The following is a 112,959-nucleotide window of genomic DNA, read 5'->3' on the forward strand; positions in this document are numbered from 1 at the left end:
CTTATATTTCTTTTTTCCATAGGATTTATTCTTTTTATTCCAAAAGAATCTTCTGAGTCCTCAGTAAAAGACTGAGAAAACTAGATTTCCCACATTTCTCACACTCACAGGGCTTCTCTCTGTGTTTTCATATATGAAAAGAAGAACAGGGCTGGAGGGGTAGCTGACAGGATGTAGCTTTTCTCTAGTAGGTATTCTGGTATGTATTCCAGGGCTTTTCTCTGGTATGTATTCTTCCATGTTTTTGAAGCTGATGGGATGTAGCAAAGGTGTTGCCACACTGCTTACATTCAGAGGGTTTGTTTTTCAATTGAATGAAATGGCTTGGAAGGCAATAGGGAAAATGGAATGATTTGTGATAATTTTATACATTTAAAGAGTTACTCAGTTGGAAGTGGTGGTGTATGCCTTTAATTCCTGAGACTTGAAAGGATGATTCTGAAGGATCAATGTTGGAGGCTAGCCTCAGAACCTTAGGAAGACCCTAAGAAATGCAGCAAGTCCCTGTCTCAAAATAAAAAGTAACTGGAATGTAGCTAAGTGATAGAGCACAACCAGACTAAATCCCCAGTGTATCTCTCTCTCTCTCTCTCTCACTCACACACAGACAAACACACACACACACACACACACCACACATATTTTCACCAGTGTGAGTCCTTCCTTGTCTTTGAGGATGACATAAAATATTGATTTACCACGTTTTACATTCAAAGGATTTTTCTCCAGTATTTTCCTACATGTATATGACTGAAACAATAATAACAGAAAAGTTTACCAATTGTTTTCATGCATACAATTTCTAAGCAGTATCTGTTCTTTAATGTGTGTGAAGCAGATAGGATGTGGCAAAAGCTTTTCCACATTGTTGTTATTCATAGTGCTTTTCTCTGGTATGTATTCTTCCATGTCTGTGAAGCGTAGAGGATGTAGCAAAGGCTTTGCCACACTGCTTACATTCATAGGGCTTCTCTCCAGTGTGCATTCTTCCATGAATCTGAAGATAACTCAACATAGCAAAGGCTTTGCCACACTGCTTACAATCATAGGGCTTCAATCCACTATGAGTTTTTTCATGTGAGTGAAGGTTAGAGGACTGAGTGAAGGCTTTCCCACACTGCTTACATTTATAGGGCTTCTCTCCAGTATGAGTTCGTTCATGTTTCTGAAGGCCAGAGGCAGTAGTGAAGACTTTTCCACATTGTTGACACTCAGAGCATTTCTCTCTAGTATGTGTTCTTCCATGGATCTGAAGGTAACTAGATGTAGAAAAGGCTTTTCCACAGTGCTCACATTTATACGGCTTCTCCCCAGTATGAGTTTTTTCATGTGACTGGAGGTAACTGAATGTAGCAAAGGCTTTGCCACACTGCTTACATTCATAGGGCTTCTCTCCAGTATGTGTTCTTCCATGTCTGTGAAGCTTAGTGGATGTAGCAAATGCTTTGCCACATTGCTTACATGCATAGGGCTTCTCTCCAGTATGAGTTTTTTCATGTGAGTGAAGGTTAGAGGACCGAGTGAAGGCTTTCCCACACTGCTTACATTCATATGGCTTCTCTCCAGTATGAGTTCGTTCATGTTTCTGAAGGCCAGAGGCAGTAGTAAAGGCTTTTCCACATTGTTGACATTCATAGAGGTTTTCTCTGGTATGTATTCTTCCATGTATATGAAGCTGATGAGATGTAGCAAAGGCTTTGCCACACTGCTTACATTCATAGGGCTTCTCTCCAGTATGAGTTCGTTCATGTTTCTGAAGGCCAGAGGACTGAGTGAAGGCTTTTCCACACTGCTTACATCCATAGGGCTTCTCTCCAGTATGCATTCTCTGATGTAATCTAAGTAAACTGGGATAAGAAAAGTCTTTCCCACATACCTTACATTTGAAACATTCATTCCCCATGTGTGTGATCCTGTGCCTTTGAAGACTTGTGTATGAAATACAGGTCTGACCACCTCGTTTACATTCATACACTTTCTCTCCAGCATGAGTTCTTTCATGTCTTCTTAATAAAGAGGAGAAACAAAAGGCTTTCCCACATACCTCACATTGAAAACGTTTACGTTCACTGTGTGTTCTCATGTGTCTTGGAACACCTGTGGGAGGAGACGAGGCCTCACCACATTGCTGATGTTCATAGGGTTGACACCCAGTATGAGTATCTCCGTGCCTTTGAATGTCACTGGAATGATGGATGACTTTCCCGTGTACTGTAGATTCATAAAGTCCATCTCCAGTTTGTATTAACATTTGTGTGTGAATATTTTGGGGAGAAACCAGAGATTTCTTATATTGTTTCAATCCACATGGCTTCTCTTCACATTCCTCAGGCTTGTAGTATTTGTGTCCAGAGTGAGATGTGATCTGCCTATGAAGGAATGAAGGTCATATGAAGTCTTTTGCACACATAATGAAGTCACACGGATTTACACTATTAAAATATTTCTTTGTTCAATTAAGAATTGGAATCAATTTGAAGGTTTTCCCACACTATTTTGTGCCTTTGAGTTTTCCATATGTTTTCTTTAAGGAAGAAGAAGTTACCAGCACATAATCAATGCTTGATTCATTCACAATTTTCTATGTATTTATAGATCTTTACATTACTACCAACATCAGGTAAAGGCTAGGTTTTCTGACTTGTTCAACTTGCCTAAAAATAAGGAGATTGAAAGCAAACAATCCTTTTCAACACACCGTCTCTATGGCTATTTTCCAAATAGTGGTATTCACATATGCAATTTCATAGTACTTTTTGAATGTCAAATACTTTGAAAAGACTGAATATCTGTTACAGCTAAGTATGTATTTCTGGTAAAAAACACTATTAGAATAAATACTTCTCAAATTATGCATACTTCTCTGGTTGGTTTGATTTAAAAATTATATGACAGTTCTCAGACCCCCTCGAGGACTCCTCGTGTGATACAGTTACCTTACATTGCTCCCAGAGTTTTCAATATGGTCTTCAGTGATCTTGTCTTCCCATTTCTTACCTAAAATGAGAACAGAACAATCTTTATGAGTATTTAGGAGCTAGAAATGCTTTGCCAAATCCTAGGTGCCATTTATGCTGCAATAATTCACCAATTGATTCCCTTTTCAGCTTCTGCATAAATGACCAAAATAAACATGAGTTCTCTATTTGATTAATTTTAGAAACATCATTATTACCTATAGAAGCCAGGTTTCTGAGGACTTCCAGCATCACATCTCTGTAAAGTTTCTTCTGGGAAGGATCCAGCAAAGCCCACTCCGCCTTGGTGAAGTTCACAGCCACATCCTCAAAGGTCACTGAGATCTAAAATATCCCACCAAATGTATAGTGGAGGCCAGGAGAGATTGACAGCATGAGAAATCTATACTCAACATGCATGATGTTCACATGATTCCCTGGCCTCTCGATTAATTACACAATTTGGTCCATCAAATCTTTACTGTACTCAACCACTTCCAGCCATTCCAGCACTAGAAATTGGCTACTCAGAAGGCAAACATCATAGTGATTTATACCTTTCTTTGGTGAGTTCACAGGAAGTACGACAGGCTCACAGATTACTCCTTACTTCTTTATTGGTTGCACCTCTATTACATGTCCTAGAATCGTCCTGTGTGGTACAGAGCTAATATAAGCACTTTTGATAGTACTTATGTTTAGAAAACAAAGGTGATGAGTAGGAAATTGCAGGAATCATGAAACTAAGAGATTCTGCCAATTACAGTGGCTCCTACAAAGTTAATGTAGAAAACATGGTATTTACTGATGTTGTGTTTCCTCTGAAAGTCTATAGTTCCATACTTAAAGAAATGCCTAGAACCAGCCCACACACACACCCTCTGGGCATGGGGTCACTAAAAAGATACCTTCACAGACAACATTTAGACAAACTTTCACACAGGTTGTCACAATGCATTAGCTGGAGATTGAGCTCATCCTGTGTGATTACACTGAGAAGAACTAGAAGTTTTCAGGTACTTTACTCCAGAACAAATTTAGTTAACTAGCTTACTATTAAATGGCCAAAACAAACATGAGTTTCTATTTGATTAATTTATTTATTAATAAACAAAACAATTTTATAATTTCCTGTGGTTACTGTCAAACCAGAATGGGGGAAGTGAAAGATGGCACATGTCTTAGAAATATCTCAATGACCCAAAAATGTCACCTTGTCCAAACAACAGCCTTACAAAATTTTATAACTCTCAAAACAATCTTCTTAATAAACAGAAGGCACTATATTTCTAAGTCTCATAGCAACAAGGCATGTTCAATGATTGTCAAACTCTTCTTAACAGCAGCCGGTTCACTACCATAATGTAGTCATGAGACACATACCAATGTTCTGCTCAAGGACATGTTGATCAATGTTGGGCTTCATGTGCAATGGTTGTCTGTTGTGAAAGAGATTCATCGTGCCTGAAGCAATGGTGGTGCAAACAAACCTAAGGGAGAAGATCTTCCAGAGTGTGGTAAAGCAACAAGTTTGTAGCCCAGATTCCTGAACTATAACACACAGTCTGGGTGTGAAACAGGCCACCACTCACATCTGTAAGCATGCTATGATGTCTGCACAGTGATGGAACAGGCAAAAAGAAAATGTCCCTGCCACTGACACAGAACCACACTCAAGGACTGAAAACATACAGAACCACCCAAAACAATGAAGAATACACAATTACACTCAGAGACATCAGCCCAACTCTGTCAGGACAATGATGCAGGCAGGAGGGCTTCATGGACCTTCAAACCTTGGGGAGCACACTGAGGACTCTGGGTCACAGAAACACTGCACAGGACATAAACCACACCCCTACAAGTGCACCACCAGTGAAATCCCATGTATGCTCAAAGATCATGAGAGCAAAAGCAGAAATCAGATCAGGAGCAGCTGAAAAGCCTCCAGGGAAGGGGACATGAAATAAGACTCTAAACAGACACAGGACAAAGTGGTGACTCAAGAGAAAAATGTGACCATTTTGAAGGAGAAAAATGTAAAAGTCCATCACAGGAAATTCATAGAAAATACTAGAGGTGGTGCTGTATTGGTATCTAAGTCATCCAACACACATTTCAGAAAAGGAGCTAAAAGCAATTATTGAAACTGCCACTTCAAAACAACAGTGAAAGAAGAGCAAGGAAAACCTAAATTAACCACAGGAAGGTAACAGTGAAGGGGTTGATGAAACCACAATCAGGAAATCCACAGTCCGCAAAATCAAATTCTTCATGAACATAAGCATCACTGATAAACTGACATAAGGCTAAGAATACAGAGGACAGGGACTGGAGGTGTGGCTTAGTGGAAGAGGGCTTGCCTAGTGCTTGGGAAAAACTGGGTTCAATGTTCACTGACACATAAAAAGAAAGAAAGAAAAGTGTAAATTATACAATAACATTAAAGAAAAAAGCATAGAGGACTGAAAACCTACTAACAGATTTAAAATTGTCATCGACAACAATGCATTGGGACTTCAAGATTATCATAAACATGCTTGACACAAATTAGACAACTTGCAAAAACTGGACCATTTTGTTGAGAGAGACTTTTTTTTTTATTTTTACACACAAGGGGAAATACACAAAATAGATGAGCTTATGGCTGCTGAAAAAAATAGACTCAATAACTAATTACTACTAAAAAAGGCAAGGCAAGGCTCTAACATCACAAACAGGATTCCATGAGACACATAAAAACTGCCACCAATTTTCTACATTTTTTCCAGAACATAGAAGCTCAGTTAAAAACCTTCTAATTCTTTCTGAGGCATAAGTTATCATATTGTCCAAATTAAATGGATAAAGAAATGTATTAAATAGAAAACTATGAATGATGCTCATAATCACAAATGCAAAATTCAATCATTAATGCAAAAAACTGTACGATTACGTCATCACACTCCAGGTGTCTATAAAAATGATGTGAAAATCATGGGCACAGGAACCCTCACTGCAGTGACTACAGCATCCATATACAGAACTGCCCAAAGCTGGATGCAAGGAAGATGCATCTTTCAATACTGAATGGAGAAGCTGCAGTTTGGCCACCTCAAAGAACATCACCCAGAAAATGAGCTCTTCAGCCTGAAAAGATACAGCACCCTTAAAGCAGACTGGTAAGTGAGAGAAGCCAGTTTGAAATGGCCAAGTGCAGTAAGATTCCAAGTCAAGAACATTCTGGAATGAACAACATTATAGATGCACTAGCAGAACTGATGGGTGCCAGGGACTCAGGGAGCACAGAGAGAGGAAGGAATGAGAGGAGTGATGAACAGGTGGAACACAGAATTCCCAGAGCCATGAAACTCTTCTGTACATTTTCTTGTATACTACGTGACACACACAATCACATCACAGAGAGGAGGAACCTAAGGTAAATGATGAACTTTGGCTTATGATAATGTTTTGCTTCATCCATTCTCTTTATCAAAAGTTCAACCCTGGTTTAGTAACTAACAAACATCCTACACCAATGCAATATGTTGAAAACAGTGGAGACTATTGGCTGGACATAAGGGGTATTCGATATTATGAGTAATGGCACATTTCTTGAGTAATGGCACATTTCATTGTCACCTTGATTGGATTAAGACACAGTGATTAATAAGCTTTGGGGTGTGTCCATGAGGGTGTGTCTACAAATGATTGGCATGTGGAACAGAGAATCAAACTGGAGAACCTCTTTAAGCTAGGCAGCACCATCCAATAGGATGGTGTCTTGGGAGGCACAAAAGTTGGAAGAAGAAGAAAGTAGCAGCAGAGCAAGCTTTTTTCTACTCAATGGGTTCTTGATCGCTGCTGCAGTGTTCTGAGGATATCAGACTCTGCCTTCTTCACTCTCCCAACGTGGACTCTGCCAGTGATTCTCCAGGAAGTTTCCAGAACCTTTGGTCTGGACTAGGGCAGCACCATTGATCCCTCTTGTTCTGAGGCTTCAGCCTGTTGGACTCTGTAGCTACTACTTCTCATGCTCTCCAGCTGCAGATGGCCACTGTGGACATCCAGCTTCTGGTCAAGTAGGCCAATCTAAAACTTCCCCTTTTATAATCATACTTCCTCTTGATTCTGTTCCTCTAGAGAACGCTGACTAATAAATTACGTAAGCCTAAAACTGCTCATAAAATAAAGTTTATATAATAAAGAAGTGAATAAACTATCAAGCCATGAAGTTTTACAAATATATACATAAGAAACAATATTGTATGCTAAATAACTTTTTCATAATAATGCAAAAATAAAGCAAAGAGGAAGAGTCATAATTACAAATTTCAAAAGTATTGACAAAAGCAAAGAAACTGATTTTGAATACTATTTTCATCTGGAAAGAAATTGGATGCTAAGCCTTCAAAAGTCATTCAACTGCTGGTGTGGTGTTGTGTTCCTATAATTCCAGCCACTAGGGAGGTCAAGGCAGGGAAATGGCAAGTTGGAGGCCAGTCTCAGCAACTTAGCAAAACACTCAGAAATTTAGTGAGACTGGTCTTCGTCAAAAATAAAAAAGTGTACTACAATTGTATCTGAGTGTCAGAGCACTTGCTAACATGTTTGCGGAACTGGATATGATCCTCAGCACCACAGAAAAATAAACAAACAAAATAAATGTATTCTGTCCATCTACAAGTATACAAAAAAATAAAAAAATATATATATAAAAGAACAAGAAATAATAAATAAATAAATGAGAAGAAGGGCAGAGAATATGCTTTGTGGTCAAGTTTATTTCCCAGTAAAATACCTGCCCACCTCCAGAACACTGCTCACAAATTGAAAATCATTTCTGGAGGAGAACTAAGCATGAGCAAGGCCATGGCATCAATCTTCAGCACTCAATAAGTAAGCAAATACATAAACAACAGTCTACAATACTAATTCTCTTGCGCTGGAGAGTAGCTCAGTTGTAGAAAACTTCCCAAGCATGTATGTGGCCCGACATCGGATCAATCTACAGCAGTCCACACACACACACACACACACACACACAGAAAAAAAAAACCCTAAAATACATAAAAATGATTATAACACAAAAGGTACACAATTAGAGGCATAGAATACAACAAAATCAATGGAAAGAACACAATTTCTCACAAAGGAGATTGAATGTTAGCATGATCAAAACTCTCTAAAACATGGAGCATTTCAGGAAATTCTGTGAAATTTAGGGCATGGTGTACTGTATTTTGAGGTAAACATACGGAAAACTACATCTAAAAATGGAAATAGTAGGGTTGGGGTTCTTGCTCAGCAGTAGAATGCTTACCTAGCACATGAGAGGCCCTAGGTTTGATCCTCAGCTCCACATAAAAATAAATAAATAGGTATTGTGTCCACCTACAGCAAATAACAAAAAATACTTTTCAAAAAATTGAAAATAGCTGGGCTGGGGATGTGGCTCAAGTGGTAGCGTGCTCGCCTGGCATGCGTGCAGCCTGGGTTCTATCCTCAGCACCACATACAAAGATGTTGTGTCTGCCAAAAACCAAAAAAAAAAAAAATATGTATTTTAAAAATTTTCTAAAAAAAATGAAAATAGTAGACTGTATCCAAGACAAGCCAAAATTTTGTACAGAACATAGAGATTAGAGAGAGCATTTATGTTGCACCCAAATTTCATAAGGTAAAAGGCCAGCTCCCAAAGGGGTGGCCCTAGGAGGTGGCACTTAGGAGGGAACAGGAATTAGGTGACATAGTGGGAGTGCTCTTGAGGGGATCATCACCCTTATTTAGGTGCATGTATTTCTCCTTTCCAGAAAACAAGTGTCATTTACTATTTCACTGATATTCAGTGGTTAAATGATCATAGTTGGGTATTTCAGGTATTGCCAAAATTGTCATTAAAATTTATAATTAATGGGGCTGGGGATGTGGCTCAAGCAGTAGTGCAGTCGCCTCGCATGTGCAGGGCGCTGGGTTCGAGCCTCAGGACCACATAAAAATAAAATAAAGATGTTATATAAACCGAAAACTAAAAAATAAATTTTAAAAAAATTACATTGAAGATGGGAGTGATGGTGCACACCTGTATCTCAGAGGTTCAGGAGTCTGAGGCACTAGGCGATGTAGCAAGACTCTGTACCAAAACAAGAATCTAAAAGGGGCTGGTGGTTAAGCCACTCTGGGCTCCATTCCCGATACCAAAAAAACCATAAACCTGCCAAGGCCAGACAACAACAGTTGAAAAACTGTCATCCTTTGTCCAATTCATCACCTTATGAAGGACACATACTAGTTTTCATGAAACCACATTCATAAATTTATCCACCATGATTTTTGTAGAATTGGACTCAAAATCTGCAGCAATAATGCAAGACAGAGTTTCTCTGTATCTTATGTGGGATTTTGGAATCTAGGACTGGATTTTAATTTGAAATCACGGAAAGGACAAGATTGAATCTTACAAACATTCTATATAATCTTAGGGGTAGCAAATTGTAAATTAAGTAATTAGGTGTGTTCTTTTTTTTTTTTTTTGTACCCCTGAAATTAAACACAGAGATATTTTACTACTGATCCACATCCCCAGTCTCACCAGGTTGCATAAGGCCCAGCTAAGTTGCTAAGGCTGTCCTCAAATTTGCAACACTCCTGTCTCAGCCCCTGGAGCAGCCTGGCTGTAAGTTGGGAATTTTGACAATGAAAATATAACTAGACTTTAAAATCCAATTCTTTCTTGCCTCTTTAACAATAGTCCATCCGATTTGGCTCTGAATAAATAATCCTGACCCTCAGATAAGTGAGCACATCATTTCAAAGTGATACACAGAAAGCTTTGGTGCTGAGGGAGCACACATGTGTCAGGCTCAAGGGGAAGGGAAGGTCCCTGACAGCTGGGACATGCTCCCTCCAGGTCTTGCTCACTGAAAGCCTCCAGGATAACCCTCCCAGGGACCTGGACCATGACTCCAGTCTATGAGGCTTTTCAGGTTTGCACAGCTGTGCACTGGGGTGGGTGGTCCTTATGCTCTGGGAGAGGTTGGGCTCCTTCACACTGTGAGAGACTCAAAGGGCAGGAGTCACTGCTGACCTGGCCCCGCAGCACCAGCATCCACAGGCTGACTGGCCACCTGTCTCCAAGGAATGGGAACAGGGCTTGGGGAAATCAAGGTCCCAAGAAGTTAGTTGACTAGATGAGGCTTGTTCCAGGACATTCCTTGGCCCCAAGAACTCAGCTGATCCCCCAAGAGGCTGTACCTCACAACCTAGGCTGTCCTCTAAGAGGAGCTGACCCAGGGCATAAAATTCCTTGTACCATGCAGGGCACAGGACAGCTGTGGGCACATGCTGGCAGCCCCAGGAATGGATAGTGGCTGAGAACATAGGACTATCTGAGGTGTCCAAAGAAAACCTGGCGGAGAAAATCAGATTTGATGTCTACACCTAAGAAAGATAAAAAAGAACCCAGAATTTTTGCAGGTGTTAACTAAAGTTCTCTATGAACTTGCTCTGTATCAATCAACCTTCAGACCACCTGATTTGGGGGAACTAAACCACCATGAGGGTATAAGACAGGGTTCTGTATGGTTGGCAAGAATTATCTTGGGCTCTCTCAAGCTCTTTCAAAGCCAATTACCTTAATTTCTGTATTAGTCCAAAATTCTCCAAACAAATGACCTCAGAATATATTACCAATCTTACCCGACATATAATCACCATGTTCCAAAGCTAACAATGTAATAAGGAACCTACAGAAGAAATTTCCCCTTTTTTACTGTAGCCACCCATCTGATGATCCTAGGGATGCACTTGGTTAATGCATTCATGCATAAGTTTCTTTTACAAATGTTCTTGTGAGTCATGCACAGTGGGGCACAACAGTAATCCTAGCAGGTTGAGAGACTGGGTCAGGAGGACTGCTAAATTCAAAGCCAGCCTCAGCAACTTAGTGAGGCCCTAAGGAACTTAGTGAGATCCTGTCTCAAAATAAAAAAAAAGAGCTTCAGATCTGGCTCAGTGTTTCAGTACCCCTGGGTTCAATCCCTGGTACTAAAAAAAAACATGTAATATCTTCAACAATGGGACACATACATCATTCAGGATAAGTTGAATCCACGTTCCTGAGGATGGTCATTAATATTTGGGTCAAAATAAACTATTTTCCTCAGGTATGGTGGCCAGTGCCTTTAATTCCAACAGCTTGAGAAGCTGAGGCAGGAGGATCAGAAGTTCCAGGTGAGGCTGGACAACATGGCCAGATCCTGTCTGAAAATATAATTTAAAAGGGCTGGGGATGAACGACAAGAGAATAAATCAGACATTATTATCCTATTTGCTTATGTGCTACATGACCAGTGTGAATGGACATTAGGTTCAATCAAAAAAATAAAAAAAAAGAGAAGCTACAGTCTATTTCTGTATGATGTGTCAAAATGCATTTTACAATCATGTATAAGTAATGAAAACCAAGTAAAATAAATAAATAACTTCTGCCAAAAACAAACAAACAAGTAAAAAAGGACTGGGGATGTAAACCAAGCTTCAATATCCATAGTACCAATAACCAACTGCCTTATTTAAAGCAGCTATTTTGCCTGAACACAGGATGTGTCAAGTGACTATTGTTTTCCCTCAAGTATAAGACTCAGAAACAGAAAACAGAAGTGTTATTCTTTCCAGGGACAGTAGAACAGGCCTGTACTCAGGAGGCTGAGGCAGGAAGATCACAAGTGGGATGACAGTGTCAAAGCAACCGATATATCTCATGTTTTTGTTTGTTTGTTTGTTGTTGTTTTTTAATTGGGGGCGGCTGTGCCTGAGTATTTCACTGATACAGCTTCTCTAGTTTTTATCCCCAATACAAAAACAAAATATTCCTTGCAATATATCAGTAGAGAAAAAGTGAAAATAATGGAATGTGTCCATTTGAAACACACGACGAAGACCAGACATTTGAGAGTGATGGGAAGTGGAGAGGAGGATGGCATTTTAGAACGCAGCAGGCAACTGCAAATGAAGCACCTACAGCAGCCTTCGGAGAAACAAAACTGGGGGAAGGAAAGTGGGTTTGTGGCCTTGCTTCCTACCATCCAGCCCAACCCCCAGGACCAGGGGACAGAGACCCAGGGCACCCTCCAGACGCTGCTCGGCCAGGCTCTGCAGCTCACCCGTTTGCGGGGCCCCAAGGGAGGAGCTGACCGTGTACCTTCAGCCCTGGACACAAACTCACCATCTTTGTCTTCCTTGGGGACTCTGTTCGCTCGAGAACCTCCAGAAACCCGAGATCTCGGGGACACAGGCTGCTCAGAGTCACCTAGGCCTTTCTGGCAGAGCACTTGGGGCCCGGAAAGGGAGGAGCGAAGTTGGTGAGGAAGAAAAGCCCGCGACATTGCAGAAGCCCGCCCTTCCCCTCTGTTTTGGAACCTGATTGGACAGTTCCACCCCAGCTTCCCTAATGGGCCACCTCCAGTCAGGCCTCTGCATTGTGACTGACAGCTAAGGTTATCCAATCACTAACCACAATTGCCTAGAGTGGCAGATCCTTGGCCCCAGCCCTTTTCAGGTGGAGCTTTTTTCCTGGGCTGGGAACTAATCCAGGTGGGAAGCCTTTGCTTGAACTTGGTACAAATGGTAAACATCTGGGATTGAGCTCTAGCTGATGGAGACTCCTTTCCCAGCACTGGTGATGCCCAGGGTTTTAACTCACCACAGAAACAAACAACAATTTTAAAAAATCAAGAAAAACAGTTACTTAAGGAGTCTAAGGCAGGAGGAGCCCAAGGTCAGGTGAGCATCTACAAATGTTAATGCTGTTTACCGTGAGGAGTCCTCGCTTCCCCGAATCCTGCAGTATAACACCAGAGAAGCAGGCGCAGAGTGGAAAGTGGAAGGCTTTAATAAGAGAAAGCACAAAAGACTCGCCCCACCCCAGGAAGAAGGGGACCCAAAAGGCAGAATCCCTGGAAGGGGGAGGTTTTCTCCCTTTTATACCTAAGGTCATGTTTTGTCTCCCACATTCCTGTCCTTTGTTTCCCTTTATTGTGCACATGGTAGAGAATATGGGTGGGAAAGACAAAGGGTGGGAGACCCATGGACTGGTGGGGCAGGGAGCAGAAACCTGGGCAGGAACAGCTTAGGGTGGTTTGATTAGCATCTCCCTGTTTTACTGGGAGCTACTTCATTAGCAATTATGTAGGACTTGCTCAAGGCCAAGGGGACTTGTAAATTTCACTCCTCAGGTGTTTTTTTGGTTTCCCAGGCTAAGATCAGATTGCATTTTTTTTTTTTTTCATATTGGACCTGATATTAGACCCCACTTACCTAGCTACACAAAATACTATCTTTCAATCTGGCTTCACAAACAGGGAGATCCTAGCTTAAAATAAAGAGAGTTGGGTATCTAGCTCAGAGGTTGAGCCCACAGAAATTATCCCACAGAACCTCAAAGAAAAAGATACCTATATGCATATATAGTATCAGCTGGTGTGACCTCAGGCAACTTAGCAAGACAAACAATTGTTGAAACAATATTTTAAAATCTCATATTTGATACGTAAAAATAAAAACAGTTTGACAATTATTTCAATAATTCTCATCACCTCCTGGACACTGATCTTTTGAGGAAACAGCCTGAGCTACGAATGGAAGCAATTGGTATTGGTGATTTGGCTCAGTGTTCTCTCCCCAGCAGAATGGAGGGGAAGGAGGTGTGGGAGGCAATTCCCTAAGGCAACAATGTGGGGTTGAAATAAAATGAGCACCTTTTGCTTAATGTTCTGCCGTAGTCTGGCTGGGCACAAGATCATGAGCCACTCAAACAGGAACAAACTTTATTTTTGAAATAACCGCCAATACCACGTTCGTGCTCGGGGAGATTCCCGATCCACACCACGCGGCGTTCCGCCGGTCTCCTCCTGGAACCCCAGCGCAAACTCTTCCCCCGGAATTCCCTCCTACTGCACTTTCCCAACCAATGGGAACTCTCCAGGAGTCCCGCAGCAGGCCAAGGTAAACAGCAGGAGTCCGGTATCCATATGAATGTAATTTTTAACATAATCATATCATCTCAATGGCTAGCTGGCATCACCTTTCAATCAAAAATGCCATGCATCATATTAATTGGCTGTGGCTCTTAGCAATGTTCATGTTCTACATTCCACTATTAGGGAGTTGTTGGAAGCGACCTGACTCTAGTGATCCCACACATCAGGTCACCTGTTTACCCCAAATCCAAACAGAAAAGGTCATGATGAAAAGCAGGAAAGGAACTTTGATCAGTGAAGCTACACCAGGAAGACAAGGGCACCATGTCCTTCACCCTCTCTTCAGGGGCTTTCCAGGACTCTCAGGTTTTATAGAAAAGGTAGTCAGTCATAGGCATGAGTGTAGAGGGCACAAGGTATGTAGGTTAGGTATCATCTGTGGCTTCAGGCATCTGTGGGTCTCATAAAATGTCTGTGAGCTCATGGTCAAGTGCCCCCTTGACACACTTCACCCCATTGTACAGGCTGACCGGAATTGACCTCTCAGGAAGGGCCCCCCTCTCTTGTGTTAGTTTCATGTCAGTGGTTCAGAGGCACCAACATTTTCAAGAAAAGCCACAAGCCCACCTGCTCCTGCCTGGTAAGCAACATATCCCTAGATACAGACCCAGGGCTCTCAGCTTCCTGGGTTTCAACTGATCGTTAAACCAGAAAGAAATAATAACCCTGCTCAGCTCAGCCCATAAAGCCTGCATATAAAACCCCACTTGGGGCACATATGGCCTGTGGTGTTGATACCGCTGGTTACTGGTGAGGAGTTCTGCCCCCTCACATGTTGAAGTTTGAACATTAGAGAAGCAAGCGCAGGCAACCACACAAAGTAAGGTTTATTTTAAAATGAGTAACATAGACTTCTCCCCAGGAGGGAGAAGGGGGCCATAGCTGGTATCCTGGTATCCCCAGAAGGGAGGTATTCAGCCTTTCTATGAGTCCTAGGCTTCTTTTGTTCTCCATCCCTTTCCCCTCATCTTTCTCCTTCCTGTCTTGGTGACTAAGCCCAGAAATGCTTGATGAGATGGCACAAAGGAGACAAAACAAGCAGGATGAAGAGGGAAGGGCAGGATGCAGCAGCTAAGGACACATTAACACTCTAAAAACTGCCTGTAGGGAGGGGCAATCCTGGGACAGGCTACCTTAGCAACAGGAAGGAGCAAGGACAGGTCCTTGATGAGGGTGGAGCAAGGGCTCTGAAGGAATTAACATTTCTATCCCTCAGGGGACAGTCTGCAACTTGCCAGACTCCTCAACATTGGCCTCCTAGATCAGACCTGACTCCATTTACCTGTCTGTATTGACTGCATGTCTATTTCTGGCTTCAGTATCTGTTGTAAGGGTCCAGCGAAGCGTTGGATGGAGAGACCACAAGAGACCGGCTCCATGCAATTGACAGAAGGGGTTTTATTGATTCAGCATGCTGAGGCTCCAGGCTCACTCAGGAAGATAGAGCAGCCCAGAGCCCAGAGCAGAGGTTAAGCAGAGCTTAAGTACACTTTTTGGAGGGGGTGGGGGCTTTGCATCCATCAGAACAAATCATCATGAGGCATGGGAAAATTGAACAACAGCTCTGAGACCTGATTAGTACATTCATTGGCGGGAACAGATTGGACGAGGGTGATTGGCCACTTCTAAGCGGGGTGCACATTTAAACTGATTGGTTTTAGGTCCTGAGATGCCTGCATGCCAGCTTCACAGAACCCCAGGTTATTAGACAACCAGAGGAGTCAGTGAGAATATTTACTGGTCAGTTCGGGTATTGTCCTAGCAGCTACAGGGATTACAGGTTTTGGGGGTAGCAGAGGAATTTAACAATACTTGGTCTTTTACTTTTTAACCCAAGCCCTGCAGTTTAGAAACTTTACAATGTCCAGTGTTTTACATTTTAACTCAGGCTCTGCAGCTTAGAATTAGCTTAAAAATTTCACCTTTACACTGTCCCTTCCCAGAAAGTGGGAACTTTATTTTTATTCTTAACTTGAATTGGTGAAGTCTTTCACATCTTATGCACTGGCCCAAATTCAGTCTACCTACCAACATTCCCAATGACAATGGGGAGGGGGGCTTATATATAAACAGTCATATTCCCTCAAGTGTGAAATAGTGGCCACATACTTGTCTAGGACTGAGAACTCAACTCTAGGTCCCCCTCCCACTTGCTGGGCATTGAATCCATGACAGGGGTATAGAATCCCCGAGCTCCATCCCCAGCCCTTTTTATATTGTGGTACAAAGAAGTGGGTGGGAGCATAAATATAGAGGGTTTGAGAATAAAACTCTGAAACCCTGCCTAATTCCTTCTTAAGATTGGGAGCCATCTCATCCAAAACTCATGAAAACTAATTTTTGTTTTAGTATAAATTACTGCAATCTTTAAATTTGCTTGGAATGCCTGCCCATGCCTTGAAGTCACCCATACTTGGCTCCCCCTGACCAGATAACAACCCTCTCTGCAACCTCAGTGGTACCTCATAAATTCTGATGTTGTAAGGGACTGGCGAAACGTCTGAGGAAGTGACCACAAGAGACTGGCTTCATGCAATAAGCAGATGGGGTTTTTATTGAGGATCCCGATTCAGCGTGCTGAGACTCTAGCTTCACTCAAGAAGTGACAGCAGCCCAGAGCCCAGAGCAGGGGTTGAACAATGCTTAAGTACACCTTTTGGGGAGGGCTGGGGCTTTGCATACATGATTGTCTCCTTTGACAAATCACCATACACCAGGGGAAAATCAAACAATAATTCTTAGACTTGATTAGTACATTCTTTGGTGGGAACAGGGCTGGCTGGAGTGATAGGTCTTTCCTAAGGGGGGGGGGGTTACATTTAATCTGATTGGTTCAGACCCTGAATATCTACGTGAGGAATTGCACAGGACCCCAGGCCATAATTCAACTAAATGGCCAGTAGGGACTTGTCCTAACTTCCTCAGGAATTTAACCCATGCTTTGCAGTTTAGAAACAGGTTTACAATGCCTGGTCCTTTACATTTTAACTCAGGCTTTGCAGCTTAGAAACTTTACCCTTTCAATGTTGAGATCTGAATTTATTCCCTACCTTGAAATTTTAAGCCATGTAGTTCATTAACCTACTACCTGCCTTTGTATTATGCTTGTCCAAATTCTGGTATCTGTAAGTTCTCAAGACACCCCTCTTTGCAAACTTTTGTGCTACAAAAATGTGTTCTGAGGGCTAAGGATGTGGCTCATGCAGTAGCTCGCTCACCTGGTGTGCCTGAGTCACATGTATCATGCTCAGCACCACATACAAACAAAAATGTTGTGTCTGCCGAAAATGAAAAATAGATATTAAAAAATTCTCTCTCTCCCTCTCACTCTCCCTCTCTCTAAAAACAGAGTTGTTGTTTGATTTAAAACAAATGTGTTCCGAGAGAGCTGGAGTATCTTTAGCCTGGGGTTTGAGGAGAGACAGACATGGCCAGCTCCTGGGTACATAAATATAATTTTGATTTAGTTTGATTCAAAATTGGAATCTGTATTCTTTTCCTTGTGTTGTGGTTTAACAGTGCCGGGTCTCTAAAAAGGCCATCTTTGGGTTTGGCCAATGGAGCATGTTTTTTACACATGATGACACATCTTTAAGCCAATACACTAAAAAACTGATAAAAAAAATCATTGAATAAATTTTTTCTTAGAAAACAACAATAACAACGACAAAACTGGAGCAGTATCCTGGGATAGTGGTGCAAACCATGCCATGAGGGTCAAAAATTCTAGCCCAACTTCTGAAATGTAGCCTCACTCTCTCTCAAAATACAACCTAAAAGGGTCAGGGCATGTGGCTCAGTGTTACAGCAACCCTGGGTTTAATGGCGAGTTTAAAGGCAATAACATCCTGAAGAGAAATAGAGGGGAAAAAGACATAAGAAAATAGAAGAGTGTAAAAGGGCAGACATCAATCGAACTACATCAACAGTGACATTATATGGCAATTGACTGAACAATCCTATTCTAAGGTAGAGATCAGCAGACAGAATGAAAACAAGGTCCAATTCTGTGCTACTTGCAGGGGTCACTGCTGGGATAAAAATGGATAAAGAGTCTGAAAATAGAGGATATGACTCCTACACTATGAAACAGACACCATGAGTCAGCTCTCCTGTACTATCTTTCCAAAATCAGGCAAAATGTTTCAAAGCCACAATTAATTGAGACAGAACAGCTGTGAGACATGGACACACGAGATTAAGGTGTTCCTGAATGCTCCATCCTCTTTCCCAATGCCAATCCAATAATAAGGACACAGCTGTGAGATTACAGGGGAAAAATGGTTTGCTACCAAAGGAGCAGCACAATGACTACTGTCTGGAGACCGGGATTCTGCCAATCAGAAGAAACAGTTGGCATTTTTCGGGGGAGGGAGATGGGGGTGCCAGGGATTGAACCAGGTGCACTCAATCAGTGAGCCACATCCCCAGCCTCATTTTGTATTTTATTTAGAGCCAGGGTCTCTGAGTTGCTTAGCAGCTCAACTTTGCTGGGGCTGGCTGTACACTCTTGATCCTCCTGCCTCAGCCTCCCTAGGGGCTGGGATTGAGGCATCACCACCACACCTGGCACAAAGCAAAATATTTCATTAATGAGATGGAAAGTCCTTAGAGTGATGTCAATTAGAGTCTAGAATTTGGTTATTCTGTGTTTGTTTGGGTTTGCTATTGCAGAAACCCAAAGTACATTCCAGGAGACACAAGAGCCTGTAGAGTTCACACAATGTTAGGTGATCCAACCTTGTGGCCTCCCTGGGACATAAAGGCAACCTGTCAGCTCCTTTCATGTTCCTACCAATATGAACCATTTCAGGGTCAGCTGAAAATCCAAGCTGATTTTGATACCTGAAAAAGGACTTCATGTCTAACAGAAGAGTCATGTGCCACGAAGACAATGAGTAGGGAAGCAATGACAGAACGACAGACATGCCATTTTCCTCCCATGTGAAGGCTGAGTTCTGGAGGCTGCTCCTGCTCAGGGCAGATCTTAAAGTGGGGATCAGGTCCCAGGCCACGTGGGTTGCTGATGTGATCTGGGGTTCTGCACAGACCTCTCACAGACCCATTTCCAGGACAGTGACAATCCCAGGCTTGCCTAAGTCCCTCATCCCCATGTTTCATCAGCCCTTGGGACCCAGAACAAGAAATATGGTGAGAACTGGACCCAACTCTGCCCCAGATCTCAGTTCTGGCTACTTTGGTGCGTACAGCCTTGAGCTCTGGGCAATTCAAAGAATCGAGTAGGAACATGAGACCCAGAGATGTGTCAAACAGCCTTGAGGGATGACCAGCTTTCCCATGGTCAGGACAGCCACAGAGGGCTTGGGGGTTGAGGTGGGGCTGTCCTCTGGCAGCAAGGGCAGCACAACAGCCGAGACACAAGGGTTTCCCTGGAGGGGGATTTGGAGTGGGAGGAGAGGACTGAGACTCTGCTGCCCACCCCAGTGCCAGCCCATCCACACTAGATGCCTGGCCAGAAAGCACCCCGAGGAATCCTCTCAGCCCCCTTTTCCTAGTTTTAAAGGGAAAATTAAAGATACTGGGTGTGGGAGTTCTGCCTTGTTCTGGGGAAAACTCAGGCTACACGTGGGTTCCAGGAGTCATACCCCTGAACAGGGGTCCTGGCTCCATCCCTGGTCCCTGTGATAGGTGTGTCTCACCAGAGGCTTGGTTTCCTTCTGGTGAAGGGTGGTCAGAGGAGGAGGTGGCCACACTTGTTGATATGCTGCTCTGGCTGAGGACACCAAAACTATGCTCTGCCCATGGTTGTCTCCTACCTTGGGCTTGGTCAGAGAGGCTTGGATGGCTTCAGTCTCAGGCCTCCTGGTTTCCCAAGTTAAATGATTTGTGGCCTCTTCCACTTGCATGTTGGTGATGCTTGGGACCTTTTTCCACAGGACAGGGTCACATGTGGTCACTGTTGAATGATGACAGCTGGAGCAAAATGAGGCATGGGGGTGAGGAGACTGGCTGATGGTTCTGAGGAAGGCCCTTTGAATACCCAGCCTCCCTTGCAGTCTCCTGGCCTGCAGGTCAAAGCCCTGTCAGTGGAAAAAGCTCCTCACACAAGGTCAGGTCACCCTCTTCCTCAGCAGCAGGTGAATCTGGGGCCTAAGTAGCTACAATGAGTCCCTCCAGCTCTGATAAGATAGGAAAACTGGGAGCCTCTTCCTGAAATCAAAGTAAGGTTATGAAAAGAGCACATGTCCCCATCCCTCATCCCTGACAGCCCTTTCCCAGATCCTCTCATTCTGATGAGCAAGGGAAACGTTTAATTTTCATGCTGTAGTTGGACATGATAGAAAATGTGTGTCCACAGCTTTGGAGTTGTTCTGTAACCTCACTTTAATCCTTTAGCCTGAGAAGAAACAGCTGTCTCCACAGCATGTACTGCAGAATGTCACCTGATGGGAGGCTGTAGCTGCATCAATGATGTAGGGCACATGAGCCTAGACACCCAAGGATGTTCCAGGATTAGATTTATTAGCTGCAGGGTTCTGAGATGTATCACCTCAAATTTTTTGGTTCACTGCTTGGAATTTCATTGATCTTCATTTACCCCAGTGGAACAGGGATAGAGGTTTATATTTTCTTTTTTTTTAGTTCACAGAAAGTGCTTTGTGTACCAACTGTAAGATTACTCAGAGGTCTTCCAAGCTTTACCACAAAAGCAGAAGTCTGTGTCATAACCCACATTGAGATCTTTACAAAATCTTTACCTGACATTCTGTTGAAAGAAAATTTTGGTGAAGGTCTCAGGAGAAGCGAATTTAAGATTCTTTGGTGGAGAAAGGAGTGCCAATATATTAGCACATCAGACTGGGACACTCCTTACCAAGCCTTTGGTCATGTAGACATTTCACCAATCTGTACTTTGGTGTGGAGAGGCCTAAACTAACATACAGAAAAATGGAATCTAACAATAAATGAGATTTAACCCAGAAAAACATGTTGTTTTAAAATCTTCATGCTGATGCAATGCTCCTCTCCAACCCAGGGTGCATTTTTGTTACCTCTGAATAGAAAAAAAAATAAATGAAGGCACAAACCTTTTCACACACCTACAGTTTTTTTCTCAAAATAAATAAATAAAATGAAATAAAATAAAAATATCCTCAAGTCTGAACAAGATCAAATGGATCTGAAACAAGCAAAGGTCTCACCACATTTCTACATACAGGGCTTTTCTCCAGTGTGGTTTCTTAAATGCTGTTCTAAGGGACCTGGAAAGTTGAAAGTCTTACAACAATTTTGAAAGAGAGAAAAAGGATCTTCCCAGATGTGAATTCTTTATGTCTTTGAAGAAAACTCTGAAAGCTGAATACTGCCTCACATGGCTTATGCTCAGCATTTTCTACAGTATGAGTCCTTTCATACAATGGAACAAAACTATAACAGCTCAACAACTTATATGTCTTTTTTGCATAGGATTTATTCTTTTTATTCCAAAAGAATCTTCTGAGGCCTTAGGAAAAGACTGAGAAAACTAGATTCCCCACATTTCTCACACTCACAGGGCTTCTCTCTGTGTTTTCATATATGAGAAGAAGAACAGGGCTGAAGGGGAAGCTGACAGGATGTAGCTTTTCTCTAGTATGTACTCTGGTATGTGTTCCAGGGCTTTTCTCTGGTATGTATTCTTCCATGTTTATGAAGCTGATGGGATGTAGCAAAGGTGTTGCCACACTGCTTACATTCAGAGGGTGTGTTTTTCAATGTGAATGAAATGGCTTGGAAGGCAATAGGGAAAATGGAATGATTTGTGATAATTTCATACATTTAAAGAGTTACTCAGTTGGAAGTGGTGGTGTATGCCTTTAATTCCTGAGACTTGAGAGGCTGATTCTGAAGGATCAATGTTGGAGGCTAGCCTCAGCACCTTAGGAGGACCCTAAAAAATGCACCAAGTCCCTGTCTCAAAATAAAAAGTAACTGGAATGTAGCTAAGTGGTAGAGCACAACCAGACTAAATCCCCAGTGTCTCTCTCTCTCTCTCTCTCTCTCTCTCTCTCTCTCTCTCTCTCACACACACACACACACACACACCACACATTTTCGCCAGTGTGAGTCCTTCCTTGTCTTTGAGGATGACATAAAATATTGATTTACCAGGTTTTACATTCAAAGGATTTTTCTCCAGTATCTTCCTACATGTATATGAGTGAAACAGTAATAACAGAAAAGTTTACCAATTGTTTTCATGCATACGATTTCTCTGCAGTATCTGTTCTTTAACGTGTGTGAAGCAGAAAGGATGTGGCAAAAGCTTTTCCACATTGTTGTTATTCATAGTGCTTTTCTCTGGTATGTATTCTTCCATGTCTGTGAAATGTAGGGAATGTAGCAAAGGCTTTGCCACACTGCTTACATTCATAGGGCTTCTCTCCAGTATGCATTCTTCCATGAATCTGAAGGTAACTAGATGTAGCAAAGGCTTTGCCACACTGCTTACAATCATATGGCTTCAATCCACTATGAGTTTTTTCATGTGAGTGAAGGTTAGAGGACTGAGTGAAGGCTTTCCCACACTGCTTACATTCATAGGGCTTCTCTCCAGTATGAGTTCGTTCATGTTTCTGAAGGCCAGAGGCAGTAGTGAAGACTTTTCCACATTGTTGACACTCAGAGCATTTCTCTCTAGTATGTGTTCTTCCATGAATCTGCAGGTAACTAGATGTAGAAAAGGCTTTTCCACACTGCTCACATTTATACAGCTTCTCCCCAGTATGAGTTTTTTCATGTGACTGGAGGTACCTGGATGTAGCAAAGGCTTTGCCGCACTGCTTACATTCATAGGGCTTCACTCTACTATGAGTTTTTTCATGTGACTGAAGGTAACTGGATGTAGCAAAGGCTTTGCCACACTGCTCACATGCATAGGGCTTCTCTCCAGTATGAGTTTTTTCATGTGAGTGAAGGTTGGAGGACTGAGAGAAGGCTTTCCCACACTGCTTACATTCATATGGCTTCTCTCCAGTATGAGTTCGTTCATGTGACTGAAGGTAACTGAATGTAGCAAAGGCTTTGCCACACTGCTTACATTCATAGGGCTTTTCTCCAGTATGCATTCTTTCATGAATCTGAAGAGAACTGGATGTAGAAAAGGCTTTGCCACACTGGTTACATTCATAGGGCTTCTCTCCAATATGTGTTCTTCCATGTCTGTGAAGATTAGTGGATCTAGCAAAGGCTTTGCCACACTGCTTACATTCATAGGGCTTCTCTCCAGTATGAGTTCGTTCATGTATCTGAAGGCCAGAGGCAGTAGTAAAGGCTTTTCCACATTGTTGACATTCATAGAGCTTTTCTCTGGTATGTATTCTTCCATGTATATGAAGCTGATGAGATGTAGCAATGGCTTTGCCACACTGCTTACATTCATAGGGCTTTGCTCCAGTATGAGTTATTTCATGTGATTGAAGATTACTAAATGTAGCAAAGGCTTTTCCACACAGCTTACACTCATAGGGCTTGTTTCCAGTATGCGTTCTTCCATGAATCTGAAGGTTACTGGATGTAGCAAAGGCTTTGCGACACTGCTTACATTCATACAGGTTCTCTCCAGTGTGTGTTTTGTGATGTATTCTAAGTGAACTGGGATAAGCAAAGTCTTTCCCACATACCTTACATTTGAAACGTGCATTCCCCGTGTGTGTGATCCTGTGCCTTTGAAGACTTGTGTGTGAAATAAAGGTTTGACCACCTTGTTTACGTTGATAGAGTTTCTCTCCAGAATGAATTATTTTATGTCTTCTAAATAAGGAGGAGAAATTAAAGGCTTTCCCAGATACCTCACATTGAAATGGTTGACCTCCACTGTGTGTTCTCGTGTGTCTTTGGACATCTGGGAGAGAAGAAGAGGCTTCAGCACATTGTTGATATTCGTACGGTTCCCACCCAGTATGAGTATCTTCATGCCTTTGAATGTCACTGGAACAACTGGCGACTTTCCCACATACTGTGCTTTCATAGGGTCCATCTCCAGTTTGTGTTAGCATTTGTGTGTGAACACTTTTCAGCAAAAGCAGGGATTGCCTGTGCTGTTTAAATTCACATGGCTTCTCTTCACATTCCTCATGCTTGTGGCATTTGTGTCCAGAGTGAGATGTGATCTGCCTATGAAGGAATGAAGGGCATATGAAGTCCTTGGCACACATATAACAACCACATGGACTTACTCTATTAAAATTATCCTTTGTCCAGTTAAGAACTGGAATCTCATTGAAAGTTTCTCCACACTATCTTCTTGGCCTTTTAAGTTTACTATATGGCTTCTTTGAAGAATGACCAGCACATTATCAATGCTGGATTCATTCATGATTTTATTCTTATTTATAGGTCCTAGGCTTACAATACTACCAACATCAGGTAAAGGCTAGGTTTTCTGATTTGTTCAAATTTCTTGAAAATCAAGAGATTGAAAGGAAACAATCCTTTGCAATGCAGCCGCTCTATTGAGATTATTCAAATAGTGATATTCACATTCAATTACATTACTTTATGCATGCCTAGTACTTTGAAAAAACTGAATATCTGTCACAGGTAAGTGTATATTTCTGGTGAAAAAATCCTTTAAAAATAAATACATTGCAAATTGTGTATACTTCTTGGGTTGGTCTGTTTTAAAAATTATATGACCTTCTCAGATTCTCTCATGAACTTCTTTTGTGAGTACAATTACCTTAGAATGCTCTCAAAATTTTTGATCTCATCTTCAATTTTCTTTTCATCACATTTGTTTCCTAAAATGAGAAACCAGAACAATCTTTATGAAGTTTTAGGAGACAGAATGCTTTGCCAAATTGCAGGTGCCTTTTATGCTCCAATAATTCAACCACTAATTCCCTTTTAGTGTTCTATATAAATGACCAAAATAAACATGAGTTCTCTAGTAGATTTTGAAAAAAAAAATATTATTACCTATAAAAGCCAGGTTTCTGAGGACTTCCAGCATCACATCTCTGTAAAGGTTCTTCTGGGAAGGATCCAGCAAACCCAATTCCTCCTGGGTGAAGTTCACAGCTACATCCTCAAAGGTCACTGAGATCTAAAATATCCCACAAATGTATACTGGAGGTCAGGAGAGATTGACAGCAGAAGAAATGTATAGTCAACATGCTTGATGTCCACATGAATCTCTGAGTCCCTGATTAATTGTATGATGTGGTCCATCAAATGCATCCTGCACTCAAATTTTCACAGACATTCCAACACTAGAATTGGGCCACTCAAAAGTCAAGCAACTTAATGTTTTACTTCCTTTCTTTGTTGAGTTCACAGAAAGTAAGATAGGCTCCTGGGTCACTCCTAACTTCTTTCTTCATTGCACTCCTATTACAATCCTAACAACTTTCTGTGCAGTGCAGAGGTAATATTAGCAACTCTGATAGTACTTACCCTTAAAAAAGAAAGCTGACTGAGAAGAAAATTGCTGGAATAACAAAACTCAGCCTTTAAGAGAGATTCTGCCAACCCCAATGGCTCATTGTGCCTACAAAGTTAATATAAACAACATGGCATTGACCGATCTCTTGATTAATTCTCAAAGTCTATTGTTCCATCTTTAAAGAAATGTCTAGAACACCCCACCCTCAACTTCCAAAAATGGATCACTGAGAAGCTTCCCCTACAGACTGCATTTAGACAACTTTTCACTCAGGTTGTCACAATTTGTGAACTGGGAATTGAGTTCATCTTTTGTGATTACCCCAACAGAACAACTAACTATATGTTTACACATGCTATTCTCCAGAAAAAAAATAGTCAAATAGTAAACAAGCACCATGATTAATAAACACAAAAATTTGATGATTTCTCATGATTACTGTCAATGCAGAATGTATTAAGATGAAAAGTTGGAACATGACTTAGATATAAGTCAATGACCCAAAAATGTCACCTTATCCAAACAAGAACCTTGCAAAGTTTTATAATTCTCAACACAATTTTATTAATGAACTACAGACACTAATTTCTAAATCTCATAGCAACAATGAATGTACATCAACTATAAAACTCTAGTGAAAAGCAGTCACTTCACTACGATAAGTTCATGTGGCCCATAGCCATGTTCTGCTCAAGACACTTTGATCAAGATTGGGCCACGTGTGCACTGGATGTCTGTTGTGAAAGAGTTTCCTCCTGCCTGTAAGGATGGTGGTGCAAACCTAAGACAGAAGCATTTGCAGGGTGGTAAAGAAGCAAGGTTGCAACCCAGAATCCTCACCTATCTAACACAATTCGGGTGGGAAACAGGTCACTGCATGTACAACCATAATAATACTCGATGTCTGCACTGTGATGGAGCAGCCAAAAAGATCACCTACCAGAAGGTGCCCCTGCCACTGACACCCAACCATACTCAAGGACTTAAAACATGTCACATTCTGCGCAGCACAGTATCAGCAGAGGTGAGCAAGAGACCAAGAAAAAGCCTTCAGTGGGCCAGCCTTCACAGGAGGGAAAGGTGAGTGACAGTAGATGTCTTGGATATGGATCACATGATGGTCCAGGCAAACTGGAATCCAGGTGGCCAAATGCACTACATCCTCAATTCTGTAGACAAAATCCATTTAGTATATGTTCAAATGTGAAACACTAAAATACTTTTAATGAGCTCACAATAAATTTTATGTTATTTACTTATTTTTGGTAGAAACATTTAGAAAAAAAAAGCAGGGATTGAACATAGGGCACTTAATGACTGAGCCACATCCCCACCACATATGCCATTTTGGCACAGTACTCAAAAAACTTGCTCAGGGCCGTGTGAGAGGCTGAGGCCAGCATTGAAATTTATGTTTCTCCTGCCTCAGCCTCCCCAGCTAAGGAGAATTCAGTCATGCACCATTGCACGTGTGGAAATTTAGTTTTGCAAAAGAACAAGTTATACATTTCTATACTGATGAGAATAAAGAAAAAATTCAACACTCATAGCAAAATGACACAACAGGGAGCCTGGAACCATCTCTGTACTGCCATGAAATAGAACAGAAGTGGAAACACAAGCCAAACCAACAGAAAAACAATGTCATCATGCCCCAAAGTCCTGAAAGGTTCACAACAGCTCCATGAAGCAATCATAAGAAAGAGTGCAGAGCACCAAGCATGGTGTGACCTTCACTAACCTGTTAGTCTGACCTTCTGTGGTGCAGGACACTGGCCTGGTTGCTCACTGTGATAGCCTGGTCATTGGCTCCAGACTACACACAGCACATCTTATCCAAATTTAGGCAATTCCTACTAAAATCACCATGGAAATATTTTAATGTCTAACACAAACTCCCACTCTTCTATTTCAGAAATGATTACGTGAAAAATCAGCAGGAATTCCTTAGAAGTATTCAAGCATATGGCAAGAGCAGCAAATTATTGTCTACCCACTCAACCATCACCTAAAATTTGACCAAGAATGCTTCAGAGTTTCTTTTGGAAATCAGGTTTCAAATACACCCACCTTCAAAAGGCTGAGGCAGGAGGCTTCCATGTTCAATGCCAGCCTTAGCACCTTAGTTAGGCCCTTAGAAAGTTGGCAAAAGCCTGAATCAAAGTTAATAAATTTAAAAGTTTAGGGGGAAGATGCTGAGGATTTGGTTCAGTGGTTAAGCACCTGAGGGTTCACTGCACAGTATGCTCCCCCAAATAAAACCACGGAGATTTCTGAGGAAAGAAGGAAGCTCACACAGTCCAGGAGGAAACCATTCAGAGAGGCCTATGACACTCATGCTCAGCAGTGGTTGCGCACAGGCTGGGTTCTGCAGAGCAAAGGGACAGCAGAGCTTTAAATAGCACCACTGTGTGTTAAAGCAGAGGCCCCAGCACAACTACCCACAAAAACCAGACAAGTGAGGTTTTGCTGTTTCTACTCTTCTTCTCTAGTTTCTGGTGTATGGAGAAATGAGGCCAGGGGACACTGAGATCTGGTGGCAACAGTTTATTGGTGGCACCACAGACCAGAAAAATAATTTCCAAAGCCTGAGCCCTGAACACAGTGCACAGCAGGGCTTTTACTTTTATACATAAACAACTGGAGGACATCCAGGCAAGGGAGTTGGGGCAAGCTTATTTTCATATATTTATTAAAAAATATATATGAAAATAAGTTTGCCAATGGCCTAAAGACTCAGCTCAGACACATTAGCTGCTGGGTGTCAGTCTGCAAATCCAGAGCCTGTCACCTCTAAAACTGTTAAAGTTTCCATTCTGTCCAATGACCCTAGCATTCAGGGAAATCTTTCAAAAGAGCTGAACACAAAATAATTTGTTAAACATAGCTCATACACATGGTCTCTAGCTAAAGGCATGAAGCCTTCAAAAAACAGGAGCCACATTATAGGAGAAAAGAAAGAAACACATTTTTTTATTGTTAAAGGAACTTTATTTTTTGTATATGGTGTTGAGAATCAAACCCAGTGCCTCTTGCATGCTAGGCAAATGCTCTACCATTGAGCCACCACCCCAGCCCCAAGAAACACATTTTCATTTCACTTTTAAAAAATCATACAAAGAATACTGACGAACAGAAAAACATAACTCATGAATGGAAAATAAAACATATGGAATTGACTATCCTTGAGTAAGATAAGACTCCAGAATCCCTAGGATAAACGTTCTTTCTATTCATTTACTTGTGTGTTTGCTTATATTTTGTACCAAGGATTGAACCAAGGGTTGCTTAACAAATAAGCCACATTGACTGCACTTTTTTCATTTTTAATTATTTCTATTTTGACAGAGGAATTCTCTAAGTAGTTCAGCATGTATATTGTTGAGGCTACCTTTGAACTTGGGATCCTCCTGCCTAAAAGTCCTGAGGTGCTGAGATCAAAGAGATGTGGCACTGTGGTGGCCCTAGGCTAAACTTTCATTAACTGTCTTAAATTGTTAGTATGCATGCACCTGAAACAAAGTCAAAATACATCAGGCAGAGGCATACAAAACTTCCCAGGACAATGAATAATACATAGCTCAATTTGGGGACATCACCGCAACTCGGTTGGTCTGTGACCATATAACAGAGCAACAGGCAGGAGGACTTCCATGGTCATTAGTTAATAGTGAAACACACAGCCTTCTCAGAATCACAGTAAAACTCCCCAGAACAGGCCACATTCTGAGCTATAAACCTCACCTCAACAAGTGTACAATGTCAGTGAAATCCCAAATAGGCTCAAAGAACATGGGAGTTAAAGCCGAAATCAGATCAGAAGCAGCTGGAAAACCTCTAAGCAATGGGAGATGCAACACAGGGCTCTAAACAGACCCAGGAAGAAGAGGTAATTCAAGGGAAAACTTGACCATGGTGAGAAAAATAAAATGTACAAGTCCAACATGGGAATGCCACACAAATGGTGCATTGGGGGTCTCTAAAGCATCCAAATCACATTCCAGAAAAGAAGAGAAAAAAAAATCACTAAAATTGGCATTTAAGGAAAGCAGAGAAAGGGTAAAGTAAGTGTCAGGCGGGTAACAGAGGGTGTTGGTGAAACCCCAATCAAGAAATCAGCAGTCTGCAAATCAAGTTCTTCATGAATATCAGCATCACTGACAAACTAATATTGGTTTAAGAAAACAGAGGATAGGAGTGAGGTTATGGCTCAGTGTACAGAGCTTGCCTAGCACCAGTGAGATTTTGGGTTCAATTCTTACTACCACATCAATGTAAACAAATAGAACAAAGGTATGAAAAATACCTTAAACATTAAACAAATAAGAAAACCAAGGACACAGAAACTACTCATTACAATTAAAATAGCCACCATTACCATCCATGGGCTCTTCAACAATATCATGAACATGCACTTGACACAAATCAGATAACTTAGAGTAACTGGCCCACTACTTTGAGAGAGACCATCTCCTACAACTTACACAGAAGGCCAAATACACAAAGCACATGAGCCCATGCCTACTGAAGAAACTGACTCAATAACTCATTACCATCAAAAAAGTGAAATGTAGGGCTCTTAGACATCCTACAGGCTGCCACTAGACACTCCAGAACTGCTACCAACTTTCTACATTTCCTTGAGAATCCAGAAGCAGAGGAAACACCTTCTAATTTCATTGGAGGCATATGTTACAATATTATCAAAATTAAATTGATAAAATGAGGAAGCTATGAATTACTCTCATGATCATAAGTGTAAAATGCCTCCACAAACATTACTTAACTGAGTGCAAAAATAATTAAAAAGAATTGCCTACCAAGTCCAAGTCGTTGAAAAGAGTAGAGACTATAAACTAGAGAGAAAGGGTGTATGATAGTATGTGTGATGGTTCATTTGAATTGTCACCTTGATGGGATTAAGAGACACACTTTCGGTGTGTCCATGAGGTTGTGTCTAAGAGTTATTGGCATGTAGGATAGCAAACTGGAAAACCTCCCCAAGTCTGAGTAACGTCATCCAAATAGGATGGTGGCTTGCGTGGAATAAAAGTTGCAACACCATGGTAGCAGCTGCAGATGCAAGCTCGATTCTACATAGATGGGTTTTCCACTGCTGCTGTGATTGCCTGAGTACATCAGACTTTTCCTTTTTCACTCTTCCAAAGCCGATTCTCCCAATGATTCTCCAGGGTGTTTCCAGAAGCACTGGATCTCAGACTAGGGTAGTACCCTTGATCCCTCTTGTTCAGAGGCTTCAGCACCTTGGGCTGCACAGCTACTACTTCTCCAGCTCCTCAGCCAGCAGACTGCCACAGAGGACTCTCCAGCTTCTGGTCATCTCAGACAATCTAAAAAATCCTCTTTTTGTAATTATTCTTCCTGTTGATTCTCCAATGGAGAACCCTGACTAATGTAATATATAAGACTACAATCACTCTGAAAAATAAATTTAATAACAATGTGAATGAACTATCACACCATGGAAGATTCACAACCGTATACATCAGAAACAATGTTACATACTCAATACCTTTTCCATAATAATGCAAGAGTAAAGGAAAAAGGAAGAGTTATATATACAAATTTCAAAACTATGAAGAAAAGCAATGGAACTGATTTTCAATACTGTTTACATTTTGAGAGAAATGGGGTGACTTATCTCATTATAACTCCGGTTGGGTGGAGTCCCCTTAAAATTTTTCTAACTAGGAAAGTCAGGGCAGGAAGATGACAAGACTGAAGCCAGTCTCAGCAATGGAGCAAAACCATCAGAAACACAGTCAGACTTGGTCTTAATCAAAAATTACAATCAGGGAAAGAGGCTGTCACTCAATGACAGAGCACATTCCTAGCATGTTTGAGGCACTTGGTTTGAAACTTAGATCCACAAAAAAAAAAAATCAATGCAATTAAGGTATTCTGTTTATTTACAACTATAACAAAGTTAAAAATAATTAAAAATAATAAAAATAAAAAATGCTGGAGATGTGCTCAGTGGTCAAATGCCTCTGGGTTAAATCCCTAGGGATACACAAACCCACTATCAAAAAACGCTTTCACAAACTTGAAAGTATTTTTTGAATGACAACAGCATGAGCAAGTCCTCAGCTTAAATCCCACCACTTAATACAAAAGTAAATAAATCAATAAAAGTCCACTTTCTTGGGCTGGGAAATAGCTCAATAGTAGAGCCAAGCATGCATAAGACCCTGGGTTCAATCTGAAGCAGGGCACAAACACACACACAAACACACACACACACAAATATATATATATATTTGTGCTGTGCTTCTTGGTGAACTTAAAAAGAAAAAAACCCTACTTCTAATAACGGAAAAAGGAGACCATGTTTAAGATGATTGAAAATCTTGTAGTGATCACAGTGAGTGTAGACAGAGAGAATTCATGTAACTCCCAAATTTCATAAGCTAACAGTCCAGCTCCCAAAGTGGTGGCCCAAGGATAAGGCACATTTTTTTTTTCTTTTGGATACCTTGGATTGAACCCATAGGCAGTTGACCACTGAACCACTTCCCCAAGTCTTTGAACTCTCACCAAGTTGCAAAGGGTCTCACTAAGTTGTTAAAGCTGTCCTCAAACTTTAAATCCTCCTGCCTCAGCATCTGGAGAAGTAAGGAGTACCACTGTGCACCACTGCACCTTGCCATAAATTAGGATGTTTACTAAATGGAAATGTAAGTAGGCTTTTTTTTTCCACTTCTTTTTTCACTCTTTCATCATATTTCATCATATTTAGTGCTGAATAAATCAACTTGGGCCTCAGATAAAGGAGCAGATCATTTCGCAGTGATAACCACAGATGGCTGGGGCTGAGGGAGCAAAGATATCAGGCTCAAGAGGCAGGGAAGGTCCCCCTGCCAGCTGGGACATCCTCACACCTGGGCATGCTCACTGAAACACTCCATGATCACTCTCCCGTGAGACCTAGACCATGACTCCAGCCTACGAGCTTTTCAGATTTTCACAGCACTGCACTGGGGTGGCTGGTCCTTATGCTTGGGGACACTTTTTGCTCTTTCACACTGTGAGAGAATGCAAGGGTCAGGAATCACTGGTGACATGGCCTCTCACCACCACATCCACAGGCTGACTGTCCAACTGTATCCAAGGAATGGGAACAGGGCTTGGGAAAACAAGATCCCAAGAAGTTAGCTGTCTAGATGAGGCATGTTCTGGGACATTCCTTAGACCCAAGACCTCAGCTGAGCCCCCAAGAGGCTGTACCTCACAACTTAGGCTGTCCTCTAAGAGGAGCTGACCCAGGGCCTAAAATTCCTTGTACCATGCAGGGCACAGGACAGCTGTGGGCACATGGTGGCAACCCAGGAAAGGATAGTGGCTGGGGACATAAGACTCTGTGAGGTATGAAAGAAAACCCACCAGAGAAATCTGATATGCTGTCTATACCTAAGAAAGATAAAAAGAGAAGCACAGGATTTTCCCAGGTATGAACTGAAGTTCTCTATGAACTTGCTCTATATCAATGAACCTTCAGACCACTTGATTTCGGGGAATTAGATCACCATGAGGATAGTAAAATGGGGTTCTGGATGGATGGCAAAAATTCTCATGGGATATCTTAAGCCCTTTAAGAGTCAATTACCTTAATTTCTATGTTAGTCCTAAATTCTCCAAACAAATGCACTTCTCAGTATATATTACCAACCTTACCTGACATATAACCGCCATCTTCCAAAGCTAACAATGTAATAACAGACCTACAAAACAAATTTTACTTTTTTTTTACTGTAGCCACCCATCTGATGATCCGACCAATGCACTTGGTTAATGTATTCATGCATAAGTTTCTTTTACAAACATTCTTGTCAGACATGCACATTGGGGCACAACTCTAATCCCAGCAGCTTGAGAGACTGCGTCAGGAGGACAGCTAAATTCAAAGCCAGCTTCAGCAACTTAGTGAGGCCCTAAGGAACTTAGTGAGATTATGTCTCAAAATAAAACATAAAATGGGTTGCGGATCTGGCTCAATGATTAAGTACTTCCGGGTTCAATCCCTGTTATTAAAAAAATGTAATTTCTTCCAGAGTAGGACACATACATCATTCAGGATAAGTTGAATCCATGTTCCTGAGGATGGACATTAATATTTGGGTCAAAATAAACTATTTTCCTCAGGTATGGTGGCCAGTGCCTTTAATTCCAACAGCTTGAGAAGCTGAGGCAGGAGGATCAGAAGTTCCAGGCGAGCCTAGACAACATAGCCAGATCCTGTCTGAAAATAAAATTTTAAAGGGCTGGAGATAAAGGACAAGAGAATAAATCAGACATTATTACCCTTTTTGACTACATGACCAATGTGAACAGACATTAGGAACAATCAGAAAAAGGGGAAGTTACACTCTATTTATGTATGATGTGTCAAAATGCATTTTACTCTCATGTAGAAGTAATAAAAGGCAAGTAAAATAAATAACTTCTGCCAAAAACAAACAAACAAACAAAAAAGGGCTGAGGATGTAACTTAAGATTCAATATCCCTAGTACCAATAATCCACTGCCTTATTTCACTTAGAGCAGCTATCTTACCAGAACACAAGATGTGCCAAGAGACTATTCTTTCACCTCAAGTATGATTTTCAGAAACAGAAAAAAAAGTGTTATGCTTGCCAGAGATAGTGGCACATGCCTGTAATCCTAGAGACTCAGGAGGCTGAGGAAGGGTGATCATAAGTTGGAGGACAGTGTCCAAACAAGTGGTATACACCTCTTTTTTTTTTTAAAAAAAAAGGGGGGTGGTGTGGGGGTTTCCTGAGGATTTTACTGATAAAGCTTCTCTAGTTTTGATCCCCAATATAAAAAGAAAATATTCCTTGCATGTTCCAGGCCAATCCTTAGCCCCAAGACCTCAGCTGAGCCCCCAAGAGGCTATACCTCACAACTTAGGCTGTCCTCTAAGAGGAGCTGACCCAGGGCCTAAAATTCCTTGAACCATACAGGACACAGGACAGCAGTGGGCACGTGGTGGCAACCCAGGAAAGGATAGTGGCTGAGAACATAGGACTCTCTGAGGTATCGAAAGAAAACCAGGGGCTGGGGATGTGGCTCAAGCAGTAGCGCGCTCGCCTAGCATGTGTGTGGCCCGGGTTCGATCCTCAGCACCACGTACAAAGATGTTGTGTCTGCCAAAAACTAAAAAAAAATAAATATTAATAAAAAAAAAGAAAGAAAACCAGCCTGAGAAATCTGATATGCTGTCTATACCTAAGAAAGATAAAGAGAGAAGCACAGGATTTTCACAGGTGTGAACTGAAGTCCTCTATGAACTTGCATTATATCAATGAACCTTGAGACTACGTGACTTTGGGAAACTATACCACCATGAGGATAGTAAAACAGAGTCCTGGATGAATGGCAAAAATTCTCATGGGATGTCTTAAGCCCTTTAATAGCCAATTACCTTAATTTCTATATTACTCCCAAATTCTCAAAACAAATGCACTTCTCAGAATATATTACCAATATTCCCTGACATATAATCACCATCTTCCAAAGCTAACAATATATTTAACAGACCTACAGAAGAAATCCCCCACCCTTTTTTTCTGTAGCCACTCATCTGATGATCCTATCAATGCAATTGGTTAATGTATTCATACATAACTTTCTTTTACAAATGACTGTCAGCCAAGCAGAGTGGGGCACAACTGTAACCCCAGCAGCTTGACTAGGTCAGGAGAACAGCTAAATTCAAAGCCAGCCTCAGCAACTTATTGAAGCCCTAAAAAACTTAGTGACATCATATCTGAAAATAAAATATTAAAAGAGCTGCAGATCTGCCTCAGTGCTTAAGTACCCCTGGGGTCAATCCCTGGTGTTTAAAAAAATGGAATCTCTTCCTGGTTAAAACACACAAATCATTCAGGATAAGTTGACTCCACATTCCTGAGTATGGTCATTAGTATTTGGGTCAAAATAAACTATTTTCCTCAGTTATGGTGGTCAGTGCCTTTAATTCCACCACCTAGAGAAGCTGAGGCAGGAGGATCAGAAGGTATAGGCAAGGCTGGACAACATAGCCAGATCCACTTTGAAAACAAAATTTAAAAGGGCTGGAGATGAAGGGCAAGAGAATAAATCAGACATTTTATCCTACTTGCATATGTGACTACATGACCAGTGTGAATGGACATTAGGTACAACCAGAAAAAGGAGAAGTTACACTCTATTTACGTTTAACGTGTCAAAATACATTTTACTGTCATGTATAAGTAATGGAAACCAAGTAAAATAAATAAATAACTTCAGTCAAAAACAAACAAACAAACAAACAACAAACAAAAAAGGGCTGTGGATGTAAACTAAGATTCAATATCCCTAGTACCGGGGCTGGGGATGTGGCTCAAGTAGTAGCGCAATTGCCTGGCATGCGTGAGGCCCGGGTTCGATCCTCAGCACCACATACAAACAAAGATGTTGTGTCCCCCGATAACTAAAAAATAAAATATTAAAATTCTCTCTCTCTCTCTCGCCCCTCTCTATCTTAAAAAAAAAAAAAAAAAAAAAATCCCGAGTACCAATAACCCACTTCCTTATTTCATTTAAAGTATGTATTTTATCCAAACACAGGATGTGTCAATTGACTTGACTATTCTTTTCCCTCAAGTATAATATTCAGAAACAGAAAACAAAAGTGTTCTTCTTGCCAGGGACAGTGGCACAGGCCTGTAATCCCAGGGACTCAGGAGGCAGAGGCAAGAGGATCACAAGTTGGAGGGCTGGGCTGGGGATGTGGCTCAAGTGGTAGTGCACTCTCCTGGCATGCATGTGGCCTGGGTTGGATCCTCAGCACCACATACAAATAAAGATGTGTCTGCCCAAAACTAAAAAAAAAAAAAAAAAAAAAAGTAAATATTAAAATTTCTCTCTCTCTTAAAAAAAAAAAAAAAAAGTTGGAGGGCAGTGTCCCAATTAACTGGGATACAATCTCATTTTTTTTTTTTTTTAAATTGGCGGGGGTATGCCTGAGGATTTCACTGATAAAGCTTCTCTAGTTTTGATCCCCAATACAAAGACAGAATATTGTTTGAAATATATCAGTAGAGAAAAAGTGAAAATTAATAGGCTGTGTCCATTTGAAACACAGGAGGAAGACCAGATATTTATGACGGGAAGAGGAAAAGATGGGGCATTTTAGAAGGCAGGAGGCAACTGCAGTTTGAAAGACCTACAGCAGCTTTCGGAGGAACTAAACTGGGGGAAGGAAAGTGGATTTGGGCTCCTGCTTCCTACACATTTGGAAGAGTGGGGGCGGGCCACCAGCAGGGAGGGGAGGGGAAGCTGGGGACCTGAGCCGCCCATTCAACAATGGAAGCCACAGGACAGGGGCCAGGGCCACCTCCAGAGGCGACTTTGCCACGGCTCTGCAGTTCCCCCTTTTGCGGGGGCCCCAAGGCAGGTGCTGACCAGGTACCTTCAGCCCTGGACACAAACTCACCATTTTTGTCTTTCTAGGGGACCTGGAGTTCTCTGGAGGATCTCAAGGCAGCAGAGATAGAGGGGAACACAGCCCGCTCAGAACCACTGGGGCCTTTTGGGCAGAGCAAGTGCGGAGGAGCAGAGTTGGTGAGGAAGAAAAGTCCGGACATTGCGGAAGCCCGCCCTTCCCCTCTGTCCAGAAACCTGATTGGACAGTTCCACCCCAGCATCCCTAATGGGGCGCCTCCAATCAGGCCTCTGCATTGTGACTGACAGCTAAGGTTATCCAATCACTCACTAAAATGGCCTAGAGTGGCAGATCCTTGGCCCCAGCCCTTTTCAGGTGGAGCTTCTTTGCTGGGCTGGGAACTAATCCAGGTGGGAAGCCTTTGCTTGAACTTGGTACAAATGGAAACATCTGGGATTGAGCTCTGGCTGAGGGAGACTGATTTCCCAGCACGGGTGAAGCCCTGGGTTTTAACTCACCACAGAAACAAACAATTAAAAAAAATACAAAAAACAGTTACTTAAGGAGTCTAAGGCCTGAGGAGCCCAAGGTCAGGTGAACATCCACAAATGTTAATGCTGTTTACCGTGAGGAGTCCTTGCTTTCCCGAATCCTGCAGTATAACACCAGAGAAGCAGGTGGAGAGTGGAAAGTGGGAGGCTTTAATAAGAGAAAGCACAAAAGACTCGCCCCACCCCAGGAAGAAGGGGACCCAAAAGGCAGAATCCCTGGAAGGAGGAGGACTTCTCCCTCTTAAACCTCAGGTCATGTTTTGTCTCCCACATTCCTGTCCTTTGTTTCCCTTTATTGTGCAGGTGATTGGGCCTGAGGGTGCAAAGCCAAAGAGAGGGAAATGGGTGGACTGATGGGGTGGGGAGCACAAACCCGGGCAGGAACAGCCTAGGGAGGTTTGATGAGCATCTCCCTGTTTTACTGGGAGCTACTTCAATTAACCCTTATTTGGGACCTGCCCAGGGCCATGGGGACATGAAAACTTACTCCTCAGGTGTTATTTTTTCTTTTTCTTTTTCTTTTTCTTTTTCTTTTTTTGTTTTTGTTTTTGTTTTTGTTTTTGTTTTTGTTTTGTTTTGTTTCCCAGGCTTAGGTAAGATTCCATTTTTTTTTTTAATTGAACCTTATATTAGACCCCATTTACCTAGCTACACAAACTACTATCTTTCAATCTGGCTTCAAAAACAGGGAGATCCTAGCTTAAAATAAAATAAAGAGAGTTGGGGATCTAGCTCAGAGGTTGAGCCCGACAGAAATTATCCCACAGAACCTCAAAGACAAAGATACCTTTACACATATATAGTATCAGCTGGTGTGACCTCAGGCAACTTACCAAGACATAGTCTCAAAAGTTTTAAAACAATATTTAAAGATATCACATATATCACACATGTATGATATCTAAAAATAAAAACAGTTGCAGTAATTGTCATCACCTTCTACCACTGATATTTTGAGGAGACAGCATGATCTAAGAAAGGAAGCAATTGTGTTGGTGATTCCACTCAGTGTTCTCTCCCCAGCAGAAAGGGGGAAAACAGGGAAGGGGAGTCAATCCTCTTAGGCAGCAATGTGGGCTGGAAATAAAATGAGCACCTTGTGCTTAATGTCCATGTGCTACATTCCACTATTAGGGGAGTTCTAGGAAGCGACCTGACTCTGGTGACCCCACACATCAGGTCATCTGTTTACCCCAAAACCAAACAGAAAAGGTCATGATGAAAAGCAGGAAAGGAACTTTGATCAGCGAAGCTACACCAGGAAGACAAGGGAATCTTGTCCTTAGCCCTCTCTTCAGGGGCTGTTACAGAAAGGGTAATTGAAAAGCTAGCCTCTACCTCAGAGCAAAGCCTATCCAAGGAAGAGTGCCTGTCCTTTGTCCTCAGAAAGACCCACAGAAAACTCCTAGGCTCATGCTCACCATGCTGAGTTGTTTATCTACAAATAACAGGTGAGGTCTGCTGTGCCAGGTGTCCCTGACTCAGTCTAGGTGGGAACCCATAGCAACCCCCCCAAACCCCCCCACCCCCCAGCCACCAATCAGCATGACACACTGAAATACCTGGGATATCAGATGACCCTCCCAGTAGTTTATGGTGGTTGATAACATGTTGGGAACCATGTAGTTCAGCAAGTATCCCCTCATGGCTTAAACCATGCCCCTCTTTTACTAGCCAATCATCCTTACCCAAATTGTTCCCGCCAGTGAATGTGCTAAACATGTTTTAGGGTTGTTTTATGATTTTCCCGTGGTGTGTGATGATTTGCTAAGAGATGCTATGATGTCTGTGAAGTCCCTGCCTTCCCCAGAGTGTAGAAAAGTGCTCTAAACCCTGGGCTCGGGCATCTCAGCATCAGCAGTTTCTGTGTGCACGTGGAGGACCAAGCTAGCTTGCAATAAACACCTCTTTGCTGCTTACATCGATCTTGGTCTCTGGTGGTCTTTTGGGGGGTCCTTAATTCAGTCATAGGCATGCGTGTAGAGGGCAAATTGTATGTATGTTTGGTGTCATCTGTGACTTTGTTACTGCTGTTGACCAGTGACGAGTCCTTGCTTCCCCAATGTTGAAGAATAACACCAGAGAAGCAGGCCCAGGCAAGGTCAGAGTGGAAAATAGAAGTTTATTAAAGGACTGTAGAAAAGACTTCTCCTGGAGGAAGAAGGGGACCCAAGAGATGAAATGGTTGTCTCCCATTTTTATAGCTGAAATCTTCATTTAGCTTTCCCGCATTCCTGTCACATTCCTGTCCTTTGTTCTGTCAAGGGTGGGGCACAGGTGGGTCAAAGGAGTATTCTGGGCAGGAATGATTTTTGAGTCAGCATCTTCAAGTTTGCTGGGGACTGTCATTAACACTTCTTTGGGATGGGCTTTGGCCTTGGGCTTTTCCGGGACTTCATTAACATTCCAAGAGTTGTTCAACTTTTCCTGGAATTCATTCTAATCATGGCCTCCATTTTGAATCTTACTCCATACCAGACCCGATTTACCTAACTACACTGACTACCTAACTTTAAATCTGGCTTCAACTTCAGGCATCTGTGGGTCTCATAAAATGTCAGTGAGCTCATGGTCAAGTGCCCCCTTGACACACTTCACCCCATTGTACAGGCTGGCCGGAATTGACCTCTCAGGAAGGGCCCCCCTCTCTTGTGTTAGTTCCATGTCAGTGGTTCAGAGGCACCAACATTTTCAAGAAAAGCCACAAGCCCACCTGCTCCTGCCTGGTAAGCAACATATCCCTAGATACAGACCCAGGGCTCTCAGCTTCCTGGGTTTCAACTGATAGTTAATCCAAAAAGAAATAACAACCCTGCTCAGCTCGGCCCATGAAGTCTGCATATGAAACCCCACTTGGGGCACATATGGCCTGTGGTGTTGATACCGCTGGTTACTGGGAGGAGTTCTGCCCCCTCACATGTTGAAGTTTGAACATTAGAGAAGCAAGCCCAGGCAAGCACACAAAGCAGGGTTTATTTATAAAGGAGTAACATAGACTTCTCCCCAGGAGGGAGAGGGGGGCCATATCTGGTATCCTGACATCACAGAAACAAGATGTTCAGCCTTTTTGAGTCCTAGGCTTCCTTTGTTCTCCATTCCTTTCTCCCTTATCTTTCTCCTTTTTGCCTTGGTGACTAGGCCCAGGAATGCTTGGTGACATGGCACAAAGGAGATAAACAGAGGGGCTGAAGGGGGAAGGGAAGGATGCAGCAGCCAAGGACACATTAACAACTTTATGGCTCTCTGTAGGGAGGGGCAATTCCTGGGAGAGGCTACCTTAGCAACTGGAAGGAGCCAGGGCAGGTCCTTGATGAGGGTTGAGCAAGGGCTCAGAAGGAATTAACATTTCTATCCCTCAGGGGACAGTCTCCAACTTGCCAGACTCAACTCAAATTTGGCCTCCTAGATCAGACCTGACTCCATTTACCTGTCTATACTGACTGCCTGTCTATTTCTGGCTTCAGTATCTACCCCTTCCTGGAAAGTAAATACAATTTTATTTTTTACTCTTAACTTGAATTGGTGAAGTCTTTCGTATCTTGTACACTGGCCCAAATTCAGTCTACTTACCAATATTGCCGATGACAATGGGGAGGGGGGTTTATATATAAACAGCCACATTCCCCCAAGTGTGGAATAGTGGCCACATAACCATTGAGGGCTGAGAACTCAACTGTAGTTGCTCCCCCTACCACCCCACCTCCGCTGGGCACTGAATCCATGGCAAGGATACAGAACCCCTGGGCTCCATCTCCAGTCCCTTTTCTATTGTGGTACAAAGAAGGTGGGTGGGAGCATAAATGTAATGGGTTTGAGAATAAAAGTCTTAAACTCCTTCTAATTCCTTCTTAAGATTAGGAGCCATCTCGTCCCAAACTCATGAAAACTAGTTTCTGTTTTACTATAAGTTACTGTGTTTTCTAACCTTGCTTAGAATGCCTGCCCATCCCTTGAAGTCGCCCATACCTGGCTCCTCCTGAGCAGACAACAACCCTCTCCGAAACTTCAGTGGTATCCTTATGCTCAAATTCAGGACCCCCAAAATGCCACCAGAGACCAAGATCCATGTAAGCAGCAAACAGGTGTATATGGTGAGCTAGCTGGGTCCTCTGCATGCACACAGCAAGTGGTGACAGTGAAAGTTCCTGAGCCCAGGGTTTGCAGCAGTCTTATACACTCTTTGGGGAAGGCAGGGACCCCACATACATCATAGCATCTCTTAGCGAATCATCACACACTGTGCAAAAATCATAAAACGACTCTAAAACACGATTAGCATATTCACTGGTGGGAACAAGTTGGGTAAGTGTGATTGGTTAGTACAATAGGAGGATTCCATTGAACTGATTGATTTAGGCCACAAGGGGAGTATGTACTGAACTACATGGTTTCCCAACATGTTATCAATCACCATAACTACAGGGAGGGTCATCTGGCATCCCAGGTATTTTTCCTGTCTCATGCTCATTGGTGGTTGCTAGGGGTTTGCTATGGGTCCTCACCTAGCCTGACTGAGTCAGGGACACCTGGCTCTGAAGATTTCTCCCATTATTTGCAGAAAAACAACTCAGCAGGGTGGGTATGTACCTAAGAGTGCTCTGTGGGTCTTTCCAAGGACCAGGGTTCTTTGGATAGTCTTTGCTCTGAGGTAGAGGCTCTTTGTTCAGCACCTCATGAATTCTGATGTTGGAATCTGAATGTATTCCCTACCTTGAAATGTTGAGCCACGTAGTTCATTAACCTACTGTCTGCCTTTGTGTTATGCTTGCCAAAATCCTGTTATCTGTAAGTTCTCAAGACACCCCTCATTGCATATTTTGGGCTATAAAACTGGGTTCCTAGAGAGCTGGGGTAGTGATCTCAGAATATTTAATAGTCTAATATTGTCTAGTTCATTAAATCTGGAAAAATGAGAATTATATCTGGGTATCGTGAAATATTTCAACACAGTAGCATTAATCATCACAGTGAAACAATGAAACACAGATATATTGTATCTTAACTTTTGCCTGGGGCACACTACTGCTCATTGATGATGTGGTCCTATCTATAAGTATTCATACTCAATACCAAATATAATTTAAATTAATAATCCTGTCTAATCAACAACTGGTATATATTTTGGCCTCAGATTTGGCTAATATTTTCTGTTTTCTCTATTTAAATAGCATTCTACTGCAAATTGTTCTTACCACTGAAAAGACCAAATAAATTTTCAGACTACTCATCAGTCTTTCACTAATAACTTTGAGCAGAGACTCACAGCATTCCCCTTTTTCCAGGAGCACAGGTTTGATCTTAAATTGCTGACATCATCCTCCAAGGGTCCCTGACACAGTCCTTAAATACAAGAAAATCTGACATCTTTTAGGCTGCACTTGACCATGTGGCAACTTTTTTTTTTTCCTTATCAGTCTCACTTGATCTCCCCGGTGACATCATCTATAAATCAGAGTCCTCCATATGGATTTCCTCCACCAAAAATCTCTAAGACAGGAACTCTTAGCACCTTCAGAGACTCCTGCACAACAGAGGCTTTCGCAACCACTTCATGATAAGGAGACTATCAATTACTGAGGTGTCCCAGAGCAGGAAGCTTCCCGTCAAGGCCCTTGCTATATCTATATTTTTAAAACCCATAAAACAATATAATTTATGAGCCCATCCACCCATCATACAGTTTATGAAAACTTGTTGCCTAATGAATTTTTGTGGAGAGTACCAGAAATTGACCTTGGAGGCACTCCACCACTGAGCCACATCCCAGCCTTCTTTTCTATTTTTTTTGTAGAGACAGGGGTTCACTGAGTTGCTAAGTGCTTCTCTTTCCTGGAAGCTGGCTCCTGCCTCAGCATATTGAGCCACTTGGAGTACAGGTGTGTGCCATAGCACATGGTGATTCACAAGCATTTTGAGAATTTCACAGTCTTTCATAAAATTATAACAACAGTTGCAATTTCAGTCTGCTGCAGGCCTTCAAAACTCCTAATGGTATGCTATACCATTAGTAAGCCTCTTCATATTCATCTCAGTTTATTCCACAAAAGCATCACTCTACAAAAGCTTGTGGGTGGGGCTGGGGTTGTGGCTCAAGCAGTAGCGCGCTCGCCTGGCATGCATGCGGCCCGGGTTGGATCCTCAGCACCACATACAAACAAAGATGTTGTGTCCACTGAAAACTAAAAAATAAATATTAAAAATTCTCTTTCTCTCTCTCTCACTTTCTCTCTTCAGAAAAAAAAAAAAAAAAAAAGCTTGTGGGAAAATGCATACATGAAAGAAAACATGAGACTCAAGTTCCAAGAGGTTACTTGTTAAGGTGTTTGGTGCCAAATAATATCTTCAGTATAGCAAAGAATATTTTAATTCTCATTTAAATCAGTGTACATCCTCCCGACTGGCTCAGCTACACACCCAAACACATCAGAAGGTGGCCCTCCACCTGCCAGCCCACAGGCCAACTCTATTGCCCAGAAGCAGTAGGCCTGTCCTCTCGGGATTCTGTAGCCCTCTCAGGAGCCTGATTCCTGCACTGATGTACTCACCAAGGCTGAACTACAGAGAATGCCCGCACCCCAGCATAGTTGCATGCACTCCAGAGCTTCATGCTGGCCAGTAACAAGCCTGTAACTCCTGCCTTTGGCAAATGGATTTATTACAAAGCAGTCCAGACTGCATCAAGTGCTCACATGCCACTATGCAATGAATCAAAGATGAAATATTAGAAAACTGCCAAGCTGTCTCATTAGGTGGACAGAAAGTTTTCAGTAATCATGGGAGCTTCAAAAACTATCTTTTGAGACTAAATGCTATGGGATAGCTTAAGCTCTATTTATTAATATCAGAAGTTCCACCTTCGTTTCCAAATGAACACTATGAGAGACACAGCAAATGGCTGGTAACAAAGATAACAGTGACAATCACTGATCTTTATCATGTTTGCCATCTTAAATATTTGGACACAAGTACATAAGAAACTCTGCTCAATGACCACACAAGACCCATGACTCTTGAATATGTTGTGGGTGAGGTTTTTCTCAGGATGCTTCGAATCCTTAGGACAGGTGACTGAATCCCTTAGCCTAAGCAGAAAGAGCCCTCTCCACAGCGTGTACTGCAGACCCTTTTCAAATGCTATTTGGATCAATTCTAGGGATTGGCAAATTCAGGGGTTATTTTACCATTCTCATGCATATTTTAGGCACTGACAAAACAAGCAAATTGCTGTCAAAAAAATTATTCCAAGTCAAAGCAAAAATAGGCCTTAATGTGGAACACCAAAGAAGGAATATTCAAACAAAAAATGATTGAGAGAAAAAAAAAAAAAAACAAAAAAACATTGCATCCCCAAACCCTTTTCCCACTTGGTGGACCCATGTTTGGCTGAATGGGTTTTATGACTAAAACCTTAAATCATAAATCACAGCCACACAGAGATGACACAGCTCTTCCTGGTGGCATGTTTCAGGAAGCAAAATACAAATAGGTACACCTGCAGAGTCTTCCCTACAGTGGCCAAGGACAGGTCAATGGAGGTCACTTAAACCACGTGCTGGCAGCAGATCAGAACTCAGGCTCTTGCTGGATAAGCTCTTTCTTCTCTTGGCTGAATACTGAGATAGGGGCCAAGTATACCAGGGTTCCCCAGAACAGGAGGGATGCCCAACCTGTGGCACACACCAGGTTGACCCCAGGGCCTAGTGTAACAAGAATCCACAGCAGGGGGGAGATGCCCTATCTGCAGCACACTCCTGGGTGACCCTGTGCAAAGAGAGGGATGGAAGGAGCCCGAGAGGCCCCACGATAGGGGGCATGGTCCCTGGTGATCACCAAAGCCATCAGGAAAATGAATGTGAGTGTGGAGAATGAGGGGACTCTGAGCTCAGGCAGTGCAGGTAAGAAAGTGACAGTGAAGAGCAGATCGGACACGACTGGGTGGTGGTGGCCCAGGAAGGTCATCAGGCCAGGAGTAAATGGGCATCTGTGCAAGTGCCTCCAGATCCCAGGTCCAGTGGTTTCCAGGCCTCCTTGGTAGAATGACCCCAGCAGAGCACAGCAAGGACACCAAGAAGATTATAGCAACATGCAGGACCCTCTGCAGCACAGGGCAAGCACTGGAAAGCAGGACTCCTGGGGATTTATTAGCTGCAGTGTTGAGAGTGGTATTGCCCTCATGAGTGCTGACCACGTCCGGGGTGCTGCACCCACTGTGGACTTCACGAGGGCCATGACCACTGGGTAAGAAGGTTGCAGCTCTAAAGTGTCTGGAAACCTTGAATCCAGTGCTCCTGAATTCCCACCAGAGACCCTGCTGTATAATTTCCAAACAAGAATTCCTGGCTATGACCTGGGATATTTTTTTACCAGTGGAGGCCCCATTAGTGATGTGGGGCAGATGAGGCTGGACACCCAGGGAATATTCAGGGAGCCAACTTACTAGCTGCAGGACTTAGAGGGGTATTCCTAAAATTCTCTGGACCTCGAGTTTGAAATTTCATTGTTTACACCCAGTGGGAAGAGGTGGAGGTGTACATTGTTTCTAGGAGTCTATATAAAGTTTTTTTTTTCTTTTTTAGTTCACAGAAAGTGCTTTTTGTACCATTTGTGAGATTAGTCAGAGGTTTTCTAAGCATTACCAGAAAAGCAGAAGTAAGGTCATCAAGTCTGAATTCTAACCCACTTTGAGTTCTTTGCAAAACCTTTTCCTGACATTGTGTTTAAAGAAAACTATGGTGAGAATCTCTGGAGAAGCTTAAGATTCTTAGGTGGAGAAGGGAGTGCCACTACATTAAGACATCAGACTGGGACCCTCCTTACCTTGTCTTTGGTCACACACTGTGTAGGAAAAAAATCATCACATGATATTCTCAGGGTTACTGAGGTACCCTAAACACAGAGAGAAGTCCAGCCTGGATTTTCTGGCATATTCCACCTAATATTAATCATGAGGAGAGAAGCTAAGTGGATGTCAGTTTTTAAAATTCACTGATGTCAAAAACCTTCAAGAAAGGGACTAGCTGCAAATGTGAAATAAAAACCTGTAGTGCTGCATCTACTGACATGGACAGTAGTGGGGTCCACACACACAGCAGCAGCAAACTCACCGCCTGAGCTAGGGGAGTGCTAGGTGTTAGAGCACCTGCCTAGCATGCACAAGGCAGGATTGGGTCCCTGGCACCAGAAAAAGAAAAGAGAAGGCAACTAAAGTATTTTGAGAAGGTGCCTTTTGAAGCAATAAATACAAATAATATTTTTTAAATGCTCTTTAATGTGCCTATATACAACACAACACATGAGACTTAGAACAAGCAGGAGTGACACAGTGGTGGTCTCAGAGTCATCCACAGACTGAACAGGCATTAAGAAAAAGAAAGAGTGGGGCTGGGGATGTGGCTCAAGTGGTAGCACGCTTGCCTGGCATGTGTGGCCCGGGTTCGATTCTCAGCACCGCGTACAAACAATGATGTTGTGTCCGCCGATAACTAAAAAATAAATATCAAAAAATTCTCTCTCTCCTCTCTCACTCTCTCTTAAAAAAAAAAAAGAAAAAGAAAGAAGCCAGCAGCAGGACACACAAGGGCACAATTCTATGGTCCAGCTGCAAGAAGGCTGAGGCAGGCTGAGCAAAAGTTCAGGGCCAGCCTCAACCCATCTCAGAAAACAACAAAAGAACTATGGTGAAGCTCAGTGGTGGAGCACTCCTGGGTGAAATCTGAAAGAGGCAAGGAAGCAAAGGGGAAAGGAAAAGACATTTCACCAATCTGTACTTAAGGCTGGAGTGGAGAAGCCTCAACTAACATACCTAATCTGTAATAAAACTTTGGAAAGACACAAATAAATTGTGAAGTCAGGAAAGAACAATTGATTTTTGAGAAAAAAAAATAGTGGGCAGCAGCATTGTGAGAAAAATCAAAGAAATCAATAGTTGCATGACACAGTGAGGAAGAAAGAACTGCACTAGGGAGGGTATGTACAGAAAAAGGTGACTTGATCCCATGTATGTGTGTGCACATGGGTGTGAGTGTGCACTCCCAGGTGTTTGCTTTTGTCATTTCACTTGTGCTCTAGAGAACACTTACATGAGCACCATGCAATGTTCCATAGCCTCGTGACTCTGCAATGTTGTTCAGCTCATGCCTGGTGCACAGAGGGAACAATAAATTGTTTTTAAAAAATCTGATAATACTCACTGTGATTACTTAAATTTCATCCTATCATAAGATCGTAATAGAAATGTTTGTTCCCTTAAATATTTGAACAGACCTTCCACCCTGTTTTTAACAAAAATTATCTAAAATAAACTTTTTCCAAATGGACTTCAGTTTAGGCCAACCAGACTAATAAAAATTTAGAGTATAAGGTGTGAAATAATGTTCTGATGATGCTCAGAATCATTCTAGAATCTTAGAGCTTAAATAGCATTAATATACATAAACACATAATGTACATTAAGTAATTCTTGCTTCTTAACCAGTTAACACTTGGAAATTCTACACAAAAAGGCACATTTTGATTTACATCAGGGTTTCAAGAAACACCCAGGAGTCGGGCATGGTAGCATGTCTGTAATCCCAGTGGTTATAGAATGAGGATGGCAAGTTCAAGACCAGCCTCAGCAACATACTCAGGCCCTTGAAAAGAATTTACCAGGATCTTCAAACAAAATTAAAAAATAAAAGTATCTAGGGATGTGATCAGTGCATAAGTACTCCAGTTATGATGATAATGGTGGTGGTGGTGGTGATGGTGGTGATGATGATGATGATGATGATGATAATGTTTATTATGGCATAATATGTAAGAGATGACTACAGATGAAAAAAACTTAAAATATAGAAAAATTAAATCTAACAAGAAGAGATATTTAACTGGGAGAAACATGTTGCTTTCACATCTTCATGCTGAAACAATCCTTACATCTACTCCAGGGTGCATTTTCATTACCTCTGAATAGACAAAAAAAGAAATGAAGGCACACACTTTTTTTACACATACAGTGGTTTTCTGAAAAAAAAAAAAAAAAGTTCCTTGCTGAAGGGGTTGAATGACTAATTCCAGTGAAAAACGAGGCTGAGGCAGGGGATCACAAGTTCAAAGTCAACCTCCACAACATAGTGAGGACCTAAGCAATTCAGTGAGAATGTGTCTAACTATTTGAAAAAAAAAATTAAAAAGAACTGGGATGTGGCTCAGTGGTTAAAGTCTCTGAGCTGAATCCCTGGTACCAAAACACGTAAAATAAAATAAAGTAAAAAATTCCCTCAAGTTTGATGAGTAAGTCTAAACAAACTGGAACAACTGAAGATCTCACCACATTTTTATATACGAGGCTTTTCTCCAGAGTGAGTTCTCCCATGATACTCAAAAAGAACCTGGAAAGGTGAAAGTTCTACCACATTGTTCAATAGGGTTTCCCTGATATGAATCCTTTTATGTCTTTGGAGGAAACCAGGAAAGCTGAATACTGCCCCACATGGCTTATCCACAGGATTTTCTACAGTCTGAGTCCTTTCATACGACTGAACAAAACTGGAACACCTGAGCCCTTTGTATTTCTTACTTGCATACAATTTATTCATTTTGACATGAATCTTTCAAGAAGAATCTTCCCAGTCCTTGGAAAAAAAGTGGGGAAATTAGAAGACTTCCCACATTTCTCACATTCTCAGGTTTCTCTCCACGAGTATTTTCATATGAGAAGAAAAGCAGGGCTGAGACGGGAAGCTAACAGGATGTATCAATCCTCCACATTCTGAGGGTCCCCCCCCCGCAGTGTGAGTGAAATGGCTATGAAGGCAGCAGGGAAAATGGAATGATTTTCCAAATTTTTTACATTTAAAGCATTATTCAGTTAGATGTGGTCATGTATGCCCTTAATCCCAGAGTCTCGGGGAGCTCAGGCAGAAGGATCACAAATGTGAAGCCAGACTCAGCAACTTAGGAAGACACCAAGGAACTCCTCAAGTCCCTGTCTCAAAATAAAAAGCAAAAGGAATCTGGCTCAGTGATGGAGGGCCCTCAGACTAAATCCCCAGTACAATTTATTGATAGATAGATACATAGATAGAAAGAGAGATTGATTCATTGATTCTGATATGTAGCACTTTCTTCTCTTTGTGACAATACTGATTTCCCACATTTCACATTCAAAGAATTTTTCTTCAGAAAACTTACTACATATTAAAAGTGAAACTTTATTAACAGAAGACTTTGCCAATTGTTTTCATGAGTACAATCTCTCTGCATGAAGTGTTCCTTCATGTAAACGAAGCTGAACAGATGTAACAAAGGCTTTTCCACATTGCTTCCAATTATAGAGCTTCTCTCCAGTATGTGTTCTTCCATATCTTTGAAGGTCACTGGAACTAGCAAAGGCTTTGCCACAAAGCTTACAGTCATAGGGCTTCTATCCAGTATGAAGTTTTTTATGTGAGTAAAGGCCAGAGAAATAAGTGAAGACTTTTCCACACTGCTTACATTCATAGGGCTTCTCTCCAGTATGTGTTCTTCCATGAATCTGAAGGTAACCAGAAGTAGAAAAGGCTTTTCCACACTGCTTACATTCATAGGGCTTCTCTCCAGTATGAGTTTTTTCATGTGACTGAAGGTAACTGAATCTAGCAAAGGCTTTGCCACACTGCTTACATTCATAGGGCTTCTCTCCAGTATGTGTTCTTCCATGTCTGTGAAGGTTGTTGGAATTTGCAAAAGCTTTTCCACATTGCTTACATTCATAGGGCTTCTCTCCAGTATGTGTTCTTCCATGTCTGTGAAGGTTATTGTAATTTGCAAAAGTTTTTCCACACTGCTTACATTCATAGGGCTTCTCTCCAGTATGAATTTTTTCATGTGACTGAAGGCTAGAGGACTGAGTGAAGCCTTTTCCACACTGCTTACACTCATAGGGCTTCTCTCCACTATGTGTTCTTCCATGAATCTGAAGGTTACTGGATGTAGTAAAGGCTTTGCCACACTGCTTACATTTATAGGGCTTTTCTCCAGAATGAGTTTTTCCATGTGTGTGAAAGTTACTGGATCTAGAAAAGGCTTTTCCACACTGCTTACATTCATAAGGCTTCTCTCCAGTATGTGTTCTCTGATGTATTCTAAGTAAACTGGGATAAGCAAAGTCTTTTCCACATACCATACATTTGAAATGTGCATTCCTCATGTGTGGGATCCTGTACCTTTGAAGACTTGTGTGTGAAATAAAGGATTGACCACCTTGTTTACATTCACAGAGTTTCTCTCCAGAATAAGCTCTTTCATGTCTTCTAAATAAAGAAGAGAAATGAAAGGCTTTCCCACATACCTCACATTGAAAAGCTTTACCTCCACTGTGTGTTCTCATGTGTCTTTGGACATCTGGGAGAGAAGATGAGGCTTCACCACATTTTTGATATTCATAGTGTTGCCACCCAGTATGAGTATCTTCATGTCTTTGAATGTCACTGGAAATGAAGACTTTCCCACGTACTGTACTTTCATAGGGTCCATCTCCAGTTTTTGTTAACACTTGTTTGTGAACACTTTTGAGAGAAATCAGGGATTGCCTATACTGTTTAAATTCACATGGCTTCTGAGATGTGATCTGCCTATGAAGGAATGAAGGGCATATGAAGTCTTTGGCACACATATAACAACCACAAGGATTTACTCTAGTTTTCTTTTCTTTTTTGAGAGAGAGAGAGAGAGAAAATTTTTAATATTTATATTTTAGTTTTTGGCAGACACAAGATCTTTGTTTTTATGTGGTGCTGAGGATTGAACCCGGGCTGCACACATGCCAGGTGAGTGCACTACTGCTTGAGCCACATCCCCAGCCTAAATTTACTCTATTAAAAGTTTTCTTTGTCCAGTAAAGAACTGGAATCTCATTGAAACTTTCCCCACACTATCTTCTTGGCCGTTGAAGTTTACCACATGTCTTCATTGAAGAATGACCAGCACATTATCAATGCTTGATTCATTCATGATTTTATAGTTATTTATAGGTCCTAGGCTTATGTTACTACCAACATCAGGTAAAGGTTAGGTTTCCTGATGTGTTCAAATTGTCTGAAAGTCAAGAGATTGAAAGGAAAACCCCCTTTGCAATGCAGCCTCTCTATGGTGATTATCCAAATAGTGATATTCACATGCAATTTCATATATTTTTGGCATGTCAAATACTTTGAGAAGACTGAATATCTGTAATAGCTAAGTATATATTTCTGGGAAAAATATTATAAGAATAAATACTTCTCAAATTGTGCATACTTCTTGGGTTGGTCTATTTTAAAAATTATATGACATTCTCAGATTACTTCAAGAATTTCTCTTGTGAGTACAATTACCTTAGAATGCTCTCAAAATTTTTGATCTCATCTTCAATGTTCTTTTCATTCCATTTATTTCCTAAAATGAGAAACCAGAACAATCTTTATGAATTTTTAGGAGACAGAATTGTTTGTCAAATCGTAGGTGCCTTTTATGCTGCAATAATTCAATAACTGATTCCCTTTTTCTGTTCTATATAAATGACCAAAATAAACATGAGTTCTCAAGTAGATTAATTTTTAAAAAAAACTTCATTATTACCTATAGAAGCCAGGTTTCTGAGGGCTTCCAGCATCACATCTCTGTAAAGGTTCTTCTGGGAAGGATCCAGAAAAGCCCACTCCTCCTGGGTGAAGTTCACAGCCACATCCTCCAAGGTCACTGAGATCTAAAATATCCCACAAATGTTTACTGTTGGCCAGGAGAGATTGACAGGAGAAGAAATATATACTCAACATGCTTGATGTCCTCATGAATCTCTGAGTCCCTGATTAATTGTATGATGTGGTCCATCAAATCCTTCCTGCAGACATTCCACAGACATTCCTCACAGACATTCCAGCACTAGAATTGGGCCACTCAGAAAGCAAGCAACTTAGTGTTTTACTCCCTTCCTTTGATGAGTTCACAGGAAGTGAGACAGGCTCCTGGGTCACTCCTAACTTCTTTCTTGGTTTCACCTCTATTTCAAGTCCTAACAACCTTCTGTCCAGTGCAGAGCTAATATTGGCAACCGTGATAGTACTTACCCTTAAAAAAGAAACTGAATGAGAAGGAAATTGCTGGAATTACAAAACTCAGAGTTTAAGAGAGATTCTGCCAAACACAGTGACTCACTGTGCCTGCACAGTTAATATAAACAACATGGCATTGACTGATCTCTTGATTCCTTGTGACAGTCTATTGTTCCATCTTTAAAGAAATGTCTAGAACACCCCACCCTTAACTTCCGAACATGGATCACTAAGAAGTTTCTCCTACAGACAACATTTAGACAACTTTACACTCAGGTTGTCACAATTTGTGAACTGGGGATTGAGTTCATCTTTTGTGATTACCCCAACAGAACAACTAGATGTTTGCAGGTACATTTCTCCAGAGAAAAAGAAAAATTAGTCAAATAGTAAACAAGCACAATGATTAATAAACACAAAAATTTGATGGTTTCTCATGATTACTGTTAAAGCAGAATATGGTAAGATGAAAAGATGGAACATGACTTAGATATAAATCAATACCCAAAGATGTCACCTTGTCCAAACAACAACCTTGCAAAGTTTTATAAGTCTCAGCACAATTTTATTAATGAACAGCCGACACTAATTTCTAAATCTCATAGCAACAGTGAATGTACATCACTATAAAACTCTAGTGAAAAGCAGTCACTTCACTACTATAAGTTCATGTGGCCCATAGCCATGCTCTGCTCAAGACACTTTGATCAAGATTGGGCCACGTGTGCACTGGATGTCTGTTGTGAAAGAGTTTCCTCCTGCCTGTAAGGATGGTGGTGCAAACCTAAGACAGAAGCATTTGCAGGGTGGTAAAGAAGCAAGGTTGCAACCCAGAATCCTCACCTATCTAACACAATTCGGGTGGGAAACAGGTCACTGCATGTACAACCATAATAATACTCGATGTCTGCAGTGTGATGGAGCAGCCAAAAGATCACCTACCAGAAGGTGCCCCTGCCACTGACACCCAACCACACTCAAGGACTTAAAACATGTCACATCCTGCGCAGCACAGTATCAGCAGAGGTGAGCAAGAGACCAAGAAAAAGCCTTCAGTGGGCCAGCCTTCACAGGAGGGAAAGGTGAGTGACAGTAGATGTCTTGGATATGGATCACATGATGGTCCAGGCAAACTGAAATCCAGGTGGCCAAATGCACTACATCCTCAATTCTGCAGACAAAATCCATTTAGTATATGTTCAAATGTGAAACACTAAAATACTTTTAATGAGCTCACAAGAAATTTCATGATATTTATTTATTTGTGGTTAGAAATATTTAGAGAAAAATAAGCAGGGATTGAACATAGGGCACTTAATGACTGAGCCACATCCCCACCACATATGCCATTTTGACACAGCACTCAAAAACTTGCTTAGGACCTTGTGAGAGGCTGAGGCCAGCATTGAAATTTATGATTCTCCTGCCTCAGCCTCCCCAGCTAAGGAGAATACAGTCATGCACCATTGCACCTGTGGAAATTTAGTTTTGCAAAAGAACAAGTTATACATTTCTATACTGATGAGAATAAGGAAAAACATTCAACACTCATAGCAAAATGACGCAACAGGGAGCCTGGAACCATCTCTCTACTGCCATGAAGTAGAACAGAAGTGGAAACACAAGCCAAACCAACAGAAAAACAATGTCATCATGCCCCAAAGTCCTGAAAGGTTCCCAACAGGTACTTGAAGCAGACATATAGAAGAATGCAGAGCAGCAAGCATGGTGTGACCTTCACTAGCCCTTCAGACTGACCCTCTCCGATGCAGGACACTGGCCTGAAATCTCAGTGTGAGAGCCTGGTCACTGGCTCCAGACTACATGCAGCAGCACATCTTATCCAAGTTTAGGCAATTCCTACTAATATCACCATGGAAATATCTTAATGTCTTAACACCAACTCTCACTCATCTAAGTCAGAAGTGATCACTGTGAAAAATCAGCAGGAATTCCTTAGAAGGATAAACAAACAACCTGCATCTGGCAAGAGCAGCAAATTATTGTCTACCCACAACCACCACCTAAAATTTGATCAAGAAAGCTTCAGAGAGTTTCTTTTAGAAATCAGGTTTCAAAAACACCCAGGTTCAGGAGGCTGAGGCAGGAGGCTGGCAAGTTCAATGCCAGCCTTAGCACTTAGTTAGGCCCTTAGGAAGTTGGCAAAAGCCTGAATCAAAGTTAACAAAAAAAGTTAAGAAGAAAGGTGCTGGGGGTTTTGTTCAGTGGTTAAGCACCTGAGGGTTCACGGCACAGTATGCTCCCCCAAGTAAAACCACGGAGATTTCTGAGGAAAGAAGGAAGCTCACACAGTCCAGGAGGAAACCATTCAGAGAGGCCTATGACACTCATGCTCAGCAGTGGTTGCGCACAGGCTGGGTTCTGCAGAGCAAAGGGACGGCAGAGCTTTAAATAGCACCACTGTGTGTTAAAGCAGAGGCCCCAGCACAACTACCCACAAAAACCAGACAAGGGAGGTTTTGCTGTTTCTACTCTTCTTCTCTAGTTTCTGGTGTATGGAGAAATGAGGCCGGGGGACACTGAGATCTAGCAGCAATACTTTATTGGTGACACCACAGCCCAGAAAAATAATTTCCAAAGCCTGGGCCCTGAGTACAGCAGGGCTTTTACTTTTATACATAAAAACTTTTGAGGACATCCAGGCAAGGGAGCTGGGGCAATATACTGGAGGGAGAATTTTATATTTCTTATATGAAAATAAGCTTGTCAATGGCCTAATGACTCAGCTCAGACATATTACGGACTTTTACTATGCTCAACCTGAAGAGGGATTGTTCTTTCCCTGCTACTTTGTTGGCTGCTCATGCTACTGCATTACAGGTACCTGTAGCTGCTGCTAGCCTGCATGGTGAAATGTTAGACAGCACAGCTCCTGGGTGTCAGCCTGCAAATCCAGAGCCTGTCATCGCTGAAACTGTTAAAGTTTCCATTCTGTTCAATGACCCTAGCATTCGGGGAAATCTTTCAAAAGAGCTGAACACAAAATATTTACTAAACAGAGCTCATAGACATAGTCTCTACACAAAGGCATGAAACCTTCAACAAACAGGACCCACATTATAGGAGAAAAGAAAGAAACACATTTTTTTAAGTTGTTAATGGAACTTTATTTATTTATATATGGTGCTGAGAATCCAACCCAGTGCCTCATGCATGCTAGGCAAACGCTCTACCACTGAGCCACAACCCCAGCCCCAAGAAACACATTTTCATTCACTTATCAAAAAAAAAAAAGTACAAAGAATACTGACACACAGGAAAACATAACTCATGAATGGAAAATAAAGCATATGAAATTGACCATCCTTGAGTAAGATAAGACTCCAGAATCCCTGGGCTAAATTTTCTTTCTATTCATTTATTTGTTTATTTGTTTATATTTTGTACCAAAGATTGAACCAAGGGTTGCTTAACAAATAAGCCACATCGACTGCCCTATTTTATTTTTAATTATTTCTATTTTGACAGAGGAATTCTCTAAGTAGTTCAGCACCTAAGTTGTTGAGGCTACCTTTGAACTTGGGATCCTCCAGCCTAAGAGTCCTGAGCTGCTGGGATCAAAGGGATGTGCCACTGTGGTGGCCCTAGGCTAAACTTTCATTAACTGTCTTGAATTATTAGTAGGCATGCACCTAAAACAAAACCAAAATACATCAGGCAGAGACATACAAAACTTCCCAGGACAATGAAGAATATATTGCTACATTCGGAGACATCACCACAACTCTGTTGGTCTGTGAACATGTAGCAGAGCAAGAGACAGGAGGGCTTCGCTGGACATTAGTCAACAGTGAAAAACACAGCCTTCTCAGAATCACAGTAAAACTCCCCAGAACATGCCCCATTCTGAGCCATAAAACTCACCTCAACAAGTGTGCAATGCAAGTGAAATCCCAAGTAGGCTCAAAGAAGATGAAAGTTCAGAAATCACATCAGAAGCAGCTGGAAAACCACTAAGAAGTGGGAGATGCAACACAGGACTCTAAACAGACACAGGAAGAAGAGGTGACTAAGGGGCAAACTTGACCATGTTGAGAAAAATAAAATGTACGAGTCCAACATGGGAAAACAGCATGGATGGTGCATTGGGGTCTCTGCAGCATCCAAAGCACATTCCAGAAAAGAAGAGATAAAAGCAATCATTGAACCTGGCATTTAAGGAAAGCAGAGAACGAAGAGCAAGGTAAGTGTAAATTAAGCACAGGCAGGAAACATAGGGTGTTGGTGAAACCATAATCAAGAAATCAGCAGTCTTCAAAGCCAAGTTCTTCATGAACATCGGCATCACTGACAAACTAATATGTGGTTATGGAAACAGAGGACAGGAGTGAGGTTATGTCTCAGTGTAGAGTGCTTGCCTAGCACCAGTGAGTCACTGGTTTCAATCCTTTCCACCATATCAAAGTAAATAAATATAACAAAGGTATGAGAAACACAATAACAATAAACAAATAAGAAAACCAAGGACCAAAAAACTACACATTAGGATTAAAGTAGCCAGTGTTACCACCCATGGGCTCTTCAACAATATCATGAACATGTGCTTGACACAAATCTGATAACTTAGAGGAATTGGCCCAATAATTTGAGAGAGACCACCTTCTACAACTTACACAGAGAGATGAATACACAAAACATATGAGCCCTTGCCTACTGAAGAAAATGACTCAATAACTAATTCCCATCAAAAAAGTGAAAGGTATGGCTCTTAGACATCATACAGGCTGCCACACAAACTCCAGAACAGCCATAAATTTTATATTTTTTTTCTAGAATGCAGAAACGGAGTAAACACTTCCTAATTTCTTTTGAGGCATATGCTACAATATTATCAAAATTATGAGGAAACTATGAATTACTCCCATGATCATAAATGCAAAATACCTCCACAACATTATTCAACTGAATCAAAAAAATAACTAAAAAGAACTATATACCAAGTCCAAGATGTTGAAAATAATGGAGGCTATGAGCTGCAGAGAGGAGGTGTATGATACTATGTTTAATTGCTCACTTAAAATTGTCACCTTGATCAGATTAGGAGATATAGATGTTTAATAGGCTTCTGGGTATGTCCATGAGGGTGTGTCTAGGAGGGATTGGCATGTGAGATAGCAAAGTAGAAAAATGGGATCCTGGCTTGGATGGAATAAAAGTTGGAAGAACAAGGCAGCAGCATCAGAGCAAGCTGGATTCTTCTCAAATGGCTCTTCCACTGCTGCTGTGATCACCTGAAAATATCAAAGTTCCTTTCTTCACTCTTTCAAAGCAGATTCTGCCAGGAATTCTGCAGGGAATTTCCAAAAGCACTGGATCACAGGCTAGGGGAGCACCATCAATCCCTCTTGTACTGAGCCTTCAGTACCTTGGACTGTACATCTTCTACTTCTCTAGGTCTCAAGCCTGCAGATGACCCAGCTTCTGGTCATGTAACCCATTCTAATAAATATCCCTTTTGTAATTATACTTCCTCTCAATTCCTTTCATCTACAGAACACTAATATACTATATAAGCCTACATTTGCTCTAAGAAATGAACTTTATTTAATAAAGAAGTGCATAAACTACCACACCGTGGAATATTCATAAATATATACATGAGAAACAATATTATATACTGTATACCTTGTCCATAATAATGCAAGAGTAAAGGAAACAGGAAGAGTTATGTATGCAAATATCAAAACCATAAAGAAAAGCAGGGAAACTTATTTTCACTACTGTTTCCTTTTAGAGAGTAATGGGTGATTTATCTTTAAAAGTCACTATAACTCCTGGTGTAGTGGTGTGCACTTCAAATTTTAGTAATTAGGGAGGTCAGGGCCAGAAGATGACAACACTGAAGCCAGTCTCAGCAACATAGCAAAGTCATCAGAAATATAGTGAGACTTGCCCTTAATCAAGAATTAAAATGGGGGAAAGAGGCTGTCACTCAGTGAGAGAGCACATGACTAGCATGTGTGAGATACTTGGTTTGAAACTTAGAACTACAAAAAAAGGGGCTGGGGATGTGGCTCAAGTGGTAGCCCGCTCGCCTGGCATGCGTGCGGCCCAGGTTCAATCCTCAGCACCACATACAAACAAAGATGTTGTACCTGCCGATAACTTAAAAAAAAAAAAAAAAAAAAAGAACTACAAAAAAAATTCAGCAAAATTAGGTAATGTATACATCTACTACTAAAACAAAATTTAAAATATATAAATAAACAGAAATAAAAAACACTGGGGATGTGCTCAATGGTCAAGTGCCTCTGGATTTAATCCCTAGAGAAACACCCACCCACCAAGAAAATGCTTTCACAAACTTGAAACTGTTTTTTGAAGGATAACAAGCATGAGCAAGACCCTGGATTAAATCCCAGCACTCAATACATAAGTAAATAAATCAATGATAGTCCATTGTCTTGGGCTGGGGAGTGGGCACGAGTAGAACATTTGCTAACTATGCATGAGGTCCTGGGTTCAATGTGAAAAAGACCACAAACACACACAGTCTCTCACACACAAAGAAACTATACTAAAATACATCTCATGAATGACAAAAATGATTATTATAGAAAAGGTACAAATGAGAAGCATAAAATACAACAAAATCAATAGAAACACAATATGATTTCTTACCAAGCGGATTAAAGAGACTGAACTTCCCCATGATCTACAATCTCTGAAAAAACCCTGAGCACGCTGTGAAATCCAGGGCCAAATGTGCTGTGCTTTTTGGTGAAGTTAAGAGAAACTACTTCTGAAAATGGAAATACTAGACCATATCTAAGATTAGTCAAAATGCTGCACAGATCACAATGACTGTAGACAGAGTATTTAAGTAACTCCCAAATTTCATAAGCTAACAGTCCAGCTCCCAATGGGGTGGCCCAAGGACAAGGCACTTATTTTTAATACCTGTGGCTGAACCCAGAGGCAGTTTACCACTGAACTACATCCCAGTCTTTGAAGTCTCACCAAGTTGTATAAAGTCTCCATAAGTTGGCAAAGCTGTCCTCAAACTTGAAATCCTCCTCCTGCCTCAGCCTCTGAAGCAGCAAGAAGTTCAGGTGTGCACTACTGCAACTTGCCATAAATCGGGATTCTTAACAAATAGAAATGTATGTAGACTTTTCATAAATCTACTTCTTTCTTTCCTCTTTCATAATATTTCATCATTTGGTTCTGAATAAATAACCTTGGGCCTGAGATAAGTGAGCAGGTCATTTCAAACTGACAAATGCAGAAATGGCTGACGCTGAGGGAGCAAACCTGTTAGGCTCAAGGGGCAGGAAAGATCCCTGCCAGCTGGGACACCCTCACATCTGGTCCTGCCCACTGAAACATTCCATGGTCACTCTCCTGGGAGACCTGGACCACGACTCCAGACTATGAGGCTTTTCAGGTTTGCACAGCTCTGCACTGGGGTGTTTGGATTTTATCCTCCTTGAGTTTTTACTTTCATGGTGTGAGAGAATGCAAGGGTCAGGAATGACTGGTGACCTGGCCCCTCAGCACCAGCATCCACAGGCTGACTGTCCACCTGTCTCCAAGGAATGGGAACAGGGCTTGGGGAAAACAAGATCCCAAGAAGTTAGCTGTCTAGATGAAGCTTGTTCCAGGACACTCCTTAGCCCCAAGATCACATCTGAACCCCCAAGACGCTGTACCTCACACCTTAGGGTGTCCTCTAAGAAGAGCTGACTCGGGGCCTAAAATTCCTTGTACCATGCAGGGCGCAGGACAGCTGCGGGCACATGGTGGCAGCCACAGGAAAGGATAGTGGCTGAGAACATAGGACTCTCTGAACATAGGACTCTCTTTTCCAAAGAACACCTGGCTGAGAACATCAGATTTGGTGTCTACACCTAAAAAAGATAAACAAGAAGCACAGGATTTTTGCAGGTGTGAACTGAAGTTCTCTATGAACTTGCTCTGTATCAATGAACCTTCAGACCACCTGACTTTGGGGAACTAGACCACCATGAGGTATAAGACAGGGTTCTGTATGGTTGGCAACAATTACCTTGGGCTCTCTTAAGCTCTTTCAAAGCCAATTACCTTAATCTCTGTATTAGTCCACAATTCTCCAAACAAATGAATTTCTCAGAATATATTACCAACCTTATCTGACATATAACCACCATCTCCCAAAGCTAACAATGTAATAACGGACCTACAGAAGAAATTTCCCCTTTTTTATTGTAGCCTCCCATCTGATGATCCGACCAATGCACTTGGTTAATGTATTCATGCATAACTTCCTTTTACAAATGTTCCTGTCAGTCATGCACAGTGGGGCGCAACTGTAATCCCAGCAGCTTGAGAGACTGGGTCAGGAGGACTGCTAAATTCAAAGCCAGCCTCAGTGACTTAGTGAGGCCCTAAGGAACTTAGGAGAGATTATGTCTCAAAATAAAACATAAAAATGGCTGTGGATATGGCTCAGGTATTACCCCTTGGTCCAATCTCTTGTATTAAAAAAAAAAATGTGATCTCTTCCAGAGTACGACACATACATCATTCAGAATAAGTTAAAATCCATGTTCATGAGGATGCTCATTAATATTTGGGTCAAAATAAACTATTTTTTCAGGTATGATGGCCAGTGCCTTTAATTCCAACAGCTTGAGAAGCTGAGGCAGGAGGATCAGAAGTTCCAGGTGAGGCTGGACAACAAAGCCAGATCCTGTCTGAAAATAAAATTTAAAAGGGTTGGGGATAAAGGGCAACAGAATGAATCAGACATTATTATCCTATTTTCATATATGACAACATGACCGGTGTGAATGGACATTAGGTACAACCAGAAAAAGAAGAAGTTACAGTCTATTTATGTATGATGTGTCAAAATGCATTTTACTGATCATGTATAAGTATTAAAAACCAAGTAAAATAAATAAATAACTTCTGCCCAAATCCACAAAACAATCAATCAAACAAAAAAAGGGCTGGGGATGTAGCTTAAGATTCAATATCCATAGTACCAATAACCCACTGCCTTATTTCGTTTAAAGCAGCTATTTACCAGAACACAAGATGTGCAAAGTGACTATTCTTTCCCCTCAAGTATGATATTCAGAAACAAAAGTGTTATTCTTGCCAGAAATAGTGGCACAGGCCTGTGATCACAGGGACTCAGGAGGCTGAGGCAGGGTGATCACAAGTTGGAGGACAGTGTCCAAAACAAGTGGTAAAGGATCTATTTTTAAAAAACGGGGGCGGGGGGGTGCCTGAGGATTTCACCGATAAAGCTCCTCTAGTTTTGATCAGCAATACAAAGAGAAAATATTCCTTGCAATACTTCACTAGAGGAAAAGTGAAAACTAATAGACTGTTCATTTACAACACAGGAAGAAGAACAGACATTTGAGAGTGATGGGAAGTGGAGAGGGAGTTGGCATTTTGGAACGCAGCAGGCAACTGCAAATGAAGCACCTACAGCAGCCTTTGGAGGAACTAAACTGGGGGAAGGAAAGTGGATTTGGGATCCTGCTTCCTACATATTTGGAAGAGTGGGTGTGGGCCACCAGCAGGGAGGGGAGGGGAGGGAAGCTGGAGACCTGAGCAGTCCATTCAACAATGGAAGCCGTAGGAGGGAGCCCAAGGCCACCTGCCAGGGAGAATTGGGCCTCATGCTCCACAGCTGACCTCAGGGACCAACCCACCCCTCAGGCCCAGGGAGCAGAAGCCCAGGGCCATACCCCACAGAGGACTAGACCACACCCTCTGCACCAATTTCCGGCACCCAATACCCAGCTCACCCTGCGGGACCAGTGGACAGAGGCATAGGGTCAGTTGCCAGGGAGGTGACTTCAAGGTTCTACCATCCATTCCAACCCCCAGGACCAGGGGACAGAGACCCAGGGCAACCTCCAGAGGAGACTCCACCAGGCTCTGCAGCTCATCCATTTGCAGGGCCCTAAGGCAGGTGCTGACCGTGTGCCTGCAGCCCTCCTCACATACTCACCATTTTTATCTTCCTTGGGGACCCGGAGTTCTCTTAAGGAACCTCTGAGCACCAGAGATCTCCAGGACACAGGCTGCTCAGAATCACCGAGGCCTTTTGGGCAGAGCACATAGGGCCAGGAAAGGGAAGAGCCGAGTTGGTGAGGAAGAAAAGCCCAAGAGATTACAAAAGCCCACCCTTCCCCTGTGTTCAGAAACCTGATTGGACTGTTCCACCCCAGCATCCCTAATGGGCCACCTCCAGGAATACCTCTGCATTGTGACTGACAGCTAAGGTCATGCAATAACTATCTAAAATTCCCTAGAGTGACAGATCCTTGGTCCCAGCCCTTTTCAGGTGGAGAGTCTTTGCTGGGCTGGAAAAAATATCCAAGTTAGAAGCCTTTGCTTGGAACTTGGTAAGGATGGGATTGAGCTATGGCTTGGTGTTAACCTCACCACGGAAACAAAGAACAATTAACAAAAGAAGGTACTTGGGGAGCCTGAGGCAGGAGGAGCCCAAGGTTCAGGTCAGGATCTACAGTGTTACCTGTGTTTACTGTGACGGGTCCTTGCTTCCCCAAATGCTGAAGTATAACACCAGAGAAGCACGTGGAGAGTGGAAAGTGGAAGGCTTAATTAAGGGAGAGCAGAAAAGATTCACCCCCACCCCCCAGGAAGAAGGGAGTGGAAGGTAGGAATCCCTGGAAAAGGGAGGTCTTCTCCCTTTTATACCCAAGGTCATCTTTTGTCCTCCCACATTCCTGTCCTTTATTTCTCTTTATTGTGCATGTGATGGGGGCTGCAGGTGGAAGGCCAAAGGGTGGGAAACTGGTGGACTGGTGGGGCTGGGAGCAGAGATCTGGGCAGGAACAGCCTAGGGTGGTTTCATTAGCATCTCCCTGTTTTACTGAGAGCTACTTCATTAACCCTTATTTAGGACCTTCCTAGGGTCATGGGACATTAATATTTCAATTTCTCAAATGTTTTTCTGGTTTTCCCAGGCTCAGATTAGACTCCATTTTCTTTATGGTTCCAGTTGGACCACATTAACCTAGCTGCATAAACTCTTCTCTTTAAATCTGGCTTCACAAACAGGGAGATCCTAGCTAAAAATTAATTAAAGAGGGTTGGGGATGTAGCTCAGAGGTCAAGCCCCACAGGGATTATTCCGCAGAACCTCAAAGAAAAAGATACCTATGTACATATATATAGTATCACCTGGTGCGACCTCAGGCCATAGTCTCAAATTTTTTGAAACAATATTTAAAGATATCACACATATATAATATCTAAAAATAAAAACAGCTTGACAATTATTTCAGTAATTCTCATCGCCTTCTGCCCCCTGATCTTTTGAGGAGATAGCCTGAGCTAAGAAAGGAAGCAATTGGTGTTGGTGATTTGGCTCAGTGTTCTCTCCCCAGCAGAATGGGGGTGGAGGGGGGGAGTCAATTCCCTAAGGCAGCAATGCGGAGTTGAAATAAAATGAGCACCTTGTGCTTAATGTCCATGCTCTACATTCCACTATTAGGGAGTAGTAGTAAGCGACCTGACTCTGGTGACCCCACACATCAGGTCATCTGTTTACCCCAAATCCAAACAGAAAAGGTCATGATGAAAAGCAGGAAAGGAACTTTGATCAGTGAAGCTCCACCAGGAAGACAAGGACACCATGTCCTTAGCCCTCTCTTCAGTGCTGTCTAGGACTCTCAGGTTTTATAGAAAGGGCAATCAGTCATACGCATGTGTGTAGAGGGCACACTGTATGTAGGCGTGGTGTCATCTGTGGCTTCAGGCATCTGTGGGTCTCATAAAATGTCTGTGAGCTCATGGTCACGTGCCCTCTTGACACACTTCACCCCACTGCACAGGCTGACCTGAACTGACCTCTCAGGAAGCGTCCCCCTCCCTTGTCACTGCTTCAGAGGCACCAACATTTTCAAGAAAAGCCACAAGCCCACCTGCTCCTGCCTGGTAAGCACCATATCCCTAGATGCGGACCCAGGGCTCTCACTTCCTGGGTTTCAACTGATAGTTACACCAGAAAGAAACAATAACCCTGCTCAGCTGGGCCCATGAAGCCTGCATATGAAACCCCACTTGGGGCACATATGGCCTGTGGTGTTGATACCGCTGGTCACTGGTGAGGTTTATTTAAAAAGAAGTAACATAGACTTTTCCCACAAGGGAGAAGGAGGCCACAGCTGGTACCCTGGTATACTGTCATTGTCGGGCACAGTGGGTCATGCCTGTAATCCCAGCGGCTCAGGAGGCTGAGGCAGGAGGATCACAAGTTTGGAGGCCAACCTCAGCCACTTATGGAGGTCCTAAGCAACTCAGGGAGACCCTGGGTCTAAATGAAATACAAAATAGGGCTGGGGATGGGGCTCCATGGTTAAGCACCCCCAGGGTTCTATCTCTGGTACCAAATTTTAAAAAATAAAACTATGTAAAGTGGCATGTGTCCTGAATGAGGATTTAGGCAGCATTCACATCGTAATAAGAGTAATAAGCCTTAGGGGCCATTTGTGTTTGATTTAAAGAGGGTGGACATGGGTTATTAAGAAAGAGTAGACCATTTAAATGGGTGTCATAGGTGTTCTCCGATTGCAGGACTGGGGTCCAGGGGGGTCCTGGGCTCTGTTCCCCCTGGAGGACAGTGATGGGCAGGTGCACTATGCAAAGTTGTGACTGCCAATCAGAAGAGGTAGATGCAGCCTTTGGTAGCACAAGCCTGCAGGCAAAGACCCTGGTACCCGAAGTGGACTTCCCCCCCACGGAACAGGGCGGGACTGTTGAAACAGGGCAGGGCTGTCGGATGAGCTGTATTTGCAGAGAGAAGAAGACAGGGCAGACAGATAAGGAGATGCCAGTCCCTGTGACCATCCCCCAGAGCCAGGGCTGCCCGGGCTTGTTCAAGGACACGGCATGTCCCACCTGGTTGATCCTGCCAGGAGCACATGCTTGTCCCAAAGATCAGGGCCATGCATGTCTAACAAGAATGATGGTCTTCTTAATCTGGCTGAGGAAATTGCTAAGCAACCTAGTGTTCAGGATATGGCCTGCACACTTCTGGCCGCTTTTAGCCAAGTTCATTGTGATATTCAGGAGCAGAAATCAGGGCAGAAAGATTTGAAAAACTTTAAAAGGCCAGAGTGAAACTGAGGCCAAGGGGCTCATGCTCAGAGTTTGCCTCAGTCTCAGGGAAAGACTTTGCACTTGGACCCTTGGGTCATCTTGAAACTGTCCACACTGTGGGGACTCTTGAAAATGCACTTTTAATGTATTTTGCATTGGGGGGTGAGCATGAACTTTTTTTTCTTTAATTTTAATTTATATTTTAGGTGTAGAGGGACACAACACAATGCCTTTTATTTTTTTTATATGGCGCTGAGGATTGAAACCAGGGTGCCACCCGTGCTAGGCGGGCAGGCTACCGCTGAGCCACCATCCCAGCCCCCCCCCACCCCAGCATGAACTTTTAGGGCTTGGATGGAATGTGATGGCTTAGATATGAGGTGTCCCCAAAAGCTCATGTGTGAGATCGTGCAAGGACACTCAGGAGTGAAATGATTGTGTTATGACAGCCTTGACCCCATTAGTGAATTAATCCCCCTGAAAGCTGGTAGGCCAGGGGTGGGCGTGGGGTTGCGGGTGCGGTGGGGTGAGGTGGCTCCACGTCGATGGTGTGCGGAACCCAGAGGCCTTTCCTCAGTGCTTGGCTTTGCTTTCCCCACTCCAGGCAAGTTGGGGAACACGGGATGCAACCAGGTGACCCGGTTACACTGTATCTAAAGGTGCCACCCGTCAGAAGCAAGCAACCTGCTTACATTGTACCCAAGGCGATGCCAATCAAACCAACAAGCTGGTTACATTGATTCCAAGGCCATGTCCCCAGGCTTCCTGGGCCCCCCCAGGCCCCCCAGCCCTTCCACACCTGCACAACTCTGCTTCTCTCCTGGGATATGCTCAGCAGGGCTCCTTGGCGCCCCCTGGTGCTGAGAGCCATGTGCTTCCTGCAGAGTGATTGACAGCCAGGACCTGCCGCCCTTGCTCCTGGGGACCACCAGGTCCTGCTGCATCATGGCCAGAGGTTTCTGCACACAGCCCGGTGGCAACAACAGGACCATGAGTACAACGAGGTCCTCTGCAGACCCAGACACCCAACACCCTGCGACGAGGCCTCTGCTGACTCCAGACAGTGCAAGATGGCTCCGGAGGTCACTTTTACTAAGTGAGACCCGTGTCCCCACGCCTAACTCCAAACCCGGGTTCCATGAGGTAATGGGCAGAGGCCAGCAGGCCTGAAGGAGCATCAGCGGTCGCTGAGCCCCTTCCCCAGCAGCTGGGCACCCTGCACAACCTGTGGGGGACATGGCTGCAGCCCTGCTGCGGCCCCTTCCCCCTGTGCTGGTGCGACATAGAAGACCAAGGGCAGTGGCCATCTGCGTGGGAGGAGCCGGAGCCCGGTCCATACAGCTCCTCACGTTGACCTCAGGCATCCGTTCGGTGGTCCAGGACCTTCGCAGGTGAGATTTGGTAAAGGCATTCCCAATGTACTATATTTGGGGTTTCTGGTTCTAACCCCATCTGTAAGTCCTGGAGCAGATGGAAATGCAAATAATTTAAATTTGCAAATTAAAAAAAACAAAGACCTTTTCTCTACCTCCAGCATCTGAGTAGAGGGGGGTGTATTTTCAACAAACACCCCACTCCCAAGGAGTCAGGGCAGCCCAGATCTTTGAGAGGCTCTGGTTTGGTTTGGTAAAAATGCAGAACTGATTTGGAAAAATGAATAAAAGAGTATCCGTCGCAGCGGAAGAACCAGGGCCCGGCCAAGAGCACCATCACCGGAGGTCCCCAGAAAGAAGACCCTTGGCCTTGGGTCTCCTTAGTTTACTATGCAGATACCCCAGACCCTGCGCGCAGCCCTGGAGCCGGAGTCCGAACGCGGAGCCTGGTGGAGCTGGATTCCCACCAATTCTAAGGGGCGGGTGGGGCTGTCCCAAGACCTTGGTGGGAATAAGAAATGGCACCGCCCTGGCTGCCTGGGGCTCACCGTGCTCGGTCCCCACCCGGATTAAACAGCTCCCAAGCCCCAGCTTCCCTGGGAGAACCTGTTTCCAGGCGCCACCCGCGAGGCTCAGAGTTGGGGGTTAATCGGATTAAGCCACCAGGGTCCAGGAGCGCGCCCCCAAACCCAGTGGGCGGAGACGCCGGCGCGGAGGTTGGGGTGGATGGCGCGCCCAGGTCTGGGGTCCAGGTCCTGCGGCGGCGCCAGCCGCAGCCTTGGGATCCGCGGAGCAGAGGGGCGCACGCGGGACCCGGGGACGCGGTCCCACTCAGGCCTGGGGAGGGGACGAGCGACGGCCCCTGGGGAGGAAGCGGCGGTGCCCGGAGACGCAGAGTCGCCGAAACCCAGTCCCGGGAGCGGAGAGCAGCGCTGGGGTGGGGCGCAGAGGGAGGTGGGGGGCCGAGCAGGAGGGGGGGTGCAGGCCGAGGAGGAAGGGGGCCCGGGTCAAGCCGCGGAAACTGCGCCCGCGATGCCCAAGAGGACGCTCCCAGGTCGAGCGGGGTGACACGCCCCACCCCGGGGCCTCGGAGACTCGCCTCCCCACGCTGAAATCCTCCGGCCTCCGAACCCCTCCAAGACCCGGTCCCTGCCCCCTCACGGCCCGTGTCCCCCACACCAGGTCGGCACAGATGCGCTGGGGTGTCCCCCCACTAAGACCCGCTCTGCCCCTCCCATTCGGAGCCGGGACCCCTCCCCAACTACATGCCCCTGTCCCCCTACCCAACCAGGGCCAAGTCCCACAATCTCTATAAGGCACGTCCCCTTGTCACTCTGACACGACTGTGACACCCCCCTCCCCCCCCCACACACACACTTTTTAAGACTCGCAGCCCGATGCCCTAAGAAATCGAAGCCCTCCGCGTCCCGTCCGGGTCCTTCTCCCCCACCACGGACTTGAGTCCCCTCCCAAACCATCGCCTGTCACACACACTCAGTAAAACACAACCCTGCCCCTCCTCCGCTGAGACTCCAGTCCTGTCCCTCCCCATAAGGCCGTCTCGCCCCATCACTCCCTGACAACCACCAGGCCGCGACCGGGGACTTGGCTGGAGCCCCCCGCACGCCCCGCGCCCCCTCCCTGATGCTGCTGGGGAGTCCCCAGGAACAGTCTAAGCCACTGCTGTCCCGCTCCCGGGCCTCTCTCCCCTCCCCCCAGCACTAGGGCCGCCACTGCACCCCGGCGCCGCCCCTTCTCCTCCTAAATCGCGCCTCAGTCCGCTCCTGGGCCGATCTGTCCACCCAGGGGCAGCTCCGGGGTGCCCAACACTCAGGCCTGCCCCTGTCCCGCCCCCAGACGGCCAGCCCCCCACTCTAGGGCACGCCCCATGCGCCACCCCCAGCACGTCCACACCAGGACACGCCCCTTGCACCGCCCCCTGCAGTCCACTCCACCCTCCAGGACACGCCCCTTACACCGCCCACCTCGAGGCCTTGCTTCCCCCTAGACAGGTTCCGCCGGTTCCTTCCTCTTCCCCCGCCCAACCCCAAGTCCGCCGAGACCGCCATTACCAAGGCCCGCCCCTGTCCCACCCCCAGCACGTCCAGCCCTCAACATGAGAACACGCCCCATCCTGCTCCAGGGCCCCGAGTCCCCCGTCCCGCACCAGCGCAGCTCAGCCCCCAACACCCCCACAGCATGGCCTTATGCCCCCCTCTAAAAAAACGCGGGTGGCAGACCCTTGACTTTCCCCCATCCCCGCCCCCCACCCCAGCTGGGTCCCCCTCGCAGCGCTAGGACATGCCAATCACCCTCAGGATCCTCCAGGCGGTCTACTGGGCCTCCGCGTCCCCCTCCTTCCAGCAATGTGAGGGCCTCCGGTCCCCCATCCCCACGGGCGCCGCCTCGTCCTCTCTCCCCGCGCACACGATCTACGGCATCCCCAGCCCCTTCCCTCCGGCTACCCTCCCCTCCAGGGCTTGTCCCGTGCCCCGCACAGACTGTGACTCCGCCCGCCTGCCCTCCCCGGTTGCCCCACCCACAGCGCGTCCTGGACAGCGGAGTCCCTCTGGGTCCTGGGGCGATTGGAGCCCAGGACCCTCCAGTGATGCTAACCCGAGGTCTCTCCGGGCGCTTGGCGCTTGGCCCCCTGTTCTGACGCTCAGGGACTCTTTTCTCTGCCAGCTGCACTGCGTCTCTGGGGTTGCTGTGAATCCCCCATCTGTGGTTTAAAATCCTAGTGTCCCTGCGGTCTGGTTCTCCCTGCGGCAGGCCTGCCTGCTGCTTGGCGCACCCTGAGCTCCGTGGCCTTTGGGCCAAGGATCCCGCTGACCATCAACTGCCTCCTGACCCACAGAGGGCACAAAAGGCAGGCCCAGGGCTCTGAACCCCAACCCTTGCCACGTTCGCCTGTGCTTTACTAAGAATTAAGCTTCAAATGACCTTAACATGGGAGGACTGTAGACAGGTCTGGTGACAAAAAAAACTCAGAGACTATGTGTCGCTGAAGCTGAGAAACTGATGTGACTCCATTTTTGAGAAGCCATCCTCAACCTCAGAGCAAACCCTAAGGAAAGGATTGTGACCCTGGTCCTTGGAAAGACCCACAGAGCACTCCTAGGCACATGCCCACTCTGCTGAGTTGTTTATCTACAAATAACAGAAGAGATCTGCTGCACCAGGTGTCCCTGACTTAGGCTAGGTGGCTACCCATAGCAACCCCCTAGCAGCCACCAATCAGCATGTGACAGGGAAATACCTGGGATGCCAGATGACCCTCCCAGTAGTTTATAATGGTTGAGAACATATTAGGAAACCATGTAATTCAGCACATACTCCCCTTGTGGCTTAAACCAATCAGTTCAAATGAATCCCCCTCTTGTACTAACCAATCACCAACTTGTTCCCGCCAGTGAATGTTCTGATCGTGTTTTAGAGTTGTTTTATGATCTTCCCGTGGTGTGTGATGATTTGCTAAGAGATGCTATGATGCATGTGAAGTCCCTACCTTCCCCAAAGAGTGTATAAAACTGCTGCAAACCCTGGGCTCAGGGCCTCTCAGCATCACCAGTTGCTGTGTGCATGTGGAGGACCGAGCTAGCTCACAATAATCACCTCTTCACTGCTTACATCGATCTTGGTCTCTGATGGTCTTTTGAGGGTCCCGAATTCGAGCATATCAAAGCCAGAATTAGACAGGCAGTGAGTGTAGACAGGTAAATGAAGTCAGGTCGGATCTAGGAGGCCCATTTTGAGTGAGTCTGGCAAGTTGGAGACTGTCCCCTGAGGGATCTTATCAAGAACCTGCCCCCTGTTGCCAAGGTAACCTGTCCCAGGAATTGCCCCTCCCTACAGGGAGCTATAAGCTTGTTAATGTGTCCTGGGCTGCTCCAACTAGCCCTTCCCCCTTCAGCTCACCTGTTTCCCACCTTTGGGCCAATCCAGCAAGCATTCCTAGGCCTAGTCACTTATGAAGGAAGGAGAAAGATAAGGGGGAGAGGGCAGGAGTACACAGGAATCCCAGGACATACTGTTGTAGGGATAAATGAGGCAAGGCACCGAAGATAGCAGGAAACAGTTTCATTTGGCTGCAGCCAGGTTCAGAAGGCACAGCTTTTGCTGTAATCAATCAATCCCCCTAACCCCAAGTTCAGGGAGTTTCAGAGTTTTATACCCAGCATGTAAGGACAGGGGCTCAGAAGTTCACAGAAGTTCACATAAAAGCAGCTTTTTCTCTCACTGTTCTGGGCAAGTTAACTCTTCAAGAACAGCACCTGAGAAGGAGAGAGCTTCTTCTCCCCTTTCTTTCCTCCCCCTGCCAGCTGTTACCATGGAGCCCAATTGTAACTTATCTTAAAAATGTAGACATCCCTGTGAAGCCCAGCTCAAGACCAGAGGCCTTGTTTGTACACTTCTTCAAAGTACTATGCTGAATGCATTTGTGATAACTAGTAAGGGGGTGTCAGCACCTGGAGTGCTGGTATCTTCTCAGCCAGTGGCCAAGTAAACAGAGTGACATGAAAATAGGAAGTTTATCTACATTGAACTCTTTTGCTGACAGTCCTAAAATCAGCCGTGGTGAAGATTTCTGGCACCTTGATTATACGAGTGGAGGTAAGGCCCAGCGGCATTGCAATGTTTTTGCTCAGGGCTTAAAGGTGTGTCCAGAGTGGCTCCTGACATAGTCCCTCTTTCTTAATATTTAAAGGCAATTGGGGAATTATGTCTTCCACTCACTGGATTCATGGTCCGAGGTCATGATCTATTGAGACACCGAAGGAATCAGTAGGAAACATATCATTTCAAAAATCTACCAGGTGCAATGATCCAACATATTTTTAGGATTATATCATTCAATTAACATGAAAAGAGCCAGGTTGTTATGATTACTTTGCCAAATATTCATCAGAAGATTTTTCATCGTATCCCAGTCTCATTGGGAAGCACTGTGTTTGGTTATGGCAACACAGACATATTTAATTGGCACAGCATTTAAGCCTTTCCTAAAACCACACAGCAGAGGGCTCATTTGTACTATTCATTAAAGTGGCTTCTAGAGTGTTCCACTTAGTTCCAATCCTTCCATCAGCCCTTATCTGACTATGAAGGATCTTGGAAGTAATTTAAGTCAAATTATTAAGAAAAATGGGGCTGGGGATATGGCTCAAGCGGTAGCGCGCTCACCTGGCATGCGTGCGGCCCAGGTTTGATCCTCAGCACCACATACAAAGATGTTGTGTCCGCCAAAAACTAAAAAATAAATATTAAAAAGTTCTCTCTCTCTCTCTCTCTCTCTCTCTTTAAAAAAAAGAAAATTCATATGTTGGGGCTGGGGTTGTGGCTCAGGGGCAGAGTGCTCGCCTAGCACAAGTGAGGCCCTGGGTTCGGTCCTCAGCACCACATAAAAGTAAATAAACAAAATAAAAGCCATGGTCCCTTTAAAAAAAAAAAGAAAAAGAAAATTCACATGTTGTAAGTGTTAAAACATAGCCACAAAGGCTGTAGTTGTAGAAACAAGGAATAAGATTTAAAGTAGTGATAAACCCAGCCTAATTTCCTCTTCAGATTGGGAGCCATCTCACCACAAAGGCATGAAAAGTTAATTTCAGCTTTACCCTAAATTACTGCTATTTCTGAACTAGCTTGGAATGCCTGCCTGTGCCTTGAACTCACCCAGCCCTGGCTTTCCCTGGCCAGATAGCAGCCCTCTCTGAAGCTCTAATGGCGCCTCATAAATTCTGAGATCAGGACCAGCTAAAATATCAACTAGCCTTTGTGCTATACTTATCAAAATTTCGTTATCTGTAAGTTCTCAAACCCCCCTTTGTGTAACTTTCTGTGGTACAAAGCTGCGCTCTTGGAGAGCTATGGGGCTGTCTTCTGTTCCCATGGGTTACAGTAGACACAGCCCCAGCTGTTTGGAATTACCAGCTTGCTTTTATTTGATTTCAAGTGGAGTCGGGTGGTCTTTGCATCGTGGTTTAACAGTAGCCACTTCAAGGATCCTGAGACCAAGAGCCTGCCTAGGCCCAGTTAGTTGGTGTGCACCTATTTCGAAGCCTGAACGTTAACTTCAGCAGACCACAGCTCTGCAAAGTGAGCTGCAATAACTAGTGATGCAATAAGACAAGTTGTATTTCTCCCATTTAAGGAGTCTCTCAGGTCTGTCAGTAATGCAAAATTCTACAGGGAGAAGTTAAGCATCAAAACGTCCTTTTGGGTGCCTTCTCACTGGGCGTTATAGTTTCTAGGAGTCACGGCAACCTCATGTAATTGCTCTTGTCCATTCTAGGAGACCAGCCTGAAATGTATCCACCACTTCTAGACACTTCCTGTTATACTGGCAAGACATGTGCACAACCATCCACTTAGGAAAGGTGCCAGTTTCTGCTGTAGATAACACATTGGTGGATGTTTTATGTAAACAACTGGCCTAAGTAGGGAAAATCTATTTCAACAATTTTTCTATTTTGACAATTGTCCAGATAGGTGAATACAGTCTTAATCCCTAAGGACCAGCATGATTAGCTGGTTTGGGTTTCTTATATGCTTTTGTTTTTCTCAAAAGATACTTTTAGACAGCCATCATATGTCATGGGATTAACATAGGTAGCTGAAAATGATAGTCAATATAATTAATATAGATATGTGGGTGAACTTTCCAGTCCACACTGCAAAACACATTAAAAGTGGACTTCAGAAATGGTCCACAGAAGTCTCTTTATAATTTTTCCTTCAGTGACAAGCTCCTGAAAGTGCATGGCTATAAACTCTGCAGCTTGGAGATTGACCTTTGTATGCCAGGTTTTTCAGTCATTTTCATGATGACAGGTTTGGCTTCTATCCTCTGAAATCTGATTTAACTTTCTAAATCATGGTCACCAGCAGTAAGACTCTCAGTATCATAATAAAGAAAAAGATTTGAAATATTTATAACATCTAGTGTGCACTTAAGTGGTCCAGTTTTTCCCTGATTATTAAAAAAAATTGAGTAGAGGCCTATAAGTCATAGTATCAGTAGTTTAATTATAGACACTAGAACAAATATTTAAATGGTAAAAAAAAAAATTTACCATTCTTAGTTGGTCATGAATTTTAACAAAAGTTATTTAAAGGGACCATGGCAAATAGAAGTATTATTAAATGTATGATTTAATTTTTCACTTCAACAGAATTATTAAAAAATGGAGAACATAACAAAAATTTATATTTTAAAATTAGCACTACATGAAGTCCAAATGACTATCTTAATTTAGAATGAAGTGAGACAGAGTTTTAATTGAGGATATTCAGCCTTTACTAGGGGCATTTATATATATATATATATATATATATATATATATATATATATATATATATATAGAGAGAGAGAGAGAGAGAGAGAGAGAGAGAGAGGTTTCCAGAATAGAAAATACATGTGTTTAGTAAGCATAGGAAAGATATCTTGTTTCTTACTACTAACAGAAAAAGGAATTAAAAATGAATAGAATTTTGTTTACCAATCTATGAAAAACTCTTTATTTTAATTAAACCCAATGTTGACCTAAGCAGGGAGAGTTGGTATCTCAAATATTTATGGGTTAAAAACAAGTCAACAGTATTGTTTAAGACAGTGATCTAATTTAGAATTTTATATGACATTGATCTAGGGATGACATTGAGGTATTTATGTCAAAACAATCTTTGCATATAAAGAAAGAGTTGTATGAGCCTACTTAATAACTTTATTTACTGTAGCAAAATTAGCTCTCATAACTATGCATAATCTGTGGCTTTACCAATTCTAAAAATATCAATGCATGCAGGGCATTGCCTCATATCATTAAAGTTGAGAAAATGTCTATCATGTTAACATTTTTTATTGCAATAAGCCATTGGCTCTTGAGCTAATTTATTTCTGTCTGATATTTTCAAAGTAACTATTTTTAGAGTGTTTTTTTTGTAATAAACTGTTGATAGGGGCTCAAAGTAAGGCCCTGTTTTAATGTTTTAGGGTTTTCAAGGCTTTTTTTTTTTTTTAATAACTTAAAAGGGGAGTAACATGTTTATCCAGGAAGCATCTTCCTCCTGGAGCCAAGACTAGAATTCCAGACCTTTTCTATCTCTATGTTTTTGGTTTTCCCATTTGGTCTCCATTTAAACTGTTGTGTAACATCCAACCTTGGCTAGAACTATGTTAACCTCTGTGAATCTCTTAGAATGTCTAGGGCTAAATGGACGATAAACTCATCTTTTGAAAATGGGTGTCTCCCTATAAATTTAGGGTTGTACTGTCCTTTTGATCTCTCTAGAAAATAATAGGATTTTCCCAAGGACTTACTATAATCACTTCATAGGCATCCTGTTCATCTGTTGGATATTAATCTACTTGGGGGACAGGTTGATTCCTATTCTGTGTTCTTGGGACATGGTTAAGATAAATCTCCTTTAAAATAGTTTTTAAGATGGCCCTCTATTTTAATGTTTAGCTAAATAATAGCATAATATGTCAGTAGATAAGATTAGAGACCTGGCATGGATTTTGAAATATTTCTATGTATGAATTTGGATCTCTTGAAAATCTCCTGGAATTTGTTTTTGTCCATATTAAGTGAGAGAGGTCCCCTTTGATCTTACCTTCCAGTAGGTAATTTTTTAAGGCCTTCTTTGATGATAGTAGTTCAGGCTAGATATGAAAATGAGATATTTTTTATTGATCATTATCATTTTCCAACGTGCACACACACACACACACACTACTTTATGTGTTGCATCCAAGGAATAAAACACTCAAGGTCACTCCAGGTGAACTGCGCTGGTGCAAAATAATCACACAGAGACAGAAACATACCTTTTTCTTTGGGTTCTGTGATGGTTCTTCTGACCCAGATCCCATAAAGGAGGCAAGGCAGGCAAGAAAGAGAGAGAGCAGGCCTTGAACCCACTTTTATTGGGGAGAAGCCATTCAAATGAAGCAAGGGGTCAGGCTTCAGGGGGTTGAGGCTAGCTTCCTGATGTCTTGCTCTCAGCAGATTGACCTACAACTTGGAAGGCCACATCCATCTCATGAGCTGTGTGAGAATCAAAAGCAGAACAAAAGAAGGGGACACACAAAGGGAGCTTCCATGGAACATTCTATCCCAAGAGCAAAGGGGCAGGATTACAAAGAAATAGGTGAGTGCAATTCGACCCCAGTGGGTATGTCTACTCCTAAAACCATGCCCTGATATCTGAGCTAGAACAATGCCCAAGTCACTATGAAATGTAGCGATTGGTCAGAGCCCCTGCAGGACTTAAAGATGTGTTCATTCAGGACAGCTCTTCACATACTCCCCATTTCTTAATAAAAAAAAATGGGGTATTATATCCTTCAGCCACTCTATTCTTGGTCAAAGGTCATTATGATCTATTATTGAGACACAAAAGAAATTAGTAGAAAATATAATTTCAATAACATACCATATAAAATATTTCAATAATTTAGGACTAAGATCATTTAATTAACTTTGAAAGATCCAGGTTATTATTATTACCCTGCCAAACACTCATCAGAAGATTCTTAATCTTTTCCCAATTTTATTGGGAAGCATTGTGTTTAACCAAAGTAACACAGACATATTTAATTGGCACAGCATTTAAGCTTTTACTCAAATCACAGAGCAGAGGACTTATTGACGTTATTTATTACAGTGGCTTCTAGAGCACTTTATCTTGGTTTCAATCCTTCCATTAGCACTTGCCTGACTATGAAGGATCCTGGAAGTAATTTAAATCAAATTATTAAGAAAATCATATGTTATCAGTTTTGAAACATAGTCACAAAGGCTGTAATTGTAGAAGCAAGGAATAATATTTAAACCAGTCACTTCAAGGATCATGAGACCAAGAGCTTGGTTAATTGGCATGCATCTGTTTCAAAGCCTGAATGTTATCCTCAGCATGATTAGCTGCACTAGGTCAAAGGAAGATTGATGAGGATCACTGTCCTTTTCCTTTGCTATAACTAGTGATAAAATTAGGCAAGTTGTACCATTCAGAGATTACAGGATATTTAATCATCTTTTCTCTTAATTCTTACATTGAAGGAGTCTTTTATTTCCATCAGTAATGTAAAATTCTGGAAGCAGAAGTTAAACATCAAACATTCCTCTGGATGTCACCTTCACTGAAGGTCAAGATGTTACTAAGGAATCCTCCAGGGGTCATGGCAGCATAATTGTTTTTCTGTCAATCCTAGAAGACCAGTCTAAAATATACCCATCAGTTTATTTCTAGACACCTTATGTCATATTGGGAAGATATTTGCACAATCCATCCACTTCTGAAAGGTGCCAATTTCTACTGTAGAATAATTAGGACAATAATGCATTGGTGGATATTTTATGTAAATAACTGGCCTGTATAGAAAAATTCTATTTCAACAATTTTTCTATTTTGACAATTATCCAGATAAATAGTCTTATTATCCAAGGGCCAGCATGATTGACTGATTTATGTTTCTCATATGCTATTTTTATTCTCAAAAGATACTCCCAGACAGCTTGTTTACCATAGGTTCAACATATAAATATAATTGACCATTACAGTCGTACAATCAATCTGGTTTCATGGGTTGAACTTACAGTGCACACTGCAAGGCATATTAAGAGTGGAAATGAGAGGGGGGCCCACAGGGGTCTCTTTATAATCATTACTTACCTGATAAGCTCATGAAGCTGCATGGCTGTAAACTCTGCAGATGAAAATTTACCTTTCTGGGTCAGGTTGTTTAGTCATATCATGATGACAGGTTAAAATTATTATTATTATTATTTTTAGAATTTTAATATTTATTTTTTAGTTATTGGCGGACACAACATCTTTGTATGTGGTGCTGAGGATTGAACCCGGGCTGCATGCATGCCAGGCGAGCGTGCTACCACTTGAGCCACATCCCCAGCCCAGGTTAAAATTATTTTGAAATTCAGTTAATTTACTGAATCATGTTCAATAACACAAGACTGTTAATATCAAAATTTAAGAAAAAAATTGAATTATTTGTAAGATCCAGTATGTGCATACAAGATTCTTCCCCCCCTTTTCTATATTTAATAAAATTGAATAAAGGCTGGCATAAGCCATAATATCACTAGTTTTAAGTGATAGACAATAGACAAGTATTTAAATAATAAGAAAGGATTTATTACTCAAGCTGATGATAAAACTTCACAAAGGTCATCTACTAGTTATGTTAAGTTTAGTATCAATGAATTGGAAAGGGACCATGTTAAATAGAAATTAGCCTTCATTAATTGAATGACATAATTTTGACTTTAATAGAATTAACAAAAATGGAAATATAACCAAAATTTATATTTTGAAATTAGCTCTAGATAAACTTTAATAATTATCTTAATTTGGAATAAAGGGAGACAGAGTTTATAACTTAGGAGTGGTGGTCTTTACTATGGGCCTGAGAAATATGTAAACATCCATCTAAAATAGGAAGTCCATAGGCTAAATAAGCCTGGAGAAGATGTTTTGTTTTTTACCATTAATAAAGAATGAAATAGACAAATGAATAGTCTTTTATCTATGAATCCGTAAAAAAACTATCATTATTATTATCAAACATAGTGTTAACCTAAGTAGGGGGAGTTAGTATCTCAAATATCAATGGGTAAAAAAAAAACGTGAACAGTATTGTTTCAGACAGTGATTTAATTAGAATTCTACATGGCATTGAACTAGTGATAACCTTTTGAAGGATCTATGTTAAAACATTCTTTGGGTAAAAAGAAACAGTTGAAAGAAAATCCTTAATAACTTTACTTAATATAGAAAATTAGCTTCAATAATTATGTATAATTTGTGGCCTTACAATTTTAATAATATCAATGTATGCAGGACAATATTCCACACTATTAAGGTTGATAAAAGGTCTATCATGTTAAATTTCTTATTGAAATAAGCTATGGGTTGTCTGTCTAATATTTTAGGAATAACTGTTCCCAGAGTTATTTTTCTCAGTGATAAACTGATGACAGAGGCTTGAAGTAAGGCCCTGTTTTATTGTTTGGAGGTAAAATTTTATATTCTTAAACATTGTGTTTTCATAAAATGGTAAACAGATGTGATTAACTGTGTACTGCAAATAATAAGATATTTCTTATTAAAATAAAATAATTTGCCTAAATTCAGAAATTTACAAGGATTATTTAAAAAAATGGGGTTAACAGATGGGAAAGAGAAATTAAAAGTTCTATTTTAATGTTCTTAAGGTTTTTCATTAAGGACAAATGTTAATACACTGATATAAACCAAAGTTCAATCTATATGTTAAAAGACAAGGATTTCTTAAAACATTAATTTAAGAAATTAATGTTATGGGTAAATTGAAACATTAATTTACCCATAATGTTTTGTTTATTAAGTTTTTTCTTTCTTTCATTTTCTTTTTTTGAGCAAGTAAACTTGAAGGAATTAAGAATTATACAACTATGGTTAAACAACTTTTTTTTTTATTATTGTAATATATTATTTCTGTAAGAGCTAAACGGAATTACTATAAAAATATCAATAAATTGTGATGCTATTACTGTTGTCTGTATATTACATATGTTCATATCTTCCAGGTATACAGGTCTTAAAGGCAGAAGTTTTAAAAGAACATTATATCAAGCTGGTGTCCTTCAAACTAAAGTTGTATGGTGATTTGGGGCTCATAAGGATGATAAACTTTATTAGAAATTTATTTTTTTATCCTTTTATGCTCTATAACTCAACCTGTTATCAATAAGATATAAAGTTTTATGTTACTTTTTACACTGTGGGATAATTTAAATATATTTTTAAGTTAATGAAAGCCTAAGTTATATAAAGGTTCAAATTGTGAAACACAAAATCGTTTTGTTACTTTTTTACAAAAGGTTAAAGCTCTCAGCCTTTCTCTAATTTATGCTTTAAATTAACATCCTATTGTGTTAGCTAATATTCATGTAACCTCAAGCAACAATATATGTAAGCTTTGTAAAAGGATATTTAAGAAACAAAGATCAGCTTCAGAACTAGAACACTTCACCGAAGGTTTGTAGGAGCCCCACCTTACTGAGATAAAGCTCAGGCTCCCTCCTTACTACATGTCAGAATGTCTTTTCTTTCCTGAGAGCTGGGCTGATCTGTAGCCTGGGTTTGGGAGAGAGAGCAGCTGGCCATCATTCTATCTGTACACAATATAAGCTTGCTTTAATTTGATTTAAAATTGGAGTTGGTGGTCTTTTGTTTGCATTGTGGTTCAACACATAGCACTGTCTTTTGACCTTCCTTTCCAAATAAACACCATGAGAGACACAGCAAAAGGCTGGTAACAGAGATAGCAGTGACAATTACCCTATTTTTAGCATGTTTTCTACCTTAAATATTTGGACTCAGGTATGTAAGGAACTCTTATCAGTGATTCCAGGAGAGGGAGCATGGTCCAGGATGGCCACCAAGGCCTTTGGGAAGGAGGATCATGAGTGTGGGGAACTGAGAGGACTCTGAGCTCAGGCAGTGCAGAAAAGGAGGTGATAGTGAAGAGCAGATCCAGGCACGACTGGGTGGTGGTGGCCCAGGAAGTTCATCAGACCCAGGAGTAAATGGGCATCCATGCAAGTGCCTCCTACTCTACAGTCATTGATAGACCCCAGGACCAGCAATGTCCAGGCCTCCTGGGCACAATGACCCCAGCAGAGCACAGCAAGAACACCCAGAAGTTTATAGCAACATGTAGGACCCCCTGCAGCATAGGGCAAGCACTGGATAGGACTCCTGGGAATGTATTGGCTATAGGATGGAGAGTACTATTGCCCTTGTGAGTGCTGACCACCTCTGGGGTGCTGCACCCACTGTGGACTTCGTGTGGGTCATGACCACTGGGTAAGAAGGTTGCAGGTCTAAAGTGTCTGGAAACCTTGAATACAGTGCTCCTGAATTCCCACCAGAGACCCTGCTGTATAATGTCCAAACAAGATTTCCTGGCTATGACCTGGGGTCTTTTACCAGTGGAGGCCCCATTAGTGATGTGGGGCAGATGAGGCTGGACACCCAGGGAAGATTCAGGGAGCCAAGTTACTAGCTGCAGGGCTGACAGGGGTATCCCTAAAATTTTCTAAACCTCCAGTTTGAAATTTCATTATGTTTACCCCCAGTGGGAGGGGGTGGAGGTGTACATTTTTTGTAGGAGTCTACATAAAGTTTTTTATCCATTACTTCATAGAAAGTGCTTTGTGTACCATTCAGAATAAGATTAGAGAGTTCTTTCAAGCATTACCAGAAAACCAGAAGTAAACTCATCAGTCTGCATAGGAACCCACATTGAGTTCTTTGCAAAACCTTTTCCTGACATTCTGTTTAAAGAAAATTATGGTGAGGGTCTCTGGAGAAGCTTATTTAAAATTCTTAGGTGGAGAAGGGAGTGCCACTACATTAGGACATCAGAGTGGGACTCTCCTTACCTTGCCTTTTGTTACATACTTTGTATGAAAAAAAATCATCACATGATGTTCCCAGGGCTACTGAGGTACCCTAAACAGAGAGAGAGGTCAAGCCTAGATTTTCTGGCATATTCCACCTAAGTATTAATCATGGGGAGAGAAGCTAAGTGGATGTCAGTTTTTAAAATTCACTGATGTCAAGAACCTTGAAGAAAAAAGGGACCAGCTGCAAATGTGGAGGAAACACCGGCAGAGCTGCATCTGTTGATGTGGACAGTAGTGGGGTCCACGCACACAGCAGCAGCAAACTCACCACCTGAGCTAGGGGAGAGCTCAGTGCTAGAGCACCTGTCTAGCAGGCACAAGGCAGGATTGGGTCCCTGGCACCAGGGAAAGAGAAGAAATAGAAAGGAACTCAATTAAGTACAGGGCAAAGTATATTTTGAGAAGGAGCTTCTCCAGACAATACATACAAATTACAACTTTTATAATGCCCTTTAATGTGCCTACGTACAACACATGAGACTTAGAACAAACATGAGTGATAGAGTGGTGGTACCAGAGGGTATGTACAGAAAAGGGTGACTTGATCTTGTACATGTGTGTGCACAAGTGTGTGAGTGTGCATGTGTGGGTGCCAAAACTCACCCCATTTTTAAAGTCACTTGATGCTCTAGAGAATACTCACATGAGGGCCAGGCCATTTTTGATAGTCTCTGTGACCCTGCTAAGGTGCTTTTCTGGTACCTGGTTCATGGAAGGGAAATTAATTGAAGTTCATTATATCATGAGCTCTTAATAAAAATGAATAATTGGTTTCCTTAAATATTGAAATAGTTCTTCCACCCCTGTTTTCAACATAAATTATCTAATATACATTTTTTCCCAAGTCGGCTCCAGTTTAGTTCAACTGAACTAATAATAATTTAGAAGGTGTGAGTTAATGTTCTTATGATGATTGCATCATTTTAGAATCTTAGAGCTTGAAGGATGTTAACATACAGAAATACATAAAAAAATTAATTCCTGCATCTGAATTGGTGACACCTGGAAACTCGACACAAACAAGGCACATTATGATTTAAATCAGGGTTTCAGGAAACACCCAGGAGCTGAGCACAGTAGCATATGTCTGTGATCCCAGTAGCCATAGCAGGAGGATCACAAGCTTCAACCCAGCCTCAGCAAGAAATGGAGGCCCCTGGGAAGAACTTAGCAAGAGCCTCTATGAAACAAACAAACAAACAAAAAATTAAAAAGGACTAGGGATGGGGCTCAGTGCTTAAAGACTCCAGATATAATCAACAAATGGGACTTACTTAAACTAAAAAGTTTTTTCTCAGCAAGAGAAACAATAAGAGAGGTAAATAGGGAGCCTACATCATGGGAACAAATTTTTACTCCTCACACTTCAGATAGAGCCCTAATATCCAGAGTATACAAAGAACTCAAAAAATTAAACAATAAGAAAACAAATAACCCAATCAACAAATGGGCCAAAGACCTGAACAGACACTTCTCAGAGGAGGACATACAATCAATCAACAAGTACATGAAAAAATGCTCACCATCTCTAGCAGTCAGAGAAATGCAAATCAAAACCACCCTAAGATACCATCTCACTCCAGTAAGATTGGCAGCCATTATGAAGTCGAACAATAACAAGTGCTGGCGAGGATGTGGGGAAAAGGGTACTCTTATACATTGCTGGTGGGACTGCAAAATGGTGAGGCCAATATGGAAAGCAGTATGGAGATTCCTGGGAAAGCTGGGAATGGAACCACCATTTGACCCAGCTATTGCCCTTCTCGGACTATTCCCTGAAGACCTCAAAAGAGCGTACTACAGGGATACTGCCACATCGATGTTCATAGCAGCACAATTCACAATAGCTAGACTGTGGAACCAACCCCGATGCCCCTCAATAGATGAATGGATTAAAAAAATGTGGCATTTATACACAATGGAGTACTACACAGCACTAAGAAATGACAAAATCATGGAATTTGCAGGGAAATGGATGGCACTAGAGCAGATTATGCTAAGTGAAGCTAGCCAATCCCTAAAAAACAAATGCCAAATGTCTTCTTTGATATAATGAGAGCAACCAAGAACAGAGCAGGGAGGAAGAGCAGGAGGAAAAGATTAACATTAAGCAGAGTCATGAAGTGGGAGGGAAAGGGAGAGAAAAGGGAAATTGCTTGGAAATGAAAGGAGACCCTCATTGTTATGCAAAATTACATATAAGAGTTTGTGAGGGGAATGGAAAAAATTAAGAAGAGAAATGAATTACAGTAGATGGGGTAGAGAGAGAAGATGGGAGGGGAGGGGAGGGGGGATAGTAGAGGATAGGAAAGGTAGCAGAATACAACAGTTACTATTATGGTATTATGTAAAAATGTGGATGTGTAACCGATGTGATTCTGAAATCTTTGTAATGTTTTGAATAAAAAAAAAAAAAGACTCCAGATATAATGATGGTAATGTTCCTTTTCTCTTCTCCATTCTCTGAGCCTGCTAATTATATATCTAAAACCTTGCACAATTTTTATTTTGTCACAACATATGTAAAAGTCATACGATATTTGAGGACACAGAAAATATCAGAATTACATATGGAAAAAGTTTTCAAATTATGAGACCAGAGTTTTAAAATACTATTTATTTGATAAAGCCTTTAGTGAAAAAAAAAATGGACAATATAAGAGAAAATGTACTTAATGGAAGGAGATAAAAACTGTAAAAAAGAATTAAAATGTTGTGACTGAAAGTTAACACAACTAACTTTTTCACACACACATACATGCACAGTATATATATAAGAGATGCAGAAAACTTAAAATACAGAAAAATTGAATCTAACAATAAGAGAGATTCAACCCAGAAAAACATGCTACTACTTTCACATCTTCATGCTGAAACAATCCCTACATGCACTCCAGGCTGCATTTTTATGACCTCTGAAGAGACACAGGAGGAATGAACACACGCTTTCCCCTCAGTGACAGTGGTTTTCTCAAAAAAGAGGTTGCTGGCTGAGGACAGGGCAGGACCATATCAGGCTGAGGCAGCGGGATCACAGGTTCAAAGCCAGCCTCAGCAACTTAGCACCATGACTAGTGAGACCATGTCTCAAAATTGAAAAAAAATAAAATAAAATAAAAAGGACTGGGAAGTGGCTCGGTGGTTAAGCACCTTTACGTTAAGTAGTAGTAGTAGTAGTAGTAGTAGTAATAATAATAATAATAATAATAATAATAATAATAATAATAATAATTCAAAAAATTTTCCTCAGGTCTGAACAAGTCTAAGTGAATCTGAATCAACTGAAGCCTCACCACATTTCTTCTCTGGCGCTTTCCTCCAGGGCGATCCTTCCCACTGTTCAGAGGCGGGAGGCGGAAGGTGGGGCTAGAGGAGGTGCTGTTTCTGCTGCTCCGTGGTGAAGCCAAGGAAGTCCGCAGGCTGCTTCTCCACAAGGTCTCGCCTACACGGAACACGGCATCTCAGAGAGAGGGAGAAGCCCCCCAAGCCGTGGGTTTTCACAGAAATCACCAGCGCTGTGACCACCCACGCAGAAATCAGAGCAGCTGGGCTCCAGTGAGTCTTCGGCCTCTGGAGCCAGGGCCCGGGTTTGAGCCCACATGCAGCTCTCCAGCGGCTCAGCAGAAGCACCTCAGCCCCTCTGCAGACCTCCAGGCTGCGCTGCTCCCATGCAGCTCACTCGGCTGCTACCTGTCCACAGCACAAGGCTATCGGCCGGCTCCCCCACCTCACTGGACACTCCGGTTCTGGAAGCAGAGCGACTCCATCTTGAATCACCTTCCTCGCCATTTTATGGGGGACATGGCTCACAGATGGAATTGTCACCTCAGCAGGTACCTGATTTCCAGCCACCCCCAGCGGTGATAACGCCTCACAGTGGCCTCCCAATACAAGATCAGCTCTCAGGTGGACAGGAGTGCAGTGCACCACCCACCCGGAGTGAGCTGGGGCTGAGAGGCCCCCAGTTGGAACCTGATAAATAAGAGAGGGAAGGGGACTACAATCTGGGACACAACTGAGAGATCAGGATCTGGGAAATCTCTAGGTGAGAGAGGGAGATGATACCATACTGGGGGCTCAAGTCAGATGAAATTTTACTCAGCAATAAAAGCCCTATGAATGTCTACAATGTGGGAAAGCCTACACTAATTCCTCTTCTCTTCTGATACATGAACGAAGTCATACTGGAGAGAAGCCCTATGAATGAAATTTCACTCAGCAATAAAAGAGAATAAAATCATAGCATTTTCGGGTAAATAGATGGCATTGGAGAAGATAATGCTAAGTGAAGTTAGCCAATCCCCCACCAAAAAATGCTGAATGTTTTCTCTGATATAAGGAGGCTGACCCATAGTGGTGTGGAGAGAGAAATAGATGAATTGTAAATAGGGGACAGGGATGGGAGGGAAACGGAGGGGGCAGGAGATTAGCAAGGATGGTGGAATGTGATGGACATCATTACTCAAAGTAAATATATAAAGACACAAATTGCGTGTCAACATACTATATAAAAACTGTGGTATATATGTGTAATAAGAATTGTAATGCAAAAACAAACAATCATCATCATCAACAACAACAACAAAATAAAACTACATATATAAAGACATGAAAAAACAAGACACCTGGAAAGTTGAAAGTGTTACCACATCGTTTAAAGAGCAGTAGGGTTTTCCCTGATGTGAATCCTTTCATATCTTTGGAGGAAACTGTGAAATCTGAATACTGCCCCACATGGCTTATCCACAGGATTTTCTACAGTCTGAGTCCTTTCATACAACTGAACAAAACTGGAACACCTGAGCCCTTTGTATTTCTTACTCACATAGGACTTATTCATTTTGGCATAAATCTTTCCAAAAGAATCTTCCCAGTCCCCAGAAGGAACAGGGAAAATTTTCCACATTTCTCACACTCACAGGGCTTCTCTCCATGAATATTTTCATAAAAGAGAAGAAAAATAGGTCTGGGACGTGAAGCTGATGGAATGTACAAGTCTGAGGCCAGCCTCAGCACCTTAGGAAGACCATAAGGAACTTAGATAATCCCTGTCTCAAAAAACAAAAAGGAATGGGGATGTGTCTCAGTGGTAGAGTGCCACCAGACCAAATCTCCAGTACAATCCCCAGTACAATATTCAGCAAAGTGATCCCTTTTTTGTGTTTGAAGGGGACAAGAAATATTGACCCACCACATTTCACATTTAAAGGATTTTTCTCCTATAAACTTCTAACATGTTGATGAGAGGAACAGTAATAACAGAAGACTTTACCAGTTGTGTTCAAGAGTACAATTTCTCTGCCTTATGGGTTTGTTCATGTAAGTGAAGCTGAGAGGATGTAACAAAGGATTTTTCACATTGTTGACATTCATAGGGCTTCTCTCCAGTATGACTTCGTTCATGTATCAGAAGAGAAGAGGAATTAGTGTAGGCTTTTCCACATTGTAGACATTCATAGGGCTTCTCTCCTGTATGAGTTCGCTCATGTATCACAAGGGAAGACGAAGTAGTGTAGGCTTTTCCACATTGTTTACATTCATAGGGCTTTTCTCCAGTATGTATTCTTTCATGTACATGAAGTTCACAGGATCTACCAAAGGCTCTACCACATCTTTGACATTCATAGGGCTTTTCTCCAGTATGTGTTCTTCCATGTCTGTTAAGCTGATAGGATGTAGCAAAGGCTTTTCCACACTGTTTACATTCATAGGGCCTCTCTCCAGTATGTGTCCTTTCATGTTTGTGAAGCTGAGAGTATGCAGCAAAGTCTTTTCCACATTGTTGACATTTATAGGGCTTCTCTCCAGTATGCATCCTTCCATGTGTGTGAAGGTCACTGGATCTAGCAAAGGCTCTACCACATTGTTTACATTCATAGGGCTTCTCTCCAGTATGAGTTCGTTCATGTATGTGAAGCTGAGAAGATCTAGCAAAGGCTTTGCCACACCGCTTACATTCATAGGGCTTCACTCCAGTATGAGTTTGCTGATGGGAGCGAAGGTGAGCAGACTGAATGAAGGCTTTGCCACACTGCTTACATTTATAGGGCTTCTCTCCAGTATGTGTCCGTTCATGTATCTGAAGGTAAGAAGAAGTACTGAAGACTTTTCCACATTGTTGGCATTCATTGGTCTTCTCTTCTTTGTGAGTTCTTCCATGCATGTGAGGTTCACTGGATGTATCAAAGGTTTTTCCACAATGTTGACTTTCATTGGACTTCTCTCCAGTATGGATTTGTTCATGCATCTGAAGGTAAGTTGAAGTAGTGAAGCCTTTCCCACAGTGTTGACATTCATAGGGTTTCTCTCTAGTATGTGTTCTTTCATGTCTGTGAAGGTTAGAGGGGTCAGTGAAGGCTTTTCCACACTGCTTACATTCATAGGGCTTCTCTCCAGTATGAGTTCGTTTATGTATGTGAAGCTGAGAAGATCTAGCAAAGGTTTTGCCACACTGCTTACATTCATAGGGCTTTTCTCTAGTATGAGTCCATTCATGTATCTGAAGGTAAGAAGAAGTACTGAAGACTTTCCCACATGGTTGGCATTCATTGGTCTTCTCTTTTGTGTGAGTTCTTCCATGCATGTGAGGTTCACTAGATGTATCAAAGGTTTTTCCACAATGTTAACTTCCATTGGGCTTCTCTTCAGTATGGATTTGTTCGTGTATCTGAAGGTGAGTTGAAGTAGTGAAAGCTTTTCCACATTGATGACATTCATAGGGTTTCTCTCCAGTATGCATTCTTTCATGTCTGTGAAGGTTAGAGGAGTCAGTGAAGGCTTTTCCACACTGTTTACATTTATAGGGCCTCTCTCCAGTATGCGTCCTTTCATGTTTGTGAAGCTGAGAGTATGCAGCAAAGTCTTTTCCACATTGTTGACATTTATAGGGCTTCTCTCCAGTATGCGTCCTTCCATGTGTCTGAAGGACACTGGATCTAGCAAAGGCTCTACCACATTGTTTACATTCATAGGGCTTCTCTCCAGTATGAGTTCGTTCATGTATGTGAAGCTGAGAAGAACTAGCAAAGGCTTTGCCACACCACTTACATTCATAGGGCTTCACTCCAGTATGAGTTTGCTCATGGGAGCGAAGGTGAGCAGACTGAATGAAGGCTTTGCCACACTGCTTACATTTATAGGGCTTCACTCCAGTATGTGTTCGTTCATGTATCTGAAGGTAAGAAGAAGTACTGAAGACTTTTCCACATTGTTGGCATTCATTGGTCTTCTCTTCTTTGTGAGTTCTTCCATGCATGTGAGGTTTACTGGATGTATCAAAGGTTTTTCCACAATGTTGACTTTCATTGGACTTCTCTCCAGTATGGATTTGTTCATGCATCTGAAGGTAAGTTGAAGTAGTGAAGCCTTTCCCACAGTGTTGACATTCATAGGGTTTCTCTCTAGTATGTGTTCTTTCATGTCTGTGAAGGTTAGAGGGGTTAGTGAAGGCTTTTTCACACTGCTTACATTCATAGGGCTTCTCTCCAGTATGAGTTCGTTTATGTATGTGAAGCTGAGGAGATCTAGCAAAGGCTTTTCCACACAGTTTACATACATAGGGCTTCTCTCCAGTATGAGTTTTCACATGTGAGTGAAGGTGAGTGGACTGAGTGAAGGCTTTCCCACACTGCTTACATTCATAGGGCTTCTCTCCAGTATGAATCCGTTCATGTATCTGAAGGTTAGAAAAAGTACTGAAGACTTTTCCACATTGTTGGCATTCATAGGATTTCTCTGTCATATGAGTGTTTTCGAGTGAGTGAAGGTTAGAAGACTGAGCAAAAGCTTTGCCACACTGCTTACATTCATAGGGCTTCTCCCTAGTATGAGTTCGTTCATGTCTGTGAAGGTTAGAAGAAGTAATGAAGACTTTTCCACACTGCTTACATTCATAGGGCTTCTCCCTAGTATGAGTTCGTTCATGCCTGTGAAGGTTAGAAGAAGTAGTGAAGACTTTTCCACATTGTTGGCATTCATTGGGCTTCTCTCCAGCATGGATTTGTTCATGTATCTGAAGGTAAGATGAAGTAGTGTAGGCTTTTCCACATTGTTGACATTTATAGGGCTTCTCTCCAGTATGAGTTTGCTCATGAGAGTGAAGGTGAGCAGACTGAGTGAAGGCTTTCCCACACTGCTGACACTCATAGGGCTTCTCTCCTGTATGAGTCTGTTCATGTATCTGGAGGCAAGATGAAGTACTGAAGGCTTTCCCACATTGTTGACATTCATAGGGTTTCTCTCTAGTATGTGTCCTCTGGTGTATTCTAAGTAAACTGGGATGAGCCAAGTCCTTTCCACATACCTTACATTTGAAATGTGCTTTCCCAGTGGGCCTGATAATGTGACATCGAAGACCTGTGAATGAAACCAAAGTTTTACCACCTTGTTTACATTTATGGATTTTCTCTCCAGAATGAGTTCTTTCATGTTTTCTAAATAAAGTGGGAGAATGAAAGGCTTTCCCAGATACCTCACATTGAAATGGTTCACCTCCACTGTGTGTTCTCATGTGTCTTTGAACAGCTGGGAGAGAAGAAAAGGCTTCATCACATTGTTGACATTCGTATGATTGGCACTCAGTATGAGAATCTTCATGTCTTTGAATGTTACTGGAAAAACTGATGACTCTTCCACATACTGTACTTTCATATGGACCATCTCCAGTTTGTGTTAACATTTGTGTGTGAACACTTTTGAGAGAAACCAGAGATTTCCTATATTGTTTAAATTCACATGGCTTCTCTTCACACTCTTCATGCTTATAGCATTCATTCCCACAGTAAGATCTGAAGTGCCTGTGAAGGTATGAAGGACATATGCAGTCATTTGCACACATAATGCCATCATATGAATTCACTCTATTAAAATTTTTTTTCTCTACTTAAGAACTGGAATCTCATTGAAAATTTCCCCATACTGTTCTTTGCCTTTGAAGTTTACCATAAGATTTCTTTAAAGTATGATCAGCACATGATTAATGCTTGATTCAATCATGATTTTATATTTATTTAAAGGTGCTAGGCTTACATTACTACCAACATCAGGTAAAGACCAGGTTTTCCAACTTGTTCAAATTGCCAGAAAATAAAGGGATTGAGAGGAAACAATGCTTTGCAACACAGCTTGCCTATGACTATTATCCAAATAGTGATATTTACATATGCAATTTCATAGTACTTTTGCATGTCAAGTACTTTGAAAAGACTGAGTATATTTTACAGTTAAATATACAGGTATATAAAATTTATTTCAGTTGTGAATAAACTTTATTGATTTAAATGTGGTGCAGAGAAGAGAAAACAGTGCCACAAGTGTGCTAGGCAAGCTCTCTACCACTAAGTCACAATCCCAGTCTCAGTTTTTGATAAAAAATCTTGTAAAAATAAATACATTTAAAGTTGTGCACATTTCTTGCAAATTATATGACATTCTCAGATTCCCTCAAGGATTCCTCTTGTGAGTACAATTACCTTAGATTACTCCCAGAATTATTGATCTGATCGTCAATGTTCTTGTCATCCCATCTCTTTCCTAAAATGCCAAACCAAAACATTATAAATTTTTAGGAGCTAAAAATGCTTTTCCAAATTTATGGAGCATTTTATGCTACAATAATTCACCAATTGATTATCTTTTCATGTTCTACATAAATGACCAAAATAAACACGACTTCTCTATTTGAGTAAATAACTACACAACATTCTTACCTATAGAAGCCAGGTTTCTGAGGACTTCCAGCATCACATCTCTGTAAAGGTTCTTCTGGGAAGCATCCAGCAAAGTCCACTCCTCCTGGGTAAAGTTCACAGCCACATCCTCAAAGGTCACTGAGATCTAAAATATCCCACAAATGTGTAGTGGAGACCAGGAGAGATTGACAGTGTGAGAAATCTATACTCAACATGCATGATGTTCACATGATTCCCTGGCCTCTCGATTAATTCCACGATTTTGTCCATAAAATCTTTAGTGTACTTAAGTCCTCACAGCCACTCCAACACTAGAATTGGGCCCCACACAAGGTAAACAGTAGAGTGTTGTACACCCTTCCTTTGGTGAACTCACTTTTGGTGAGTTCACAGGAAGTAAGAGGAGCTCTCGGGTCACCCTTAACTTATTTGTTGATTGCATCTCTATCACCATCCTACCAACATCCTGTGCAGTAGAGAGCTAGTATTAGCACTCTCCATATTATTTACCCTTAGAAAAGAAAGTTGACTGAGTAGGAAATTGCTGAAATCACAAAACTCAGCATTTGAGACAGATCCTGCCAACCATCATGGCTCACTGGGCCTACACAGTTAATATAGACAATATGGTATTTACTGATCTCCTGTTTCCTTCTGAAAGTCAATTGTTCCATCCTTAAAGAAGTGCCTAGAATCAGCCCCAACCCACACCCTCAGAGTAGGGAGTCACTAAAGAGTTTCCCTCATAGACAACAGTTAGACAATCTTCCACACAGATTGTCACAATGTTTTCACTGGGGACTGAGCTCGACTTGGGTGATTACACTGAGGACAACTGTAAGTTTGCAGGTGCTTTACTCCAGAACAAATTTACCCAATTAGTAATCAAGCACAATGATTAATAAACACAACAATATAATAATGTCAAAGTAGAATGAGGTGTGTTGAAAGATGGCATGTGTCCCAGAAAGAACTCGATGACCCCAAGATGTCACCTTGTCCAAACAACAGCCTTGCAAAATTATATAGGTCTGAAAAATAGTTTTCTTGACAGCAGAAAATCCTTTTCCAAACCATGTGGCAACCATGAATGTCCAATGATTGTCAAACTCTTCTGAACAGCAGATGTCTTACTCAGATCATGTACAGTCATGAGACACACACCACCGTTCTGCACAAGGGCACTTTGATCAAGATAGGCCACATGTACAAGGTTGGTCTGTCATGAAAGAGATTCCTCATTCCTGTAGCACAGCTGGTGCAAGAAAACCTCAGGCACAAGCACTTCCAGGGTGTGTTAAAGCAGCAGGTTTGCAGCCCAGAATCCTGAACTATCCCACACTGACTGCTTGTGAAACAGGCCACTCCATGTGGGTCTCTAAGCAAGCTATGATTTCTGCACAGTGTGGAACAGCCCAAAGGACCACCTACCAGAACACGACCCTGCCACTCACAAAGAACCATGCTCAAGGCCTTAAAACACATGACATTTGAAGCAGGACAGTATCAACAGAGGCTAGTAGGAGCCCAAGAAAAAGCCTTTAGTGGGATATTTTTCATGGCATGGAAAAATTATGGGTGACAGCAGGTGTCTTGGGGACAGATCACAATGATGGTCCAGGCAAATGAGAATCTATGTGGCAAGTACTTCCTCCCGCTATTCTGTAGACAAGTGTCATTTATTGTACATTAACTGTGAAAGACTAAAACCCATTTCAGAAATTTAAAGGAAATATATTTTTATTTACTTATTTATGTGTGACAAGTTGAAAAACAAATAAATAAACAAAAACACAGTGGGGAGCAAATCCAGGGAAACAAATCACACAGTCGCATTCCTGACACATTTGATGTTTTGAGACAGGATATTGTATGTTGCTCAGGGCCTCCTAAGTTGCAGAGACTAGCTTATAAACTTATGATCCTCCTGCCTCGGCCTCCCCAGCAGCTAGGATTATAGGCACTCACCACTATGTCTAGGAAAAATTTACTTTTATAGAAAAATAAGCTAAAAATTTTTCTAAAAATGATAAGCAGAAAAGAAAAAAGATCAAAACAGACACCAACATGACACAACTCAGAGCCTGGGACCCTCAGAGTACTACCACAACATAGACCAGAACAGAGCCCAGAAAGAGACTCCCATGAATATAGTCACGGACCTTGGAAGTAAAGTCATTTACATTCAAGGTGATGATGAATTCAGAGAGAGGGTGTGTTCCACACACATGCCCCCCAGAGAAAAGTGGAAACACAAGCAGAACCATTAGAACAACAATGTCATCGTGCATGAAAGCCCTGAGAGATTGTCCACAGCTCCATGAAGCAGTCTTAGAGAACAGTAGAGAGGAGCAAGCATGGTGTGACCTTCACTCACCCTTCAGTAAGCCCCTCTCTGGTGCAGGACAGGGGTGTGACCTCCCAGTGTGAGACCCTGGTCACTGGCTACAGACTGCACACAGCAGATCTTTTCCATGTTTCTTCAATTTCTATTAAAGTCATCACAGAACTAACTATGTTAATATCTTAAAGAAATTTTAAAAAGGTTCTCACTCCTCTAAGTCAGAAGAAATCACTGTGAAAAAGTAGCTGGAATTCCTTAAAAGGAGTTAACTAGATTCACAGCCTGCCTACAGGAATAATAGCAAATTATTGTTTTCCCACTCAACCACCACCTAAAGTCTAGAGAAGAAAGCTGAGGGAGAATTTCTTTTAGAACTCAACTTTCCAAAATACACAGGTTCAGGAGGCTCAGGCAGGAGGATTGCAAGTTCAATGCCAGCCTCAGTAACTCAGTGAGCCACTGAACAATTGGGCAAAACCCTGTCTCAAAATTTAAAACAAAATTTAAATACAGGGGGCTGGGGATATGGCTCATTGTTTAAAAACACCTGGGTTTACTCCACTGTATTGTCCCCCAATATAAAACTACCTAGGTATACTGAAGAAGTCAGGAAGCTCACACAGGACAGGAAAAACTCTTTCAGGCAAGACCAAGAGCTGCATTGCAAGCTCAGCACTGGTGTCTCTCCAGGCTGGGGTGGGCAGAGTGCAGGAGCAGCAGAGTCTGAAGCAGCACCTGTCTGTGTTAAAGCAGAGGCCCCAGCACAGCTCCCTGGAGGAGCCAGAGCACTGAGCTCTTGCTGTTTCCACTGCTCTTTCCTTGCTTCTGGTGAAGCAGCAAATGAGGGCAAGGACACCGAGATCTGGCAGCAACAGTTTAGTAGTGGCATCAGAGCCCAGAGGAACAACTCTGAAAGCCTGAGCCTGAGCACATCAGGGCCTTTACTTTTAAGCATAAGAAACTTTTGAGAACACTGAGGCAGGGGAGTTGGTGCCATCTATTTGATATCCCTTACATGGACACATGCTTGTCCCTGCCTAGGGACTCAGCTCTTAGAGGCCAAGGCCTTTGGCTGCACTCAACCTAAAGAGGGGGTGCTCCCTCCCTGCTACTCTCTGGGCTGCTTCTGCTGCTTGGTTCTCTCCTTACAGGGACCTGTCTGCTGCCAGCCTGCAGGGTGAAAGGCCAGAGAGCAGAGCTGCTGGGTGATAGCCTGCAAATCCACAGCCTGGCAGCTCCCAAATGGCTGAAGCTTCCCTTCTGTCTCACCACACTGGCACTCAGGGGAGTCTAGAAATGGACTGAACACAAGCCAATTCACCACACACACCGCAGACCAAGCAGTTTTGTAGGGAGCCACTCTGAATGACTCATGCCTTCCAGTCCTGAAGCAAGAGATTCTGACCAATCACTATATTTTATGGTGACTTGGGCATTGTCCCAGCTAAGGAAGTCAAAGGCATGTCTTCAAGTGTAAGTGTGTCACCCACAGGGTTTTGCTACACTCACCTATTCTTCTGTAATCTTACCCCTTTGCCCTGTTTGGGATAGAATATTCCATGGAAACACCCTTTCTGTGTCCCCTTCTCTTGCTCTGCCTTTGGGTGTGGCCTTAGATGTCAGTCAACCTGCTGACACAGACATCAGAAAGCTAGACTCAGCCCCCTGAAACCTGACCCCTTGCCTCATTGGAATGGCTTCTCCTTAATAAAAAAGTTCAGCATGTGTGTGTGTGTGTGATTGTGTGTGGTTCTCTCTCTCTCCCTCTCTCTCACTCTCGCTCTCGCTCTCTGCAGACTCTTAAGGTCAGTGGAGCCATCACAGAACCCCAAGAAAAAGGTATCTGTGTCTCTTGTGTGAATATTTCATGCAGCCCAGTTCCCCTGGAGTGACCCTGAGTGTTTCAGTGTGAGGAATGCGACTCAGCAAATGCATGAAGCCTTCCCAACAGGAAGAGCACCATAGGAGAAAAGGGGAGAAACACATTTCCATGCACTTCCAAAACCAAAATGTACGAAGAATGCTCAACACCAAACAATACATGACTTGAGATTGACCAACCCTGAGAAATGTCAGACTCCAGCATGCCAAGGTTAAATTTTCTTTCTCTTCTCTTTTATTTTTGTTCCAGGATTTGAACACAGAGGTGCTTAACCACTGAGCCACACTCCCAGCCCTTTCTAATTTTATTTATTCATTTTTGTTTTGTGATAGGATCTCTATAATTTATTCAGGTCCTCTCTAAGATATTGAGGCTGCCTTTGTACTCAGAGTCCTTCTGCCTCCGCCTTCCTGACCACTGTAATTACAGGCCTGTGCCCTCCCTAGGCTAAACTTTCAATTAACTGTCTGAGAGTTTTAATAAGCATGCACCTGAAACAAAGTCAAAACACATCAGGCAGAGACATACAGAACTGCCCAGGACAACAAGTCCACACTTCCACTGGGAGACACCAGCCCAACTCTGTCAGGACAGACATGGGGACTGAAAAGCAGACAGGAGGGCTTCACTGGCCTTCACTCAAAGCTAAAGCACACAGAGTTCTCAGGATCACAGCAACACTCCCCAGGACAAGGCACATTCTGAGCCATAAACTACACCTGTGAGAGTATGCAACACCAGTGAAAGCCCATGTATGCTCAAAGAACATGGGAGTTAAAGCAGAAATCAGATCAGAAGCAGCTAGAAAGCCTCCAGGCAAAGGGAGATGAAGCACAGGACTCAACAGATCAGGAGAAAGAGGTGAGAGAAAAGGTGATCATTTTAAAGGAAATGAAATGTAAAAGTCCACCATAGGAAATCTATAGAGAACAGCACAGGGGATGCTTCATTGGTATCTAAGGCATCCAAAGCACCTTTCAGAAAAGAAGAGCTAAAGCAATCATTAAAACTTGCACTTCAGGAAACCAGAGAAAGAAGGGAAAGGTAAACCTAAATCAAGCATAGGAAGGTAACAGAGTGGGTGTTGATGAAACCACAATCAGGAAATCCGCAGTCTGCAAAATCAAGCTCTTCATGAATATCAGCATCACAGATAAACTGACATGAGGCCCAAAATACAGAGGACAGACACTGGGCTTGTGGCTCAGTGCAAGAGTGCTTCCCTAGAATGTGATAAACCCAGCCTAATTCTCTCTTAAGATTGGGAGCCATCTTGTTACAAAGGCATGAAAAGTTAATTTCAGCTTTGCTATAAATTACTGCAAACTCTAAACTGCTTGGAAGGCCTGCCCATGTCTTGAACTCATCCATGCCTGGTTCTCTGACCAGATAGCAGCACTCTCTGAAACTTTAGTGATGCCTCATCAATCTTGGCCTTCCCTGGCCAGATAATGATGCTCTCTGAGGCTCTAATGACCTTCATAAATTCTGCAGCTTTCTTGCAGCCCAGCTTTATAGCCTAGAAAGTCACACAAAGAGGAGCTTGAGAAATTACAGATAACAAAACTCTGAGGAGCATAACACAAGGCTGGTTTATATTTTTGCTGGCCTCCACATCAAAATTTATGAAGGTAATTAGAGCCTCAGAGAGGGTCATTTTCTGGCCAGGGAAGACTAAGATTTATGAGGCGTCACTAAAATTTCAGAGAGGGCTGCTATCTGCCCAGAGAGAGCCAGGCATGGGTGAGTTCAAGGCACGTGCAGGCATTCCAAGCAAAATCAGAATTTGCAGTAATTTATAGTAAACCTGAAATTAGCTTTTCATGTCTTTGTGGTGAGATGGCTCCCAATTTTAAAGAGGGAATCAGACTGGTTTTATCAACAATCTCCTACAACTTACACACAAGGAGAAATACACAAAACAGGCTCAATAACTAATTACTACCCCCCACAAACACACACACACAAAGGCTCTGACATGTCAAACAGGCTTCCAGGAGACACTTAAACCTGCCACCAACTTACTACTATTTTTATTCCAGAACACAGAAGCTGAGTTAAAACCTCCTAATTCTTTCTGAGCTCTATGTTACCAAATTATCAAAATTAAATAGATAAAGAAAAGTATTATATAGAAAAGGAAAGTATGAATGACTCTCATTATGAATGCAAGATTCCTCAAACATTACTTTATTGAATCCAAAAATAAATTTTAAAAAATTATACACCACAGCCAAGAGGGAATTATTACAGCTATGCAAGGCTGATTTAAAATTGGAAAACCAATTAACATTATCCATCACAACAAAAAGCTAAATAATAAATATTTTTTTTTTAATGAGAGAGAGAGAGAGAGAGAGAGAGAGAGAGAATATTTTTTTTTAATATTTATTTTTTAGTTTTCGGCAGACACAACATCTTTGTTTGTATGTGGTGCTGAGGATCGAACCCGGGCCGCACGCATGCCAGGCGAGCGCGCTACCGCTTGAGCCACATCCCCAGCCCAATAAATATTGATTATATAAAAAGTTAAAGAGAAAAATCAAGAATAATGAAAAACACTCAAGCTCAGAAAAACACCATTTCTTTATAGAGACAGCATGATCTTTTACTCTATGTGGAATCCCCCAAAGATTCATAAAAAGCAACTCCGTGATGTCAGTGTTGTAAGGCAATTATTATCCTGTTGACAGCAGCAAGCTGGGCGTGGAGGCCATGCCTCTGATCCCTGCCACTCAGGGGGCCGAGGCAGGATGATCCCAGGTTTGAGGCCAGCCTGGGCAATTTAGCAAGACTTTGTCTCCAAACAAAACAATTAAAAGGATTGGGAATGTAGCTCAATGGTAGAACAGCCCTGAGTCCAACACCAAGCAACAAATCATAAAGAAAAACAAACACACACCACTTATACAGCACCAATGAAAGAGAAATACTCATATATAAATCTGATAAAAATCTGTATGATAAAAACTGCTAACTTCCAATGAGACTATCAAAGACAAGGAAAGCACATGGAGATATTTTATGTTTACACATGGGAAACCTCAGTGCTATCATCAATTCTTACCAACTTCAGTTATGGATTCAACATAATCCTAATCAAAATTCTTTTAAGTTATTTCTTCAGTAATAAAAGATCCAGAACAACCAACATAGTAATGAACACTCAATTCACAGGATGAACACTACCTGAGGCTAAGAACTACTAAAAATCTACAATCATCAAGACACAATGGTATTTGGTACAGTATAAATCTATTCCATTGATCTTTGACAAAGGAGCAAAGGAAAAATCAATGGAAAATACACTGTCTTGGAAAATACTGCCAAACCACCTGGACATTAATGTACAAAGAAAGGAAGCATTCTCACTTCACAAATATCACAGAATCAGCTCCCAGTGGAGCCTCTGTGTTAAAGTAGGACACAGAGCTGGGGCTGTAGCTCTAGCACAGCACCTGCCTGGCACTTAGGAGGCCCTGTGTTCACTTTCCAGCACCAAAAAAAATTGCCTATACATCATAGTACTAAATGCAAACTTCAGAACTTCACTAAAATGACACAGAAGTACTTACAGAAAAACTTGGGCTGGCATGACAGCTTCATATGCAACATCAGACACATGATCTGTGAGTGACAAACTTGTAAATCAAACTTGATCAAAATAAAGTTTGTGTTTTTCAAAAGATGCACTTGAGAGAATGAGAAGACATGCTGGAGAACTGGACAAAATGTTTTCACAACACATCGTGACACTGGATTGGTATTCAACATGCAGGAAGAAAGCAAGCAATGTAGAAGTGAACAAAAGATCTGGAAAGACACTCATCCAAGAAACAGAGACAGTTAATACATATGTGAGAAGACGTTCATCAGGACATAATTAAGAAACTTCCAATTAAACAATGAGGTGCCACCAGATACCCACTGGAGTGGTCAAATGCCAAACAATGACAGCCCTGAAAGACAGTGAAAACATGAATCAGCAAGAACCCTTCCCTTGCTCATGTGAATGGAGAGAACACTGTCTCTGGAAGACAGTCACAAAATAAACATGGTGCACTCTACAATTAATTCACCACACTCCCAGGTATCTATGCAAATGAGGTAAAAATTATGCACAGAAAACTTCTCAGCAGTGACTACAGCAGCCATATCCAGAACTGCCCAATGCTAGAAGCAAGAAAGATGCACCTTTCAATGCTGAATGGACAAGCTGCAGTTTAACCACACCAAAGAACATCACCCAGAAAGTGAGTTCTGCAGCCTGGAAAGACACAGCACCCTTAAAGGCAGACTGGAAAGTGAGAGAAGCCAGTCTGAAAGGCCAAGTGCAATAAGATTCTGAGTTAAGAACATTCCAGAAGAGACAACATTATAGATGCACTGAAACTCTTCTGTATGACATTACTATGTAGAGTATGGGACACACAAAATCACACCACACAGAGGAGGAACCCTAAGGTAAACGATGGATTTCAGCTGATGATAAAGTGTTGCTTCATCCACTCTCTTAATCAAATGTAAGATACTGATTCAGTAACTAACAAGCATCCAACATCAATGCAAAATATTGAGAACAGTGTAGAGAAGGGTGTTTGACACTATATGTAATGGCTCATTTGAATTATCAACCACATTGGATTAAGAGATACCTGTGATTAAGAGGCCTCTGGGTGTGTCCATGAGGGTGTGTCTAAAATTATTGGCATGTGGAACAGAGAACCAAACTAGAGAACCTCCTTAGGTTTAGGCAGCACCATCCAATAGGACGGTGTCTTAGTTGGAACAAAAGTTGGAAGAAGAAGGAAGCAGCAGCAGAGAAAGCCCCTTTCTTCTCCAATGGCTGCCAGCAATTTAGCAAGACATCAAAAAATTTTGTGAAACTTGGTGTTCATCAACAATAAATGGGGGGACTGGGATTGTAGCTGAGTGGCAGAGCACTTGCTAGCATGTATGAGGCACTGGGTATGATCCTTAGCTCCACAGATAAATTAACAAAAATAAGGTATTCTGCCCCTCTACAACTATACAAAATAAAAATAAAAATAAATAGGTACATACTAAATAGGAAGGGCTGAGGACGTGCTCAGTGGTCAAGTGCCTCTAGGTTTATTCCCCAGTAAAACATCTGCCCACCTCCAAAATGCTGCTCACACATTGAAATTCATTTTTTTGAGGTCAAAATAAGCATGAGCAAGTCCCTGGCTTCAATCCCAGCACTCAATACATCAACAAATAAGTAAACCCCAGTCTACAATACTAATTTTCTTGGGGTGGGGAGTAGCTCAGTAGTAAGAACTTGATAGCCCTCAGTTCAATCCCCAATAGTCCATGTACACTCTCTCTCTCTCTCACACACACACACACACACACACACACACACACAAACACACACACACAAAATAAAACCCCTGAAAATATATGTAATGAGTAATAAAAAAGATTATAATACAAAAGATACACAATGAGAGGCACCAAAAATCAATGAAAAGACAACACATTTTCTTACAAAGGAGACTGAACTTTCCCATAATCTACACTCTTTGAAAAAACAAAGAGCATTTCAGTAAATTATGTGACATTCAGGGCATGGATTATGGTGTTTTATGAGATGAACTTAGAAAAACTATATCTAAAATGAAAATAGTACACTGTATCTAAGACCAGTGAAAATATTGTACAGGACAAAGAGAGTAGAGAGAGCATTTATGTTACTCCCAAGTTTCATAAGCTAAAAGGTCAGCTCCCAAATGGGTAGCCCTAGGAGGAGGTAATTAGGAGGGAACAGGAATCAGGTGACATGGTGGGAGTGCTTGTGAGAGGATCATGACCCTTACTTAGACATATATATCTCTCCTTTTCAGAAAACAGGTGTCATTTGTTATTTCACTGATAAGTATTCAGTGATTTTTAAATGATCACAGTTGGGTATTTTAGGTATTGCCAAAATTGTCCTTAAAACTTCCAATGAAGATGGGTGTGATGGTGCACATCTGTAACCCCAGTGGTTCAGGGGTCAGAGGCCCAAGGTGATGTAGCAAGACCCTGACTCAAAAGGAAGAATCTAAAAGGGGCCAGGGATGTGGCTCAGTGCCTAAGCACCTCTGGGTTCCACTCCTGATACTAAAAACGACACAGCTAACATGAGCCTGCCAAATCCAGACAACAACAGTAACAACAAACTGTCACTCCTGTCAAACTCATCAGCTTGTCAATGACTGTAACTAATTTACATAAAATCAAATTCATAAATTTATCCACTACAATTTTTGTAGAAATGGATTCATTTCCTGCAGCAATACTGGTAGACAGAGTTTCTCTGTATCTTAAGTGGCATTCTGGAATCTAGCACATGGATTTCAACTGGAAATCATTGAAAAGACAAGATCAAATCTCACCAATTTTCTATGCATACTCAGAGGTAGCAAAAGATAAATTAGATGTGCTTTTTTGTTGTTGTTGTTTGTTTGTTTGTTTTTCTGTTCTGTTCTTTTTCTTTGGTTTGGGATCAGAGATTAAACCCATAGGAACTGTACTGATAAGTCACATCCCCAGACATAAGGCCTGGCTAAGTCGCTAAGGCTGCCCTCAAGTTTGCAATCCTACTGCTTCAGCTTCTGGAACAGCAAGGATCACAGGTGTGTACCACTGTACCTAGATGTAATTGTTTTAACAATGGAAATGTAACTAGACTTTTTAAAATCCACTTCTCACTTTTCTATTTAATACTAGTCCACCCCATTTGGCTCTGAAAAAATAGACCTGGGCCTCAAAATGTAAGCAGACCATTTCAAAGTGATATACAGAAAGCTTTGGTGCTGAGGGAGCACACATGTGTCAGGCTCAAGGGGCAGGGAAGGTCCCTGACATCTGGGACATGACCTCTCCTGGTCTTGCTTCCTGAAAACCTCTAGGATCACCCTCCCAGGGCCTAGACCATGACTCCAGTCTATGAGGCTTTTCAGGTTTGCACAGCTCTGCACTGGGGTGGGTGTTGCTTATGCTCTGGGAGAGGTATCGCTCCTTCACACTGTGAGACTAAAAGGACAAAAATCACTGGTGACCTGGCCCCTCAGCACCAGCATCCACAGGCTGACTGGCCACCACTCTCCAAGAAATGAGAACAGGGCTTGGGAAAAACAAGGTCCCAAGGAAGTAGCTGTCTAGATGAGGCCTGTTTCAGGAGATTTTTCAGCCCAGGGCTCCCAGCAGCTTCCCTGACAGGCTGCACCCCACACCTCAGGCTGTCCCTCAGGAGGAACTGACCTAGGGCCTGAAGTTCTGTTCACCCTGCAGGGACCAGGGCAGCTGTGGGCACCTTGTGGCAGCTCCAGGAGAGGACAGTGGCTGAGGACAAAGGACCCTGTGAGGTGTCCAAAGGGAACCTCTGCCTAAGAAATCTGACATGGTGTCTACACCTAAAAAAGATAAAAGGAGAAGTACAAGATTTTTACAGGTGTGAACTCAAGTTCTCTATACAGTTGCATCTACATCAAAGAACCTTCAGAGTACTTGACTTGGCTAACCAGACTACCATGAGGGTGGAAAGGCTGGGTTCAGTATGGAGAGCAAAAATTATCTTGGGCTATCTTAAGCCCTTTAATAGCCAATTATCTTAATTTCTGTATCAGACCACAATCCTCAAAACTATTAAATTTCTCAGAATATATCACTACTCGTACCAGACATCTAGTCCCCACCATCTACCAAAGTAAGAATGTAATAACAACAGTCAGAAGAAATTTCTTTTTTCTTGTTTCCTTTCTTTCTGTAGCCCACCAATCTGATGATCCTACCAATGCAATTGGTTAATGTAGTGATACACAGTTTCTTTTATAAAAATTCATGTAGGGCAGGCACAGTGCCACACAAGTGTAATACCACTAGCTTGAGAGAATAAGGTAGGAGGATTGCTAAATTCAAAGTCAGCCTCAGCAAGTTAGTGAGACCATAAAAAACTTGATGAGATCATGTCTCAAAATACAATCTAAAAAGGACTGATTGTGGCTCAGTGATTAAAGTGCCCCTGGGTTTAATCCTTGTCTTTCAGGGTGGGACACATACATCATTTAGGGTCACTTGAATCCATGTTCCTGAGTATGGTCATTAATATTTAAATCAAAATGAACTATTTTCCATAGGTGGAATTGCCAATGCCTTCAATGTCAACAGCTTGAGAAACTGAAGCAGGAGGGTCAGGACTTACAGGCCAGGCTGGGCAACATAGCCAGACCCCATCTGAAAATCAAATTTAAAGAGTTGGGGATGAAGAACAGAATAATGAATCAAACACTATTATCCTATGTGCATATGTGACTACAGGACTGGTGTGAATCCACATGGAGTACAATCAGAAAAAGGAGCAGTTACACTCTATTTATGTGTGCTGTGTCAAATTGCAGTATAATGTCATGTATAAATTTAAAAACATAACATAACCCAAGATTCAATATCCCTAGGTTCTATAAACAAAAGCCTTTTTCCTTTTAAAGTAATTGTTTTGACCAAACACAGGGAACTGTTAAGTGATTATTCTTTCCCCTCAAGTATAATATTCACAAATAGAAAACAAATGCTTTCAAAAATGTTCTTCTTGCCAGGGACAGTGACACAGGCCTTGTTAGAATGGCCTTAGGCCAGAGTCTAAGCAACTCCATTTTAAAAGACCTGCAGTTTCACCAGGCACATCCACAGATCCCTCCAGTAAGGCCTCAAACCAGTTCCTTCCCCTCACCTGATAAAGAGAGTAAAGCCTCTACCAGGCTGTCCTTGCCTGATAAGAGGGAAAGAAAAGAAAATCAGGGTGGAGATGACCTCAGGGTAAATGATGTCACTGAGAAATAGGGTGGTAGCTGATAAGGATTGGAAGAGTGATCAAAAGCCCCCAAATTTAGTATAAACGATAGAGGTGATGAACAGGAATTCAGTCAGCAGAAACAAGGATGCATTTAAGCTGGAGAACCTCATGAGGACATGACATCCCATCACTTGGAATCTTTCCTGACTCTCTGCAGGATCCTCACTGCTCTCAAACTCTACTGCCTCCTCTGGAACTTGGTAAGAGCTGCAACTCCTCCCTAGGACCCCCTCCTCAACGGGTCCTTTGCTCCACACCAGGGAAAGCCTGCCTTGGTTACAGACCTGGTCACCGAGGTCTGAGTGAGTGTGCATCTGCTGGACTCACAGCCTAAGACATAAGACCTTGAACTTAGCATGCAGAGGGAATGTCTGTCATTAGCTTATCATGATTAAGTGTGTTTTCCAGTGCTTAGAATAAATCTAGAATTGTTTGCTGTGAATTAATTTTCCTAGAATTGTTTGCTGTGAATTAATTCTGTCTATGGCAATGCCTAGCATTAAGGATTGTTGTTTTCTTGATTAAGAACATATACAGTTAAACTGTATTGAGTAATTTGAGTGAATAGAGCATTGAAAGGGGCAGAAGTGTGTGGACATTCCTTATTTCTCCGCTTGACTGCATAAGTCAAAATTTTGCCACCTCCAGACAGCCCTGTTTTCCCAGGAACTTTGGAGGCTAAAGCAGAAGTGAAGCCAGATTTACAGATAGGTAGTTAGGCAAATTGGGTCTAATAATGTGTAAGATAAATAAAACAGAGGCCATTATAGAGAATGGAGTCCTGGAAACCAGAGGAGCAATTGAAATGTTAATGTCCCCAAGGCAGGAATCCATTGGAAGGAACTGTTAATCATAATCCAAAAGCCACCCCAGGCCTTTCCTGCCCAGATTACTCCCCCAGTCCACCAATCTCCCACCTTTTGGACCTTCCCACCTGCATTTCATCACTGCAACATAATGAGAAACAAAGTGTGGGAAAGCAGAAAGAAGACTTTAGCTATAAAAGAGGGAAGACCTCCCCCTTACAGGGATTCCATCTCTTGGGTCCCCTTCTTCCTGTGGGGAGAAGTCTTTTCTGCTTTCCTTTAATAAACCTTCTACTTTCCACTCTCCACTTGCCTCAGCGTGCTTCTCTGGTGTTATACTTCAGCATTCGGGGAAGCAAGGACTCATCACTGGTAAACAGCGGTAACAGAAGGATCACAGATTGGAGACCAGCTTCCACACCAAGTGGGTGCAGATCTCAAAATTCAGTAAAAGTGGAGGCTGGGTTTGTGGCTGATAAGCTCCCCGAGTTTGGATCCCCAATTAAAAGAAAAGAACTATTCTCTCCAATATTTCACTAGATGAAACGTGACAATTAGCAGACGGTGTCCATTTGGACCAAGTGGGAAGAACGAACGTCTGGCCGAGCTGTGAGGTGGAGGGAAGGTGGGTTTTAGAAGGCAGGAGGCACCAGCAATTTGGGGAACCTACAGCAGCCTCCGGAGGAGCTCCCCTGGGAGAAGGAAGGTGCATTTGTGGCCCTGCTTCCTCCACGTTGGGAAGAGTGGGTCGGGCCACCAGTAGGGAGCAAAGGGGACACCAGGGACCCGAGCCTCCCTTCCAAACCCAGGGAACCAGGGGACAGGTCCAGGGCCACCCTCCAGCGGGGACTCTGCCACGCTCAGCAGCTCACCTCAAAAACCCAAAACCCAGCTCACCCCACGAGACCAAGGAACAGGGCCACGACTCCGCTCCGCTCCTCAGCTCACCCGGGCACCTGGCCCCAAGGCAGGTGGTGACACGTACCTTCAGCCCTGGTCGCAAACTCACCATTTTTGTCTTCTCTGGTGACCCAGCGTCCTCTCAAGGAACCTCCAGGCACCCGAAATGGGGGCGGGGCGGGGGGACACACAGGCTGCGCAAAGTCACCTGAGTCCCTGGAGCAGAGAACTCCTGGCTTGAAGGATGAGGAGCCCAGTCACTGAGGAAGAAAACCCGCGGGATTGCGGAGCCCGCCCTTCCTCTCCTTCTGCCCACCCATTGGACAGTTTTCCCCAGCGTCCCGGATATATGGCCTCCAGGCCCGCCTCTGCATCGTGACTGACAGACAGCATCATCCAATCACTGACTGAACGTCGGTAGAGTGACAAATTCTTGGCCCCACCCATTTCCAGGCGGAGCTTCCCGGCTGTGCTGGGAACTAATCCAGGTGGGAAGCCTTGGCTTAGCCTCTGGTACAGAGGTGGCACCTGGCGCTGAGCTAGGCTTCAGCCATAGAGTGCTTTCCGAGCATGGCGAGGCCCAGGGTTTAACATCAACAAAAAAAACAAAGCACAGCTTCTCAGGGAGGCAGAGTCTGGAGGAGCCCAAGGTCAGGTCAGCATCTGCAAACAGTGGGACACTCTCTTTTTATTTTTTAAGTTGTAGATAATACAATCTTTATGTATTTCTTTTTATGTGGTGCTAAGGATCGAACCCTGTGCCTCATGTGTGTGAGGCAGGCATTCTACCACTGAGGTACAACCCCAGCCCCGAGAGACCCTCTCTTAAAATAAAACAAAAGGGTGGGGATGTAGCTCAGTGGTCCAGGTCAAGCCCCAATGGGTTCAATATATATATTTATATATATAAAATATATATAATATATATTGATTAATAATAATAATTATATTATTAATTAATTATTATATATTATTATATTAAATATTATTAAATAATAATATATCATATTATATAGTTATATATTATAAATATATACTATAACATATAAATAATATATATAATATATAATATATGTTATATATTTATTATATAATATATAGATATAAATATTATATATTTATATATGATATAATTATATATTATATATTATTATACATATAATTAATTATTATATATTATTAATTATATTGTGATAATTAATAATAATATATATATATATATTATATGTATTTATATATATTTAAGATACATATACCTCAGGCAAATTAGAAAGACACGGTCTCCATATTTTTGAAACACTCTTTAAAGCTATCATATATATCACACATATATATGATATCTACTAATGAAAACAATTTGAAAATTATTTTAGTAATTCTCATTACCTCCTGGCCTCCTCTTTGAGGAGGCAGCCTGAGCTATAAAAGGAAACATTTGGGGTTGGGGCTGTGGCTCAGTGTTCCATCCCCAGCAGAGAAAGGGGTGGGGTGGGGGGAGGCAGGCAACCCTCTAAAACAGCAATGGGCAGCGGAAATAAAATGGGCACCTTGTGCTATATCTAATATCAATGTAGATAGTCTACATTCTACAATTATCAATTCGTATGTACAGACCTGACTCTGCTGAGCCCACAAGTCTGCTCAGCTGTTTGCCCTAAAAGCAAAAACAAAAGGTGTTGATTCAAAGCAGGAAAGGAACTTTGACCAGTGCAGCTACACCAGGGAGACAAGGAAACCCTGTCCTTACCCTGTGTTCAGGTGCTGACAAGGGCTGTGAGATTTTCTAGAAAGGGAAATCATTGTCATGAATGTATAGGGAAAATTGTATGTAGGAGTCAGTATTTATTGTAAAAGAATAATATTGTATTATTACTGCAATAGATGATATGCAAATAATATCATAATATGTATAATTGTATTAGGTTAGGCTTCAGGCATCTGTAGTCTCATAACATGTCTGTGACTCAAGCTCATTTGCCTCCTTGAAACATGTCATTCCATTGCACAGACTGACCTCATTATTTTCTCTCAGTATAAAGTCCCCCTTTGTGAACTCTTTTTATGTCAAGGTTTCAGATGCACCAACATTTTCAAGAAAAGCCACAAGCCCATCTGCATCCTGCCTAGGAAGCAATGTACCCCCAGAAGCTGACCCAGCGCTCTCAGCTTCCTGGGTTTCAACTGATAGTTAAACCAGGAAGAAATAATAACCCTGCTCAGCTCTGCCAGAAAGCCCACATATAAAACATAAAAATTTGCCACTTGGGGCCAATACAGCCTGTCATATTAACCCCAATAATGGAAAGGATATACAATTTTATTCTCTTCTCTTAAATTGGACTTTGTGAACTCTTTCACATCCTGCACAGTGTCTCATATTCATTCTACCTAACAATATTGGCCATGGACAAGGGGGGCTCATGTGTAAAAAGTGTAGAAACGTGGGCACATAGCTGCCCAGAGATGAGAATTGAATCCCAGGTGCTTTTATTGTCCCCCATATAGAGATTGAATTGATGGCGGGGGCACTTTAGCACTGAGCTACATCCCCAGCCTCCTTTTCATTGTGGTTCAAAGAAGGTGGGTGGGAGCATAAGTGTGATGGATCTGAGAAAATAACCCCAGATGGTGACTCCAACCTGTTATCAGACCAATGAGGAAATAAGAAGAACAGGCATGGTGGTGCAGGACTGTAATCCCAGCCTCTCAGGAGGCTGAGACAGGAGGATTGCTTGCTCAAGTCAGCATCAGCAAAAATAGGGTGCTAAGCATCTCAGTGAGATTCTGACTCTAAATAAAATACAAAACAGGGCTAGGGATGTGGTGAAGTGGCCAATTGCTCCTGGATGAATGGAAGGATGGGTGAATGGGTGGGAGGATGCATGGACTGATGGGAAGATGTATGTATGTCTGAATGGATGGCTGGATGAATGGGTAGATGGGTGGGCAAATAGACAAATCCATGATGCATGGGAGAGAAAATGGGCAGATGGGTGGAAGCAGGGATGGCTGGTACATAGACAGAAGGATAGATATATACACAGATGCATGCTGATGGATTTGAGTAATGATAGTGATTTGCTAATCCTGAGAATAAAAGGCTCAGAACAGAGTACAGTTCTACAAGCCTGTATGACATCATGTACACAGTTCAGCCAAAATAAAAAAAAATTGCCGCACTCTCTAAGATCCTCGGGCCTTCAAAGTCCCCCACTCAGACCATCTCTTTTGCCCCCATATTGGCGCTGTCTCCCCCACACCCCACTAAGACATAATTTTTTCTCTAGTCCCCAGTCATACTGGGGATCAGGGTTTCTGTGAACTCAGGATATGCAAGTGTCTTTTGGACCCATAGCTTTCAAATCCTTTGGGTCCAAACCCAGCAGTGGCATTGCTGGGTCATACTGTGATTCAATCCTAAGCTTTTGAGAGGCCACCACATTGTTCTGCCAAGGGCCACCTGGAGCCCCAGGAGCTGGGAGAGGCAGGAAGGAGCTTCTGTGGAGCTTGTGGAGGGAGCTGGACACCATTGTAAGAGGTGGGTCCTGTCCACATCTGGCCCTTAGAACCCCTGAGTGGGACCTGGTGTGGGATCTGGGTCTCTGCAGAGGTAGTTAGTGAAAGGTCCTGAGATGGTTCCTTCTGGGTCAGGGGGCCCTTATGCAATGCAGTGTCCACACAAGAGACAGAAGAGAGGACACAGACACAGAGATGGAGCCACATGGAGACAGAGGCAGAGACTGGAATTATGGGGCCACCCGAAGCCCCAGGAGCTGGGAGAGGCAGGCAGGAGCCTCCCTGGATCCTGTGGAGGGAGCTCATCCTTGTGACCACTGGTCTAAGCCCTTTGCCCTCCAAGGCTGGGGGAGGGGTTGTAGTTTTTTATTTCCTGCGTTATGACAGCTGGTTTTACAAGCCTCCTCCGTGGTGTTCAATCTTCAATCCCCACGTGCTTCTGTTTCAGGTGCACTGCTCCATGTCAGAAGCATTTGCTTCTGTACATTGCTTCCAATGAAACCAGGCCTTTATGTTTGTGTGGGCTCTGTCTCATCCAGCAATGAGGCCCACAGAACAGGGTCGAGGACAGTGTGGCTAGAGAGTCACAAATCAAGACCTCCAGACACCAAGCAGGAAGCAGGTCTGATTTTATTGTGCAGTTACCACGTGTATACACTCGGGCAGCAGCTAAGCACATTACACGCAGCCACCAATACAAATTCTGAACAACTCTAGGAGACCAAAGTCCCCCAATATTCCCTCTGGCCTACTGATGATTCCAAGGTTGTTCTGTTGAACAACTGCTGGCACAGGAGAGGCTCTGAAGAGCCACAACCAATCAAGTAGCAGGCCGTGGAGCAAGTGCAGGGTCTGCAACAGGTGGCCTCATGCCCAGGGAGGGGCCTACAGGGTGAGTAGCCTGCCGCTCACACCCCTACCTGGAGGGGAGTGGCCTGCCACTCAGGTGCCCTTCATGTATGCCACATATGCAGTTCTCCATGCACTTGTCCCCACGTCTCCCCCTCAGACTTGCCACAAGGACTTTTGCTAGCATGCCTTATTTTTGTTTGGTGGCCTTCACATGCTTGCATAAGCATCTCACAACAAAAGAAAAAAATTATTGCTGTCACACTCAGTAGGGCCAGGGTAATAGTGTTATAAGGGTTAGTAACTTGGCTCTCAGGGTTTTCCAATGTTCAACCAATCCCTGGAAGAAAGAGGAGGCTGTTGAGACAGACACCTTAGTCCCCTTGATTTTGACCATGGACTTAGTGACGTCATGCAGTCGTAACACAGTGAGCATCCCAGCGCCCTTCATGAACTGAGAACAAGTGGAGAACTGTAAGGTTCCATTGTCAGATACAGAGTATTGGGTGACACAAATACTATGAAAATTCAGGGTGACCGTGAGCCTTAGCAACATAAACAGAACACTTTGTGGCTCCTGGTGGAGGTCTGGTTCTTGCTGAATGAGGAAAATAGTGGTTCAGTTCAGTTTATTTAAGTCATTTTGAGAGGTAAAGGCTGCTGCCACAGCAGGGGACACATTGCTTCCAGTGTGCACAGTGTGGATCCCCTGAGTGAGCGCAGCAGTGGCAGTGGCTGTGGCGGCGATGGCGGCCACTAGGGCAACAATCCCAGCAATGATGAGGCCAATATCACGCCTTGTCTGGTGCAGGATCTCACTCAGAAGATTCTTCCTCTACATGTCCCTCCACTCCTTGGACTGGTTCACTGGAATCCCAGCTGCGGGGGGCATCTGAGGATCATGTACACATTTAGCTTTCAGAGCAGGTGTAGACAGGTTGGGAGCCAGCAGGATGCACAAGGGATCTCTGTATGAGTGATATTTACACCATCAGAGGCAGTGGTTATGAGCATGGCAAGGGTGGCGTGACACAAGCTTGTGCACAGTGGGTATGGGTATACTTAGGAATGAAGGCATATGTTGGATTTAGGGCCCTTAATCAACCCATTTATGCAGCCTGCTGATGCCTATTTGAAGGGTCTAGTGGCCAGCAATATTGGTGTGATGCGAGATTGATTTCCTGCATAGTGGTTGATGACAGATTGTCCCAGGTAGCAGTTACTCCGTAGCCCACATGGTATTTGGGCACATAGGTTACATTTCAGGGAGCTGTGCCCACCCAGGCGCTTAGGTATTGATCTTCCCTAGAGAAATTTCTCTTACCAAGGAGATAAGGTGTGGCTGTCACACATGGATTCCAGGGGTGCTGTCATTATCAGAGGGGGGCTTTCTATACAGTGTTGTTGGGCATGCTGGCAGCCAGGGTTTCTGGCACTTGCCATGGGGGAGGGGGAGTCTATGGCTATTGGTAGCATTAACTACCAAGTGTCAGTGAGAGACAGCCAGCATAGGACTTGTTATATTGATCTACAAATCCTTCATTAGCAAGAGCAAAACAGAGAGGACGGTCCTGGTTGTAGGTCTCATTATCAACGACCAACGATGGAGAAACCACTTGGCCAAGCAGGTGTGGGAGTGCTAGTGTTCCCCTGCACAGGTGGTCATGTTACAGCTACCTCAGGATCAATCAGGGAGGAGTTATTAGAAAATAGCTTAGATGGGGCTCCTTCCCATTTGACCACCGCTAATCTGGTGGCCAAGGTACCAAAGACTAATTTACCTGGCAGGCAGTTTCACTGCAGGCACCCAGATGGGGTGAGGATTCTGTCAACATGAACAAACCCTGGACCCAGTTTTAGGAGGGACGCTGGACCATTCCATGCACTTGTGATGGGATCCAGCTGGGAGATTATAGGTAAATGGGAGGGCACAGTGAAGGGGGCCTACTGTTTGTGGGTGGCTGTTTCCATGGAAAATTTTGAAGTTGAAAGAAAATTTGAAGTAAACAAGATTTTGTTCAAGGCATTGTGAGGGCATTTGTAGAGCCTCCTCCATCCCCTTGCCCTATTTTTGTAGCATGGTCATTAATTCCTTGCGTGTTCTGTCTACAATGCATTTAACCTGAGGGTTATAGGGGATCCCAGTGACATGATTTCTGTGCCATGCAGAGCAAAATTCCTTGAAGGCTCTGCTTGCGTAGGCTGGAGCAGTGTCAGTTTTGATGGAGAAAGGAGCTGCCATGATCCCAAAGCACTTAAGTAGCTGGGGATGGCCATTCTACAGCCTGAATAGGTATCAGTGACCACATACATATATTTTAATTTCCTGAAGGTACATAATGAGTGACATCTACTTGCCATAAGGCATTAGATTTTAACCTTGGGGATTTACTCCAGCAGGTTGTTAAGCGACAACAGGAAGGAAAGGGGCATATTTCTGTGGTCTTGACTAGCTACTTGCAAGCCTCCTTGGTCAGTTCAGGAAATAATTTGCAGAGGCTCTGGGCATTCTCGCCAGAACTGTCCTGTCCCTCCACACCCCCAGCAAGTGGAGCTGCCTCTTCCTTTACAGCTACCTTATTCCTGCTTTTATGCAGTGGCCAAGGCTGAGGCCAGCAGAGATGCTTGAGCCCCTTGTGTCCCTGTATCCTGGGTGGCCAAATCCAGTCATCCAGTGGGCTGCTTTGTGCTGGTGCCTGTTGCTCTCTGTCCCTTGTTTAGTCCCTCCCTGATCACCTCCTTGGCTGTGGCTTCCCTTGCTGCTTCATGAGACAC

At 42.6% G+C, this 112,959-nt stretch overlaps 4 protein-coding genes across 4 annotated transcripts; all 4 read right to left on the reverse strand.

Moving 5' to 3' along the window:
- Window positions 1-871: 871 nt before the first annotated feature.
- Window positions 872-4,416, reverse strand: LOC143639911 (uncharacterized). The gene is made up of 4 exons (XM_077107939.1): window positions 4,341-4,416; window positions 3,176-3,295; window positions 2,937-2,997; window positions 872-1,919 (listed from the first exon to the last, which is right to left on the reverse strand). The coding sequence occupies exons 1-4, from the start codon at window positions 4,414-4,416 to the stop codon at window positions 872-874; spliced, it is 1,305 nt and encodes a 434-aa protein (XP_076964054.1).
- A 13,341-nt stretch (window positions 4,417-17,757) lies between these two features.
- LOC143385692 (uncharacterized) lies at window positions 17,758-33,074 on the reverse strand. Its single transcript, XM_077107940.1, has 7 exons — window positions 33,057-33,074; window positions 24,896-25,022; window positions 24,657-24,717; window positions 22,271-24,091; window positions 21,577-21,680; window positions 19,753-19,892; window positions 17,758-17,823 (listed from the first exon to the last, which is right to left on the reverse strand). Exons 1-7 carry the CDS (start codon window positions 33,072-33,074, stop codon window positions 17,758-17,760), a joined length of 2,337 nt encoding a protein of 778 aa, XP_076964055.1.
- A 16,612-nt stretch (window positions 33,075-49,686) lies between these two features.
- Window positions 49,687-66,852, reverse strand: LOC143639912 (uncharacterized). The gene is made up of 5 exons (XM_077107941.1): window positions 66,288-66,852; window positions 60,077-60,267; window positions 51,924-52,050; window positions 51,680-51,740; window positions 49,687-50,938 (listed from the first exon to the last, which is right to left on the reverse strand). Exons 1-5 carry the CDS (start codon window positions 66,850-66,852, stop codon window positions 49,750-49,752), a joined length of 2,133 nt encoding a protein of 710 aa, XP_076964056.1. The 3' UTR covers window positions 49,687-49,749.
- A 17,140-nt stretch (window positions 66,853-83,992) lies between these two features.
- Window positions 83,993-106,056, reverse strand: LOC143639902 (uncharacterized). Its single transcript, XM_077107932.1, is given in 4 exon segments — window positions 83,993-90,133; window positions 90,809-90,869; window positions 91,046-91,172; window positions 105,929-106,056. Coding segments are annotated over 4 exon segments (3,705 nt in total). The 5' UTR covers window positions 105,932-106,056; the 3' UTR covers window positions 83,993-86,619.
- Between the last annotated feature and the right edge of the window lie 6,903 nt (window positions 106,057-112,959).

This window comes from Callospermophilus lateralis (genome assembly GCF_048772815.1).
Source record: "Callospermophilus lateralis isolate mCalLat2 chromosome Y unlocalized genomic scaffold, mCalLat2.hap1 SUPER_Y_unloc_1, whole genome shotgun sequence".
Classification (NCBI taxonomy): Eukaryota; Metazoa; Chordata; class Mammalia; order Rodentia; family Sciuridae; genus Callospermophilus; species Callospermophilus lateralis.

Bases quoted from the DNA above. Each gene is read 5' to 3' on its own strand.
- LOC143639911 (XM_077107939.1), bottom strand. From the start codon at position 4,416: ATGAATCTCTTTCACAACAGACAACCATTGCACATGAAGCCCAACATT. The intron at 3,296-4,340 runs GTATGTGTCTCA...TTTAGATCTCAG, and splicing joins TGTCCTTGAGCAGAACATTG to TGACCTTTGAGGATGTGGCT. The intron at 2,998-3,175 runs GTAATAATGATG...TTCTCATTTTAG, and splicing joins CAGAAACCTGGCTTCTATAG to GTAAGAAATGGGAAGACAAG.
- LOC143385692 (XM_077107940.1), bottom strand. The intron at 24,718-24,895 runs GTAATAATATTT...TTCTCATTTTAG, and splicing joins CAGAAACCTGGCTTTTATAG to GAAACAAATGTGATGAAAAG. The intron at 19,893-21,576 runs GTACATACTAGA...ATCATTCAACAG, and splicing joins GCCCTGGAACACATACCAGA to TGACCACATGTGACCCTGTC.
- LOC143639912 (XM_077107941.1), bottom strand. From the start codon at position 66,852: ATGCCTGAGGTCAACGTGAGGAGCTGTATGGACCGGGCTCCGGCTCCT. The intron at 60,268-66,287 runs GTGTGGAAGGGC...TATCTTTTTTAG, and splicing joins AGAGAAGCAGAGTTGTGCAG to GTGTAGACACCAAATCTGAT. The intron at 50,939-51,679 runs GTAATTGTACTC...ATTCCTTCATAG, and splicing joins AATTTTGAGAGCATTCTAAG to GCAGATCACATCTCAGAAGC.